Consider the following 117,500-nt stretch of genomic DNA (forward strand, 5'->3'; position numbering starts at 1 on the left):
TAATACATGTAAAAGATTACTAAAATAGTTAAATAAAAGAACATGGGTATCTATGTCCCTTAAGTCTGAATTTCAAAACCTGTCATTTCATGTGTCGAAGGAGAAGTAACGTCCCTGTCAGAATTTTGGCAGTTGTTTAACCCTAAATTCACTGCCTGAGTGCTTGATGGAGTTTGTAAGGTAAGGTGACTTGTGTCTGTGGACAAAATCCTATAATGTGACCATTCAAATGAAACCTCTCTGCCTGTACTTACACATGGTGCTATTCCCAAATGAAATTTGGAAAGTTGCTCAAAATTTGCTTTTGGCTATAAATTTGGCAGTGAAAGGGTTGAATTTCACCTGTCTTCCTCACTATTGCCATTTCAAGCCATCTTCGTAATGTTTGTCACCATTTCGTTTGCCTTATTATGTCAACGTTTCAAGGCCATGTCACCTATCAGAATTTCACCCTAAGGGTTGATTTCCTCTGTCACGTAATTTTGATGTATGCATGTGTTTAAAATTTAAGATTGCAAATAAGAGAGGCAATGTATGAAAGATCGCACGTAAAACTTAAAGTAAAAGTTGAACCTTGCTCAACTTCACGTTTAACCAGAACAAGTCAAACCTGGTCTCTATTTTATTTATGCGAGTAAAATTACGTGCATGTGCATGCATGTAAAAATTACACGACAGAGGAAATCCACCCTAACAGGTCCTCACTGCAGTAAACATAGCAAATGCATGAGTTTGGTAGTTTCTTAGTGTTGCAGGTGACTGCAATCACCAAATGACGTAATACAAAAGATTGAAAAGACAATGAACAATACCCCACACCACAAAATAAAAGCAAACCAACAATGATTTCCGCATCACCAGGAAACACCGATGAGTTTCATGTCCTAGCGGCCTTTGCAGCTGCTTATAGTTTCTACTGCTTTCTCCTTACTTTCATTTCAACTTTGAGGACAGTTCATCAGCGTTAAAGTAGTAATTTAAAATTTGCATGTTACTGTTAAATCTACAGCGTGGCCATTGTGAGCAGTATTAATATTAGCTCTTTCTTCTCAAATGTTACAAAAATGTAAAAAACTAATGATCACCACAGCTGGTAGAAAAGAGGCCCAATATTTTAGTATGAATTCATAAAGTGTATATTAAACAGTGAAAGTTAATTGAAACCACTATGTTTTCCTTGTTTACAAACACAACATTTTAGAAAAATATTTAAAGAACAAGGACAACCCTGAGTGTACTCTACTTACCGAAAGCCTCCTTCAATGGCTACAAGTCTGAATCTCTAACAAAAACACATAATTCGATGAATGTGCAGTTTGGCACATTTACACAGTTTATTAAAAACCTGGAATTAGCTCAGTGATGCTGTGCTCTTAACAATGAAAATGTCAAAGGATTGACAGGTTAATTCCTTGTTTCTATTTATACAAAGACAGGCTGTTAAAAGAGAAAAACTAGATAATGGAGCACCTGCTGAGAGCACCTTGCATAAATCACCTGTATCAATAATTTACATGCATAATCTATATTATTCTTTTCTGTGAATGTTTAAAATAATAATATTATTTTAGCTACATTCGTTGCTTGTTTAACCCTCATTTACCTGAAGAATATAAACAAACAAAAAACTTATCATTACAGGGTCCGAAATTGCGCCTTCCTGGTCGCCAATGCGACTAAAAATTTAGTCCTGGCGACCAGAATTTCATAGCTGGTCGCCAGCTAACGACTTGTAAAGCTGGTTGTTATTGTGGACTTAAACGTTCGGAGAAACTGATTAAGAATTGAAACCTCGAATAGCTATTTGCCAACAGGTGTCTTCCTTTTTGTCCTGCTGATATTTTTTAATTAAAAGGGAAACGAATCTTCCTGTAATAATACCTCCACAACAGCTACGATCAATACGAGTTGACATTTCCAAGCCGCCATTACGAGTAATGTGGCACAAAAAAAATGTGGCCTGGTACGAGCAACATGGCGGCTATGCATCGTGGTTGTTTTGTGGATTGTTTTGTGGTAGTTATCGGAAGAAAATAGTTTTGATATGATCCGGTACAGTCATGGGCAGACAGCTTTCTATTCCTACGTTCTAGATCAGATGGCTTTACATGTATATCTCCAAAAAGTAATTTGTGGAAAAAATGAGACTTCACTCGTACACGTACGGTTTCTTCCAGGTATCGGGAGCGAAAGTATTGCAATTTTTAAGCACAAAAACGTCCATACCATGCATTTTTTATTTGTGTTTAAACTTTTATTTGAAAAAAAGGGAGGGGGAATTTTTGGCGACCACAATTTACCCTCTGGCGACCAAAAATTTATACTTGATCGCCAGTTGGCGCTCGTATTAAAAAGTTAATTTCGGACCCTGCATTAAATAACAAATTAAATGGTTCAAATACATTAATTTACATACTCTACGTATGACTCAACCAATTCATCATTTTAGACAGCAAAATTACTAAATGCCTACAGATAAAATATTAATATAATGGAAAAGTGACATACAAGATTGTAATGCTATTCATGATTGTGTTCCAGAACCCTGCTGTTTGCATTTCAAATTTTCCATAAACATTGATTCACAGGGCAAAAGATCATAGCATAGTCTCATTTATTTACTGTTTTGTTGGAAACTTTTGACCGATTGTTTGTGTCTGTATATAGGCCTTTTGAAATAGTTGGTCACATGATCAACTTTCTGTAAACACGAAAACCATTTGTTTTGGAAAAATGATTTTAAGGTGGCTCGTACTAGTTTTCTTGCTTGCAGAGTCCATCACGTGTGCTTATCCCACTCCATTTTTGTACGCGCAAGATACAAAAAACAGATATGGTAGCGTGTGGTCATTACTGTGAAAGTTTTAATACCTTTGTGCAAGGTTACTTTTGGCCTGTTTCAAATAAAATGCGCATTTCTCTAAAGTCTCTACATAAACTGTAAAATCCTATTTTCACAATACATTTTCAAGACGACAATAATCTCTCCACTCATGACACATAAGTTTCAAAAGGAATACTTGCATGCGCACTGTGATCGATCATGACAGGGATTAAAAGAGCAATGACCCTATAAGTACTAGCACAACAACAAAAATAATAAACTAGAATACTACCACAATTTACCACACTTTATCTTCTTGACTAAATTTTGTCATTTGGATCATGTATACACCAAAGCTACCATGTAGCATCCTTACAAGATCGACAAAGAAAATTGAAAACATTAAGGCGATATTCCCGACAGTCATAATTTTGTCTTTACCACTTCGCTTTGTCTCTTGATGAGTCCAGAAGGCAATGTTTCAAGTTACCAAACATTACACTGAATGAGAAAACCTAATAACAAGGCATTGTAAATTGGATGCGCGGTGAAATTTTTTTCTTCTCTGCAAAGACTAACAAAGACCGTAAACAAACTCGATGGATGCCTGCAAGTATACATGTAACAGTCAACACAGCATGTGAGCAACCCATGTTCTTAAAGGATTCAGATTTTACAATACGAAAACAAGCGTGGTAATTGTGAATTCTCAAAGTATTTTAAAAGGAAACAAGTCCAGTAACCCCCTATTTTTATTGCTTTAATATTTTGTTAGAGTTGAAAGAAATGCCAGAAAAAAAATGGAAAAATTCTATGGAAGGAAATTTCTACTGAATAAAAATGTCCTATTTCCCACTTTCGCAAAAAAATCTGCGCCGTATAATTTTTTTTAATGTTACTGTGTATTTTCTTTTTCTAAAGCCAAAAGTAGTTGTCCAAAAAAAGTAGGGGTCACTGGCTTAGTTTTCTATTTATTAGTGCTGGAAGCTAAAAAGTAGGTCCATACATTGCCATGGTAACTGCTAATGACAAAATAATGGTTGTTTTAAGTCAAGCATTCATTGTGTAACTAAGTGCTGTTGTGGCTTAAGCTTGCTTTTTTGTTTTGTCCTTTTAAAGTAAAACTGTCGAAAAAAGGAAGAAACTGGCATGAGCCACCTAAACAGGAACTGAAAGAGCATATTCAAATTAGGTAACCTGCAAATTTTCAGCTGTATATTTCAAAACTAGCGACTGCAACAGCTGTCCAAAATTAGAAAAATTTGTATGGGAAAAACAACACTTGCCACCCAGTCACGCTTGAGTGGTTTTCCTTGTAATTTTGAAATTTTCAAGCTATCATAAAATCTTTTCCTGCGACATTAGGGGGTCCGGTGTGCAAAGAAAGTGGTGTCCAATAGCCCAGGGCTAGTGGATTTTACCACTGTGCTAGTGAATTCTGTTCTTAACTTGCCCTCCAGGCAAGTGAAAAATTTTAAGAAATTCTAATCACAAAAGAACTGTTATCAATCCTGCTCATCATTGGGCTAGTTAAAATGACTTTTGGGCTAGTACATGCTAACTAGAGCTTGCCCGTATGCCAAGCTGTGAAACTGACTTTCTTTGCACCCTGGGGTTCAAATTTTCTGTTATGAACACGAGAAAACTTGAGGCCCATAATGTGTAGTGGAAAACTTTACAACAGTTCGAAAATTTCAGGGGAGCCTAATCCCTGGAGCCTCCCGAATCGAATAGGCCATTAGAGGGAGCACCCCCCCCCCCCCAACCTCCCAATGGCACAGGCACAGTTCAGCTTTTGAACAATTGGGCCCAAGGTTTTTAAAACACATATGGCTTATCTTGATCATTATCAACATGGGGGCACCCAAAAATTACCAAAATCATTTTCACACAAAATATCTCCAGGGCAAGCCGTTCACTATACCAGCTTCATTTAAATCTTTATGAGTGCTGATAAAATGGTAAAAGGGAAAAGCAGCTCTCAAGTAAATTAAAGTCAATAAAAATTAAATGTAATCCTTAAATGACACTGAAATAAACAAATAAATAAAGGAATTTCTGGAGGAAATAATCCATGCAAAGAAAAATTCTAGAAATTATCAATTTACACATAAATTGATTTAGCGGTGACAGCTTATTGAAAAGAACAAACTAACTAATGAAGCGTAGAAAATATTCATACATTCTACAATCAGTCCCAAAACAGATCTGATTATTCAAGAACAAATTCGCCGTCAATCGACACCCTAAAACGAGATCCCTGTGGCTAGACTATAAACGACCATTTAATTTTGCGGTGGTTTCATGAAAGACATTCCATTATGACAACGCGTCTACTATAATCTTAGAATAAAATAAGCTTACATAAAATTTTCTGCTCGTTAATCTTGATTTTCTTGCAAGCATATTTATATTTATATAAGCTTAAGCTTAATTTAAACTTTACTTCTAAGTAACCGATGCAATAATTTTCATAGGAAGCCTCGAACTTCAATTTCCAACGCCAATGAAATCATAACTCGGTTCACGGAGGAAAGTGGTTCAAAGTGTGATTAACTGCTTACTATTTACGTGAGCTTACGGGGTATTTTTAATTGAGTTTTTAGCACTTATAAAACAGGTATCACCGTAAAATTGAAAAATGCTCATTAAAAAACGAACGTCTTCAATACCTAAATATATACAAAAAGATAAAGAATGATTATATTAAATGATGCTGGAAGTAAAACTTACCAAACGTTTGCAGCTTGGTCAAACCAACGAGAGTTTTAACTTGGGTCGTGTCGAGGGTCGCAATATTAAGCAGTCAATTTATCATGAAATGTTCAATTTTCAAGCCCCAACTTTCGCCAGAAGGTCGACTTCATAGTATTCTTACATCACTAAAGCTTGAATTCCAAAAATCACGAGAATTTGGGCTGTAATTTCCTCCGTCAAAATCCAGAGCCACTACCCTTCTAAACCCTTCCCCCGAAAGAAGTTTGTTGACGCGTTCAGGTTGCGCCAGCGCTGTTAACATAATGCGGAGTCTCCCGTTAGTGCCAGGTCTCCTATGGAAGAAGCAAACGGAAGGCCTGGATGATGTTTTGTTGTCATCGGCTGAACTTGAATAGGTTCGGTAAATTTATCAAGATTTTTTAGCTTTTCTAGCACGAAAAAAATATTAGACGAGGCTCTGAATGCACACCTTTAGAAAGTAGATTCATATTATGCAGAAATATGAAAAACTGGAGAAGATCGGCGAAGGTAATGTCAGCAAACTTTGTGATTTTCTAAATGGCCTGTAATATATATCGTTTTACAATTATTCCGCACTGCGCGGGAAATTTTTTGTTTCAACGATCTTTAGGTACATATGGAACCGTTTTCAAAGCTAAACATAAGGAAACGCATGAGATAGTAGCGTTAAAACGAGTGAGACTCGACGAAGATGATGAGGTAAATATTTTAAAATTGTGCTGTGACACATGTATGTTTCCCTCTTCCCTGTTTTGTGTGATTATAAAAAACCTGGCTTACATGTGTGATTAAAACAAGATTAAAGTAGTTTTTGAACCTAGAGAATATTTTTTTTCTTTCAGCTCTAAGTAGTAAAAGCAAATGTGTTATGAATAAATACTTTCGCTTTCTACACAGACCACTGTGAACTTGATGTTTTTATGTACTGTTTTCCTTGAAACATTGAGTCATACAAAACGAAATTGTGAAAAGTTTTAAAAATGTATACTCAGACCATACCCACAAGCAACATGTTGATTTAAATAAGATTCCTTCATACACACCACATGTACTTATCTCTGTTGTTACGTAGTCACAGAATATAATCATGGAGTTTGAAACACAGTATTGTTCTGCAATATAGGACAGCTTTTTATCCATATGTTACAGTGACAAAAATATGGATACTGTTGCCGTAGTAATTCAAATCGATAGAACTTGTATATTTCTTCCTTATCTTTGGAAGCATTTTTTCTTTCTTTTCAAGCTTGGAAGAAAAAATAGTTATCATTTTCCTGACATGTGTTCATGTGATGTTCGTTCCAGGGGATTCCTAGCTCTGCTTTGAGAGAAATTTGCATTTTAAAGGAGGTCAAACATAAGAATATTGTGAGGTAAGAAAACAGACACATGGTATCATTGCTGCTGGCTTCAAGTGATGTACAGCTGTGATGCTCAATATTTCAGTGAGGGAATTTATTTGATTTATCTTTCAGAACAACTGTAAATATGCATTATTCACCAAGCATGAGGTCAAGATGGCTGGATATTGGCCAAGTTCTTTTTTGAGTTTTTTATCGACCAAGAGAAAGTTGAGGTCAATAAAAGTGCGGAAAAAAACGAAGCCAATATACAGCCGTATTGTCCAAACATGCTTGGTCAATACAGGATTTACTATTTTGCCAAAAGGAGAACTTTTTATCGGGGGACCAATGCAGGAAATCCTGAGCAGGCGAGATGGGTCCATCTTGCCTGCTCAGGCAGCCAATCAGAGCACAGAATTCACTTCACCTTGCCTGCTCACTGATTCAGCCAGACAATAAAAGGGTTTATTGCATTACCTCTCAAATGTTGGTGGACAGTAGTCTGGAAAATGGATTCCCATGCCTCAAAATTCTAAGTATTCTCAAAATTCTAAGTAATTCTAAGCTTTTTGTCAGAGTGCATTATATCAGAGAGTATGGTCCATTTGCCCAATTTAAGAAATTAGTAACGCAAAACTTTTATGGATTTCTCAACTGAAAACTCAAAGCAGTGGTCTTTAAACATTTGACTTGACATTTGTAATTTCAAGAATTGAGCCTTGAGCCTTTAGAATCCAAATGCAAGTGTCTGTTGACTTACATTTGAGTACGTGGTAATGTATTACACCAATTCTGCAACAGAAAGCACTGCTGAGTTATCAATTTTCTCCAGCTGTTTCACATAATACCTTGTTAAAGGATAAGGCTGCGTACAGTATTTTTTATTTACACATATATAGACATATTGTTTTGTGAATAAAAACCCAGAAAAAAGTCTGTGTAGGAACAAAAGTTATGGAATTATAGTGTCCTATTTGTTTTTCACCATGATGTGATTAATTTATTGAACTGTGGTTGGCCACAGCTGCTTTTATCACCATGAAGTGTTTCTGTAATTTCTTTTCATTAAAAAGATAAAATAATTCATACAGTGAAAAGCAAATCTGTATAACTTTAGTCAGCTTATATTATGCCTAATGTATACAATGGTGTTATATTTGTTTATTGTAAAAAGAGAAATCAAAGAAAACTACAATGTAACCATGTATTAATATGATGTAAAAAATAATATAAATTTTTTAAACACACCCTGATGTCATCCAGTTTGGATCCAAGTATCCTACAGGGCTTTTATATGAACAATTTATTTTGTCTGATTTAATTTTATATCATGAACAGTTTATACACCCGCAAAAAAACAATTTTTTTGTGAACAGCCACTGCAATTGGTCAAAGTTAGTTTGATATCATCTGAATCGAAGTACATGTACATGTGTTACTCTTTAAATATGCCTGCGTTAATTTGATATCATCAATAATAGCATCAAACTTTAATGAGCTCCTCTTGAAAGTGCACAAGCTGGGCAAATGAGAAATGTAGACTTACAATGTAGACTTCGAGTTAAAAGCCCCAAAGGTGACCAACATCAACTTACTTCCCTACTAACAATACCAAAACAGAATCAAGATTGAAGGTAATGAGAAATAATAAAATAATCAACAAAGGAAAAATTAATGCCTTGATCTTTCGTCAAATTCTCCCAACTGATTATTTCAGTTGTAGCCTGTATTACCGAAGCGCGCCCCTCCCAGACTTCTTTTTAAGGGAAGGGGGGTGGGGGGTCTGTACACAGGTTAGATCAATAACTATTGGTGATAAAATTTTGTACCAAAAGAAATGGACTGCTGAAAATGAACTAACTATAAGTTTTGTTGATAGATTACATGATGTGATGCATAGCGAGAAAAGGCTGACATTGGTCTTTGAATACTGTGATCAGGTAAGACAGAGTTTGATTGCTTTCTACACACACTCAGTCAAAAAATAGCATCATTTGGAAAGTGCGTATTTGTGTACAGTACCACTCAAAACTGATTTACCATGATACTCTCACGAGGCAAGACTCTCATCTTTAAAGACAAAACTCTTGTCTTGCTAGATGGTCGTAAGTGTGGTGTTCTACTGGCTGAGGAAAAAAAGGAGGGGAAAATGTTTTTCTCACGCACTGATAGGAGTGTGGATTCCTGTGTCCACGGCTCTTCAGGTCACACGGTGTTTTAGAGTTTAGCTGTTTTTGTTGTCATCTGCCATTTCCTGACTTGCCTTGCCCACCCACCCTTCATGTTTTTTTTAGGATTTAAAGTACATTTAGTGCCATTGTTGTGGTTGTTCATGTATCTACAGCTGTACATTGTCCTCTCAGTTTCTTGTCAGCCATTTATTAGCTCTTTATGTGCTGTAATACTTTTGATTTGTGGTGTTGATATTAGACGTCAGGCTGCATGGTTGGCTTGGCATGACCCCCACTTGTGCTGAGAAGTACATGTTCTTGTATCAAATGTCGATATTCGATCCAATCAGCATATGGCCAATAGCTTTTGTGCAAGAACAAAAAGCAAAAAAAGCAAATCAAAGCTACTGAAAATGTTCTGTTACGAAAATGACCATGACCTAATGGAGTTAGGGGGACAAACTGATGAGCATTGTAAATTCAAATGCTCTCTAAAAAATTGTACAGTGCAGTTAAGGTTGCCATTCATACATTTGTACTGTACCAGATAGATTTGTCATGAAAAGTTACCCTGTATAGTTTAGTCTTATTTTGGATAAAACTTGACGTGAAATTATTTTCAATACCTTGTAGGATCTCAAAAAGTATTTTGACAGTTGCCAGGGAGAAGTGGATGCAGCAGTTGTGAAGGTGCTGTTTTATTCTAAATTACTGTAAATGTACAGTCATGTAATTTATATCGTTAAAAAAGTCCCGCTCAGTCATCCAGGGAAAGTAGATTTTCCTGCCAGGCAAGTAACTTTTCATGAGTTCTCACTTGTTCAATGGTTGAGGACCCAGGCAAGTTATTTTTTTAGCTAAATCATAAACTAAGATGATGATGCAATATTTTATTCATGTAACATTTACATAAAAAAGGCAGTTTTTTCAAACATTTAGCTATAAAAAAATAATTGCATAAAACCTTTTCTTAAAAATATGTAAGAATTTTTTTCAAAAAGAACTTAGGCCTAGCCTTAACACTCAGAGTGACTCCATCAGTGCTAAACTCTTTGTTTAACTTGTAACATATTTTTATGTTACTTTTCTTTGTAATGAACTATTGTTTTTCTTGTATTTATAGAACATTCATACTATACTTTTTTACTTGATAATGACGTCCAAGAACGTCAAAACGTCATATATTTTTTAACTTTTTAAAAAAATTCTGTAATGTTGTTAACATAATTCTTAATAGCTTTTTTTGAAGATGATGCCAGAAATAAAAAACAGAAACCTAAATTTTTTTAAAACCTAATTTTTTTCTCGGGGGTGGGGGGCGGGAGTGGGGACATGGGATCTGCAGCTGACATCATCAGTGTGGAAGCAGCTATACCTTTCATGTATTTAGCAAACCAAGTTAAAATTAATGCCTTCGTTGCTCTCTAGTCCTTTATGTTTCAATTGTTGAGGGGCCTAGCCTTCTGTCATAGCCGTAACGTTCTTCATCGGGATCTCAAGCCTCAAAATCTTCTCATCAATAAGGTAAAAATATGCCATGAAAGATAATTGTTGATTGTGGATAATGTGTATAAAGGTTTCCTTTCTCACTTCTCTCACTATTGTCACTAATAATTGATCACTACGTTTCAACCGCGTACTGCTGGTCTTCATCAGGCGATAGTGTCCATGAGCGAGGTTCATGACACACCAATTACTAACAACCACGGTGGTACATATAGTCATACTCAGTAAATCGTCACTATTGCCTGATGAAGAGCAGCAGTATGTGGTTGAAACGTTGTGATCAGTACCTACACATATGTAAGTGACAATCATGAGACAAGTGATTAACGAAACCCTCTATAAGGTAAAATATACAGGTGCAGTGAATTCAGAAAAAATGTGAACTGCGCTTCAGACAAATGTTAATGAACCCCATACTGTTGGAACAGTCATATCCTAGTTTTATTAGCATGTAGCACCTACTAAAATATTATCATTTTAGTTCCCCTCTGGGTCCGATGCTTCAGGCATGTTCCATCACAGAGATGCCTTCTGTAGTATGCGTCCAGGGGCCAGTGTCTCGCCATCCTGGTAACTCTTTGGCAATGAAATCAAATTTTCAATTCAAAAATATAAAGAGTAAAAGTATGTACAGGTCCTTCCAGCCCTTTGTTTTATTAACTATAGTTTTATCAATGTATTATTTGCAAAACTATTGAAACCTCAATCTTGAATGCACAGTAAACAACAACAGCTTTCTGGGCTGGTTATTAATTATTGGGACTCTCAAGAAACAGGCCCCAGCACCCATAATTGTATATTGATCCATTTTAAGGGTTTAAACACTGAAGGGCCTATACACTGAAGGGCCTATTTTCTCAGCCCAATGATTATTACAGCTATAGCTGTCTTTACTGGTAGTATAATATCAATATTATTGGTACTACTTGTGTTCCTGCTGCTAAAAAAAACTAATGTTTTTGAACTCTGTCTTTCTATAGGATGGTGAACTGAAGTTGGCAGATTTTGGTCTTGCGAGAGCATTTGGCATTCCTGTCAGATGCTACTCTGCTGAGGTGAACAAACCTTAACTTGCAGTCTTAACTTTTTCATTTTTTCATCCATACATGTAATTAGTGACCTAGGGAGGGAGGCACTCCTTACAATGCCTTATACAAAGGAGGCTCTTCACAAAAGCGGTACATATACATAAACCTTGTTCAGGCCTTTCAGCTGTAGGTGTAATGCAAAAATAAAGGTTTCATGAGTTGAAGTATATGAAAGGGCAGGGAAATCTGTCAATAACAGTCTGTGGAAGGACCTAAAAGGGCCTAACAGATGCGTCGTATAGCTGTGGAAAGGACAGGAAAACTCCTTGGGGCTGGACACTTGAGTGAGTGCCCCCCCCCCCCCCCCTGCCTCTCCAGATTGGTGGTCACCTTGATATCTGTGGGTTACATTTCTAATTGATGAGGAACTCCATCTTCAGGTTATTTACCTGGCACCTCTAAAGCGTTGAACCCTGACACACAAGGCAATTTTCACGTTCTTGCAACCTTTTCACAATTTAGGTTTACCATTGCAAAACAAGTTCCAAGAGAAGTTCAATGATTTGGTTTTATTAAGTGAGTTGGAAGATTGGCCACCTTGTAGGGTGATAGAGTTGCTGAAAAACGTGATGAAGGGATCACACTCGAAACGTCAGGAAAGAACAATTCCTTGAAGTTTTGCCTTCAGCACATGCCCAAAAATAGAAACCTGTAGTTTTGCATCATAAATGAAAGCCAACATAGTCTTTAATTATAGTAGTTTTTCTCGTATTTGTTTTGAGCAGTGATCAGAAAACAGGTTGGCTCGATTAAAACGGCCTTTTTGGCTTAATCTCCAGGGCCAATTTGTTATGAAAGGGGTGTCTGGCGAGAGATTCTAAATACAGTTTTTTTTTCTAACTTAGCGAGACATGTGGTTTATTGGTGTGTGTATGATTTCTTCCTAGAAAACATCTATTTCTGTAGTTTCTTGGTTTTGCGGACGGTTGAAATCACTAAATTACGTAACACAGAAGATTCAAAGAGCCAACAATGGTTTCTGCAAGACCAAGAAACACCCATTTCGTCTAGATACTGAGGTGAACTATATTGTCTTTTTTGTGTGTGCATAGGTGGTGACCCTGTGGTATCGCCCCCCTGATGTCCTCATGGGAGCAAAGTTATATTCAACTTCAATTGACATGTGGTCTGCTGGATGTATATTTGCAGGTGAGCTTAGGCCAATGGCTGATCAGGGAATGGTCTAGAATTTCTCCTCTACAAACTCATGAATTGACTTTTTTAAGCATGAGGTCTGGAGTAATAAAATCAAAACAAACCGTTCGTAGGCATTTTCACCAAGATTCGGATAGTTTCGCGATATTTAGAAGTTTCCGGGAAATTTAGAAGTTTTTGGAGTATCAAGAGTTTTTTTTCTGCACTTTGTGGTTTTTTTGAAAGAGGGCCACCTTACTTGTTACGACTTTACTTTTGTCTCTTGTTTTTTTTTTCTTTGTCTCGTGGCTGATGGACACTATACGTAACCTTTTTTCCATCCCTGAAAGGTCCTTAGAAGACTGTAAAACCGATGGAAGCTTTAGAATTTTTTTTCAAAAGCAATTTTCTCTGAAAGATGTCTGTTAACCTTCTGCAAGACACTGACAAAATACGATATTTTGCGATAACCGAGTTCAAAAATTGTTTTATCATTCGATCACCGAGTTTGTTATTTAATGAATAAAATCATGGATTGGAAGTGATCTGCCATGCGCAAGAAGTGAGAAAAGCATGGTTTTATTTACGCATGCCAAACACTTTAAAGGTGATGTGACACGAGACGATTCGCAACGACGATTTTTAGCGCAACACTGTGTTGCAACATTGTTGCCATGTTGTTTCGAACTGTTACAACATTGTTCCAACATTGCAACCCTGTGGAGCTCTAAAAATCGTCGTTGCCAATCGTCCCTTGTAACATCACCTTAAAGCCAAACATTGAAGCCAAACACAGTTGGACGATATTGCGTATGAGCACATCATTATTTGTAGGCCAGTTATTAAGCCCAATTATTTGCAGGTCACGTAGTGGGCCCTCGAATGATAATAACCGTTAACCGTGAATGCGTCCGCCTAACGCATCCGTGTTCAGGTATGGGCAATTCTTGCCCTTAGCCGTATGTACATGGGCGGAACTGCTTGGGGGACAGATAGGCTACTCAAAAACTGGGTGGAGCGATAATCCCACGGCTACAGCTGGAAAATTATGGTTGCCTTTTATATGACTACGGGCAAATATGTTCGCCTACCGTGAATGATCTAATCAGACGCCTCTTTAATTTTAGGACCCTAAGTGGCGGGAGCGTTTAATTGATGGGAGGCTTTTATTCTAATAACTGTAACGAACTGCACAAAACTGATACCGTAAATGTCCGAAAATAAGCTCCGGGGCTTATATTTTTCAAAAGCCCTTTTTTGAGGGGCTTACTTTGGGAGGGTCTTATATTCGGAGGGGCTTATCTATCGAGGAAAATTTGCGTTTCAAAATCGTAAATGTAAATGTATATCTTATTATCCACTTCCCTCAGGGCTTTTCAGGGATAATTTACAACACTGGTTGGGGGAAATCGATCGGGCTAGCCTTATAGTTGGAAGGAAATGTACCGTTTTTGCTTTGTTTTACTTTGTATTTGAGGGCAATTTCCAAGTACAAGCCTCCGGGGGGCTTGTATTTGGAGGGGCGATTTAAAGGAGGGTTTTTTGTGTTACGAGTTTGGGGGGCTCATATTTAGAGGGGCTTATACACGGAGGGGCTTATTTTCGGAATTTTACGGTATGGTTTCACTGAGTTTATCACCACGGTTTATAAACGCCAGATTATCCAGTCCTTCTCTTGCTATGTTTAGGCCGTTTAGAGATTTCTATTGCTTTTTAAAGCTCAACTTCCATGTCAGAATCGTTATAGCCTGCGTAGCAAGCGTTTCCGTGTGGTTTCGGACCATGAAAGAAAGACCGAGGAACGACGAAAAACGGGAGTTTCGGTTTTGGCCGCGAAAAAAATGGAACGAGAGTTAAAAAATGAAAGAGAGGGGAGGGCGAGGGGAAGGAAGGGGTTTGTCAGCAAGCGTTTCCTTCCTTTCTTCCCCACCCCCTCCCCGCTCTTATACTTGCCCCATTTTTCGAGCTGTCTTTGACTCTCGTTCGACGTTCTTTGCTCCGAAACCGCACGGAAACGCTTGCTACGCAGGCTAGAATCCTTACTTTGAACTTTTCAAGGAACAAGACGTTATGCGCAAACTATTATTAATCAAGCAAGATAATGAATAAATTGTTTTATTTTGCTCTGTTTTGCTATTTCCTATCATTTTGGAACAATTGTCATGGGGAACGTCTGTTATAGAGGGGGCGTTTGTGTGTGTTCCATCCCAAGGCAGGAAAGGTATTTTCTTAGAGGTCCCTATCTGATGAAAGGCCTAAGCGTTCGCATTTTTTTTACCGCGCTTGGCACCGGACCTGTTTTCCCGCGTTTTCCAAACGCTGGATCTGATTGGTCAATTGCACCTTCCGCTTCTCCAGTTGGTTCTTGAGTTTTTAAAATTTTATGTTTGCTGTCGTTACAAAACTTTGTACCGTTTGTAACTTAAATTTACCTCAAGTGGTATCTCTTTCTCTCTCTTCAGAAATGGCGAATGGAGGTAGACCGCTTTTTCCAGGGAGTGATGTCGATGACCAACTTAGACGAATTTTCAAGTATCCTTTGTTAAGCATAGTTCATTGTCCATGAATCGTTTGTGTTGTTTATCATTTTAGTTGCTGTGCTGTGTTTGATAAGGGCCGACTATTGGACTTTTGAAATGGAGTATGGGTAATTTCAGAAAAAAATGTCCTGCAGAATGATTTCTAGGGAAAAAAATATCTTGCAAGGAAATACGTGGAGAAAAAATATCCGCCCCCCCCCCCCCTCCTCAACAGTCAAATGGTCGACCCCGCCCCTAAGAAAACTTGATAAGACGAAGTTGTAATTCCAGAGAAACGGCAGCTAAGAATTGTTTGTTAAAAAGTGATTAGCATTTGTTCTAGACGTTATCAAAGTCCTTCATAGTTTATACTGGCAATTTTTAGCGTCAAAGGCGTGAATTTTTTTTCGTGACATCACCAGGAATCTTTCTAGATGATCCGTTCATATCCGAAGACGTCCGAGGATCTCCGAAGACGTGACGAAGGTGTTAACTTTTGTCCTCAATGCTTTTCCTTCTAAAATGAGAGATTTCTTCAATAGTATACGATCATTCACACACACTTTCCTTTTCTCACATTAGTTCAAGTTTATGTTACTTTGCATCTTTTTCGAAAATTTCTCAGTTAAGACTGTGATAACATTTCTCTGACGTCATTTCTAGGAATCCAATATGCAAATCCCGTTAATACAAACACCGAGGGGTCATGTTATTAAAGTCAAAAATACAAGTTTTCTTTGAATAAACTGATACTAAAGAAACAAAACAGGACAATTTCCAGCATCTAATTAAACATTAAACCTTCACAAATCCGTCACTACGTGGACTAAGCCCATGAAGACACCCAAAAGTCGTTCATTTTCAATATACATTATTTTATCAAAAACTCATAACTCGCTTTATGATAAAATAGTTTGAAATTGACATCTACGATTCATCCTATTCGTTGTACTTCAGTGCTGGAAATATCGACATGTTGTCAACTGAAGTTTATTTTACCTTTGAAGGGAAAGGTTTATTACGGCACACAGTTGACAATGAAGTGTCCGCATTAGCGAGGTTCATTTTCTATGAGAATCTCTTGATTGGATAGGAAACAAGTGTCCTTTGTCTGCATTAACGGGTGTCCGTATTATAAGGGTTGAATTAAGAGAAAATGTGAGGGCTTTTCCAGAGACAACGAACACTGTCCGTAACAATAAGGTGTCCGTGTAAAGCAGCTTCTATTTGCGCCGTCGTATTTGCATTTTTAGCTTAAAAACATAAATTGTGATCGGGCAAAGGCGCGGCTATAAACGCATGCTGCAAATAAATCCACGCGGCCCTTAACCCTTTCACTGCCAAATGTGGTCAACGGCAAATTTCGACCAAATTCCAAATTTCGTTGTCGAAAATTTTGACAAACAAATAGCACCATATGTAAGTACAGGGAGAGAGCTTTCATTTGAATGGTCACATCATAGGATTTCGTCTGCAGACTCAAAAGTTAGAGCCGCCTTACAAAACTCCATCAGGTACTCTGGCAGTGAAGGGGTTAAAACGACATTTACGATTGCGGTTTCACGTTGATTACAAACCTTTGGATTAAAATAGTTTGCATACTAGCTAAATTGGTTGCCATCATTCTCCTTAGACTATTACACGGGGAAGTAGATGAGGATAACTGAAGAAAAGTAAACATCTTTGGTTCATGATAAGCGTATTTGTTATTTCTAGGGTACGCTTGCCAGCTAGAGCAGGTGCCGGGAGAGTCAAGACAGGGCGGCTCCCAGGGTAAAGCAAAGCAAATTACATTAACCAAATTTTAGTGCGGACCTTTAGAATTATTAAGATTACAACCAACTTGTTGATAATTTGTTGGGTATTTTGCCTGAAATTGAGAGAATTCACAAAACATTGAACTTCTTTCTTCCGACATCAATATTCCTTGCATGCCAAAGTTGATGGCGGTCGTGATGTTTTCGAATGAGAGATTCCAAGACAAACAACTGCGACCACGTAGCCTTGAAATTTGAGCAGCTTCGAGTCTTTCTAAGAGTGAACAGGAGCGGTTATGGGCACGCGAGAGTTGAGTTATACGGTAAATGTTATTCATATTCTTTTTTATAAGAATATTGAGGATGATACTCACTAAGGCGGCAGTCTGATTAAAATCATTGTTTTTCGTTTATTTCCGCCCTTTTTCTTAAATATCTCGCCAAGATTTCATTCAATCAAAAAATGACTCAATATAGTTGGAGTCCTTAGTTCAAACTTTTTATTTGAGAATTTTTGGATGATTTTTCGAATGCTTTTAATGTATAAAAATTAGTGAGGGATGGTTAAAATTTTGGAAAATTGGAAAACACTGGAATTTGGGGTTGTTAAAAATTAGAATATGAAGTGGATAATTGGTAGACAAGAGATGAAATGTCAGATATACCACCACAACAACATAACTGGTTTATGCGTATACTGTTTCTACCCTAAATTATTTCCTTCCCAAATCAACATCATTCCGCCCCCCACCCAAAAAGCAACAACCACACTGCCCCCTTAATGAACATCACATCTAAACGATAAGGCGCGCTGTAATTAGACTGCAGGGATACCTAAACTGATCATATTTTAATATGGCTTGTAGAGCTGGCAATCCAAACTGAAAAAATGAAGAGGAAAGAAAGTCAAGGTTGTGGTGTCACTGAGATTATGAAAATCGCTCCACATTATTCGCCCAATTTTATAATATTTTCTGTGACCTTCCACTGTAGTCGAATTTATAAAGGAAAATCCTGAAACGTTTTCTTTCTGCTCTGACGGCGGAAAACCGAGACTGATGAATCAAATTAGCGAAATACGATTACTTATATGATATTGGTTTTTGGTATCTGCAGTTTAGAATCTTGTTTGGACGGGCGACAAGGTATACGATAACCGCACAATTCCAATGACATGAGATTAGCGGAATACGAAAATCATCTCACTCAGACTCTCACTCGGTTTTTGGTATCTACAGTTAAGAATCTTGTTTAGACGGGAGACTTTATTACTATCATCACCATCATCATTATCATTATTATTTCTTGTCATTTTGTTCGTTTGAACGTTGAGATGCAACTTAGCTTAAAGAATAGTTTGTTTACCCAGGGGGGACTTTTCATGTGCGGGACCTCTCACTGGCAAGCGTGCGAGAAAAAACCTCTGAAATCCAGGGAAGGGTGTTTTATCGCTGTTATTCTGAACTATAACAGAGTGGTAAACTGAACTACGCCAGGATTAAGAAGCTAGATTGTGGTACTTTTATTTTTGTTTCTGTAGTTCATCTTGTGCAAAGCAATAGTCTTTTAACAACAAAATCTCAGCCAAAAATTAACAGACAAAGATGATTCCTAAGTATTGAAATCACATTTTCTCACCAAAGGAATTCAATTTGGAGTAAAGTGAGGCACACAAGTTAACTTAACTGCAATCCGTTTTGGTTTTAGGTCCAATCCACACCTATCTGATGAAACGACTAAATACGATCGCCTAATCCGCAACTTTTTGAAAACATTTTTGAACACTAGCTTGTCGTTGTCATGTTATCGGATAAAAACCGTGACGTTACAGTATCCCATTTTGTGCCAGATACTAAGAATGTTCCACCCTCACTTTAACTTGTCCAATGCCCCTAGTTTATGTCACCTCCATTTACGTTATTTGAAATAAGCCCTCAGAGCGATTATTGGGGGATTTATGATAAGAGAGATATTGTAGGCGTCAAAGATGAGCAAATTGATTAAAATAACTGCAGAAGACGGTAATGACCTATACGAAGAGGCTCCACCCGAAAGGGGTACCTTTTACAGGCTACAGGTATATGAAAGGGTAGGGATTTCACTTGTTGAAGAATATTAAAGGGAAGGGAAATCTGTCATTTCGGTCTGTACAAAGGCCCAAAAGAGATAAGAGATGCATTTTGAGCCTGTGAAAGAGTCGAGACAGCGTTCTGTTGTTGTTATTTATTCATATTTTGAAGACAGTGCATTTACAGCAGTTGAAAGGGATGCAAACTTCTAAACTAGGAATATGAAAGGTGTACCATTTGTCAATAGACGGTTCCTTATTATAGGAAATTAACGATGTACGTTAACAACGCGAAGGAAATTAGCGCGAATTTTCCAAAAGTTAAGTTTACATAAATCAAATTAACGCGAACTTTTCGAAAACAAAGCAAATCCCCATAAAGGCAACCGTGCAGTGGGAGGATGAACCGCGCCATGAAAGTGTTACGATGAAAGACTCTAGAACTCCCCTTGGCGAAAAGGCTCAATACAAAGACCAGTCGAAAGACATTTTGAACTCAATTCTTAAAGAAGAGCTGTCAGATAGCGACTCCGGCGCGTTGATAGTGGAACTATGGGCAGACGAGGTTTTGTTATAGAAATAGACGTGCTGTAAAACAACAATGATGTAAAATAGTGTGATTTAAATTAACATCGACGTAAATTAAGATGCATTAAATTAACGTCAAAATCGCGTTAATAAAACGCATCGTTGATTTCCTGTAATAAGGTATACGAAAGGTGTAACCTTTTCTGTCAGAAGTAGTGTAGATAAAGGTAAGGGGCTGGACCTTGGGCGGATCCTCCCCGTAAACTACTTTCTTGAGTTCCTCCCCCGCTCGGGGCCTTCCTTTAGACAGTATATAGATAGGGTAAAGGGCTGGACCTCGGGGCGGAGCCTCCCCGTGTAAAACTTTCTTGAGTTCCCCCCTTCCCTCCCTCCCCCTCGGGGCCATCCTTTAGACAGTATATCAACTTTGCTGCGTTTTCTGACGGTGGGCTTGATATAACCACTCCACGTCATGTCTCACTTGTTTATGTTGCCGCGATAGTCTGTTTTTGTTATCACAAAACGGACCAAAATATGTTATGCTTTTTAAAGCTTTTAATCTAAGATGTAAAGATTTTTCTCTTTGGTTTAGCTTCGTCGACATGGATATTTATCAAAGTTTAAATTTGTCTTTTTGAGTTAATCAAACAATGAAATCGCCGAATTTTGACAACATGCTGTGGATACTCGACCAAACTTTCTACTTTTATTATTGCACTGATTATACTCACGGCTAGACATCATTTAGCATTCATGTAACATCCATTGGACAACTTCCGGTTCTGTCATTGCAAATAGTCAACGTTGCCAACAGTTGGGACTGCGTGCTTTCAACCAATGATTAGTTGTTGACATTTGACATCAATAAAACGCCTTTAATAATAAAACTTTTTTATTGTGAGCCAAACATCTTAACCGCAAACAAAACTGACAAAACATTATTTCAACATGAATTCGCGTTCCAGCACTATCTGGGGTGCAGGGATGCTTAGCACGCTATTTTTTAGACTAAGAAAATGTTGCATAAAATGTTAGGACATTTAGCCGCGGGCAAAGGGGCTTTACACTCCATGGTATTTTCCTTGCTACGCAAATTAGTATCCACTTTTAACCGGAAAAAGCTTTGAAGAAGGAAATTAGTCCTTGCAGAATTGTCAGCCCTTAAAAGGAGTGTAATATTTGGGAGTTTAAGCAACACCTACGGCGACGGTCTCGAAAACGTCACTTAAAAAGTGAATTGGCGCTGTTTCAAACTTTATCGCGCTTGTTCTATGTCGTTTGAGTCGTCAAATGTTGGCAAATTTTTTGAAGTTGAATTCTAGAGGACTGTATCAAAGTTCAAGAAAAGAAAAAGAAAGTTGCTGTCTTGTATTCCCCTCCTCGACAAAACGTGAAATGAGGCACTTTAACGTCGTAGTCATGTAACGAAGGCTAAGAAATGCACAAAAAAGCGTGATGCATGTGCGAAGTTGTTGTTTTGCCAATCTAAACTTGTTGCTTTTTTGCCGTTCGCGTTGCCGTCGCCGTCGTCGTTGCTTAAGCTCACTAAAAGCGAAAAAAAAAATACAAAGGTTAATAGGGATCCTCCCTAAAAAAACCATCGCACCTTGGGAAAGGTACTTGGTGTTAAGCAAGGCTCTTAGCTTAGGTATAGAAAAACAAAATTATTGTTATTTATTTATTTATTTATTTAATTATTATTATTTGTTTAAATTTGTTATGTTGCTATTATGTGCTTTCTCATGCAAAGTATTCGATTGCACGCGACAACCTTTGCGTGTTTTTTTTTGGCACGATTTCATAGTCGTTAGATCAAAACAACAACAAATTAATGGCGTTCGTTTTTGCCAGCATGCATATTTCCTATTAAGGTATTTCGAACTGGATTCCCATATTACACCTTAAAAACTAGGCCTGACACAACCCTTGAAATATGTCTTTTGTACACGTATATTTTTTTCTCTGCCGGTCATTTTTTTTTAAGACGATCACACAAGATCAAGAGAAATCAACCACTTGAGGAAATCTGGCCTTTGTTCAACTTTTCAATCCACTTTACGTTCCAGACCAGCCCAGACAAAGATAATCGACAAAGCTTTTGAAGTACATCACATTTTGTCAATGCTCTCAATGAAAGAGGAGAGTGATTTGGGGGGATCCTAATACAATGGGTTTTGTCTTTCTAAAGTTTTGCTTGCAACGAAGTAATGAACATACATAGGCCACTGTGTCCATAGAGTAACACAATTTCAACGTAATAAAGTCGAACCTCTCAAAACCCGTTTCATACGGGCACTAAACGGACTGGCCCATGTGTTCTGCATGCATCGTAGAGGTGTCCATGTTATAGAGGTAGGATTTCGGAACCAAGAAAAAAGTATCTTTTGAGTATGAATCTAGTAAACATGTCACGCGCAAAACAGAACATCAAAAAACAAAAAGTGCAAACAATAGGTTGCCCAAAAACAATGGATAAAAAAGAACAAAAACACAAAGAAATAAATCACAGGTGCTTAAACACGGTAAACCTCAAAAATTCCAAGCGTCCGTGACTGTACTATGCGCAAGAACGGCTTTGTTTGCGTGTTTAAGGCTTCTTTCACGTGCGTACGTACTCAGCGGTTTCTTTTTGATTAATTAGTTCTTAATAGATACTGTACCACTATTAGTTACGGTCAGCTCTCTCTTAACGGACACCTCGAGTTGGTCCCTGCCTTTCTTTACTCATTTTAGTCGACACTCTGTAAGACGGCCATCTGTCTTAGACTGACACATAATGTCGGTCCCGGAGCTGTCGGCTTTAGAGAGAGTTGACTGTTTTTAATTGTGCGTGAGTCCTTGCACGGCGCGCGCCGCGTCTCGAGTATTTTCAGCCCTCGTCGAGGTGGTCTTTTTGCTGATTTCTAAACGGCATTCGGGCTCTCAAGTGCAGACACGACGATTAATTGTCTTTGTGTTGAAAATAGCAACTTAGTTTCATTGTAACGAATTAGTGATTGCTCATACTAATTATCAGTTTGCTAAGGAAAGTGAGTTATAAACAAAATGAGTAAACACTTTTTTTGGCGAGTATAGGACGGCTTTCGAAGTCGACAAGTCATTGTGTGAATACATGTTGCCGTATGGTTCAATGTATCAAATCACATTCAAATGCCGCTAACTTTGACAACGCCGAAATAACCTTTTGCAAAATAATATGTTAAAAAAAAACTACTATTCTTGATTACAGTTCTATGTTCCCTAGTGCGGTTTCCTTTTATATACATTGCTGTTCTGATTATTGTTGTTGGCGGTAAGGTTGGTGTGTTTCTCAGCTTTTTGCTTTGTTCAACCGGACAATGTGGTAAATATGTACCCTGGTGGGACCTGCTCTTGTCTCCCTTCCTCAGTTTTATATCTCTTTTATCCTTCCCAAATTGGTGCTTTAAGCCATTTTAGAATTATTTTTAGCTCTATAAGGGAGTGCTCGATCAATGCGCCTCTGTTCAGTTGTCCTTTAATTATGCTTTGGTTTGCTCCTTGACCACGCCCTAGAGTTTTAGGTCCACCATCGGAAGAAACATGGCCCAACGCGTGTAAACTGCCAGATTACAAGGTACAACTTACTCTGAGAAAACTTTAAATAGCGATCTGCAGTCACTAGTATACTTCGTTTGAAGAAAGTTATCTTAAGCAAGGTACAACTTACTCTGAGAAAACTTTAAATAGCGATCTGTAGTCACCAGTATACTTCGTTTGAAGAAAGTTATCTTAAGCATTTTTAAAAATATCATTGGCTGCTGTCTTGTCAAAGTCCTTTGCTCGAGTTTGCGTGTCTAGTTTGAAACAATAAGATTATATCACTGAATGTCTGCCTGGGTAATTTGATTAATAATACCATTAAAAACTATTTTTAACAAAACTGAAACGGTAAGTGCAAAAATAGCATCTTGTGTTTCTTTGGCGTGAGAAATTTTGTCTCTGCCAATTCTTCGTTTTCTTTGTTGGTTGGTTGGCTGGTTAATTGGTTGGTTTTTTTTTGTTATTATCTTATTTTCTCAATTCGTCGCCACCGATTCTTGGAAAACAACTTTCCCTTTGAGAATCTGATTTCCCAACAAAGTAATTAGATATGATGCTATAAAGTTCAATTTTTCTCCTGGGTTTTTAAAAATTTAGCCACTTTTCATGCCTCTTGGATGCCCGGCTGGGGAAAACCGTAGGGAGGTTGACCGGGGGTGTCGATAAAACTCCCAGTATTTGAAACTTCGACCTCCTAGCGTGCAGATGGTAAGATACAAAGTGGTAGTGTTATAAATATCTATAAATCAGACGAGACTTTGCATGCGAAAAGATCACACTTTCCAGAGGAAAGTATTAATCCATTGAGTCCTTAGAGTTATCATCATGAAGTTTCTCCTTGTAATATCAATGCTTTATAAAACAGGGTGGTCATGAGAAGTGAGGACATGATAACTGAAGATAAAACTTACTAATACTTCAACAACTTCTCCTCACTACTTTTATAGGACTGAATTTGAATTTTGATAAAGGGTTAACTCGATGAAGTTTAGTGGATTACCTCCCCTCTCACAACGTTTCAAATCATCTTCTGACCTTTGCTGGTCTTTGATGTGAGGAATACTTTGGGTTTATTGACACTTTTTTAAACGAAGACGATTCCTAAGATTTATTTATATCTTCAGAATTGTAAACAATCAAAATTGTCCAAAGCAGTTAAGTGGTGTAGTGGTCCAGAGAAAGCAACTCCATAGTAGATCTCTTAGGGATAAGTGTAATTTAAATGTAAAGGGTGCAAAGTCCTCCTCTGGGCAAAGGACATTTGAAAAAGCTGCATCCAAACATTGGAATTCGCTGCCTATCTCGTTTTAAGAGAGAACTATACGATTATTTGAGGAAAGATGATATTGACAATCACAGGTGTACATTGTGATTTTTTAAATTTGCTTTAATTAATATTATGCCAACCTTTTTTTAAAATAGATTTTTTTATATTTTGTGATGCTTGTATATTACTTAACTAGACTGGACATCCTGTTAATACCAGTGTTATTTTAACACTGAAAGATTTTTCCAGTGTAAATGAAGCATTTATTTATTATTATTAGCAAAGATAGAGCCTCCCGTATAAAGGTTTATGTATTACTCCGGCCATGACATGTTTTTCTTGTTCCCGGCAAGGCCGTCAAGAAACTTTCTCTCAGTATTTTTGTACTCACGTATTTATCCAGTGGAAAGTGTGGTAAACGATCGAAGCCACCTCCTTCTCTGATGGTCTTCTGCAATAGTCGGCGAAGCCACGATTCAACAACAGCCTTGTTTCCTGGCTCTAAAGGCTACAGATAATTACAGATACGATTCGATAGATTTTGTGGTTTGTCCCGGGTTCGTTCGTTCCGTAAAGACACTCACATTGCAAACCACTTTTTTATTATGAAAGATGTTTATTCAGTTAGTGACCGGGCAGGCGGCTCGGAGGAAAAATCCGCGTACTCTCAATAGGAGTCGAACCTACGACCTTTTGGTTACTAGTCCGGCCATTCTCTTCCACTTAAAGCTACAGCAGGAGACTCGACGGAGCCAAGGCGACTAAACTAGGTTAATGTGACAAACGTCCTGCATACAGCTTGGACCTGAATGTCGAAATGTGCTTATGCGCATTAATAGCGAGTCCTCGGGTTTTTTTCTTCCGATGCGCTTCTGTCACTGGCTGAATAAACATTTTTCTCATTTGTCCACTAGGCTGAAAATTCACCATCACATTCTATCACTTTTTTAATTGAACTTTTAGGATTTTACTCACCTTCCAACTGGCGGAGCAGTGTCGATGGCAGTCGTTGTACCAAAGCTGTCTGCCCCTGGGAGAGACCTTTTACAGGTTGTTATATGTTTTCTTTGTTCTGGCTTGTGCAGATTTTTAAAACGGGGGTTATGTCACGAGGATATTGATGTTTTAGGCCAATTCTGTGCTGAAGTCATAACTTAGCACCTTTAGTTTACCAATTCACACAAAGCTCCTGTAGAGATATGAAGACGATATCAATCAGATTTCATCATAGGGCACTATCCATAAAATTTTTTGGTGATTTTTGCAGGCATAGCCTTAAAACTTAAAAGAGAGTTGAAATCCATTCCATCCTTGACATCCGTGATATCCACAGACGACACTGAGGAAACAGTTTCAGTGCCGAAATATGGTCTTAAATAACAAAACTCGACCATTAGTTTTGGAATTCACTTAATGAGAAGACACGTCGTAGCTTTTTAAAAGGATAGAAAATAGCTTGACATATCATAGTGAGCTGAGTCCTTGTTTTCGGTGCCGACATAGGGTTGCGCTTGCCTCCTAGTTTGATAAGGGATGCGGATTAGAAAACCACAATAAAGATAACGGTCTTGGCGACACAGTGAGCGAGACACACATTTTAAATCTTCATAAGCCTACGGCCCCGGCTTTGTAGTCAAGATATCTTAATTGGACACTGAAAACTGTAAGCCAGGGCGCCGTGGTAATACTTCCTCGTTCCGCTGGTGCGATATATTGAAAAAAATTCATTGAATTCGATTCGGCTCATGTGAAGAAGGGCATTTAAACCGAGCCTATGACACTCCACTCCTAATGCCCCAAAGGTGAACTACAAGGTCGATTTTGCAAGCTTTTTAAAACAGCACCAGATAAAAATACGTTCAATTTCTGTAGCTTTTATTTCAAAGATCAAACTTACATTTTCACCCTCGCACTATTAAAATTCAAACTAAATATTAATGTGATCATAAAATGCAAAAATCCGCAAATGTGCTTGGCGCTGAAGGCCACGCCCTAAACCAAACAAGCATCTTCTTTAGAACATCAGTATTTTGCAAAAAGCTTTGATATCAGTTTTGGGAAATTCTTCTCAGGCTATTTTTGCTGATATTTCCTCGGTCTTCTTTAGAAGGCGTTGGATCACCTTGCTCATAGTTTCGCCCATTTTATCTTCCTGTCGCCCCAATTATCCACCCATCGGTCCCCGATGCTGTAATTTGCTTGCAAAATTGAACAGTTCCTAACTGCATTCATTTCATTTTGCCAGAAATTGTTGGTTCTCAACCCCGCTCATAGGATATCAGCCGAAGACGCCATGCGGCATCCCTACTTCTCCGACCTCAGTCCGTCGTTTCGCGCATAAACCGACAAAAACAGACATGCAGACCTTCAGATGCCCCTTAACATTCGCTCTGAGCCATATCCTTCAAGTATAAATCATATTGTAATCATATTTTAGCCAATCTTTATTAATATGTTCATAAATGTACAATAAAATTTTATCTCTGAAAAAAAAAGCTTAAATTTTGGTAGTAAAGTATTCCAAACACTTTCAAGAGACCATCAAAGGGTCTTCCTCCCGATTAAGGTATCATGATTTTATGTTTAAACGAGCCGCCCGCTCTTTCCTATCTCAGTGTAAAATTTGTTTTATTGCTACGAAGTCCAGGGACCCAGAGGTTAAGAACTGCATTGACGTCACGTTGGACTCCAGAAAGAAACTTGCAAAAGTTGCTCAAACGTAATTACGCGCAGTAATTTTCGCTTTTATTTTATGGCAATTAATGGTTACTGTATACTGGATATTTTCTGTTGTTTCTTGCCTTATTTTTGTTAAGTATCCGTCGCCAAATAGAACTGCTTTTCCTAAGATAGCAACTCAGCCGTTTTGAAGAGCACGTGCATTCACTTGATGAATTGCGATATCTACTTACATCATACACAGCGTAGGAGACTAAGTGCTGCCTTTTCACTCCCTTCAGTAGGTTTTTGGACAGGAACAACGTCATGTGGTTGGGTCATTTCCCATCTGCGGTGCAGGCAGGCGTTCTGACTCCATAGATGCTATCCTTTTCAATGTTTTTTTTCATTGCTTTGTCCCAGACTGTGTAGTCAATATTCCGCTCTGCTACGGGCCTCTAATTCGGTTGTAACCGGATTAATATAATCCTGGATAAGCTTAATCGTGCTTTTTCAGGAACCGATGCAACATTGTAGCTGTGTCAAACTCTACAACGCCAAACCAAACCCTAAGTTTAAAAAAAATTCTAGTTGTTGGTGCTAAAATACTAAAAGTGTCATATCATCTTGAAAATTACTGCCAATGCCGCCGCTATGTCGTTTAATATGAATGGTAACACTTAACATTTTCGACTCTGAAAAAACTCAAAAGCTGGAATGCCGTCTTATGTCTCTTTAATTTGCTTTAGGGTTAAAGGCCGTAGTTAAAGTAGCCGGCGTGCCATTTATAAATTTTGGATTGTTTTCAACTCAGTCGATTCATATCCTGGCTTTCGGAACAGTTACAGTCGTTTTATATCCCAACTCTGGGCAAAGTTGCAGTAAATTGATCCATTTCTCGGCTGTCGGCATCTTACGAAAGGTACAGTGAAGAGCTCTGTTCATGTTATTGCTCGAAGAGTTTTGGTTTATGTTTTACCCTTTAAAAGTGGAGCTAAAATAGCTCTGCTCTTATATGTAGTAGTGTCCCTTGTGTCAAGACACTTATCTATTAGTTTGGCTTCTTTTTAATCCACACTCGGTTCCGGCTTAAAATTGCGCTTTTGCTACTTCTTGATATATTTCCTTGCAATGACTAACTTGCAATATTAACAGACTTTAAATTAATTTTGCCTCAGGGAAACTCTCCCTTCATAGTTTTTGGAGAAAAGTAAGTATTGGTAATACCCTTCGATCTTTCTGCGACAGATTTTTACAGAAAAAAGTACGATTTTATATTAACAGAATCACAAGTCTAAGTCGACATCAGCTCTTTCAAAAATGTCCATGATGTCCTAGGTGAGCCACTCTGAATTCCTCGCAATTCTTCCATTTGTTGTGAAACATTGTGGCGCAACTTTGTTCATTTTAGACAATTCTGCCTTTTTGCATCCGGTCACGTGGCACTGTAGGTCTCTTTTCTTTGCAGATAAAAATAAAACTGCGATACAGTGGAACTGACCTCGAAACGAAAGGCCAAAGGACTGGCAAAATGTGTCCGCTATAACAAGGTTTCGTTAGATCGAGGTTCTTTTCCAAATTATTTACTATAGGCGAGGTAAAGAAAATCGTCGTTATATAGAGTTTCGTTAAATCGAGGTTCCACTGTGGTAACTGCTTCTAGAATGTCTAATTTCTTCTGTGATTTCTTGTGTAAAATCCTCTTGTATGCTTAGTGTTATTTCTTGGGGCACGTTGTGGAATCTGGATGGAATCTCAAAGTTTGACACCTTCCCGTGTTACTGATTCTGCGCACGGTGGTTCTAATTTTTAGATATGTGAAAGAATTCTAAAGTCTCGATAATAAGTGAAAGATATTAAGCAGCACTTTCCTGTGGTACGTGTTGATTGTGCTGTACAAGCTGGTTCTAATTTTTGAGTCTGTGAATCAATGGAATCCTAAAATGTGACCATTCAAATGAAAGCTACTGAGCAGTACTTTCCTGTGTTCATGTTATTATGTCATGTAAGGTGGTTCTAATTTTTGACTGTGTGAATGGGATTTTAAAGTCAGTTTGAGCAACAAATGAGAGTTTCTGCTTCTATACTGGTAACGAAACCTCTTCTAGCTGGGTAAACATTTTGAAAACTCCACAATGCTTATTAAAAGGTCCTTGCCTATCGTCAGCAATGGCACAAACAATTTACGGCCTTACTAAATTGTATCCGCTGTCTTTTTTTATCTCTTTTGTGTGTTTTTTTTATTCCCACAGGCTTTATCTAATTCTAGGAATATTGTGTGTCTGTAAAATGTCACGGTGTCTTAAGTTGTTTCACAGACAGGGTTCACGTGCCGCGGATTACAGACTCCCCGTTACCGGATTATGAACGTATTAACAATATTTCGGAAAAAGATGCAAATCTCCGTCTAATTAACGTTTTGCCATCGACACCTAATGTATGGAATAACACGAATGTTTTGGTAACACAATGTTCATAGGTTATTTGTGAAAACTAAGGAAATAAATGAATGACAGCAAACTTCCTTATCAAATGTTGACAAAGAAACTGAAAACTATTCAGCTTACCTACTGCCCACTCAAAGCTCCTATGGTGGCGCGCATTTTAATTTTCCAAATCTCTTTAATCAAAAGATTTATTGCAATGTTTTTTCTTTCTTTAATCAAACTCTTTAAATGTCATTAGACCACCCACGCTGGTAAGACGAGCTTTCTTCGTCTCTTTTTCTTTCGGGCTGCTTACACCTAAGTCGCGGCCTGCGGCGAAAGTTGCGTGTTAACAGAGCAACAAGGCATATTCCTGTTTCTAGAAAAACTTCGATGAATGCAATGCCGTATAAATTAATAAACCGCAGAAATGGTTTCGTTGTCATTCTAGGTCAAACCCTTTCCGTTGTCTCTGGGGTTTCAGATCACTTGTTTTGATAATGGGTAAATAATTGTCGATAAACATTATGTGTCCTTGAGAAAACACGAACTACACCGCGTGTGCAAACCGAATCGCGGACATCGTATGGACAGGAAGGATATTTTTCTGTCTTTTGTCTGCCCGGAATCGTAAATTGCTAAGCTTACAGATTTCGCTGGGATAGTATAACCCCAAAATAAAGGTATCCGCTGCGGTCTGTCTTGCCGGAAGGGGTTGTCATACGGAAGAGGGGTAAGTAGCTATAAAAAACTGTGTCACATTCACGCTAAGCTAACTTGGCCATTGAAGACCGAAGTGACATTTGGGACAACGACCAAATACTCATCGCTAGACGAACAAACATTAAAGAGCAGGTTGGTGAAAATTTTTCAGTTTCTTACACATTTTGCACTGATGATTATTTTTAGGGTCAGTTTTTGTTAGCAAAATTCCGGCCTTTGCCAAGCAATGCAAACTTTTTTTCATCTAGTCATCCACGCAGATCTTGTCTTCGCGACAAAATAGCTTTCGCTAATAGCCTTGCTTTCCACAAGGTTTTTGACCAAGTATTTGACTCCTCATTGTTTGCCATTGATGGGGTCGTTTATAAGGTCTTACAAGAACGAGACAATTCGAGTTAATCGAACTCAATTAACCCCAAGGAAATTGATAACACGAAGCAAAGCGCCGTTGGTCAGTGTACATGGACCTTTGACATTTTCTTTACCGCACGACACAAGCTGTAACAGAGAAAATCGCTTTGACAAAAGATTGCCTCTTGAGCGTGCTAAATCAGAACCTTTTCATTGCTGGAAACATTTAAGGGTGCTGACGCGATGGCCAGTTGCTCCGGAGACAGTTTTAAAGTAAGACGTTTTGTACCCGGTTTGCAATCTGTGCTATACGTTTCCCGCAATAAAGTCGTTATCTGCTAATTTTTGAAATAATGTTTATTTGCGCGTATCAGTAAAAATGGCGGCGAGAATGACGAAATGATCCCACCTCAGCCGGGGTTGAAACAAGACTTTTTCGTTCTTTCAACTGAGTCCTTTAGGTACACTGGGTACCGTTAAGAGATTAAAAGTGTAGCCCTATTCTTTGGAGAAAACCTTTCTTTGTGTTTCATTGTTTTATCGTTCCTAATGTTGTTTTATTACAACCACAAAGTGCGCGCACGGAAGTTGACACACACGAGAGTAATTTCAAACGCATTCACAGCAAATGATGTCCCCCAGATGGTCGAGGATTTCGGTGAGAACACAAAATAGATCATGTTTGTTTTGGTTGTTTCTTTTTTTCAAATTATGAAATGTAAGAATTCACGATCAAACGTCAGGAAATAACTTGATATCTCTTTATAAGTTCATTGCATAATACTCTCTTTTAGCTGATCAATCTAAGCTCCTTGGTGATGCCTTAAAAAAGCTAATTAAGTGAATACGCAGTCACCCTGCTCTCAAGCTTAAACCCTATACGTTAACAGAACGAGCTACAGTTTACATAACGCATGTTTTCCAAGTGTCGTTTGCAGTCCGCGCTTCCGAAATAAACTAAAAACAATAAGCCCTCCTCAAGCCTCAGTGAAATTGCACTTGAAATCAGTGCTTGCCGAAGCGAAAGCGACATGCTGCGTAATGCTCAAGTCACAGTTCTGGTAATTACTTTGGAGAGGTCGATCATCCGACAGCTAGCCATGTTGCGTGTACAGTTCTTTCACAACTCTGCAAACCTCTTTATCTATAATACAATAACCACCACTTTCCTCCCTATAGAGTGTGCATTCGCGTTGCCTATTTCGAATTAAACCATTCACTTTGTTGATTGCTGAATCACATTCTTTTATTCCATCAATCTCATTTTCCCATTTTTGACCTTATTTTCTGCGTCCTTTCGAACACTTTTTCCCTGTTGATGATCTTCACTGTTTAGGGTCGTACTTGAGTTGAATAGTGTTGTACCTAAAAAATGAGTCAAAGTGGCTGGCGGGATAGGAGGAGGATAAAACGTAATTCGCATTCGAAGTACGTACATATAACATTTAAATCAGTTATGTTACAGCGTTGAATGTCTTAACACACCGTTCAAAATATCCTTCAACGTTGAACGAAAAGCTACCCTTAAGGTTGCTGGTCAAGATATGTTGTTGTTGATCGGTTCGTCAACAGTGTAAATCCTGCCATGTTGAATGTTGAAATACGCCATTCCTTATGTTGCATGTTTCTGTACGCCCTTGAGCGGAAACAGGGTGGACGTAGACAACGTCTATCCTTAACTTAAATGTTGAAAATGTTGGGTGCTTTTACAATTTACACAAGAAATCCGGTTGAAGATATCGCGTTATAAACATACAACGATTAAAATTGACCTTGTGAAGAGAGAAAGAGCCACTTCAAAGTTTAGCCGAACCCAACGAAAAAGACAAAAACTAGAAATGGAAAAAATAATTTCCACTTAAGAACTCCCAAAGGAATTGCGCGAAACGTTTGATAATCAACTCGGAATTTCTACCTTCTCCATGTAAAAGCCAAGATTTCCTTCTCTATCCGTTCAAGATTCATCTTTGCGCAGCATTTGCTCAGCAACAAATATTGCATCATTCGATTGTATATTCCGCTCGGAATATTTAAAGATCATATGCTTACTGTTTATTCAATCAGTCGCAAAATCGTTAAACGTTTACCAACTGATGTGTTGTTTTGCAAGTGTACAGTGAAAGCTGTATTCAGCTTTAAACTCGCTCAAAACGATGTCGAGAAACTTACACAGATCTAAGCTGGACATAAAATTCTTATTCACGGCACAAAGGGGAATTTCTGCGAGGACCATAGTAAAAAGCCGTAAAGACTATATCTTTTAAAAGCGGCTGTGACATGTACTGGCTATATTGATAAAAAGGTTTTACATAATATGAAAATTTAAGAAACAAACTATTCAGGAAGTTATTTTGGTATTGTTCTACAGCACGTCATTTAAGAGTCTGCAAGGATTATTTTGTAAACTGATACAAATTTATCTGTGTGATATTGTTGCCTTTCCAAAAATTCTTGGCAGATCGTTTATCTTATTCTTTTCAAAAGTAAGAGGCATTAAGCCCCCCATGTTTCAAAAGTTCGAGCTGACTTTTTTTGTACAAAAGAAAATATATTTTTATTCTCTTCAAAAAGTCTTAATTTCTGAGAAGATTAAGTGTTCAATCGTTCATCTGAGATTTATCCCAGGGGTTCCTAAGCGTAACAACACATCCCGACGCGGCTGCATTGGGCCACCTTGCGCTAAAGAAAGATCGCGTCTGCATATTAGAGCCCAAAGAAGCCGATTCCATTTTCCATCAATCTTTTCGGCTCCTACTTTATACTTAGCTACACTGGTGCTGTTTCTCACTCCCGCTTCTTTTTTTTTGCTGCTTAAGGGTTGTTTCAATCAGATAGCGTGATTGAGCATTGCATGGAACTCAGGAGTTGGCAAGCAGTCAGCATAAGGCACTTGAATGTTTGGAGAGTTCATGTGTAATTACAGTCCATTCTCTCATCACATAAACATGCCTATGTGTGGTGGATTCTCAGTGTTATCCACAGGCTGCCCAGGTTCACAGGCAGTCCATGTTTAATAACAGGAACCGCGAATGCAGGAACTTGAAACAATGTCAGTTGCAATTTTAAAGAAAATCTCACGCGACAAAAAATCATAACTTTTTAGATTATGTTAAAACTTTTTCGAGTTCAAGTAAAACTAAAGGAAATAAAATAACCTTTCTCTGCGAAACCTACAATTCGCCGATCATTTGACGTCGTTTTTGAAAGAATAGCAGGAAAATCCACATTTATCAGCGTTGCATTGTTTGTCAATAGCTTAGTTTTGGTTCCTCTGACTTTGAGTGACGTAACGTAACGTAAAACTTTGTATTCATTTGTTTATTATTTATTTATTTGTTTATTTATATAGGAACGTCTGATTTAGCATTAGAATAAACCCCAATTTCAACAGTGTCCTGAAAAAGAAAGCAGATACAAAGACTGAAATCAATGCAGAAAGTAGCACACTAAAAAAAACACATAGAGACATGCGACAATGGGAAATACAGAGTGAATGTTAACTAAAATGTGTAACTGAGAGAATCACGAGACAAAAAGTGAGGTCCATTTAAATGAAGTAGAATTTCCATCTCTCGATCTGACTCGGTTTCTTGAAATTGGCCAAAATTTGAGCCAAAGCCAGCTCAACACTGTAGTTTTATACCCAACGTTTTGTGAACCTCTCGATAATTCGAATCAATTGCCTTGCCCCATGAGGTTCGAAAATCGTATTTTAAATTATCTTGTTCGAATGAATTGTGCATGGTGCAGATTCGGGATGGTGCACCGTATACCAAGTGAATAGCAAGACACCAGTTACCTCGCAAAGAACACAACAATGATCCCTAGCCCTTACACAATAACACAATAATTTTTACTCAATAGTGCATATGTTGACTTGGTATATCAAATTACGTATTAAGGAAAACTTGTGGGAACTTCAACGTAAAAGTGAATTAGAATGTTTTAAACGTCTAGCCATAACCCATAGATGGACAATAACATCATTAAAGCTGGCAGTCTGCTCCCGCAGTAATTAAACATTTACTTCCTTTTTTAGCATTTTTTGGGGAATATAGTGAAGAAAAACTCCCATATCTCGAACCTCGATTTCTCGGAATTCGTGATAATTTGAACTAAAACTGACTTCCCTTACCCAGCCCAACACTAATTTGCCCCTTTTTAACCTCTCGCTAATTCGAATTTCCGTTTCCCTAGGAGTCTGAAAAAATAGGGATTCCAGCGTATATATTGATTTTTTTGGTAACTTTATACAAGCTTTATTTTATGATGAGTCATGAACAATCTGTTGGTGTTCGACGCCCAGTGATAATGAAAATGAATATTTTTTATTGCCTTTGATAGTATGCTATTTATAGAGACTTGAAAATTAATCTACATAATTTGTTACCAATAGTCCTGAGAAACGTCGACGTTTTGCAAATAAATGCATGTACAATATAAAAAATAACGCACTATACTAAAGTTGTAAGTTGCCTTACAATAAATTTTTCAAAAAGTTAAAATAAGAAAGCAGTAACTGTATGACAACATCACATACTGAAAGTAGGAAAATAGTAAAACAAAACTATGAATAAAAATAGCGCTTTAACAGATATAGAAGTTTCAAGGTTGCCCTCAGGGAATTCTATTTGTACGGACACAAAGTTGAGCGCACTTCGGAATTCTTTTTTCCCTTTGGTTCAGGCATGGTTTGAGGTCCTCTGCTGGCAGAGACTCATTTTTTATGTGGGTTAGGAAATGGTTAAGGAAAAATATCATTCTTCAAAGTCAGGAAAATTTCAGGGAATTCTAACTGTACCGCGACACAAAGTTGTGCGCACTTCCGAATTCATTTTCCCTTTAGTTCAGGCGTGCGTGGCGTCAGGTTCTCTGCTGGCAGAGACGTATGTTCTGGTTAGGTCAGGAAATTGTTAGAGAACAATATCATTTCTCAAAGTCATGGAAAAGTCAGGGAATTCTAACTGTACCGCGACACAAAGTTGAGCACACTTTCGAATTCCTTTTCACTATTTAAGGTGTAGCTTAAGGTTCTCTCTCTCTCTCTCTCTCTCTCTCTGGCAGAGATTCATGTTCAGTATAGGTCAGGAAATGGTTAGAGAAAAATATCATTTTGCAAAGTCATGGAAAAGTCAGGGAATTCTAACTGTACCGCGACATAAAGATAAGAGCACTTTCGAATTCATTTTCCCTTTAGTTCAGGCGTGGCTTAAGGTTCCCTGTTGGCAGAGGCTCGTTTTTTGTCGAATATTATATAGATGTTCAGTATTATATAGATGTTGAATATTATATAGATGTTCACATCATAGGCCATGGTGTGAGTGATGTGATATTTGAAGGTTGACCACACCACCGGGGTCTACGTCCCCTACTCTTTTTCGACCAATGGTGTGGGTTTTTATTACGTTCCACAAGAACCAGATAAGTGTAAATGCTTTGAGACGGGACCTAATGTTTTTCGTCCTTATCCGAGAAGACTAGAAAGTCAAACCGTTTGCAGACGTCATTACAAAGGCAGCACTTTCTTCTCAGTTATTTAAAAACCCTGAGGTTTGAGCCGTTCGGGGTTCGAACCCGTAACCTCCCGCACAGCAGATCGGCGCTCTCCCAACTGAGCCAATGGCAATATATATTACGGAAGAAGGAAGAAGGGAAACTAGAAGAAGCCTAGTAATTCCTGAGAATCACTGGGAGGCAAAAAATTTTTAATCACCTTAATTTCCGTGAGTGAGGCTGTGGGTGGAATTTGTTCAATACTTGCCGGTTTAACTCGCTGGCGAGCAGGAAAAAAGCCCGCCATTTGACCATAATCCCCCTTTTTGGACCGGTTTTCCGCTGATTAACATGGAAATGGCTAAAAATCAGATTTGTAACACTAAAAAGGTATTTTCCTGCGAGAATTTTCTGCAATTTGATTGGCCTAGACCAGTGGTATTTCAGCTTAATTTGAAATACCTGCATGTGAAAATTACAAACCTTTTGTGGGTAGTAGTATAAACAAATAATAGTATGATTTGTACGTGACATTCGGTATGAATACCACTTGTGATATTTCAAAATTGTCTCAAATTTCACTCGCCTTACGGTTCGTGAAATCACGTATAGCAAATACAAATCATGCAATTACCTATATCTTATACTACTACATGAGAAATTTCTGCAATTTGATTGGCTTAGAGCAGTGGTATTTCAGCTTAATTTGAAATACCTACATGTGAAAATTACAAACCTTTTGCGGGTAGTAGTATAAACAAATAATAGCATGATTTGTACGTGATATTTGGCAAAAATACCACTTATGATATTTCAAAATTGTCTTAAATTTCACTCACCTTACGGTTCGTGAAATTACGTATAACAATTTCGTATTTATGCCAAATATCACTACAAATCATGCAATTACCTATATCTACTAATTGGCTGTCTTCAAGTTTCCTAAAAGATTTGCAACACCTAAGAGCGTATTGTGGTGCTAATTGGATGTCTTCAAGCTCCATTTTTGTTTTTGGCAGCCAAAATTTGGACTAAATTCGCAGCTTACTAACCTGATCGCTTAAACTGAAAGCTACAAAATTGGTTTAGGAATGCACTATCTACGTCCTTCCATATAGCACGAAAACGACCACACTCGTCTCTAAATGTTTAAGAAACTCCTGGACAATACTGTTAATAGCGTAAATGATCTCAAAGACGCCCATTCTAACATAAACGCTTCTTAATTGTCTGATAAACGCCCCTCTTACCCATTTAAGTTTGTATTATCCCCCCTCTAATATGTACACCCTGTGTCTAATAGACGCCCCTGGGACGCCCCTCTGCCGTATGACAATTGCTCCAAATTATTAGGAAAGAGCAGGAGCAAACTCATTTAATTTACTCAGTTTTTTGTTTGATTAACAAGAGTTTGGGATTCAATGTCAAGTTGTAGCTGCAGAGCGGGACATGCGCAGATTATTTCAGAAGGGACTGTGACAGAAACCACGTGATCGAATATTTGTGGGCGGGGAATGAGAACAAGGCAAGGCATGGCAAGTAGCTATGCGAATTTATTGCAACAAAAGAAAGCGCCAAAGTGTTGAACTCCCACATGCCTGGTTTGGGACACTATCATGGCCGCCGCCATATTGTGTCAGAACACCAACATGGCGGATATGACGTCAGGTTAAGGCTCTATGAGGATTTTGTCGTGAATCAATGAGGGATGTGTGCCAAAAATGTTTAAAAATCACTAAACATCTATGGCGTATATCGTCAGACGACTCATCGCAAATCACTCTAACTGTTGAATTATTTCAGCTTCTTCAATTGGAGACGTTTCTTGGAGGCTTCGGCCATGACTGAGGTTGATCGTTAGTAATCAGCCGGTACCGAAATGGTTCTAAATTCCCCACTTTAACGTCTTAATGAAAAATCCCTTCTTAACTTAGTATTTCTTACCCAAACTCAATTTGCGAAACTAATTTATCTTTTTTACTGCAACCTGTCAGTTCCAGTGACACGTAATGTAGTTACGACTGTTTAGTTTCTAAACGTTATCCGGTGACCGGTCGTTTCCCGTACGAGTCGTTTCGCTGACGTCCCGCTCGCTAGCGTCTCATGTCATTCCGCTAAGAAGCGAAACAAGCGCTGCGCAGGTATATGCTTCGTACTCTCATCCATGATACAAAAAAGTGCGTCACGCATGTATATACCTCGTTCTTTCAGCCACTGACCAGGTGCAAGTAGTTGGGGAACTGACCCAAAACGACTTTAGAAGTTAGCGAGCAGGACGTTGGCGAAACGACCGCAAACCCGGAATCCCATAGGTGCCCGCGGAAATCCTTTTAACGTGCTTTAATAGTTTTGAACTGTAAACAAGAGTTCTATCTACCTTGCTGAGTCACCTTTGTTAGCGTCTAATAGACTCGAATATTCAAAGGCGACAAATATCTTGCTATACGCAGCTACAGTATTTTTCTGTAAGGGGAGCACTGCTATCTTTATAAAGAAAGCGTATTTTGAGCATCCATTGTTTCCTTTTGCTACAAATACCCCACGATAACGTCCAAAGCTAGACTGCCCCCTAGCTCTTACCCCCAACGATGCCTTTAAGCCAGGGACTTTGCAAATATCGCTATTTAGAGAGTGCGTGTAACTGAAGAGTCATTACAAATGGAAGTTTTTCTGGTTCTGTTTAAGAATATATAGCGGAAGTTTGTCAAGATTTCCAGCCGGTTTACGAAAACGAACTCGATTCTGTGTCGATTTAGCGAACTGGTGGTTATATTTGTTTAAACGCAAGTTTTCCAGCTTATAGCTTTGTCGCGATTATCCAGACAAGCTATTAATCTCAGTGTTCGCGAAAAATCTTCTTTCATTTAAGGACACCTTTTACGGTAAAACAAAAGCATGAAAATGTGTTCAAAATGAGCATGTTACATAGTCCCATCCTCATTTTCCCAAACTGTTTTACCAGCTGGTCAACATCCAAGAGTATATTTTCCTACTAACGTCTGTCAGCTTACTTAAGTCCTTTGAGCGAGACTTTTTATCTTGCCACATTGAAGTTTAATACGTGTAATTGGGATTCTTCTCATTCGTACGCGAGTTAAAAAACTAAAAGTCACTAATAAACACGATTAAAGGAGAAATGTAAAGAACGTAGTAGCAGATATCGGAGCAAGTTCAGCAAACTTTAAAAACTCTTTGGTTAAGGCTTTGGTGAACAGTCTCCGCGGGGTTTATTCTTTGTTTTTCTATCTATGGATGAGATCTCGAGAGATCAGTTGCGTAGATGCTATTTTAATTTCTTGTACTTATCATTCCGGATCCAACTAAATGCCTTTAGGCCATGAAAGTGGAACAGAATGTCGTGTTTGTATGCTGTTCTGTGAAAGGTAGAATGTTAGCTCTTAAATCCTTTAACACAGCTTCATTTATCTGACGTGAATTTTAGCCGCACAGACGGCAAAGAAAACCGACGCAAGACTCTTAAGTGTTGTTGAGTCTGATCGCAGGATTCTAGTTATTTTGTCTGACGTATTAAGACTCGTTGCGCGTCGGTTCGCCTCGTTTCGGTTCCAGTTAGACACTCAGCTCTAATTCTGTGGTTAAATGTGAACCAATGGGCATAGATAATCTTTCTTAAGTATTCTGCGTTTCAAGTGGTTCTCTAATGGATATCCGTTCAATTTTTTTCTTTTTTCCTTTTAGCTGGGTGAGCATTAGATAAACGCGCATTTTAGTGCATTCTTTCACTCGGTCTGATCATTCGGAAAGGCGTTTTGTTAATCGTGATTCAAGCAACGCGGTGAGTACAGCTTTTGTCCTTCCTCTCTCCACGTTTACGTTATTCAAACTTTTATCCTTCAGGAATAGTTTTCAGCATTTATTCAGCAAATCAGCTTTACGCGATGCCCGCTTTCAAAAATCTTCGTTTTAGCTTTTACATATAATTGAATATAGAAATATAGAAATCAAAACAGAAGGTGACTTCACTTGTCTAGGGACGTTCGTTTTTTTTTTTTTTTTTTTTTAATTCACTTGTAGAAAAAGTGGACTGAGATAGCGGTCGCGAAAAAGCAAAATCGACATAGAAGCATTGTAAAGCTTTTGAGATCAGCCAGCTGAATGCTAAGTAAAACCTCAGTCGTTTTCAAAAGCGCTTATTTCGCTTCGAAGAGGTCCTGAAATTTGACTTACAGAAAGACTTTCACGTGAATTTGAATTTGCTTTACTTTTTTGTTCACCGTTTCGTCGTTTATCCGCCAGAATAAGTTTACCGTTTATATTGTTCATCTAAGGTGTCTCTAGTGAATAAAATGGAAAGGTATGCCATTGTATTCCAACCCAAAACGGGGTGTGATGATTTTATATAAAAGAAAAAAAACTTCGGATACCAGAACATACGATATTTAGCTTATGATTACTAAAATTTGCTCCAATATGTTTCACTCTGTTTTTCCTTGAACAATGTAAAAAGTGTACAAATTCCAGCATCTCCAAAATAGATCTAAACCAAAGTGATGTTTGGTAGGTTTGAAAGGAATTTTTGTATCTCTGAAGCTGTATTGTTTGGAGGGGGTTGTTGGGTGAGGCATATCAGGCACAATCAGTATATGCGGGAGTTGTCACGACCTCCCACGCCGTATTTTTGAGAATGCAAAAAAAACTGCCATGCATTCTTTTACTGTAAGAAACAGTCAGCGACAGTAACGCTATAAATCAAGATATTTAAAAAACGTCAGGCTAAATTACATGGGTTGTTATCGACTCTGGGCTTGTATCAGTGATAATTTCTAAAAAAGAACGAGCATCATGTTATTGAGTTCTTAACACGTAACAAACAAACTTCGCTTTGAACTTTAACATGTCAAGATTTTCAAAACTTCGTACAATCCCCAGTTGAAATCAGATTATAAAAAAACGGTTACGAAGATTTGTTGTTGAATCATTAAAGGGAACCGATTATACTTGCATTAGTGCTTTCTGCGTTAATTTCACATACCTTACATTAAGAACGAAAAATTGCTTCCTGGCGCATTAAAGCCTTTTTATCTCTCAGTTTTTAGAAGCTTAACTGATCCTGCATTAACTGTCACCCCGAAAAAAAGGATTATATGAACGTGAGCGTTTATTTAAGTATGAATTGCAATTGTGCAGCCACAAAGCTTCAAAATCAATTGGAAACGCCACACAATTACAGTAGCGTTTATAACCAATCATCGGATAACCAATATAGCTTCAAAAACCGATGCGAAAGGTTAAAGTTAGTTACGCGATTACGCACGCAATTTTGAAGGTTGGAACCACACGAAGCGACAACCAATGCAGTTAACTCTTCCATCGAAAAAGATGAGCAATTATATAGCAGGAAAATATTTTTATTTCTTGTATGGTATGTTCAGTTTTGTCTTTTTCAAGTTATAGTATCTTTACATTCGGTTTCCCGGTTACTTGAGTCATTCATACCGTTGGCAGTATACATATTTTTTTCTTGCAACCACCAAAAACAGCCAGAAACAATTTATGAATAAGTTTCCCGGTTCGTTTTCAGTAGTCATTGATCACTAATCGGCTAAATCCAACTTGTTTTGTTTTTCCAGCATTACCGTGTGAAACATTGTTATCGTCTAGCACTTCCCGCCAACACCCAGTGACTAAGGTTTTTATGGGGTCTAAAGTTCAGATCTTAACTTACATTAATCGGTGTACTTAGTGTCTACTCTATCTTTCTTAGTGCAGGAAAATAGGTAGTTAGCCTTATAGGCGGACTAATATTTTTTGACCTTTCTCGCGATCTGTAATAAGTGGTTATTTTTCTTCCTCTCCTACTTGTCATAATGTCAGACACGGAAGAATTGAAATGAGAACCCGCACGACTTTAAACAGTTCTCCCACATTCAAAGGTTTAAGCCTCGGAAAATTCTACAAGTCTCTGATAGTCCTAATAGGAGTTTCTAGTGTTTGTATGAGGATGTTATACCAAAATAAACTAAAGAATCTTATGTTTTTTGGCGGCACAGTGCTTTCGTTTCCTTGATTAAGGTCTCAAGAAACTGTTAGGAGGTAGCCTCTCTCGAGACTGAAAAGACAAAAGTGTTCCTTCTGGAAGGCGCCGGTGCGTCGAAGAGGTTTGTGCAACAGAGTGCAACGCCATTCTAATGATAACATGGTTCTTACGGTGCTTTTAAAATCTCAATGCGCGCTCAAGATAATGGCCGTTAACAAGTGATTAAACTCAAGAAACCTTTTAAAGGAAGTCTAAAAAAAGAAAGAAATTCCGACACTGTTCCGATGTGACATAGAATGGGAACACTTGGGCATGTTGTCCGGCCATAAGTCACCCTGACCGTACTGCCACTCGGATCTTGTAAGAGACTAAGGATTTGATGTCCGCAGCTAACCTGCCCGTAGATATCAAACAACTAGAGAGACTAGCTTAATAGTGTGGAGCTAAAGCAAAGGTTCAAGCGTGGGCACAACTCTCTTTTCAGCCTATTGTAATTCACTGCAACAATTGATCGCAATTAGCCAACACCGGGTCCAGAGCGGTCAGACTGCGGTCAAAGGTCTGTGGCGTTTTTTGTTCCATGTAGCGGGATTTCATCTACCATTAAGTCAAAAGGTGGTTAAAAATGTTCAAATTAGTTCATCTCCATACCGATACTGACTTTTCAAGAGCTTCTTTTCGTTCAAAGCGGCGTCTTGCACCGCAGAAACTATCTCGGTGACAGTTCAGAGTTTAGTATGGTTTCAACTGACTGAAACACTCTTTCAACTCTGTCAACTTTTTCAGTCAATTAAAGCAACAGTGATTTATTACACTTAGAACGGTGAAAATGGCAACCTTAGCTTTGAAGTGCTTTGCTTAGGTTTTGCAAAAATTTCTCTCGTTTGACTGCGTTATTTAAGCAAACATGCCTTGAATTTAGTGATCTTGTAAGAGCTACATTTTTTTGCAATTTTAATCACAGTATGTACGGATTAAGTAGTAGGAGATCTCTCTTCTACAATGGTGGTCCAGTAAAAAAATTTAAAATATAAATGAGTTTTTTAATAGAAGAAACAGCTGAACAGCTGCGATGGTTGCGAAATCAATAACATACTTACATAAATTGTATTTTCCTTCCAATTTGCATTGTATCATTCTCTGCTAAAACTGGTCTTTGAGCAAACTTAGTCATTACAACCAAGAAAAAAAAACAACCAATAAAATTCAAGTTACAAGATTACGAAAGATCAAAAATGCACATGCATTATCTCCCAGTACACAATAGCATTATGAGATGATATTTAACCGGCTGAAATATTTAAAATCTTAGTAGCAGTTCTGTGTTGGTTTCCGGGAAAGTGCGTTCCAGTGTTACAATTGAAAGCGGCAGAATAGGGCCTTAAAGTGAAATTGGGAGATTCCTCAGGTTGGTGAAACAGGTTCTTTCTTCTTCAAACAAACAACAACTGTTTTTTCACACAGTTTAATTACAACAGTATACGTACTTATAAAGTCAGTTAGTCTAGTAATGCAGTACGAGAAAAAGGAAAGACTTTCCAAGCGCTAAATATAAAAGATAATCGAGGCGAGGAAAGATCAATACAAACTTGAAGTACTGAAATAAAAGAAACCAACAATAGGGGCTAGGTGTTGTGGCGCAGACTAAATATGTCTTCCAGTTTAGTATGCCTGTTATTCAGTTTGGAAAATGAAGACACTTAACTAAATCTTGTGATCAATTTGCCACCAGCATGAAGGTGTAAATATCTTGTGCCATTGTGAGATGAAGTCAAATCATGGTTTTAGTTTCCTAAAGTGACACCAAAATGATTATTTCAGGTTGTTTACCATTTACATTGGCAAACAGCAATATAATGAGCAAAGTTCAAGAGTCATTCGAGACTGGTAAATTTCGTCCCGGAATCGAATTTTCCATTTGCTCTAATCAGTTCCATTTACCCTGAAAAACGGCTGCAAAAGGCTGAAACTGGTATCAAAGATGGCCTTGAAGAAATAGAGCACATATTTCCGTTTGGAAAATTCCGACTGGGAAAACAGGCCTACCTTTTCAGACGTACCGTTGCTTCCGGAAATTTCCACCGAAACGACCTGAAAAGTCGTGTTCCATTTACTTTCCAACTGGATTTCGCAGAAACTTTTTGTAAATGGTAAACAACCTCAATTTCCATCTGCAATAAACAGTAATGTCTTGATCAGGTTATTCCGGATGTGTGGTGTTCTATGGTCTCCACTAATAACATGAATAATAATTTTTTCCGAGCTTTATCACTAGAGTAAACAACAAATTTATCACTACACTCACTAAAGACAATGTACCTTGAGCGTACCTGATATGTAGAGTTGTTTGATGGAGTCAATTCAGTTACACATACAGTAAAAACCCGCATATAAGAACCTAGAATTTTCGAGGTCAGGCTGAACAGGTAGTTGTTCAAAATTCAGGCTGATGAGGTTCTTAAAAGGTTCTTATTTTTCAGAGGTTGTCGAAGTGTAACCATTGGCAGAAATATTGTACTACTAATACATAATGGTTTATGGAAAACATATTTCTAGTGAAAATCCAAACAAATGTAAATCAAAGAAAACATATACACAATAACTTTTTGTCAGAAGTTTATCACATAATTAAAATCCAGAGAAATCAAAATTGGAGTGATTCTTTTGTATAAGGTTCTTATATTTTTGGGTATTTGAATGCCAAATTTCAGCCTGTAGGTTCTTAAATCACTAGTTTCTTATATGCGGGTTTTACTGTACCTAACCAAAAAGAAAACAGTGCTTGCAGATCTACATAATTCGGTCGGTTTATACGGGTAATATAAACCTGATGATACAATATAAACCCTAAAATTGCCTGATGAGTGTTGTCTTTAGGTCATACGAAACAGAGCTGTAACATTAAAGCGATGTCTAACCTCTGAAGCCTGGATCTACCTTTCAATTCACTGTATTATGATAATGTATACCCATTATAAAATTCTCAATTACTGAATACGAATCAAAATAAACCTGCTACATAAAATCTAATGTCTACTATACTGAAACTTTTCTCTAGTAGGAATGTGGACTAAACTAAAAATCGTTGCCATCTTCCTTTTAGTTTATCCAAACGAAACCGTTGAGTAGTTCCAGTGATATTTGGTAAGTGGCAGAAGTTTATATTAATGTAAAAGAATGCTAGTTTGAAAAAAATGTTCTGAACCTCTACTTAGAAAGAATAGATTTTTCCTTGGGCATAGAGCATCGTGTCTAGGACTAGACTGCGTTGGACAGGACATTTGATAAACTTGACATTGAAATCTCCTGTTAACTGACATATAAACTCAAACTTTAGAGCCGTCCGGTACATCATAATAAATAGTACCAGAAGAAAGTACTGCTTAGTGACCAGTTTAAGTTTGAGCACTGGCCTTTTTAACTTTATTTTCACACATTATTTTACCCACTGACTCAACAGTTGAATAGCGTCACCTAGTACAGCATCAGGTAGCTTATCAACAGTAACATCAGATCGTTTTTTTCTTGAGCGTTTTATTTCTTTGATCTTTGGAGGAATACTTTAACATTCATCGTAAAGAACACAAGGTTCCAAACCGGGTAAAGAAGGGGTAAAGACAATCTAAACTTTAGAGACCTTGTTTCTAAACGATATTATCAACGTTTTTATGTTCCTGGTTATGTTGTGTGTTATTGCTGTTGTAACCAGTTCCTTAAATAAACATTTGTGACCAAATGTAGAGATAAAAGGGAACGACGTTTCGACCTCTGTGCATGAGTTTCATTTTCAAGTTGAAAAATGCCGACACTTTCATTAATGTATTGAAAAACACAAGGGGGATCGCAAGCGGAAATCACCACCAAGCTAGAACGACATAGGAGAGATCCGCGTGACATTTAACTAAACTACAAGACCTTACGGAAATGCCAAAGTAACCCTGGCTGCTTAATTACAGGGATGCTCTTTGCTGAAGACGTAAAGCGAAAGCTTCATAAACAAAGTGACTCGATTTGCGCATTGCTGTATAAATGGCAGCCTCTTTCTTCTTTTAACGGTTTTGTGTAAAACATGTCCCTCTCGTTTCTTTAACAAGTGCATTCAATTGATTTCAGAACAGGAATGTACAAAAAGATTGTTTCAAAATGCAGTTCCATTTGGATTTTTATTGGACTAACTGGAATGTTGCATAATATTGTCCGCAGCAGGGCTACAGATTTTACCGCAGCACAGCAAGCGCGTAAACTATTAAACAAGTGATTTCTGGAGTTAATTCCATTACTTTGTATCCAAATTCCGGAATATGCTCAATCAAAAACACTCTTAATTAGTTTTTCGTAATTTACAGAATTAACAAGATAAACGACAACAAGATTTAACAGCCTAGGCTACAAGCTTTTCCTCTTTCTTTACTGGAGTATCGGAACAAAACGCTCGCGCGCCACTCGAGACGGGAGTGGGAGTTGCGTGGGCTGAATTGGTTTCTCCTCACATGCAGTGTCTAAGTTGCTTTATTTGTAATTGCTAGAACGGTCATTAGACTTCGCGCTCCCGCCGAGCAGCACTGCAGCTTCGTCGAAAAAGTACTCAACTCTTGAGACCAGGCCCTAGGCCAACTCTGCGAGACCCGGATGCTTAGACCTCTTGTGACGTCATCACTTAAACCTTTGATCCATAACTTTTACAGAAGGAAGAAGTATTCCAAATTGATTGCAGCTTCGGGGGGGGGGGGGGGGGGGGGGGTACTCCTGGGAATTCTCGGTGGGGGTGTCCCGCCCGGTTCCCCAAATCCTGAGGCTGTTTCAGACCAAAAAATGTCATTTTGCATATCCGTTTTCAGACCTGGCCTTTTGTCATCATTACTTAGATTAGAGCGCAAACAAAAACATTCGTCAAATCCATTTCCAATTTGCTTACTTCTCTTTCTTCCTTACTCATTTTGAATTGAAACGCTAAATACGTACCTACACTCCGGGTAGTTCCCTTGAAAACCATACCCGATTCCAGGCCAAAATAAGCAAAGTCTTCACCCGTTTTCAGACCACGGCGCGTTTTCAGACCGCGGCACGTACTTATATGGCTTTTATAAGGGAGTACCACCCCCCTCCCCCCCCCCACCGGGCTTTTTTTGCACATCTTTTTCCCATAACTATTTATCTGAATCCTTTTGACTCTGATTCCCACGTTTCTCGGCATTTGCGTTCCTAACTGGAATGTATATATAATAAAGCTCACCAAAAACTAAAATAAGTGAAAAATTAACGTTACAACTTGCTTGATGTTTTATCGTCCAAAGTATTCAATATAAATGTGCATGCCAAAAGCCAGAAAGCTGAGAATTTAAACCAGAAATGAAAGTGCACTCAAGCAAGGTTTGGGATACTTTTGTCTAGACAGTGACCCAAAACGGCTTAAGAAGCTTCAAACTGTCGTTTTTGCGAACAGCTAGACGAAAAAGAAAAAAAGGACTTAGGCTGTAAGAGGATTTTAAGGTTACGTGGTTAGTTTAGTGTTCTGCGAGTTGTCGAAAACTTGAGTACTCTACAAATCTATGAGTTTATCCTGGTGGTATTGGGTCTCCGTGGTCACAGATTATGTTTTCCGAAACTTAAGACGATGTGTGAGGATAATGGAGATAGACAGAGTCGCATAAATGTTCGTATTGGCCGTCTCTCGCAGATCGTTTAATCTTAAAGCAGGAAATAAAGAAAGAAAGACAGCTACAAGTAGCTGCCTAAGCTCAAAATTTCTTGGTATTCAGTTGAAGCTGTGTACCTGCACAGACTCAATGAAAAATAGCACAGCTCTCAGCAAAAATTAATTTTTAAGACTCAAGTCGCGCATTTTAGTATGCAGATGTATTTAGGACATTAGTGACGCTCGCCTTCAGTAGCGTTAGTTTTAGAAGAAAACCGGCTCGTAAATTTTACATCCAGCGGGTCGGAAAGTTTCGGTACTTTAGCTCACTTATTGCGCTTAGATTAATGAAACCAAAGTGGCCGACACATTTTCCTGATTTTCGCAAATGCTTGTCACCTTGTACCGTAATTTTTTGGGGCAACCACCTCAATTAAGTTTCTCCTAAACCTTTTGACTAATGGTGGCCAGAGAAAAAAAATCAGTCACAAAGAGGTCATATTTCTTTTTCTAAAATCCTACGAAATAAATAGTTCTATGATAAAGTTATGTCAAAAAGGTTTCATCTGAATTTTAACACCAAAGGACTCTGTCCACAGTTTTAAAGGAGTTGTGTCACGAAATTCAGCCAAATTAGGAAATTACTTTAAATTAAGAGAAGCATAAAAATAACTGCTTAAAACTTTAAAGGAAGGTTAAAACAGCATAACAGAAACAACAGATGCCACGGATGGGCAAAACTGAAGAAGACTGAAACGGATTGAGATTAGGGTTTTTGAAAACTGTTCAGTCTAACAATTTTTCAAAGTTGTTCCCTGCTGCTTGCAACTTCAAAAAATAATGTTCTGGAGACATATTTGTTTGTCTCGGATCTCTGATTTTGTCATTTACATGTAATTTCTTTGCTTACTTTAAGTTCCATAGCGATTGAGGGCGAGTTAAATTGGCAAAATTTAACAAGATGAACTTGACTGCGTGACACAGCCTCTTTAAGGCTTAGAGTGACAAATCGTCTGGTCATAGCGAGGTCTAGAAATAAACCCGATTTGGAGCAAATGGGTTCTTCCAGCAAACGTGGCAGACTTTTCGATAGCCTAATTTGAAACAATAAACCAATTTGCTAAATTTACGCATCATAAAACGTAACAAAAACTTGATTAACTGCTACATGGTTTCGTGCGCGCCTAGCGGTGCTTTTCACGGAAATTACGTTATTTGGACTATTCTTTTATTCAAGGTACCCATAGTATATTGTCTCGTTGTTAGGCGTTCGAATACGTTACTATCACCAGATCACGTCTCAGCCTTAAATGTCCCTTCAACCGAAAAAAACGCGATATTTTCTTAAGTTTGTTTTTTAGGGGGCCGATTAAGTCTTAAACCTAGAATTATAAGTCACTTTTTCAACCAAAAGTCATATGTACTGACGATGTGGCGTTCGAGTTTAGAGGCCTTTTGAAGATAAAGGTTGGCGGCAAAGCGAAAATAACAGTTACTCTCCGCCCTCTGCTTTGTCGCTTAAATTAGCTTAATTTTCCTCAAGTAATGGCTTTTAAATTCCAGTGACGTTACGAATTGTTCTTGCGATATTTTCTCAGTTTTCAAAACTGCGGCACCTATTAAAGTTTGGCACAAAAGCTTAGACGTTGTTCTCAGTGATTTACAGCTTGTTTGCTTGTTGTTTTTCACCCTTTTTTTGTTTAAGACGTGGGTTGGTTGTAACAATAGACAGAAAGTCATGTTCAGTTTATTATGTATTGAAAAATATATCCATGACCGTTACGCTTAATAGACTGAACATTAACAGTCAACACGAGAGTTGGTTATGGGATAACAGCGTGAATGATTGACAATCAGTGATTTTACTTTTTTGATTACGCATTATCAAATTTGTTCAATTGTTCCCGTAAAGGAAAAATTGAATGTCGCCAACGGCGACGTGATCGTGATTCGAGATACGTCGGCCCACGCGACTCCATGAGCACATGACCAGTGACGTATTTATTGTCAATAGTACGCGTTTTTTGCTCACGTGTATGCTGTTATCTTTCAACTCTCGATTACTAGATTGTTACAAAAGTCTAAATTGATAAAGGCGGCATGTCGCTACTTTTTCAACGGCTTTAACTCCACAAGAGGTTAATCAGGCTCACATGCAGAGGACCAAAAATTGCTGTTTTCCGAAATAACGGACCAACATAGCGGTTTTAGCGACACAAACTACCCCACCCCCGACTGTCTCATTGCTGTGATTTACGCGAGACATTTGTCGTACTCTCCACTTGAGGATACACTTGAAGCATGCGGTTTTCCGTGTTTGAAGTACTTTCCGCGCCTTGAAAAAATTCAACTATTTCGATACGCATCAACGGTGTTTAACACAATAGCGACTCCTTAAACGCAAATGAATTTCAACGACGAGTCGCGCAGCACCCTTGAAACGTGCGTGAATTCGAATAACTACTCCCGTGTAAATATTCAATCTTCAATTCAAAGAGTAGCCCATCTGCAAAATAAATATCGCTAGTTTGCCGTCTATTGTTTACATTTTCGGCAACTTAAGAATGTAATATTATTAACAGCCCGTAGTATCATTGCCTCAATTAGTTGGATCATTTTTCGCGCGGCTTTTTCAGACAACTTGCAGAAATGCCGCTCCTTTACCGAACAAAGACAATACCCCAGCATCACGCCTTCATAAAAGAAGCTTTGCGGGAGAAGTGTTAACGATTCTTTTCCAAACACAAACATTCTAAACAACTTAAAATATTTCGTTGATGACCTTTAGAGAGATTTTTTATCTTCCTTTTCGGAAAGTGTCTTGTAATCCCCCGATTTTGTAAACCGTGGGCGCACGCCGCTTACTGTTTGGCTTTTCAACACTATTTTTTGCCAATGCTTTTCACAGGGGGCGTGATAAACCCTAGAAATTATACTACGTTTGAATTTCCGGGGCAAAGTTTGAGCTATTTTGCTGAACATGCGGGAATCTTCTCCCTTTCGCTTTAGCGCGCAGCAAGTTTAAGAGAAGTAAAGGACAATAAAAACCGCATCTGCCTTGTGTCGGCATTCTTTCTTCCTTTAGTAACAAATTATCTATGTATCACTTAATTCTAGTCCATTATTTGGATCCAGTTTGTCCAAATTTCTGTGAAAAAGAAAAACGATTAAGTGCTACTCCGACCCAACATGACCGCGTATTGCCTAAATAATTAGCACGGTGTTAGAAGACGCCGCGGACCAATCACGTCTTGCGTTTTTTAATTTTGTAATAGGAAAGTTTTAAAATGCACGATGCGCCCTGGAAAACACTCAGTGGAATCAAGTAATCGATCGGTAGAGAGAAAAGTTGCGCTTTCGTCAAAAGCACAGTGGGAAATTTAAATTGTTTATTGTTATTGCTGAGTATAAAGAAGAACTGACTGACTCACCGCATTTGTCAAATACTGTTAGGGTTGAAAGCGAGCGGAACCTGCACTACAAGATAGAGAAACATGGATCATGTGGTAAAGATGCTCTGGATACTGGCTGTCTACAGCGCAAGTTTACGAGACATGTCTGTCCACGGAATGGTGGACTTTTCTAGCCCTTGGGATACTCGCGTCAGCTCTACGTTGGACTTCCTTCAAAGGGATCCTTGTTGGGGTCTTTCAAGAGGGCCCAAGTGCAATCATTCCATTTTCAGCAATCTCAATACCAGGAACATTATGCTTTACACTGCTGAAACGCAAAGAAAACTTCGCGTCATTCTACCTGATAGAAGAGAGCGTCGCCTCACTTCCGGCTCCTCAAAAAACAAGTCTTATGATGCTGTTTTTGTGCTAGATCCCTTCCCCGACGCAAACTTGGGCCACACCGTTTTTATTTTTCTCCTCAACTTCAACGTGAGTCGAACTGTCTGCAACAAAAGTATGAACGGTTTGCACGTATTTACTGGTAAGTGTAGGTTTTTCAGTAATCTTGGATACGCACTTGATTACATTTATCTCTTGCTCTGATCTATATGCGATACAATATATGCGTGACCTGGTGTAGGCATTCCAGCCCCAATATCGTTCCGCAATTACTTTTATTTAGAAGAGTTTTTAATCTTTCTCTTTCTCTCTCCCTCAGTTAAGTATCTCGTTAGACTCGGAGAGTGGGTTGAATGGAAAACTCAAAAACTGATACATCTGTGAAACTGAACCATAAACTGAAGTGGAAAGTGATATTGTACTTCAACTTGCAGTGATATTTTAAAAGCCGCATAAGTTTATTTAGTGTAGAAAAATTTGATAAATAGTTTAAAACTCGCGGTCTGATATTGCAAGTACATTCTCTTAATATAGGCTTGAGACATGCTATTTTTCATGTAAATTGATTCTTTACTCGACTTCTGAACTGAAACGATGAAATCCTACTACAGTGTACCATTCTCTTAGCTCTTTAACTCCAGGGGATGCGAAATATGTTTATAAAAAAATAAAACAAATTTAGTGTTGTAAAATATTGAAAAACATGTTATCGTTCAAAAGTTCCGCTGGAGAGGTTTCATTTGAAATGGTCACACTATTTTGTCCACAGCCTAAAAAGTTAGAATAACTCTACATGTTGTTCCATAATATGACTCTGATTTAAAAGTTTCATCAGTAGTCCTGCTACGTTTCCAGTGTATTTCGCAGAAAGCGAGTAAATTGACAAATTGGCAACTCTAAGCAGTGAATGTCGTATATATCGGTGTGCTTAGTATACTTTTTTTCTCTACAGGCCGTGACGAGTGTATCAGAAGAGTGGAAAAGCGCCACTGTATAAACCGTTCAGACCGTTTGCAAAAGCAATTCAAATGCGAGGTCAACTTCCTGCCGCTGGTTTATGAAAAGGGTGACCAATTACGTAAACAGCGTTTAGACTGCCGCCCTCAGCTCGACACTCTCACGTTTGCAAACTGCAGAGCACGGGAGTCCTTCCGACATCTTTGCAACCCTAATTCCGCGCGATGTTTATCCCCGACTCTTCCATCGAGGTGCACGTACGAACGCTGTAATCATGCTGTGTTGGTAACTGGAGGCTGGAGCCGCGACACGAGCCGTCCACGGTACCGAAACAACCTCCGCAATGTTTGGAAATTACTGCATCACACCATGGGTTACAAAAAGGAATCCATCGTAACCTTTTTCGGGCAGGGCCGCAAAGAAGATCGTAAGTAACAAGATTCTCTTTTCTGTTTGTCTTTATCATTTATTTTGCGAAAGAAAATTACTCGGGCGGCATGCCTAATTTTGAGAACAGGCTGAAGCTTTTAATTCACTTTGCAGTCGGTGAAACTTCGTCAAAGTCATTAATAAGTGCAGCTACAATCCTTTTATTGTCAAAGATTTTTCGCTTGTTCGCCGTTCTTAATGACATTTGCTGTTTCTTAACGATAACCGAACTTTTCCATATCCCATATGTAATTCTTAGGGACAGCTTCACCGGTAGAATGATTTGTTGCGTTGGTCATGAGTTACTTTTCCCCGCTTTCATGCAACATGCACCTATATGCGGTTTTGCTCGGTATTCGTTAACAATTTGTCGCAACGGGTCGTAGTTATAAGCGGCTCGATTTAAATCCCTAATGTGCTAAATTGTAAATAGGCGAAGTGCTGCGGTAATTAATTTTGAAACCGATACCTTTCACTGTAATATTCACATTTCAACGAGCGGTTTGTTCGCTAGACGAAATAAAAACAACTTCGCTTATTAGAATAAGAAAACACTTTATTTAAATGGTTTTTAATTGCCAAAAAAATCTACGAAACATTCACATTTCATCTTTACCGCTTAAAGTCACAAGCGCGTATCGGTTGTTAAAAACGTTTTGTGACTTCGTCCTTTCGCATCTTCTTTTTAACACACCGGCGAAGAATTGCGAAACTAAATGACTTAACACATCTTTACAATCACTTCATTAAACCTTAAACTGTTCTCTTTGTGTGAATTGATCCATCTTTCTTGAACCGTAGTTTTTGAGTTTCATGCATAAATTGTTTTGAAAAAGTATCGAAAAGCAGGTCGATTCAGCAAACCGAATCACCGCTTCTTCCGACAAAGGCTAGAAGAACTTAATAACAGTTTTGAAACTTTCCAGACTTAAAACAAAGAATCACGAAAATTGTAAACTGGGTTCGAAATCAAAACAGTAGGCAATGGGTGGTATTTTTAATAACGTTCTTAAAACAATGAGGTGGAATTAGCAAATCATGAAACTTTCGATATTGTAATGAAAAAAGAAATTAAACTCCATGTTCTTAAGGAGAGCTCAGAGGTGGGGTAAGTTGGAGTCTTTCTTATTTTGATGAAGAAAAAAAATCATGTGGAGATTGTTAACAATAAAAAAGTCTTTACACTTTGCCGCCATGTAATAAAGCCGCATTTTTTTGCATTCATCTGTTAAAAAGCTTTTGACTTTTGGAGCTCTCGTAGATTCCTGTAAGGTTGTAGACTGGCAGATATGTTTGGAACTTTCCAGTAAGAGTGTCAAGTAAGAAATGTATGCGAATTTTTTTTTAATACGCGTTCTTCTCACGTGGAACTCCCTCTTTTTCTCTTCGACGGCAGCTAACAGGCTGAAAACGTGCTATGTTATTTTAAGATTTTAATTGACCCCCAGAATAAACAAAATGGATGAAACATAACGTTTAAAAATACCGCGGCCTTAATCCTTGGTTCATTCCAAAATAACTACTCTAATTTCGGCAGAATCGTCCGTGAGTTGTATTTGGAGAAGCCGAAAGATGGATTATTCTAATTCATTAATTATAGTTTCACGTACGCCTATTCTGGCAAGTTTGTGGCCTTCTTACGTGTTTAACGGAAGCCTTTATTTTATTATTAAATTAGAATTTGTTATTTTTGCTCCAAGGTCAGGCTTTTTATACTGAAAGGTTTAATTAAGTAAATTGAGATCATCTTTGACCGCCTCGGCCTGCAAGCACGTACTGAGTTGCATATCATTGCAGCCTCTTTGCACTCTTTTGTTGCTACAGGATTTGGCCGTAAACTTAGAAAAAAAGATTAACTAACGGTATAACTCACACAATAGGTTATTCCACCACGCAGCAAAAATTTTTCCATATCGCTATTCAAAGCACGCACCACAGTTATAAAGGCTCGTGCTGCTGTAATTTCGGTGGAACCAAACGGACCACAAGGCTACATTCTTCTTGAACACACTGAGCAAAATCGGAGTTTATTTTAGAATTTAGAAGGTTGTAAACCATTGCCTCTGTTCAAAGTTTCATTTCAACTCACTCTAAGTTGGAGATAGTTTTTTCCCATTACGGTAGCGCTTATTCTCACCTTATTCTCGGCGAGTTTGAAGCTGACCTAACACATGTTTGGTTTCTCAAAAACCTCTCTTGCCCTCACGTAAGAATTCAAAAACTAACCACTAATGACTGAGGAAAGATTGAAGAGTAACTCGCTGAAGCATGAGTCGAGATCTTCAAATAGAGTCCTGAATCAAATTCCCTGCTACTAGAAGCCTGTTTCGCAATCGCATCCTTAGAGAAAAAGCCTTCAAATATTATCGAAAAATACTGAAGATGATTTCTCCAGAAGTAGCAATAACAAAAAAAACGGAAATCATACTGGGGAGAAAATGGCCGCGAGAATGAAGACAATTTCAACGATCCCGCAGTAGGCATGATTCAGTGATGACTCAAACAGTTACAGTTTTTCGAAGGGTGAAGTTATCGTCCCTGCATCGATTGTGTGAAAAAGTCTTATTATCATTTTTAGGGACTCGAACTGTTGAATTTCCTGCTGTTCTAATGTTACGTGGGTCCTTAGTCTTGGAGGTATTGACTTGACATTATAGAGTCATGCTGTATAAAAAAACTACAACATACCTTAACAAACTTATGCGAGCCAGAATCATCGAGTCTTCTTCACCGTTGCAATGAATGCTACTGAGCAGTACTTTGTTGTAGGGCTATTCGTTATCTTTACAAGGTGGTTTAAAGGTTTACTTTAGCTAAGCTGAAAAAATTCTGTGTCCTTTATAAATATTTAAAAAAGTGTTACATGTGGCCCTTGTTGTGAAAACGGAGTGGGGTAATTGTAGATTAACGAATTTGGTTTATTCACCAACTGATCAAGCGTTCTCTTATCCTAGTTGCCGGTCATCAAAGGCCCAAATCCTTTCCAGTGAAAAGTTCAACAGTTGTAAGGGAATACATCAGGAAAATATGTCGATCAGGGCCTTGTGTGGACACGTTAACTCTTTACTTAACGGGGCCATCAACTGGCGATGGCTCTCTCTTGTTCTGGGACAATGGAGACGGAATCACGCAAGATTCTGAGCTCTACTCACCCAGGCATCTTTTGGATAATATAAAGAACTGCTCAGCAAAACGCGTCTTTCTCGTGGCCGATTACAGCTATTCTGGAGCTTTGATCGATAAGCTGAAGACTAGAATGACACGGCATCCGAAACAATTTTCTAATCTCATGGCTATTTCGTCCTCATCGTTGGAGGAACCTGCCTGGCGAAGTGATTTCACCGACGCGTTTATCAAGCATAACAAACAAGGAATTACCACTACATGCGTTGCAGATGTTTTCCAGGTAGGATCTTTCTCTGTTCAAAGGAAACCCTTACAGTAACTTCTGATTACACTACTGAGAATCAACAGACAATTATTAGTTCATTACAACAAGCCCTTCTCTGTTGTCAGGCTTTGCTTCCCAGCCAGTGGCTGTACAGAAAAGTTGTACCGTTCAATTTGACCATTCTAAATAATAATTAAAATGGCATTTTTGGGTTGTTTCTGCTTCATTTACGCTCTTTTCTTTTTATAAGAATGTTGTTTTTCCGGCCCAGGCTGAATATTCTTATTTTTTCTGCCGACTTGACGCTGAAAATATTCATATATTCTTGTATTATTCTGCGGACTTTTCCCCTTTAAGAATAATGGGGTATAAATTGCAGTTAATGGCAATGGCACGTTTGTTTTCAGTTTCTTTTTGGTGGCTAGTTTTGCCGTTAAGAGAAAGGAATAGTTTCACGGTTAATTTACTGAATTTAGCCTATAATTGTATTGTATCACCACATTTTCAACACACAAAATTATATTCCCTTCAACCTTGGGGTTTATTCTTATCATATTCTTAAGATTTTGCAAATTTCAGTCAGGCTCGAGATTCTTATAAAATATATTCTTTTAAGTCAGTATTTTCCTTTTAACATGGTATTCAATTCTGCTCTCAGCGGCTTACTCCTTCCGTGATCTGTGATGATAGTTCAACTGTACTTTTCCTGCAGTACGTTTCCGCGGAACTGCCCTTTTAATTTTCAAGTATTTGGTAGATTTTTGGCAAATTTTACTTCAAACTGACCCCTCCAATATTTACCACTAATGAACTCATTTCCGTAAAACATGCGAAGCTATACCTTTCAACAAGCTCGCGTCGCGCAAATTACATAAGACGGCACGTGCCGTTTTTTCAGTGGTTAACCAGGTCAATCAGGTCTTCCGCCGGTTTAAGGAGGAAATTACGCTGGGCATCAGTTCCATTTTTCCTCTCAGGAAAACATGTTTCAAGGTATATTAGAAGATAAAAAATTTCTTAACTCGATCGTTTTGCAAAATGTAGAAAAGCAAACGATATTACAGGAAGAGATCGATCACAAAGTGGTGTGGTCAAAAACCTGAAGGAAAAAAAGTCGTTTATGATGCTTTCTTTTATCTTCACTTTATTACTGACATCGTCCCTGTTATTGCGTTCGGTTAAAACTTTACTTTGAGATTGTACAGAAAATTGAGGACCTTGCTTAATTCGAGTTCAATTTTTACATTGTATGTAGATCTTTTTCATGTTCGTAATTTTTTTACAACTCCTATTGCGCATTGATCACTTGACCTTTAGAAACCAATATTCAACGTTGAAAGGTGTACGTTTTCCCTTACATCTTTTCAATGCAAGTCGAACTGTCCGTGCAACAAAAGTCGAGAGAATGTTGAAAACGGCTGCAGTTTTTGACGTCACAACAAATGTTCAATTGGAGATAAGTACGTAGGAAATGTATGGAGAACAGTAGAAAATATTTGTCGATACTGGTTAGAGAGTATTGGGTTAAAATACTCAGGAGAAGGTCATAGCGAAATTCAAGTGACTTTCAAGTACTTCTACGTGTAGGAAACCTCACTCTGTTAACGTGTGAAGAAGCATCTTTTAATTACAGGATACTCTCAGTGTTTTTCCTGTTTAACATTTCCTTGTTGTTCTTTATTCAGAGGGGAATTCAACCCGATTTTTATGCAAAGGGCGCGAAGTCAACACCGCAGATAGTCCGAAGCAACTCCTCTTCCACCAACACAACTCTTAGTGGACACCCATGTAACGAACCACGGAGAAATGTTACAGCCAGGAGGCCTTGTAAGTTACTTAGGATAGACGAATGGCTTAAGCGGGATGGCTGAACGCGATCGCTTGGATCATAAATTAAGTGTAAATATGTTAACTATTAAAGACAAAATAGAGTGGGCAAAACTGGATTTAGTTTTATATATTTATTGTTTAATGTTCAACAAAAGGTGCGTGAAGAATGATCAGGTTCGAGGTAATTTCTGACATTTTAGAATGAGGCAAAAATAGAGCATCATATCATTTTGTACTACAGTCTCTGGATTGGTTATCAAAGAAATTACTCAGGCCAATCATAACAGGCGAGAAAACTCCATTAAGCCAATCGCAAATACGCGCAGCGCGGGAAAACTAGTGATGGCAAGTCACGTGGCTCTGGGTTTTTTCCTGATTAGTCGAGAAAGTGGCGCGAGTTTTGTTGTTGTTGTTGTTTCCAGGGTCTCTCTTCTTCTAGGACGTAAGGTGAAAGACCCTGGGAACAAGGTTTCCTTTCCAAGAAAAAGAAAGAAAAATGTTAGAATTTACCACGAACCAACGGGAATCGTTTTTTTTTTCGCAAAATGCTTTTATCGGATAGTTGCATGAAATGCTTACCTTTTTAGAAACAGGCACATATGTATGATTACGTTTTTTTTTCACGAAATATTTTATAGGCTTAAGGATATTGTAAAAGTCGTGAATTGATGAAAATCACTTAAGCCATGTTCAGGTGTAAAAGTGTAGGTAACACTATAATTTGTAATGTATAAAGTAGAAGGAGTTTAATTTTTAAGAATGATCTAATAGAAAAGAGTAGACTAGAGACTTGCATCGCTTAGACGATGAAGAAAAACGAGTGCACAACGTTTGTAGGTAGTTAGATTTAGACAAAGGCCTTAACGTACTACACTAGATAAAAGTATTTTTAACAAATTAAGTACTCGTATTTAACTTGAGCTTTCTACTTGATCTAGATGGTGAGGAGCGTAGTCGTTTTTCTTTTGCCTTGGGAAAGGGAGGGAGGGGGGATAAAGATCCTACATTCCAATGTCATTTCGCTACAAAAATCAAGTAAATACAGGCGATGTTTGCTAGTGACGGATTCACAAAAAAGCGCAAGCATTAGGTCCAAAGTTTTCTGATGGCTCAGGCTTGTGTATCTGAGTGTCTGGTATCTTGGCCTTGATTGCTAAGCCTTCCTCGCTAGTAAAAGAAAACGACGTTTCAGTAACCTTCATCAATCTTGTGTTATAATTGCCACAGTTTCATAGTTGTTTGATTTGCGCAACATAACGGTCAGTTAGTTGTACGATTGAAATTATTTTGTCTGTTTTGTGGCACCAGTAGAATCAAATGAGTTGTAGATTACTTTTTCAGCCTGAAAGTGAATGATATGTATGTCTTGGTGTCTTGGTTTAGCTTCGTGACAATGTACATTTTTATGAAGAGAACAGATATTTTTGTGATTAACTGCCGAGTTAAGTAAAAAATATTGCACATGTCGTGTGTATATTGCAGTTGTATCTCTTGCATTGTTTGACATTAAAAGTAACAAGGATATTGAGAAGGTATTTAATGACTAAGCCCTGGCGTACTTATTAAGCATCATTTTTAGTAATTTGGAAGAATATGAAAGATTTTTCTATAAAAAGCAGGTTGAACCCTCCCAGTCTCTGTTGAACAGCTTCGTCAACTGTGGAATTTAAACCAATAGTGTCCGTTCAAATTAAAGATACTGGAAATGACAGTTAGCCTCGATTATTTTTGCACAGTTGTTGTGGCTATTTCACGCGCGAATTGTTTTCTAAACTGTAAAAATAAGACCGGAAAAACTCCGTGAAACACTTGTACCCCCCATTACTCAATCAAATATTATTTGACATGTGTGTAATTGATGTTTCAGTGCTTTAAAGCCGTCAAAGTGACGACGCCCAGACTAAAATAACTCTCAGTGCAGAATTTTGCGCCAAGAATTGACACTTTATAAATAGAAAGAGCTCCAAATAGCAAGAATTTAAGATACCTACTCAACGTATTTACGTATAGAGGCCACTCATCCTTAATGACTCATGAAATATCACTTAGGATTAACGGCCCTTGTTCTGTTATGTTCAGTAAGATACAAATACCCTGGAACACGATAAAAATGTAGTATCGAGCAACTTACTTCGCTCACAAAAAAAATATCATCGCGAGTTATATTACCTTACTGAGAACTCTATAACCGTTAAGGTTGTGGACTGGACTCCTGCGCATGCTCTGTGATTATTCAGTTCACTTATCCTTAATGACTCACGAAATATCACTTAGGAACAACGGCCTTTGTTATGTTATGTTCAGGAAGATACAAATACCCTGGAACACGATAAACATGTAGTATCGAGCAACTTACCTCGCTCACAATGACAACATCATTGCAAGTTACCTCATTAGAACTCTATAATCGTTAAGGTTGTTAATTAAGGTTGTGGACTGAATTCCCGCGCATGCTCAGTGATTATTCAGTTCAAATCTTTATTACGTATGTTCTGTCTAATTACTCGATTTTTCACTTTGCGATTTGCCTTAACAAGTAGAATGTACTTCATTTTGAAGTTCGGATAGTTACGTTTGTAAAACGATAGCAAGTTACTGTCTAGCATGAAGATATAAGAAACTAGGTGTAAAATAAAATTGTAAATACATAACAAGAATAAACGTTTGTTTTGATAAATTCTGGGACTTTATTTCTGTTGTACAGAGAGAAGAAGTGTGACGTAACGTCACCATGGTAGCAAAATTTCTGGATCTCAACATTCTTTCCCGATAGAGACGACCATCTGCATTGTCGAGCCATTGAAGAGAAGTACGGGCTACCGTTTTGTTTCTGAGTGCAATCATGCACAAGAAAGTTAAACATGTCAACTTTTTCGTTTTGTTTCTGCCATATTTGCATGACCAAGGGGATCAGTTTAAGTTTCTGGAAAACTTCCCACCTACCCCTCCCCTAATCTAACATTAACACTTACTTCTCACTTAGGGCAACATAATGACTTAGGGGAGGGATGGGTGGGCAGTTTCCCACAAACCTAAATTGACCCGACCATGGTTTATTGAGATCCAGAAATTTTGCTACCATGGTAACTACTTCTGCTCTCTTTTGCTGCTTACGTCGTTAACAGTGGTTAAATCCTTTAAGGCACTGGTGCCCTTGCTTACTCCACTGCACGGCGAGAATTGTTTATTACCACATTGGGAATAATTGTTATGCCTCTCTCAGTTTGTTTTTGGTTCTTTGACGAGCAGGAATGGTGCATTGGCGAGAGCAATTGGCGATTGTTTTTTCTCCGGCGAGGTTCTCCAGTATTCCCTTCCCCTCAAGTGCCAAAGTTAACAATTCCAATTTTCATACTGGATCTGGAACGCATGGACACACAGATACCTTCAAACGAACTCTTTCCTTGATAAAGAAATAGGGAAAGTTTTTGCGATACACCTGCCTCCTAGTTATTAGTCACCAACGCAACTCCAAGATTTTAGCCTGCATAGCATTCTTTCTTGCGCCCACTACTTCCAAGCACCACGGGCGCGCGAGAGGGAGACACGCGTGTCTCCCTCTCGTGCGCCCGTTCTTTCATGCGCCCACTAATTCCAAGCGCCTGCTACACAGTCTACTGCAATTTCTTTTCAAAGGAGCATAGGAGGCAACCTCTTAGCCGTGTTTCAGGCGTGCTGATAGTGGTGCCTCCCCGTTTTTCCTTGCTTTCTTCGATTCAGTTTTTCTTCACACCTCTCTCTCTTTATTTTGTCCTGTTCCCCGTTAACTTTTAGTCTGGAACAGACTGACTCCTTGCCCATACTACTCCTTGTCTATCCCTGAGGAAAAAGCGAGGTGAATATTTGTTCGGGTAGCCTGTTCCAGGGGTTCAGATAGTGGGGAAGGCATGAAGAGGCGGGGAGCGGAATAGACAGAAAAGGGAAGCCGGGGAACTTCCTCCGGTTCCGTGGCTTTTTCCGTTCCGCTCTCTACTTCGCGTTGCTTCCCTCTATCTAAAAAGCTTGTGCACGGTTAGCCAGATTAAATACCCGTAAAAGTAGACTGTTTTTTTTTTATAGCTATCTCTCTCCGAGCCCTGATGGAGGGGGCGAAAGTTTACCTCAGGGGCCTGCTTGTACTCGTCGAGCAACACTAGAGATCCTAAGATTTGACTACGAATGTGAGATCGTGTAGAACGTCTGAGTTTGGTGCTAGTTGTATCTTCCAAACTATCACTCTTTCTAGTTGTTGACCAGACCATTAAGAGATTGATAAGATGGTGTGATAATTAATTATTTGAGGCATACGAACTTAGTTTGAAGTCCTGCATGCATTGAATTCCCTACTTGTATTCCAATCTAAAGGTTCCTTCTACCCACGGATAGGTACTCAGAAAAGTCTTATACGGGCATGATCGGGAGGCTCCGTCCCGAGGTCCAACCATTTACCCCTTTCGTATACCTTCTATTGACAGATAGTTACCCCTTGACACATGTTGACATACCTTGATTTAGAACCTTCCATCACAACACCAGAACGTTTTCTCGACTATTTCACAGCCATGAAATTCATCTGTTAGCCCTTTTGGGTCCTTTTACAGACCCAAATGACAGATTTCCATACCCTTTCATAGAGCGGTTTTCATTTGAGTGTCGAAAAGTAATTGGTTTTGCACTTTCTACACGATGTGATTGGCTTAAAAGATTCGCACCACCTTTTCATCCAATCAGAAGTAAAACCAAAGCCAATTGTGACGCGCTCGCATGCATTTTCCCGCGCTTTGCGTCAGCCGCATGTAATTACTTCGAGTTTTGATTGGTTCAATGTATTGTCTGTGTCCTATGTGATTGGCCAGAGTAATTACTTTGGTTTTGGTTTTACGACACTCAAACGAAAACCACTCTATACTTCAACTAAAGGAATCCTAACCCTTTCATATACCTGAAGCCTGAAAAAGGTACCCCATTCGGGAGGAGCCTCCCAGTATAGGGAGTACCCCACCTGGCTCGAGGGCCTTTGTCCTTCTAATAGGTATAGTAGTCTGTGTGTTTAACCCAATATAAGAGACTGTAATAAAACCTTGTATAAAAAGACTGGTCAGTCGCCATTAGACCGCATATAGTACTCTGTTCTATTTTTGTACCGACCATGGCCATATGATTGCCGCGTCGGACTAAAATACAAAAATTCTTAAAAAGGATAAACTGTTTGAATGCAGAGGTCCACGCAACGCGTAAATATAACTGACTTGTTCATCTTGCCGGATCTCTAATCAAAGAGATGCTGTAGCCAGGCGTCACTTCACAAGTGTGAAATAAAACAAAACTGAATGCAGGGCTGGCACTGCGGCAAAGGGCTGATTCACTATAGGCCAATATTTCTGCTAACAAAATTAGCCTTCCTCAGGGCCAGAGCCATACCGAGAGCAAAAATTTCTGATGATTACCCGTTTCAGTTTGGTTACATAACAACTATCTTACACAATCAAACCAGACAATAAAAATTGCAAATTTATAAGAAAGTGGGTGTTTACGCGAAGCTAAACTAAAGGTTAGATAAAGCCGCCAGTTGTTGATTTATCATATTACGATTATATTCAGATCAGGAAACCTTATCACGAAATGCCCTCAACTAAAGTATTTTACACCTTTTTTTATCTTAAGCTTCGTACGTGCTCAAGCTCCTGAATCAAATTGAAGTTTTTCTTCCTTGGTAAATTATACTGAAGAAAATTCCTCTTCGTTAAATATACTTCTTTGCCTTGGGAGGAAAAAATGTGTTTTGAGCACTGATAAACTCAGCTGTAATTTACGATCGGTTGACACCAGCACGTTAATTCGGAGTCTCTTACATCATTTATGCGATTGAAAAACCGTTCTAAAAGATGAGCACGTCTTCTAGTCAATCGCTGGGCAATTTGTCACGTTTCTTATATTAGTTGCCTTAAGGCGACGGACTTGGTAAAAAAAAGCTTTTCTCTTGCTTGACTGAAAAGGGACGCAATTTTTGCTCCGTGTTTAAGTTGTTCACTTAAAAACCACATCGTCATTACTGCGGTTTTTGGGGTTGGCGGACGCGTTGCTGATTTGAAACCACTTCCGTCAGGTGGTAACGGTGCGTTGACTTCATATTTTTAACGTTCTTGTTGGAATTAATTGTCGAGTTCCCGAAGATTTATTTGGCAAGAACCTAAAAATATACTTGGCTGGTAAAGCATGATACATTTCTTTCATTTTTTGGCTGGTAAAGCATGATACGTTTCTTTCATTTAAGGAAGTGTTAAATTGACCTTCTTCCGAAATAAGACGAATTAACAGAATAATTCAATTTTTAAATAAAAAATATCCAGTTTTCAGATGTAGATCATTTCAATTGTTACATACCAAAGGAAGTGATTAAAACATTACCAATATGCTAACACATTCCAGAATGTGATCACTAACTTGCGTTGCAGTTACAATATACTATGTTTACTTAGAGACCCTGACTATGCAAATGTCTGGCTTAAGTATGGCATAACTGGGCTTCTCTGTAGTGTACGTTCGCAGTCTATTTGCTGTTGTTCGCTGGCTTTGGGCAGTTTATTTTCCTTTTATTTTGTATCCTTATGCACAAATCTCAATCCACAAGCGAGGCTCCCTGTATATTTGCTACATGTACTGCTCATTGCCTCTTTTTAAATTGTATCCTTATGCACAACTCTCAAACCCACAACGGGTCGAAGCAAAGTAGACAGAGAGCGAGGCGTGGCACTATAAACTGAAGTACGCCGCACGTGCTGTTCAAAACAATAACATTACGGTTTGTGGTAATAATGCTACACTTAAAACTGCCTCAAAACTCGATCGATCAGACGGACTGCTATAAAAAGATGCGGTTTCTATCAAGGAGTAATACAAATATAGTCGATGTTTTAAATGCCGCCCCCGTGGTTCAAGGTTAATTCTATTGTCAAGAAATACAACCTCGTCTACTCAGTTTTCACAATTAGTTAAGCCACAGGAAAGCCGTGGTTTGATTAGCTTCCAACGAACGTGCTAAATGTTAGCCAGCTAAAATGCGCTGGTGGAAATGACAGACTGCTTAGGCCAGTTTGTTTATATCCGGTATCACTCAATCTGCATCATTGCAATCTAAACATACCGCAGGTTATTTAAAGCTCTTTTTAATTCGGGGATGATTGGAACAGATCCTTTTTACCTTGTTATAATATTTTGTTTCACGAGAACGTGCAAAAATGTTTCCGAGTCAATGCATGTAACTTAGTATCAAAGATATTTGCAACGAACAGTTTGAAGTACGTACAGATTAGACTTAATTGCGGCGGGCAAGTTCCACTGGGTTCCCGTTCCCCATAATTTCTCATAAAATTCATTGTGTCATGAAAACATAATCAAACGATTACGATCAGAGCGAGAAACTCTAAAATACACCATTAATGAACTGCTTCTAAAGGTATATCTTGCCAAATTTCAGTTACAATACCTTGTGCTTCCTGTTGTGAATGGCCTTGATCCCTACTGCTTTGCTTGCAGGCAAAACCTTCATTTCAAGAAAACCTCAGCTGCTTGCCTTGCTAACTAGTGAGAATTAAATTTACGATGTCAGGGTTGTTACCAGGCTTGCATTTTGCATCGATCGTGTTTTAGTTTTTAAAGGGACTAATACCTCACAGTTTTATTGTTCAAAAAAACACAACTAAGTATAATTCAATTATAGCTAGCGGCTGCTTCCCTTAATGACTCTGTTACGCCCAAAATACAGTGCTGTTTCAATGCTTCCGAACTGATCCACCTTTTACTTAATTCTGTTCAAGTGCGGAACGTCTGTTGCTAATTCTCCCTTAAGGAGACTACACTGGTTACTTTGAGGAATCTGAAACTGGGAAACTGGGCCTGTAGTAAGAGTACATGTGTTATTATTTTACGCTTTTATGATGCCTTCCTTTCCTGTAAAAGACTGCCAGTCATAGCTCAAATCATAACACTAATTAATGACTTCTAATGACTGCAATGTAATACCAATAGAATTTATTTTTCGATTTTTCACAACTCATTTGAACTTAGCAAAATTAAAACCAGCAATCTGTCAAAATAATAGTGAGCGTCGGGGTGGAGGTGGGGATTCACGTCTTAGCCAATAAATCTCAGTGCGTGCGCCCTGTTCATTTGTAGTCACTGGTTCGGAGCAAACGCAAATCTATCCCTCTCCTTTCACAGAGCTACTCTCCTGTCAGAAGAGCTTGCTCGCAGGCTATTATTTTTCTTTATGCTTCATGTTTCTTTATTCCCTGTCAGCTGAAGCCTCTTTTCCCTGGTATTGGGCAAGCGCATTGGGGAGACAAAGCGCCATCTCCAGTGGCGGATCCGGACCTTTATGTAAGGGTGTGGGAGGGGGGGGGGGGGCGGTCGTCCAGATCCCTTGGGCCCCTCCTGATCTCCACTAACGTTTTGGGGAGCATCGCCGCTCCATCCTCAACTATGACCACTTTCCTAATTCTACTCCTGTCTCTGAACACTTTAATCAAGCCGATCACTCCATCAACGACGTCCTTCTTTATATTCCCCTAAAACTAATCCGTAGCAGCCATGACTCTGTCAGGAAGCACGCAAAGCTCACCCCATCGACAAAGCTTTGACATTAGAACCCCGTGGTATAAATTTACGAGATGAACTCGATTAGCGACGTATATCTTTTTAGTAGCCTGTCATTTTCTCTTTGCTATGCATTCAAATCTCGCATATGTAACCTTCATCTTGTTTCTATATTCATTTTGCTTTTATAGTCCCCGTTGAAGGTTTGTGTTGCAAACCGAAATATCGGGCAAATATTATTCACCGCTTTATTTTTGTTTTCTTTCTTTATTTTTCCTACCACTCTTCCAGCCGTAAGGATCAGTCTACTGTTCTAATTTTAAAACTTATTTTATGACCCTGGCTCGTTTCGTTTTGCGTGCAGAATTAAGTAATTTTAAACTAGCATGATGAACTCAGATTTTTTTGCAGATAATTGTTAGTACCACAAATAATAGGCTCGATTTCCGCCGTCTCCCAGGTCCGGTCTTTAATCCTCCCCGAAGAGAGCTCTTTCGGGGGATGAGTGCTGGCTCATTTTCCCGAACAGCGGGCTGGTAATCGAGCCTACACAAATAACAATTCAAAATATTCCGATCCAAAAATATATATATGTTCAAGTCTTCTACACGTCGGTTATGTGGTTGATAGCGTGGCGCGTTCAGATAGTAGAGCGCAAGCGAAACATTAACGAGAAAAAAAAACGAGAGGAAACTAGGGAGGAAAAGTCTCACTTCGTTTTTTCAATTCATTTTCCCCGCGTATGATTGAACTCTCTTCCCACCATCTGAACGCCTGGAACAGGATAGGTGGTGCAAAAAGAGAGCGTCTACACTGGACTGTGTCTCACTTTTCACGCCAGACTAAATAGCCACTTTTATACAGTATTTTTTGCAAATAAACCATAAAAGGAATAAAGTGCAGTTTCTGTTACAACTTGGTAAAAAGAAAAATAAATCTTTGCAATATTTTTTTACCCTGAAAGAGGGAAATCAAGCTGGCTGTCCTGTGGTTAAGACGCTTTATGACATGACATATCTACCTCTCACATGCAAAACCGCTGAATATTGAGCCCAACACGTGCAGAATCCAAAATGGTGCTGGATGAAGGAGAAATATCGCAAAATTTTGGTTTGGTTCGCCTTGTTGGTGGAGAATCTCTTGTATCTCAACGAACATTGTTCAGTAGTGATTCAAAGTGAGTAGTTATTTCAGTTCTTTTTTCTACCAAAACGGCAGTAAACATCATTGTTCTCTGTTGAATTGAATAGAGGGATAACTTAACTTAACTTAACGATGTTGTTTTCATGTGCATTTGCAGGATTTTGTTTTGTTGTTGTGATCGAAGAATTCGCGTCTACAGCACTACAACTGGAGATTTAGTACGGGAACTCAGAGGACACGTTGGCAAAGTTGCAGATTTTAAAATAAACCCTAAAAATCATCTTCAGGTATGGGGAAGCGATCGATAAGAGATTGTTGTAGCTAGCAACTAATAAACGATAATTTTTACTGGATGAGGGCATGAACTGTTCACATTTTGCTACATATTTATTTTTTAATAATAATAATAATTTAATATTTATATTGCGCAAAATACATGTAAATATGATCAAATGCGCAGTCTGAAGTGGCTTCAGTTGATATCCCAGGCCCGGGGGTGGGAGGTACTTCGTTATAAGAGGCTAATGGGGATGTGCCGCTGGATGGGGTCGCCTTTTCACGACTGGATTGACTATAATGGGGTCGTATTTTCAACAGTGTTACTAGAATGGGGTCACACATTTCAGATCTTTTGGGGTAAGACAGTAGTTGTTCATATTTACGGTTAGCAAAGGTACCAGAATGTTTGTATTGCAGATGAAAAGTTTAGTGTTCTTCATTCAATCTAAAAAATGGGTCAATTCATAAAAATAGAAGGTGACTAAGTTGGGATTGCAAAAATTACACATTTGCCCAAAATTGACTAAGATGGAGTCTATAATTGGCCACTGAATAGACTATAATGGGGTAGGGGCTCTGAGAGGTAAGCAGCACATACCCAGCAAAAATTTACCCAAGTAACCTCCCCACCCCCATCCCCGGGATCCCAGGAGGGGTGCTGTGGATTTCAAGTGACAGGGATGATTGAATGGCGGCAAAAATAAAAGCCCAAAAAATCCCTAGACCTTCAAACAAAACCCCAAAAAATCTCTGGACCAAAATTTAACCGCAAAAAAACTCCCAAACCGATTTTCCAAGTCATAAAAATTCCCACAAAGCATTAAATGATATAACCATCGTGAATATTCAGATTGTTTTGAATACCCCCCAAACTCTCTTGTTAAATCAAGCTGCCCAAAAAATACTTGCCAAAATTTTCATACCCAAAGAAAATTTCAAACCCAAAGACATCCTTCGGTCATCCCTGTCACTTGAAATCTCGAGTACCCCTCAGGGACTACAATGACCAAGCCAATCAAATACCCAATCAACAAGGTGTGATACAATGATTTTTTTTTCTTTCGATAAGTCAAGAGGCATGCAATGGTAAACAACATTCATCTTTTGCAATTTTTTATTTTCAGCTAGTTTCATGTTCATCAGAGGGAGAAGTTATTTATTGGGATTACACAGATGGACGCATACTGAAGGTGCAATGAGAAAAATCTTAAAAGCCTTGCATAATGTGTAAAATCTTCCATTATTTTCTCGAGCTCTGCACTTCCAGACGGCTAATGAATCACTGCTTTTTTGTATAACATTTTGTATTTCTGTGCCTCCCTGTTTCAATTGAGAGAAAAAATGGTAGCTAGAGTGTAGTTTAATATTATCTGTATATTGAATAATGTATTACAATGAACCTCATCAAGAAAATCTAACTTCAGGTAAGATATTCTTTGAAATTAATTTTTTAGTCTTCAGAATGAGGTAGTAAACTGATTTTTAGTTTTAATAACAGTCAAGCCAGGTCAAGCGTAGTGCCCAAAATTCCAGTGAATTTATTGTGAAAGGTTTGAACCCAGGAGTCATTTCATAATGAGGTTGAGTATGATCATCCAGGTGGGCAGACAGGGAGCAGTATGCAAGATCAAATGTTGCGACTGCCAGGCTACTTACATTTGTAAAACCGGCAGAAATCTTAGCATGCGACTGACCAAACACAAACAAACAACAAGAAATGGTGATGTCATCAATCACATTGCTGAGCACCATTTGCAGACGAAACATCAAATCGACTGAGACTCTGCAAAATGTATTACGTATTCTACAGACTACTATCCACGACTCACTTTAGAAAGCTGGTTTAATAACTTAGAACAAATGCTACTGAATGGTAGTCAACAGTTACCAGCACTGTACAAACAACTTATTGACAGAATCAAGCAAAACTAACTATGAGAGAACAACTGGACAACTGACAATTTGACTAACAATAAATGACTGTTTAACTATGACAATAGACAGATTGAAATACACCAATGACATTATGAGTCTTCATATCCAATAACATAAACATAACATAATCTTTATTTAACGTGGGAGAAACACTTAGCTAAAGCTATTTTGCAGGTTTTCCACAAGAAGCTTATAATCCAATAAGACAGACAACCAATAACACCGCAACTTAATTGACCAATCAGGTCGATAACCAGAGTTTAGTAACATCAACTGGCGTGGTACAACTCACTTTGACTCTGAAGATGACCATTGCAGAGGTTGTCGAAACGTCAGTCACTGTCAATGACAACAGTCCTATTCAGGACTACGTTCACCCGGACGATCATACTTAACCTACTTATGGAATGACTTTATCATGTGAAAGTTGAATCTTTTATCGTTGCAGCAATCAGTATCGAATTCATAATGAGCAGTGAACTTTTTACTATAGCTTCTCTGCATTTGGTCAGATTGAACTATTTAGAATGGACAAATTATTTTGGTTTGAAGACATTACATAAAATTCAAGAAAACTGAACTGGTAAAAATTTTGTAACTACATGCGCATACCTCACTTGTGAGTTTATGCTCATAACACATGCAGGAATGCAGAGATGAATCTCAAATTCACAACTACTCATGGATTCAAGTTTTAAATAATTAATTCAATAGTGGAATCTTGGAGGGTACACTTGACCTTGCTTGATTGTAAATTAGTCACCATTTTTTGGATTAGGTCAAGAATTTGCTTTGACTGGTGCAAGGCAAACACCTGTTGGCTGTTCACAAGCATGTTGCAGGTTTTGATCTCAGAACAAGTATCAAATACAGCTAGTAGTGTGGGCAGGAATCCAATGGACAAAATTGTGGCTTAAATCTTTTCTTTTTACGTTCACAGAGGTACAAGTTTTCTGGTTTTACTTTGGGTGGTTTATTTCTTCATCCTGCGCACAATGAAAGTGTCTTTTTAATTATCATAAAAAAGGATCCTGCAAAAGGTATGTGTATTGTCAAACTACAAGGCACTGGTTAGCAGCAGAAGGGTTAACCCTTTAAGCACCAATAGTGACCAAGATCAATTTTCTCCTAATGATATCCATATGTTGTCAAGAGATCAGGTTATGAGAATTAATAAAATGATCACCAAAGAGAAAATGCCTTGATCTTTTATTAGATTCTCTCAACTAATTCTTAAAGGAAATGTATTGAGATCACTTTGGAGAATTTGTATTTTGATATTGGGACTTAAAGGGTTAAACCTAAATACTATATGATTCTCTACTGTAAAACTGTATAAAGATGATAGCATGGGCACCAATGTGTTTGGAAGTGCTAAATAACAAAGAAATTCAAAAAAAAAATTTTGTTTGGCTTTCTAATAATGTTACTTTGATATGTTCCTGATACATGTAACTCTGCAGGAGTATTGTGTGAATGGGTAATGACACTAGATGATGATTTTAGCACAGAAGTGACTGAAAACAGCAATGCCCTTGTGACAGCCCCTTCTTAAAATCTGAAATGTATGATTTTATATTGGTACTCAGTGTTCACTAACTCAAAGAAGTTGTTTTTTAACCCTTGAAGTCCCAAAACTGACCAACATCAATTTTCTCCTAACAATATCTATACATCATCAAGAGAAAAGGTTGTGAGAATTAATGAAATAATCATCTAAGAGAAAATGCTTTGATCTTCTACCAAATTCTCTTAATGTATTCTTTAAGGAAATGTATAGAGATCAGTTTGGAGAATTTGTATGTGGATATTGGGGCTTAAAGGGTTAAAATTAAAAGCATTACCCACTTATTTATTTGATGAAATCTCTCATTCAATGTTATTTTTTCAAATCCAAAGATAAAAGACCAACAACTAAAGAAGAGAAGAAAGAACAGAAGAGAAAGTTAAAAAACCCTGACCCTGAAGAATGCAGCGTGGGCGTCTTTGATCCTAGAAGTTGTAAAAAAGCTGCACATGCAAAACTGAATATCTTTCTTGAAACATCAGGGAACTCAAAACAGACTACAATAAATGGCGAAGTAAGTTTTGTAGATCTGTTTTTGTGGCTTTCAATTTTGTTAAGGTGTAATTTTCTCATCTGACATCATCACACAACAAGGTTCGTACAGGTCATGGAAAGCCTGGAAAGTCATGGAATTTAAGAATTTTATTTTCCAGGCCTGGAAAGTCATAGAATTTAATTGTTGGTCCTGGAAAGTCATGGATAATTTAAGTTATGTTTAAGAGATTAGCTTCTGCTGATGTCAAAGCAAGCACTATGTAAGAAAGCAGAAGATAGAGACAAGTAATTAACAGGGGCGGATCTAGGGGGAGGGTGCAGGGGGTGCGCACCCCCCCTGAGATGACCTGCGGTGTTCTAATACAACTGGTATTCTGCAAAAAAAAAAAAACTATTGGTGTTGAAGTAGAGCAAGAGACAAGTGCACCCCCTCCTAAAAAAAATCCTGGATCTGCCCCTGATTAAACAGCAAACAAAACTTATTTAGGTGGATAATGGTATTTTTTGTGTCTGTTGAACAGAGTTAAAAAAAACCTGAAACAAGGATAGTGTTGAAAATTTGAACATGACAGCCATAAAGCATAGGGTAATGGAGAGCTTGAAAGAGTCATAGAAATTCATTAAAAGTCATTTAAATTTATTTGTTTAATTAATTTTTTACACAGGGAAACTTACTTGTGTCCGTCCTTGGTAGATCATTGCACTTGTGGAGTTTCACTTCTGAAAGATTAAATTCGTAAGTTTTTCATTGTGTGCAGTTTAAGAGTGGCAAACTTTCTGAGTTTCGTTTTTCATTTACTGATCAATGTGTCAAGATGAAATCGATCAGGAAATTGAGTAATTTTAATTTTCAGTGGCCAAACCCCTTCTACCAGAATAATAATTTTCTTTTTTTTACAATTTTTCAAGGGCTATAGATGTAATTAGTTACCCATTACAACACCAAAGACATTTCTTACGGGAGCCAAGAAAATGAGTTTAAGATTTCACAGGAATTTTGAAATCACAGGTAAAATTTCATGTTTGCATGTAACGCTTCATTTTGTTAAATATGAAATTTATTTTCTCGGGCTCCCATCAGAAATTTTCTTTCAATTTTATTGGTGTTATTACAATAATAACCAATTACTTCTAAAGCCCTTGAAAACTGTAAAAAACAGTGTAATTAATTATGCTTTATATTATTCTGGTACAAGGCTTAAAATTAATATTACTCAATTTTCTAACAGATCCCGTATTAAATGTCTCTTGCATACTATGCTTAACACTTGTTATGTGTAACTTGCATGTTTGCTATTTTCTTACTCTTTAGCTTTACATACAAGTTTGCTCGATTTACATGTGCGTCATTTCACCCTTCAGAAGCATGTGTAGCTGCCGGGGAAGGAATAGGAAAGATTATTTTATGGTGAGAGTTTCGTACTTGTTGTAGATGTGGTATTTATAGTCGTGATAGTGGAGCTCCATGGGTGCTCTTTGCATGCACGAGCAGGGTGCTGATAGAATTTTTCAATTATTTTCTCTCAGTTTTTTTTGGCATTACACTTGGTAGCTAAAATGCAGGGGTGCATTAGAGTGGTTTTGACAGCCACATGCACCTTCAGGTTACCCAATAGCTATAATACAGGGATTAATGTGTAAGCAGGAGTCAAGAGTTTATGACTGAATGCTAATTAAAAGCTTCCACAAAATTTCATGTAAAGTTTTGTTCCACCTAAATACACTGTTCAAAGGTCCAAAATTAAAAGCTCTTGTAATGAACCAGCTTTTACATGTAGACGTGGGTTTGTCTTAAGTAGACTACTGCTTAATTATTATGGTGATTGTATGAAAAATTAATCTATTTAATACTACGACAGAATTAGCCCAGTCGGGAGAGTGCTTGACTGCAGAGCGGGAGGTCACAGGTTCGATTCCAGGGACCTGACCAATACTCAGGGTCTTAAAATTACTGAGAATTGAAGGTACTTCCTTTGCCCTGCAAATGGCTAGACCTTCGTGTAGTTTGGATGACCATGTAAAATGGCGGTCTTGTCTCCAGTAGGAGACGTTAATATAGTGTCCCCAATTAGTACTTTCTTGCTAAATACATTCACACTTTAAATAAAGTGCAATTTTTTCAATACCAGGCAAGGTCTGGATCAGTTGGAGTCACCAGCCACTATGGTTTTACACTGGCATCCACATCCTGTGAGTGATGTGGTTTTTACAAATGATGGTATGCTATTTTTAACACTTTTATGTGCATTGATCATTGGATTTTCTGGCCACTATTTAATAATAGCATTTAAATGGTTAACCATATTCCCTGGAAGCACATTATACGTCATTTTAGTAAAATCCAACTAGTGGTCTGTTATCAGTGCTGCGTTCTGATTGGTTGAGCTACCACTAGGCTATATGTTATAACCCACTAGTAGCAAAAAGTGCGGGCTTTTTGGTGGCACAAAAGGCGTAAAGTCTAGCTTTAACTACATGTAGCTAAAATTTTTTTATTCTCGATATTTTTGACCAACTAGTTGGATTTTACTCCTCCTCTTTTATTCCTCTCGCCCTTATGGCCTCTGAGTCAATAGCCCATTCAGCCTTTGGTCTCATGGGCTATTGACTCAGAGCCCATTCGGGCTCAAGGAATAATTGTTAAGTAGATAGTGTGTGAGACAACACATTCACGGATTCCATTTGCCTACTAGCAGGAGCAATGTAAAAAAAATTCCATTCCACTCAGCATAGCCTGGTTCTTTTGCAACTGGCTTTTGCTAGCTCTGAAAGGGACAAGTTCACCAAACAGAATTAATGATCCACCTTCAGATCTGCATAGCTGAGATTGAAATCTAAGTTTGTTGCTAGCTACATGTACATGTAGGAATACTTGTTAGTAGATCTAGATTTAGATTTGTCTGTAGGATTGCTGCCATGGATTCTTGTTTCTCTTCATTGTACATTATTAATTTTGCAGAAGTCTCAATACTCTGGTAGTTTATTTGTTATTTAGATTTCCCATTTGAGCAACTCCTAATCTTGGGAATCCTGTAGTACTTGGTTGTCCTGTGGTTTTCAGGGATGACCTTTCTTTGTTCATGTGCATTTTTGGTGCCATTTTGAATTATGTCGTATGTGCATTGCGCATATCTCTCTTGATTACGTCAACCACCAGATGATGCAACTGATGTCGAAAGCACAAAGTTATTTGAGTTCAGTGAGGGAATGAAATTTGGAGTTGTTTTCAAAGCAGGTTTTATCACTAGGGTTGCAGTTTTGTCCTACGGTACCTTTCTTATTGTCACAACACTATTAGGTCAAGTACACAATGTTTTCGTTTTTAAAGGTTCTAACCTGCTTTCTGTTGGAGAGGAGGGGGTGTTGGTTCGCTGGCAATGGAAAACACATGAGCAACAGTTTCTTCCCCGATTAGGTGCTCCAATTCATCATGTCGCAGTTAGTCCAGATGATTCATTGACTGCTATCAGTCAAAAAGATAACAGTGAGTGCTTTTTAACTATTGCTTTTACTTTTGTCTATATCTGCCAGTTATGGCTGGATATGTCACCTTTCCAGAAAATAGATTACATTTAGATGACCATTCAATCATTTAAAAATGGCCAAGATTTAAACCAATGGACAGCCCTTTGCATCTCATGGCTGAGATGCTCATTAAGAGTTTGCAGACACATTTTCATTACTCAGAAATAATAATGTAAAACTCATTAGACCCAACTTTGGTAAGATGATTGTCTTAAATTTTCATGCTACCCTCAGGCCATTTTTTTCTTACAGAAATGAAACATTAATGCATATTCCTCCTACTCAGAAAACAGCCCTAACAATTGAGTAAACTAATATTCTACCATATTTATGTCTTAAATTCCAGTTATCAGAGTAATTTGTAACACAGAGAACAAGGTAAAGCGCACTATCCAGGGTTTAAGACAAAGTAAGTGCAGATCTACTGTAAAAAGTAATAATGCAGTAAATAAACATGTAAAAAGTAGCAAGGTAATGTTCCAAAGTTTCTGCGACATCACATCATGACATCATTATCAAGGAATAGAAAAATATAAATGCATCATGATGTCGCCGAAATATCAGAACATTATCTTGTTACTTTTTACAGGCATATGTTTCTCAAAATCACTATTAATTAGAATACAGTGAATGCTCAAATTATTGCCCTCCTTCAAATCAGTGTACCCCCTTGAATTAGCACTTCCTTGAGGCTAAATATATCAAATAAGCAGCCTCTTTTGAATAAGTAATAAGTGCTCCCCCCTCGCTTAACACCCCTCTTTTCTGCATAAATTATACGGTAAACACCGTGTTTATGTTCAATAAAAATAAATTTAGTGATCTCCCAATCTCAGCCTGAACTGGAAACTCCTTGGTTACTTAAAAACTCCTTGAATACTCCTTGAATTGTTATGACCCAACACAAGGGTTAGTTTTTTGTACTTAATATATCTATAACATTAATTTTATGTTGGTAATGTTTGAAGATAATACACATGGTAATGATTTTTTTCCTTGGTAGTTGACAATCTTCACATGGGTATTGTGTTTGATCCTCGGTCAAAAGCTTTGGTGACAGGAAACATGCCTGGCATTTTACAGTTTTACATGCCCACAACTGACCACCATGCTCTTTCTGTAAGTTGACTCGAGTTTTTACAATGCTACAAAGTAAATTATAGTAAAACTTCCATAAAAATTTAATATTTTTCATTTGATGTCATATCTCTGGTTACCAATGTGGTGTGAACCTGTGGTCCCTATCATTTACAAGTGGAAATTATCAAATTGACAAGAATTTTCCAGGGTCTGTACTCTTATTGACCACAGAAATGACGTCAGAATGTTCAAAACATGAGCTGCAGGCAAGTGTTTTCACTGCAAAGTTTTAATGTCAATTCTATATGGTAGATAAGAGTACAGACCGAGGAAAAATGTTGTTGACTTGGTTAATAACATTGACAGGTCTTTACGTCCATTCCCAGCGGAGTTTCTCAGTCAATCTTGCAGGAGAGAAAAAGAAAAAAAATTGTACCATCACCACATCATTTCCATAATCTGTATTCGTATTGACCATAGCTCTCGACCAATCAGTAGGGAGAAATTGCTCGATCAGTTACTGTAAAGATGTAGATTTCTGGTAGCTGGTTTTCTTTTGCCGCCATCACCATCCTCGTATACTAAGGTCTCTATTGATGACTGATGGACAAAGCAACTCATTAACTGATTGTGCGGCTCTCTTTTCAATTTCCAGCTTGATGTTGTAAAGCAGAACTATGTGCCAGGCAAGCAAGGCAAAAGAGGTGCTCTGGTCTATACCAAAATTGATCATGTTGCATTTAATGATGATGGAGAGTGGTTGGCAACTGTGAGTGTGTGAGCTTATAAAATAATGATGTTATTGGATTAGGTTTTTGTGATATCAGGAATGATCAAGGTCTCAAACAGCCACCTGCTTAAGCAACAGTTTTTATCCTTTTTTCCTCGTTAATCAGGCATGTAGCTTAAATTTATAACAGACAGGAATTTTGATGGGTGGGTAATATGAGAAGAAAACAGTTGCCTTTTTAAAGAATGCAATGCTTTTCAGCCGCCAAAAACTCGTTGATAGCCAGGTATTTTCCCTGGCTCCCCGTTATTATCTACATATCTACATGTACATCCCTGTTGCTTGTTTCTTTCTTTCTTTCTCTTTTTTTTTGCCATACACTGTAGAACACTTCATTTTAATGATTACTGGAAAAAAACTGCTACTCTTTTGGGTTAAAAATGTTTCTAATAATTCTTTAACCAGGTTGAGAGAAGAGATGATCACAAGACAGCCAGGGAACTGAGGCTTAAGTTCTGGGAATACAATAAACATGGTCAAAAGTAAGCTGAGTCTGACCTACAAGACTTGTGTTCAGAGCATGTGTTGAATAGTAACCTTATTATATTATCTGTTAGTAGTATGTACCTGTGTTGTTAGCAGTATGTACCAGTGTTGTTAGTATTATGTACCTGTGTTGTTAGTAGTATGTGCCAGTGTTGTTAGTAGTATGTACCAGTGTTGTTAGTAGTATGTGCCAGTGTTGTTTGTAGTATGTATCAGTGTTGTTAGTAGTATGTGCCAGTGTTGTGGCTGTGGTCCCCAAACACATAAACACCATGATGAAAAGTGTGCAAGCGTATAGCCTGCGTAGCAAGCGTTTCCGTGCGGCCTCGGAGCAAAGAATGAGGAACGAGAGTCAAAGACTGTGCGAAAAATGGGGCGAGTAAAAGAGCTGGGAGGGGGTGGAGAAGAGTCGTTCCTTGACCCCTCTTTCATTTTTTGACTCTCATTCTATTTTTCATGTGGCCAAAACCGAAAATCCGGTTCCTCGTGGTTCCTTGGTCGTTTTTTGCTCTGAACCCACACGGAAACACTTGCTACATAGGCTAGCAGGTGTATTTACTAACTACTGTATTGATCCAAAGTGTAAATAGTGACAAAAATAATGGGCATAAACGACCATTAGAGCTGCCTGTCTGCTTCAAAACACTCTTTGACAAATTACTTCAAAAATGCCCATCTCTCCAAAGTGGGGCTCCTGCGTTTAAGCCAAGAAGTAGTAATTCTTTATCGTAAGCGTACTCAAAAGAATAGCAGAGGAAAAAAGACGGCAAACCTTGAGTGACAATTTTGACAATAATTCTGTTTAACACAATTTTCAGCCGAATTCACCTTCCTTTAAATAGATCTTTCTGTAAAAGACCAGAACGCAGTTATGCTAAGTGAAATGACGACAAAACACGCAAGTAATAGCCCTGGTACACACAAAAATACCACCATCCTGTTGCGTAAGCTCACAACTAGACTACGAGCAGTCTCTAGAGCTTTTTTCTTGGTCCGTCGATTTTAACGCCAGAAAAAGAGAGACAGCTCGCAATCTAGCTTACAACTGAAGACAGGCACAGTACTCAGCACTGACAGGATACATGTACATTATGGGTGAAAAACAAACAGGCCATTTTCTAGTTCAAAAACTGTCATTTATCATTTCCATATCAATGGCTTCACACCTAGCCCCACTTTGAAACAGAGGCTTGTGGCAACTCGGAAATGGCCCATTGGTTTTCATGTCTTCCTTTCCTGACTTTTCGCTTATCCACATACAAATTCTCCAAACTGATCTCTATATATTTCCTTAAAGAATGAGTGGAGAGAATTTGATAAAAGATCAAAGTATTGTTTCGTCGGTGATCATTCTATTAATTCTCACACCTTTCCCCCTGATTGTCTTTTGACATTGTTAAGAGAAAATTGGTGTAGGTCACCATTGGGACTTAAACAGTTAATTGAAGCCACATGCACTCCTTGAGTTCCTATTTTATGTTTTTGATCCTGATGTTGTCCTTGTTCTTCATCCTTTCAGTTATGAAGTCAACACCTGTGTCGACCCACCACACGAACAGAAAATTGTAGCTTTGCATTTCCAGCCACAGAAGAGAAAAGACCCTGATATAACTCAACTAGCAGTGACAGCTGGGGCAGATGGGAAATTTAAAATCTGGGTCCTTGGTGAAGAAAGACTTGGAAGAAGTAAGAATGAACAAACAAATTGTAACGATGGGTTTGGAGGGAAACAGGTCTAAACTATTGTTTCGGTTTTAGCCTCGAAGTTTCCCAAGTTTCTGTTATTGAGATTTTGGGTAATTGCGGGTGACAAGAGGAGTCCACAATCCTAATCTCCAGGTTGTTATTACGCATGCGTCACGTGTGTGTAGCCAGCATTTGTTTTGACTTCCACAAAGAATGAATCTAATGCTCACAACGCAATTTGATCACGCGAGTTTGGATCTTCTATTACACGTAATCTGATCACGCGTGTTTTGACCATCTGTCACGTGAAACTTCCGCAAAGTACAACGTTGGAGCAAAAGCGTATTGCTTATTTCTTTATGGAACTGGTGATTTGTAATAGTGTAGGAAAAAAAAGATGATCGATACCAAGTAGCAGTCAACATTGAATAATTTGTAAATAGAATTGATCTCATAGATTTTGAAATGTTGCCTGCTCAGAGATGAATAAAAAATGAAGCCTTGGTCTTTATTATTGTTGCTCTTTAGGCAGTAGACATTCTTGGTCCTGTCAATCAGTTGGTTTCTATGACAACACACCATGTCAAGATGCAGCGTTCTCTCAAGATGGCTCACTTCTTGCCGTGGCTTACTCTCAGGTCTGTAACGTACTACATAACGCACGTTATACAGAATTCTCTCTTAAATGGCCTGTATAATAATGTTTTTTAAAGTGTTGTGGGTAAAATCTGATCTCTGGTTGAACTTCCCTGCGACGAAACCTTCCACTTTGTGGCGAGCCACTGGAGAATGGGCGATCCACGAGGGGTAGACGCTCTGGCTTCTCCTTTTCTGCTTTAACCTTAGAACGGAATTCACCCGCAATAAAAGTTTCAATTATTGACCCCCTTCTTATAGATGGCACCATTATTAATTTAAATTACACCTATTATACATCTCAAGGCTCGCATTCAGATTTTCATATCTTGTCCTCAGTGCAGTAGCCTTGTAAACCTCGTGCGTAAGCCACCGGTAAAAACGTTTACCCTCGGTAAGTATATTAAAAGTAAATTTCATCCTTTTTTGTTATTATATTGCAGACAATCACCTTATGGACGCCTGAAACAAATGAAATGAGAAAAACCCTGGCTTTACCTTACCTGGAAGAAGAAATCAAGTAAGACTCGATAATTTTATCACATAACTGAAGTTACAGTTAACTGAAGTTAGGTGTACTCTGACGTATTCGTTCTAAGAAACCAACTCATCATCCAAGTATAGTGTGTGCAGCCTCGTTCCCAGTCATCCTCGGCGATTTCGGATGTGACGTCACCTGTCAAGCTTGTCAGGAACTTTCATCGCACTCGGTTCTAAGCCTCCTCTGGTAACTCGGATAGCGCGAACTGGCCTGGGTACGAGGCTGTAGTGTTATGCCATTAGTTAAAACTAATGGCATAAACTGCACTGCACTGCTATACTCTTGAAGAAAGTAATTCGGCGAAAAAAAGTCAAATATATTTAGAGTGGAAACAATCATCAGCATCTTTCTGTGCTTTATTGGCTTGAACTTATGACTGTGATGTTGGCAGGTTATACTGGGTCGAGTTAAATTTCGCAAAGACTTCTGGGACTGTTATTAGGGACAAGGAAAATATTGGCCAATAGCTGACCGGCGCGTCCTCAGTAACGATCCCAGAAATCATTGCGGGACACATTTCGGCTCCAGTGAGTTCCCTCCTCGTTTCTAAAGTGGCGACCCATGTTGCACTCACAAATGCTGGGGAGCTTAAATGATTTTGTTTTTTGGTGTGGCCCTATCGAAGCTCACAGCAGTTTTTTGTACCGTTGTGAGTCAAACAGGTGCCTAAAAAAAGATTTTCCATCAGGTCGCTAATTTGGTCTGTTCCTGTGCCAACTTAGCATCACCCAGGAAAATAACATGCCATGTGAGGCCTTCCATCATTCCAACGTTTTTTAGCTATATCCTGATTAGGAGAAGTCTTCACGTTTGTCGGGAAGTTATGAACTGAAACTGAGGTCAATTATGAATTGTTTACTCATCGTTCACTCATGTTTTCTCGTACTTTTTAGATAAAAAGGATAGATAAAAGTTCGCTGCCGACAATGTTCTGGTCATGCGCAATTTCCCCTACAAGTTGCAGAGGCATTATTGAGCTCGTTTCGCAAAATACCTTGTTTTTGCTCTCCCTCGTCCAATGTTAGGGAGCTTAAGCAACGACGACGGCGACGGCAATGAGAACGGCAAAAAAGCAATAGGTTTAGATCAGTAAAACAACAACTTTGCCCGTGCATCACCCTTTTTTGTACATTTCTTTGCCGTCATGGCACGACTACGACGTGAACCTTCCTAATTTCACGTTTTGTGGAGGACGTGATAACAAGACAACAACTTCCTTTTTCTTTTCCTAACTTGGATACAGTTTTTTAGACTTCTACTCCAAAAAAATGTGCCAACATTTGACGAACTTAGCGAGATGGAATGAGCGCGATAAAGTTTGAGACAGGGCGAATTCGCTTTTTAAGTGACGTTTTTGCTGCCTTCGCTTTCGATGTTGCCTAAGCTCCCTATGGCTTATCGGTGCGCGGCTAAAAGTAGGTTTAATTTGTTATTTTTTTCCTGGTTATTTTCAGGAGTATTAAGTTCGGTAACAACAGTTCTTCTCAGTACTTAATCTCTATCACCAATCAGTATCTCACGGTCTGGAATCTTCTTTCTTGTTCAGGTAAGTTATAGTGACATCCTTGTAGCAACAGGGCAGGGAAAACTGTCGCTTAACTTGCGCTTAAAGCGTGCGGTAGCCTTCATATGTGGGTAGTATACGTTTAAAATAAACGGTGCCAACTTTCCTCACTTGCAGCCAGTGGCTGAATAATACGGAGAAACCAGAGGCGAGATCGGACGTCAGCATGTTAAGGCGCACTAGGCAGCTGCTCAAGTCCATGTTTGGTCTCACCTCACCCACCCAGGTCAATGACGGCGTAAAACGCGAAACCGTGGCCTTCATCCTTTTTTTTTTCGAGCAATGACAATGGTTCCTTAACGTCCCCTTCCAACTGTTATGTAAGGATGAAGGAGACAAGGGCAATGCCTTAACGTCACCGCCAATGGCGCCATCATCTGAGCAGAGAAAAGGTTTTAATCACCGCTAGCTATCTAACCAGTTTTAAAGACCTTGATTGGTGTTTGAAACCTAGCCGGGGTTTGAACTCGCGGCCTCCCGCTCAGCAGACTTCCCCGCAAACATTTTGTTGCTCAATTGTTATATCGTTTGGTTTATCCTTTATCCTCTATGATTCGTTTCTCTTTCAGTTTGGTGGAGTGTGGAAGCTCCAGTAACAAGCCTGGCAACTGATCCACAGTCACACCTGATGAGTACTTTTGTTGCCTTTAACAAGAACAAGTCACATTGTGAGTTAGTTTTATGGTGTACATTGTTACCTGATAATGCATGGTACTTTAATCAGCTTTATTGGCAATTGAATAAATAACGATTTATCACATCCACAAGGTGGTTTTTCGTCGCTGAAGCGAAGCGATAACAATGTTCTTCAAAACATTCCCGTGGTGCAATCTGACACAACGCCGAACCAGTCTCTCGTCCAATCTCAAAAGAGCCAATGTGAGCAGCCATACTTGGCATAGTCTCCCTCGCAGCCGGTTTTGTCTCGTCACGCAACGCTCCTCCCGAGCGAGGAGCGTTTTGTGACGAGATCAAAACGGCTGCAAGGGAGACTATAGTTGGCAGTTTTGTCAAAAACCATCACGTAAGAGCGGGTGTGAGAGCCACATTGTTCGTCATTCGCCGTACTAAACCGCACTGAACAAAACTGCTGTTGTGTTGAGTAGCTTTTGCTTAAATTGTTGGTTAAATGACTACCTTGACTGACAAGAAACTTCGTAATCGTTGTTGTGGGAAATACTTTATTTCAGTGCCGTTTTTGTTTTCATGTATCTTCAACTGCACTTTTTCTCTTTTTATTTCGTCTTGTTATTATAGTAGCGAGCTTACGCAACAGGACGGGAGAGGAAAGAAGACGGCAAGCCTTGTGTGACAAGCGTGACAATTTTGTTTGAAAAACTTTTGCGCCAAACTGCACCATCCTTTCAACGGATCTTTTTGTAAAAGACCATTAAACATTAACTTAATTGAAGATCACGACAAAACACATCAGTAATAGGCCTGTCACGTTTGTCACACACAAGCGTTTTTCCGTCGTCTTCTTTCTGCCGTCCTGTTGCGTAAACTCACTACTATAATAACAAGACAAAATAAACACTCTATCCTTCATTTTAAATTTAAACGTCTTAGCTGGTTTACCTAGTCATCTGTAAGACCCTGAAGAAGAAAGGACGTGCCTTTCAAAAATAATGGCAATAATTAAATTATATTCCTAGCTGTAAAATCAGCCTTGCTTCTTTTCGTTATTTTATCAGTGTACATTTTCGACCCAGCGTCTCCTCGTCCCATGGCGGTGCAGGCGGCTGTATCTAGGAAAACAGACATCATTGCTGCAGCGTTTTATCCCACAAGTTTGGTACGCGGCAGCACGGAAGGACACAGTACTAAAATGTCCAAACTTTACTTTTTGACGGCGAAACAGGTGAGTTCTTTATTCTTAGTTTTTTCTTAGGTTACGTTGACACGGCACCGGACGAATTTTCGACAGGCTGAAAAATTTGACCGGGCACTTCGTTCACACTGAGCCGTTTGGAGCGATTTTCGTATGACCTAGGAGTGAAAACGCGCGAACATAACAGAAACAACAAACGAACGGAAATAGAGCGATTTGATTGGTTTATCGAACGGATACAAACGCGCGTGGCCTTTGGCTGGTTATGGGCAAACGCTCGGGTGAAAAAACTTCATGCCCGAGAACTTTCTAGAAATCAACTGATGCTTCGCTTTGACGTCATACTGCAACACGATTGGCCAATCGAACAATTCCTTCTGCATATTAGGGTTTTCTTTGGCGAAAAAATGAAGAGGCCATGTTTTGATCTTTTCATCCACTGGCTGATAAAACAAATAACGAACACTTACCGAAACCATTTTTCAAGGTCATAGGAAAATCGCTCTAATATTTTCCCTCTGTTCACACGGAACTTTGAACGGCTAGGTGTCTAAATTTTCATGCGGTTAGGGTGGGTCCGTGTGAACGAAACGCCTAAATGAACGAATTTCAACAAGTCGAAAATTCGTCTGGTGTCGTGTGATGTTCTTAAAATATCTGCTTTTCAGCATTTACGATTTATCAGGTTCTGATGCACTTTTTCATATTTCTTGCGTTTGAGTGCTCTATTTTGACAACTTTATCGTTCAATTTGCTACCCGAGGAGCTCTTTAGCCGCGTCAGTTATCTCGCAACAAGTCCCTTTTTTTCCAGTAACTAGTTAACAGCGAAACAGAACTTACTTTTCGAAGCAATTTCAGTGTTAATCCAACGCCTGTTTCTGAATGTAAGATTTGCGTATTTTTACACGTCATAGGTTTTCCGTTACCTGCCGCTGGATGTTTTTCCCACGCCTTTCGCCATTTAAAATCAGCTTTTCTGAGCGCTTTTTCCCATCTCCCATAATACACCTTGTAATACACCAAAATGTGGCGTGAGTATTGTCCTCAATATCTCTTGGGACGACTGTTGAACCCAGGAGAAGTTAAAAACATTTTTGGGGGCAAGCAAGTTGGGAGACGCGCAAATAGCGAATTGTATCTCTACTCGCGCATGCGCCTTAAATTGTGATGACTCAACCTGGCTGGCAATCTGGTTCCCAGGGCCTCTCCTCTTCTACAGCCGTTTAGATCCCTGCCCAGGGTTTTGTGTGTAAGCTTCATAAGAGCAATAGTTAATGTCTGTTTCTTTGTGTCCAATTAGCCAAAGAGTTTGTGATACAATAATGTCACCACTGGTGTTTTTCACTGAATTTCAGGAGCTCTTCACTCTAGACTGCGAAGAAACTACGAGCGAGGAAAACAACGCAACAACATCACAGGTAAAAACGAGATGACATCATCCATTGGTTAGTTGGTTATAACGAAACAAATGTGGCTCCCCATCTACATGATACACCTCGACCTACCTTTCAACAAGTCACACCCGGCTGTCAAGAAAAGCATTTTTGTTGTTTGTTTTTCAAAGAGTTATTTATATACCTCCATGGCGTTCCTCATAAGTACAGAAACAAAATATTCTGCCATCCGCCACTTTAGAAGAAGGAAACGGGATCCAGTTAACGTTCGCAAAGGCTTCTGGGAGTTTTACTGGGTACAGAGAGAAAAAGGCCCTTTGCAGCTAGCCATTTACGTGGTACAAAACCTCCATGCTTGAGAGCAAAAGTCGCACTGGGACGAGACAAACAAAGGAAATTACCATTTAAAATTATGTGTTCCTTTTGTTTGTCTTGTCCCAGTGCGACTTTTGCTCGCCAGCATGGTAGTTTTGTACCACGTGAATTGCTGGCTGCAAAGAACCTATTGGCCAATAGCTGACCGGCGCGTCCCAAATAACTATCCCAGAGGCAATTGCGGGACAAATTTCGGCTCCTGTTTTTCTTCTCGCTTTTATGAAGTAACGAATGACCCCCTTCTATTGTAAGGTTTAAGTGGGTCATTCTACGTTTAAATTTGATCTTCCTTAATCTCAGTGGCCCTATCGAAGCTCAAAGCAGTAATTTGTACTTCTCTGAGTCAAACAGGTGCCTAGAGAGAAACATTTTCCATCTGGTCGCCAAGTTGGTTTGTTATTGTGCCACCTTAGCATCACCCAGGAAAATAACATACTTCGAAATCCTTAATTCAAGTAATATCCTGTAAATAGCTAAAGAAAAGAGACACCAACATTCAATTTTTTTGCAGTAGTTAGAGTGAACTTGATAAGCGTAAAGTATCCTTTTGACGATAATTCTTCTACAGAAACAAACGAACTTCAGCAATGTTTCGCTGGTACTATTCTTAAGCAAAAACAAATATTCAATTCTCACTCCTTTCTTGAAGTCAAGTAAATACCCAACGACTACATAATGCTTACATAATGGAACCCCGCCGACCTCCATTCTAGTGATGCGATGTAATTGGTCTCTCTAATTTTATTTTATTTTTCCATTATATATAGCAGACGTTGAAGGCAGACCCATCTGTACAACAATCAGAATTCTTAAAGATATTTGGACAACCTTCGAAGAGTAGTAAGCTAAATAGAATATGGCCCTTTGTTAAAACTATTTCGGACTTTCTCCCATAAAATGGCTATAACTGTCGCCAAGTTTCGTTTTCCTGCCTTTTGGTAAATTGAGTTTTATCTGTCTCGTGAAGGTACGCATGTTTGAAATGGCTGAAAACGTTGCTGTCAATTACCCTGGGTGCCAGAGACTTTTCTAGCGCGGTTCCCGGTTTCTGTCAAGTCTTTATAGTGACCCGCGCGCTCGTGGCTTCGACCCTCGGCCAACACCGAAAACTCCGACCACACGCGAGAAAAACCTCTGGTACCCAGTGTAACTGTCAATAAACTAGGAAGAAAAACTGAACTGGTGCTAGTTTTCTGATTATCGATAAGGCTTACGTAATGGGTTAAACAGGGAGAACTTGTAATACAGAAACAACTCCAAAAAGCATCTTGTTAACTTAAAATATAAGTATAAGCAAGAATTGACACAAAAGAAATAAACGTAACATTTCGGTTCTTATTTCAAGACCATTATCAAACGTGAAATACAAGATGGAAACTCGCTGAACTTATAAAGAGAGCTAGCCAGAAAAGTGTGACTGAATATTAACAAACTAATAATTGTGACAAGAATGTGGAGGAAAGTATAACGAAAATGCTGAAATTCAAATTAAACCTAAAGCTAAAACAATACAAGCTCTTTGGCTTCTTCATTTGTCGGCGGGTAAAGGGAGAACTTTTTGCGGTTTATATCTTGAAATTGTCAAGTTCTTTGAAACTGTGTAGTGTTTGTCCCCCTGTTAAGTCTGTTGCATGGTGCTGATATCGATAACGATGATGATGATGATGATGATGATGATGATGATGATGATGATGATGATGATGATGATGATGATGACGAAGATGTTAATGATAGTGACGGTGATAGTCATGATGATATGATGATGATGACGATGTTAAGATGATGATGATTGGGTTTGCTTTCCTAGCTATTTATATTTAGCCATATCTATCTATGGTTGTTTCAGAGGGTGAATGCACATCGGCGAATCGCTCAGCAAAACCCGTCAGAGGGACTCCTTCAAGCGTTGTTGTGAAGCAGGTGAGATCTTCAAGTAGATTTTGGTATTCTTTAGGGTGTTCAGGACAGAACGCCAATGTTTTGACCCCTTACAGATATCGCTTACAACTGCCCGTGAGAAAATAAAGAAAGGAGAGGAAAGCAACGGCAACAACAACAACAACAACATGGAAGTAGTTTTTAACCCACCCTGCGAGCAGAGCCTGCTTTTGTCTTCTTGAGTGAGAAGAAGAAAAGGAGGCTCTGCCTGAATCGCGTCAAACCTTTGAAGTCACCGCAGCCTGAACTTCTGGACTGGTCAATCTTGTTTTTTCTTGTCAAACTGGTTTCTTCGAGTGCGAGCATTCGTTTACTAATAAACCGATACTCATAACTGAGCCCGCTGTACCAAGCGCATAGTTATTAGGCCTGGGTTCGAAGTTGTATCCAAGCAACAAGCAGCGCATGCTCAACAATGATCTTAGTCGATTCATGCAGAGTCTTTCTGGTGTACACCGAAATCGAGTAAGCGAAAGAAAGGCTCTGCTGACAGGGAGTCATGGACAACGTCTCTAGGCAACTGTAGCTTTTATTTCACTGTCTGTTGTAGAATGCTATTTTTCAGAGATAAATACAGCTTGAGCTGCGTTTAGTTCAATCGTTTTAATGAGCATCCTCTCCCGTCCCACGTGAGTTCCCCCAGTTATAAGAGCACGTGATTAGCGTGAGGCTTCTGATCACGTGACCCACGATGGTGATTCGAAACCAACCTCGTGACCAGGGCTTTTCCATTAGAAAGTGGGAGGGGTGGGTAAAGCCCCGGGGCGATGTTGGGCTCGGAACTTGAATGCTGACCTCGTAATGTTGACACTCTTTTCTCAGATGATGCAGACTCCTTCGCATGTTTTGCCCTCTGTTACGTCACTGTGTTCATCATTTCTACAATCATTGCTGGTCAGTAAACACACCTCACAAAGGTATGTACGGACATGCTCATTTACTGCCAAATTCGCTGTGTCGCCCTTCGCGTTTTGAAATGTTCGAAGGAAGTCCCAATGTATCTTTTGTTGTATTTCCAAATTTAAATAAAGTTGAAGTTGAAGTTGAATTTTGGGTTTTTCTGTTCCGTCAATCAACTTAGCAGAGCTCTTAGGTAACACATGCTTACCTTAACGAGTTCAAACGTCATGGTTTGTGATTTGTGATCGGTGGATTTCGATTCGTTTGGTTTGTTTCTGTGTTTCAAGGTTCGTTGTCGATGATCGTCTTGTTTCGGGGTATAATCGACTAGTTTCATTCGAAGATTTTCCTGATCCCTCTTATTCTTGTCACTTGCAAGAATAAAGCAATGTCTGCCTCCTTGCCTCGACCAAAATTCCACTCACCATCGCGATTTCCTTCGCCATTCTCAGTTTTGTTTTTGCGGGCCAAGCTGGGCGAGCGCGTTCAAACATTGTGATTTGAAGACCCAAAATCCCTTCGAAGATTGCAAAACGAGCAGCGCGATACAACGAATTTGGCAGTAACAGTCTTCAGGAACTAATTAGTCAAGGTATCAGCGAGTGTTAATTCTTGTGTGCGTGTTTATTTACTTCAGGGAAGGTCAAAGTGATGTTGATAACGATATAAGTGAGGATGAAGGTAAGAACGTAAATGGTTTTGCAAACAAAGTAACAACAGACATATTCCTTCGCCTAGGCGCAGAAGTTCGTGGTAATAGGCTATTTTCATTTTGACGACATTTGACTACAACTACCAGAATTCATTTCGTTTTTGCTTTCTTCCTTAAATTAGTCAATCCCGCTGAGATTTAAAAAACAACAACGCTAATTTGCACAAGAAAACAACAAACTGAAGGATTGTGGTAGTTGTCGTAAAATGACGTCATGGTGCAATTGTCCTCCATTGGAGCAAATGGAAAATTTGAGCTCATCGATTTACCTGGCAGAGCAGGAATCGAGTTACAATGCGCGCTGGATAGTATCTTTACACTTGGATATCACATACCTTTTTTCATCTTTGGATGAGAGTATCGTAAGGCTCTGTTTGGTTTTTTTTTCATGTTGAGTTTTCACAATGACATATAGTTTCGTTGTTTTACGTTTCCAGTGTTTGTGATTGGTTAAACAATGTGTTGCTGCTTTCAAGCCAGTCTAAACCAAAACCAGTCATGACTTGCTTCCCGCTTCATAGATTTTTTTCGAAATCTGATTGGTCCATTTTGCTGTTGGCGCATGTTCTGATTGGCGCGAGTAACTGACTTGCTTCCCGCTACGGGTTGTCTTACGCTTGACAGTGGCCTCATGTATTTTTCTCGAAATCTGATTGGACTATTTTAATGCTCGCGCATGCTCTGATTGGCGCGAGTAACTGACCTGCTTCCCGTCACGGCAGAGACTTTGATTTTTCTCGAAATCTGATTGGTCCATTTTAGTGTCTGTGCATACTCCGATTAGCGCAAGTAATGAAACTTTGTTTTCGTTATATTGCAAACCGTTCGATTTCACTTTGTTTACAGACGAAGCTATGGAGGTGGATGAGTATGACAGTGATTTGGAATCACCCAGGAACACAGAAGGAGCTCCAGAAACACTAGACAATGCTGACAACCAAAGACAACAAATTAGTACTACAGACAATTCTAACTTGGACAATGTAAATTTCAGTTGGCTTGAAGACTATTTTATGTGATAGTATTCAGTCAAGATGGGGTTGGCTTGTACTACGGCCAAGAAAAAAGGGTCCGGGTCCTGTGAGGAAGGTTTTTTAACAGGAATTTCTCCGGCTTTTGCTGTCTCTGCATTTCGTCTGGCTTTGTGATCTTGCCTCTATTCAAGGCAATACCCTAAAAAGATCACTTCAAACAATCAGAGCGACGAACAAGTTCTGACGAAGGCAGAATGTTGTTTTGCCAGAGCAAATGATACATAGAGATGATGCAGGCATCAAAATGAATGTTTAACACCAAGACATTATTAATAGTGCCGGACACTGTTAGGAAGTGTGAATTCTATTCACTTATGGATGTTTTCACTTAATACGCTTGGAAGTGAAGTGATAGTTGACTGCACGACCTCTGGCCGCGTGCAGCGCCAAAAGCGTGCGTTCACGCGCACGATACGCGCAAACCTCACGTGCACACGTGTTAGGCGAGCGGTTCTCAGTTTCGTTTTGTGATGCAGATCATGCGAGGACTCAGTGAGGATATCTCGAAATATATCGTCTTTCGCTAGGGTATCTTGACATATACCGTTCGTCTTTACGTGGGAGGTTGTTGTCTGTAAAATGGTTAAAAGTCTATCTACTTGCAGGCGTACTTAGAACCGCGGAAGCGACAACTAGCTTGGTTGAGTTTCTTGATATTTCTCCTCCTTATAGCGGGCCGCTATAAGGGATCTTTTTATCTTTAGCAGCATGGCTTACTCCCCTCTCTCCCCACCGTCATAAAAAAAGAAAAGAAATAAAGAAGGAAAAACAGCATTTCAATTTGGAATTATGTTTTTACCATTTTCACACAGACCGTAATGCACCTTGTTCACCCCCCACAATTTTGCATAACCATTGCCTTCGATTTCTCTTGGGACGATTGTAATACCCAGAGAAAATTGGAAATAATGGTTATGCACAATTTTAGCGGGGGGGGGGGGGGGAGGGGGACAAGGTGCATTATGGTCTGCGTAAAAATAGTGAGGGGAAAGTCACTGTGGAATGAGTTGCGATTGACACCGGGACCTGACTCGTCCCCAGTCGTCTCTAAGTTGTCTCTACTCCCTTCTTCCTTCCCGTCATCCCCCTTCGTTAAAGAGCCCGTTCTAGTCTTCCATGCCGAATACTAATAATGAGAGACGACTGGGGACGAGTCATCACCGGGACAACCTTGTCTATAATTGCACTGTGGGGGTGTTTAGGGGCACCAGGAGGGCTCCTGGGGGCACAAATTTTGTCCCAGTTTCCTGTTCATCTTTGTTGTAGCCAATAAAAGAAAGGATGACATTTCCAAAACAGTCCCATAGTGCAGTTAGAAATTCCGAATTTGGAGCCGGTTTCCTGTAATGCTTTGGAAACCAGTTTGGTCTTTCACTTTCCCTGGTCCTCCGCAGCTGGCCCTAGTAACGCTTTTGTACTGAGGCAGTTTTACGGCTTCTAGTTTATCATGGTGGGTTGGGGGGGAGGTACTCATCACGCATCACGCCAATTTTTTTAACACATAACACATCACGGAAAAGTAGAATATTTACTACCTGACGTAGTACAAGTACCTGAAGTAGAATATTTACTATCTGACGAAATCAGAGGTCGAGGAACGAGAAAAAAGGGCACAACACGATTGGCCAATCGAACAATGCCTTCTCCATATTAGGGTTTTCTTTGGCACGAAAACGAAGAGTCCATGTTTTGATCTTTTCATCCATTGGGTGATAAAACTGACAAATAACGAACACTTACCGAAACCATTTTTCAAAGTCATGCGAAAATCGCTCTAAATTCGTGACACAGCTCCTTTAATTGAAACCTTTTAAACAAAAGTTTTGGCTGAAAACACACGCGACGTTTCACACTTTTCTAGTCGTATTAACATGAGAAAGGATTTTAAAAAGATGTTTTTCTCACGTCTTTCCACCTCGTTATTTTTAAATTTAATTTCCGCCCTGTGTTTAGCATAAGGCTTCTAATATCTAACCTTTATTTTATTTCTGACCATCATGACTTCCTTGATGTTTGAATGATCGGATCCACTGTCAGATTCAAATCACCAACACGGGGGGCTTCTTTATTGACACCATTATTCCATATTTCTTTTTTTCCTTAATATTGAATATGTCGGGGTTTTTCTCTGTATTAAATAAGACCCACAGCTGGACGTAGACGTACTATGGCAAAGTCCTTGTGTTAATAAGACGCGAGAAGACGCAGTTTTTTTTTTAAAGAGAAACCTATAAATAGCCATGAAATAGATTTTTCGTTATATCGTTTACACAAAACAAATGAGCAAAGCATTTTAGCATCCCCAGTTTTTGATTAGTGTCAAAGCAAGATAATGCCGTCAAATATAAACCCGAAATTGATATGTACATTCTGATTAAAACTTGAATTTGTTTTCAGTAGGAAAAGAAAAAGAATCTGAATGGTAGCCTCGCTTCTTTTTTTTCCCACTTTTTAAAATTAAGTGATCTTTATTTACCAAGAGCCAATTCAAATTCCAATTGATCTGCAAATTTCACTCTGAAATTTGCCTTCTTATCGATCAAAAAAATAGGTTTTACCTTTCGCGCAAAAAAGGTTTCGTTTCTTAAAACTGCGAATGAGGGATCACGTGAACTGTTTACTGCGCTTTTCACAAACATGCGAATTGTCAAGTTCAAAAGCCAACTGACAATTGCGTTTTTCACTGCCGTCAATCATCTTAACGAACCTCTTAGGAGACAAAACTTTACTTTAACGGTTTCAAAAGGTCATGGTTTGTGATATGTTATTGGTGGATTTCGATCCGTTTCGTGTTTCTGTGTTTCAAGGTTCGTTGCGTGTGATCGTAATTATGATTGACGGCAGCGAAAAACGCAATTGTGAAGGCGGCTTTTAAACTTTAGAGTTCGCATGTTTGTGAAAAGCGCAGTAAACAACCACATGAAAAAGAGCCCAAATTCCTTCCACAATAATCGGCTCACTAGTAACATTTTCATTGGGGCGGTCATATGTGTAGCGATCTGTAGCTCCGCCACTGCCGTTAGTTAGAAGGCAGTTTTAAGCAGCAACGACGGTGACGGCTTCGAAAACGTCACGTAAAAAGTGAATTCGCGCTGCCTCAAACTTAATCGCGCTTATTTCATCTCGTTTAATTCGTCAAATGTTGGCAATTTTTTTGGAGTTTAATTCTAAAGGACTGTATCAAAGTTCAGGAAAAGAAAAAGAAAGTTGTTGTCTTGTGTTCCCGTCCTCGACAAAACGTGAAATTAGGCAGTTTCACGTTGTAGTCGTGTAACGACTGTAAATAAAATGCACGAAAAAGCGTGATGCACGTGCAAAATTGTTGTTTTGCTTATGTAAATCTATATTGCTTTTTTTCCGCCCTCGTTGCCGTCATTGCGTAAGCTAGAATCACGACCGCAGAGGCGGCGAATTTTCGCAATCGGGCTGTTCAGTATTATAAGATCTTTCTAGTATCCATTAATTCGGTCGTTTGACGTGTGTAATCACTTTAGGTTGTTTTTCATCTGCGACATGGGTGAAACCCGTTTCCCTCTCCTACGAAAAGGGACAAGTTTGTTCAGGAGGTCAACAAGTCCAGCCCGAAACTGTTTCTTCATGTAAAAATAAATGAGAGATTTTAGAGCGCAGGGTAAAAAAACAGAGTAGGTGGATATTAAAGAAACTTGCCTTGGGAGCTCTACTCCTAAAGTCGCGAGAAGAAACAGTAGACATACGGGAAACCAACAGAGTAATACTATGACGACGACGGAGAAGAGTGTCTTCGCGGAGTCTATCTCTTCCGATGCGATCGATGTTACGGGTGATAGAGACTTGATGCGTTTGCTTGCTTTGCTGATCTGCCGTACTCTCACAAAACAAGCAATGATAATCGCCACGGGAAGACCGATAACTAAAAGGGTGAAAACCGCCGCGTAGGATAAGCTAGAACCGAAGTACATGAAACACATAGCGTTTCCGGGCAGGAAGATGAAGTGCCCCCATCCTACAAGAGGCGGGAAGGCGCACAAAATGGCGTAAACCCAAATCGCTAGCAACATCCACGCGATATTTTTCTTCTTAAAAATGTTCATGTACTTTAGAAGGTCCGTGATCAAATAATAACGACTGATGCTTATCGTAGCTAAAGTTATTATGGAAACAATGAGAAGCAAACACGACATGTAGGCAACAGCGGAGCAGAGTGATTCCCCGCCCGACCATTTTCCCGTGAGCAGAACCACAAAAGCAAAAGGTACGCAGAGAATTGTCGCTAGCAAGTCCACAAAAATCACATTTAGAAGCAGTAGGTTGTGCCAGGTTCGCAGTCGAGGGCTTCTGTACATGATGACACAGGACAAAATATTTCCAGTCGTGGAGGTTACAAAAATGAGTCCCAAAGCGATCGTTTCAACCACAACGAGATAACTTGGTCTTTGCTGTAAATCTCTCGCCGCTTTCCACTCACTCAAGTTCACATACATCGCCAAAAAATATACAGAAAAAAGCTGTCTTCTAGCTTTGTTGTTTCCAGAATGCGTTTTTTGTCGCTTCCAGTAGTATAGTATTGGTATAACCTGTTTAAACTCTGTGATTGTGAGAAGCGTGATCCAAAACCGAAGGCTTACCGTTAATATCTCCGTAGCTCTAGGGTTTATCCGGTCGGACGTCCATTTACTCTCATTTTAAACAGCGTTATGAAATTTCATTGGATAAACGCTTATCTCTGAACTTCCCTTTTAAATTGCCGTGAGTATATTAGTACAAGAGTTGTCGAAAGCGCTGCAAATAGCTTCTATCGATTAACAACTATCTCTTTCCGCGAGTCTTTTTTTAGCCTGTCAGTATTAATGACTGCGAATCTCAACTTAATAAGCAAAATAAAAGCAATTTTCGATGTAGAGGAAAGTGCCCCTTTCCTCATTTGCAAACATTTGCTATCGATATTGCGATTTCTGAGGATATTTGGGAGTAATATCTTGACAAAAATGAATTAGAGAGACCTTTTAATTAAACCGGTATTTGGTCACCTGTCTTTGCCTCGAGGCAGCTGCTCTACAAAACTTCACTCTTGGATATTTACTTAGAACCTTCTTGAATGACATCTCCAAGAACAATTATTCTCCAAGACAAAAGCGATACCCCGACCCTCGACCTTCTAGTTTAGTAAGCCTTTAAAATTCTACTTTGGCTATGTATCATTTGTTCGTTTTTCGTCACGGGAAAATGTCGAAATGGGTGAAAACGCTAAGATGACCTTGTTGGCCTTGTTCTCTCGACAAGGGTTTCCATGGCAGTATTGAAGATAAATTACAATTAATAAAACAGGTAAATATTATCCTTTAATCTCGTATTTTTCCAGTTGTTGAATCATTTATTCAAGTGAACGTATCTTGGTGGCGAAAAAATTATTTTTTTTAATGTAAATGTCACTTGTATGTAGCGTCCTGACACTGCGTGCCTCGAATATCTTTCGCTAGACATGGTGAATTTCAGAAATTCAGTTATAAAGTTGTTGTTGTTGTTGTTGCGGTAGTTTGCTACCTTTAGAGAGTAACTCCAGCACAAAAAAGGCCATTAGTCCTCCCGAAAAAGTCAGAAACAAATAGTTGCTGAGCTTCAGGGTAAGGAAAAGTAAAAAGTTTTGATTCTGAATTGTTTTCACACACTTTTTTTTCCAAAGACGGCGTGATTGTTGGCGTTATTGGCGTAATTTGAAATTAAAGCATATATGCCCCGTGTTATCTTATAGCGTGCTAAGCATTCGCTACTAAAAATAAATGTTGTTTGATAAATCAATAGCAGAGTCCAATACTTTAGAGAGTAACTCATCCAACCGGTTTTTAAGAGTTCTTTTCTTTGCATGTAAGATTGGTTTGGCTGTTGCCATTAAAAGAGTGGATAGTCCTCGGAATCCTGTGCAATTATTTTAGAGGACTGGGCACCAGTCAGCCGGGAAGGTGTTGTTGTCCGCCATATTGGATCCGTCAAGTCTCATGTCCCCTAAGTTGGTTTATATGGGCTTGAAACATGTCTGATCGAAAAGCTGAGCTAGAGAGAAAACGGAAACGTTTGGAAGAGATCAAGAAAGCTCGAGAAGAGAAGAAAAAGGTAATTATAAATTGATTTAGAGATCAATTTTCTGCGGAATATGTATAAGCTGAGCTTGCATGTAGTTTACCCTCATTTTAACAGATTTTAATACTCATTCAGCTTGTTGACATTAACTGACTTAACTCAGTCACCCTTCTCGGGGTACTCATTCTTTTCTATTTGTTGGTCATTGATACAGTTTTAGAACAGAATATGTGTAGGACGAATATTAAATAATTTTAAAGTAAGCTTACTTCATTCGTTTCAGTATCGCCATTTCCAAGTGGTTTGGCAAATTTGTTTTCTTAATCACAAGCTTAATATTGAATTCTTCAGTATTTCCACATTCTCTCCCGTGAAATGTAGTGATCTAAGTATCAGAAATAGAGCTGTAGTGTTCAAATTTATCTTCATATTATTATTACTGGCTTAGGTCCTCTTCACATGAACCCGGTTTCCGAGATCTCGCCTTACCTCTAACTCCTTTGTGAAATTTTCAATTTGTTCATATGAGAGGCGGGGCTGGCTTGGTTCCCAATATGTGGATAAGCGGGCTGGAAACTTTGCCACATGAACACTTCATCCCAGTTACTGGGATAAAAGCGGGATGAATTCTGGTGGTCTGGATGGCATTGTCTTGCATTGCCTGTTGTATTTTTCAAATCATAAGCATCCCATTTAACTTCAGTGATACAGCTTTAGGAGTTGCCGAAGCTATGATACATGATGATAGGCATGAAAGTTAAATTTTTTGTGTTTCGCCATGTTTGCTTTGTTTCTCGTATTTGGTGGTACATCTCGTCCCCAGGATCTTTGGCCTTTTCTCTTCTCAGAAACCGAGCTGAAATTTCTCATGTGAACCCAAGGCGAAATTCCTCCCGGTACCATGCCAGCCCGGTCAACCGGGCTCGTATGAAGAGGCCCTTAACTGTTTAAGTCCCAATAGTGACCAACATCAAGTTTCTCCTAACAATATCCATATGTTGCCAAGAGAAATGGTTATAAGAGTTAATAAAATGACCAGTAAAGCTCTCTCAACTAATTCTTTAAAGAAATGTATGAAAAACAATATGAAGAATTTATATGTGGATATTGAGGCTTAAAGGGTTAACTGTTGAATTCCCTACTACACAGGATCCCCGCCTTACGGCCACTTTGGTAATACCGTCACCTTGTTATTATGGCCTTTTTTTTTTTTTGGCCGTTCAGCAAAACAGCCATACATTTTCTTGTAAAAGAATCCTCGTTAATACGGTTACCTGTTAATACAGCCAATTTTTTTAGCCCATTGGTGACTGGGGTTCCACTTTACAATGATTTATGTCACCACAGAGATGCCAACCTCCGGAGATCTAAAATCTGGAGACTCTCTATTTTGCACACCCCTCCCCCCCCCAATGTCAACAGCCCAATTAAAGTCCTATGAAAGGATCATTGTGACAGTGACGATCCTTTTTTTTTAATTTGGGAAGGCAACATATATTTACCTTTGTTTTTTGGCTGTTTCTGCAGTGAGGTAACAGACTCTCTTTCAGTATTTTCAAACAATAAATATTTAATGTTGTTTTCTTTGGAACATTTCCTAATTATGGTATCATTCAAGAACAGTCCCCCGAGGGAGAAAGTGTCATAACAATTTTTTCCTGGCTCTATATCTGCTGTAAATTTCAAGTTGTATGTCACAAAAATTTATAACAGACACTGACATTTTAGTCCTAGCTAAAATGTGACAGTGACATTTTTGCCTAACCTACTAGACAACGGGCAGCCTCAGAAATGATGGACCAACCCCACCCCCCTTGGATGGCCTCAATAACATATTTGAGGGTTTTATATTGAGCAAAATTTTAGCGTAAAATTCACTGTAGCATTTATATCATTGCAAATTTGCCACGTATGAACCTTTCAGTTGCAGGTGTATGTAGGATGACATGTTTGTTGTATGAAGCTGTTGTAGGTTAATGTCCTTAGCAGTCTCTTGTACAGTGTAGCTGAGTGATAGAGCGGTTTTCATTTGAGTGTCGAAAAGTAATTGGTTTTGCACTTTCTACACGATGCGATTGGCTTAAAAGATTCGCGCCACCTTTTCATCCAATCAGAAGTAAAACCAAAGCCAATTGTGACGCACTCGCATGCATTTTCCCGCGCTTTGCGTCAGCCACATGTAATTACTTCGAGTTTTGATTGGTTCAATGTATTGTCTGTGTCCTATGTGATTGGCCAGAGTAATTACTTTGGTTTTGGTTTTACGACACTCAAACGAAAACCACTCTAAAGAATCCACACAAGTAACAAGTGGGCCTTTTAGGAGAACTTTCTTGCCATTACATGTAGCATATGGAAAGGAAGCCTTCATAATAATTCCACATTTTTGTTAGGAATATTGTTAGAAGTGAAAACAAAATCACATTCGAGTGCATGCACAAAATGGCACATACATGTACTCTCCAATTATTACTAAGGCATTACACGTACTGTCTTGTTACACTGTCCTACTAATGCTGAAAACAGCAGTGGTGGTAACCCATCAGATTAGAGAGTTATTTGTTATAGTTATGATTATGTTTATTATTTGCTTAACGTTATGTGATGTACATGATTGATACACAGCAGGATCAAGAGCAAGGTAAAACAGCTGCCGCACAAAAGGCTGCTACAACATCAGCAGCAGAATCGAAGGAGACTGACATTGAAAGAAAGAAGAGAGAAGCAGATGAGCTACTCAAGGGGATCATACCTGATGATGTGATTGATGGCACAGCAGGTTTGTTTGCAGTTTGCTTTTACAGTGGAACCCGGTTAATGCGACCACGGTTGGGCTGACACCTGCGAACTGTTAGACTTTATAGTCTTCTCGGATAAGGACAAAAAACTGTACATGTAGGTCCTCTTTCACAGCACTTTCACTTATCTGTCTCGTGGGACATAAAAGAACCCACACCACTATTCGAAAAGAGTGGGTGATGTAGACCCTGGTGGTGTGGCCAACCTCTCATGGGCTTGGTGGGTTATCTGAATTGGACACCCACTCTGTTGTGTGTTCGGCACCATTTGGTGGAAGGGATTAAATAAATAGATGAATAAATAAACATGTACTATATGGGTGATGTTTCTTATGGAGCTGCAAACCGTAAACTGCTGCTTATACACCACGGCACTGTAAGCCCCCCCCCCCCCCCCCCCGACTAGTTATAGGCCCACCTGCCTGTCAACAAAAAATACATCCAATTATAAGCCCCAACGAATACAAGCCCTCCTCCAGCTCTGACATTTTGAAACTTAATTTTATGACATTTTGAAACTTAATTTAAGACTGGTATATGCAAAACTTGTTTTGTTCAGTGAATACTGGTATAGCTTGTTTCAAAGTGCTTTTTTCTATTCCGATTATATACTTTCCTTGGGATGTAAGCCCCTCTGTTTTTAAGTCCTCCTACAACCTTTTTTGAAGATTTACTGTATAAGCCCAGGGTGGTGGTTAACATTGGTTTTTCTAAAGGTGGATGTTGTGGTGACATGTTATTGAAATGACTATTTTTATCTTTGACAGTCTCACCACTGTTACAGAAGCCTGGGAAAACTGAATCAGCTAGCCCAGGCAAAGATATAGCAAGACCTTTTGTACAGTAAGTAAGAAGCTTCATCACAGTTTGCAAAGATGAAGAACATTTCAACTTTTAAATTAGTGAATGGTACAGAGAGACATTGTCATTTACAGTTACACAAGTTATTGAAGGTTCATCCAGAGCAGTACTGGTTAGAGAGATGAAGATACATTTTTTTGGAACAGATGTCGGGATCTTGTGTTTTGTCAGCTATTTATGATATTTTTTAATCCTTTAAAATAAGTGGTGGCAGGAGTAGGGGATTGGTTAGCATGTTAAGCATGCTGAAAGTCAGTAGGATTACTGTAACTTCATTATCCTTGTTTTGACTGAACAATTTTCAGAGAGAAGAGAAAAACGCCAAAATTGGGAGTGTCCCAGCTTACACAGACAAACATACCACCAAAGGTTGGTTTCAGTACACTTCAAGGACAACTTCTTTAATATCTCAAAGATCTGTGTCATGTAGATTGCTGAAAACCTCTTTTCATCAAAGAAAAACTCCTTATTCTTTCGGAGGTTAATTTTTTGTGCAAATTGAATTTCATTAGGAACCTGTGCTTTATAACAAAGAAACACAAACTCAGAATGCTGAGCCTGAGGAGCCTGGTAAGTTATTGCTGATAAATGTCCGCCCACTCACAGTATCCCTGCAATTTACCAAAAATTTACACCAAGCCAAATCGAGTTTTAAACTTTCTGGAACCCATGAAATATTACAGCGTTAATTCACGCTATATTGCAAGAGTAATATGCATATAAGTTGCTTTGAGATCGTGATCTAGTAACACATATTTCTATAGAAAATTGCATGAAAGTGTGCATGTGCTAACTGGTCTTGTGACTGATCTTTTGGTAGATGAGTTTGAAGCTGCTCCTGCTTTTAAACCAAAAGAAACAGAAACACAACCTGAACCTGAAGTTAGTGAAGAGGAAAACAGAGAAGAAGGTAAAACCACTTATTTAGCCTTGTGCTGTTTGTTTTCTTTAAACCTGTCACTTCCACAGTGTTTGAAAAACGAATACTTATATGGTAGTAAAATATGATACATGGACATCTAGTCCAGCTGAATAGGAAAAAAACCATATGCTTTGCTATGTTTAGCTTGTTTTTTTTGTAATTGTCTGTTGTTTACAATAAAACTATTACTTCTGTTGTAACTCAAATATGACTTATGATTTTTCACAAAATTTAATACTTGTGAAATTGAGTGAGAATTAGGTAAGAAGGCATTACATTGCAGTCAAGAGTCTTGACTAAAGAAGTGTCAGAAAATTTAAAGTGTTTATCTTTTACAAACATAAACTTGCCTCCATTTTTTCAGTTCCAGTTATTGAGCTCAGTGAAGAACAGAAGCAACACATACTGAACTCTGGAGAATTCAGCAGGTTCTTTGATAAGGCAACCAGGTTGATGGAGAGAGCTTTGTGCGAAACAGTCGATATCACATTTGATTACTCTGGTGCTGAAGCAGAGGATACTGAGGGGTGAGTATGTTTGATAAGCAGCGTCGGCCAAGAGGTTACATTGCTGGACTTGTAATGTAGTGACCCAGTGTTCAAGTCCTGCCCTAACCGCAGGGCTCGAAGTTAGCTTTTCAGTATACTTGCAAAGTTTTGCTATTAAGAATTTTTTTTCACTAGCAAACTGGTGAGACCACTAGCAAATTTGTTCTCTTTGTTTGGGAGACATGGATGATTCTAACTTGTAAACGTTTGCTAGTGGATATTTTTCTCACTTGCAGATTATCAAAATCACTCACATTATTTTTGTGAGTTTGAGTGCATTAATTTCGAACCCTGTAACCACTAGCTGGATTTGTTCGGATTGACCCACCAGATTGATCATCATTGTTACTGAAAAAACCTCTTCATAAGAAAAAATTGTTCCATTTGGGGCAACCACTGCAAGTGTGTTTTAGAACACAACAATAATACATTCAAAAAATGTATCAGAAAAGGGACATCAGCGGATTTGACGCTGCTCGCCACAGGAACTCAGTAGAACTAGAATCTCGGTTAGAGCTTAGAATTCTTCTGTGCTTTCGGTTGATCAGATTCTCTTTCTCCTTTAATAATATTACTAGTTATAGTTGTCACTAAATCTGCCCCCGACCTTTTAAAACCCGAATGAAGACTCCTTGTGGTTGTCCGTGTATTTGCCATGAACCTTTGAAATGCAGTTTTCATATTAGAGTTTCTGAGTGTAATTCTTTTGTTCTCTTTTGTGTTTTCTCAATTATTACACTTTGTTTCCTGGGTTAATGAAAATCCTCATACATGACATGCCTAGGATGGACAATTGTTTTTTATACATCTCATAATGAGTTCAACCAACACTGCAAATGTAATAGAATGCGTGTTAAACAGCAAAACCATCTTTAATTATCTATTTGTAACTAAATTTCCTATAACTAATGTGTCGAACGGATGGTTTGGCTTCGAGTGTGACATTCTTGAACGCAACGTCAAACGCAACTGATATAAATGATTTCGCAATAAACTAACCCTACAAAAACATGGACCACTGTTTCAAGTTTCTCACCTTTGAGATATTTCCCAGTTCATTTTTTCTGGCATGTCCTTGTATCAAATAAAATAATCGGGATTTCGCAATAAACTAACCCTAAAAACACATGGACCACTGTTTATTAAACCCTGAATACCTTAATATAGAACAAAACCCAGTTATTTCACGATAGCACCTTTCTTGTCTTTGACTTGGTTTTGAGAAATTTGAGCTATTCCTGATGTTGTTTGAATCGAGTTTGTCGATCCACATTGACAAAACCAGTTCAACGTTCTGTTGATCCACGTTGCTGATTTGTGTCTGACAAATCAAGTTCTTTAATACCAAACAATTGCAGTACTGCTGAATAACTTTTTAACTCTATAGAAATATGTATCTCGCAATAACCTTCGCGAAACTCAGTTTGGTAACGGCACTTAAGTTAAGTCCTGTCGGTCGGAGTTACGACCGTGGTTACAACCGGGGTTAATGAGGCCATTAAAAAGACAACACACAATTTTGCGATGTGTTTTTTGCCAACAAAATATTTTGTTTTTCTTCGTGCAATAATCGATTGAACATTTTCCATAATCAACCGCCACATCACTTAAAGATTGTGATTGATGATTTATTAGATATTGATGATAAGCACAAAACTAGTCAAGGCGACGGAGGTCTCTTGTGATCTAGTGCCGTGAGAATATACCCTGAGGAACAGAAATGTTTTGCAACACCCTGCACATTAGGGGTAAAGATTTCTTAACTCTTTAAGCTCCAAGATCCACATACAAATTCTCCAGACTGATCTCTATACATTTCTTTTGAGAATAGTTGAGAGAATTTGGTTGAAGATCAAAGCATTCTTCCTTTGGTAATCAATTTAGTAATTCTTATAACCTTTTACTCTTGATGATCTGCTGATGTTGTTAAGAGAAAATTGATGTTGGTCGCTCAGTCTCATTCCCCTTTTCTCTTTAGGCAGGATTAGCTCAGTTGGTAGAGTGCTTGACTGCAGAGCGGGAGGTCGAGGGTTCAATTCCCGAGACCAGACCAACACTCAAGTTCTTAAAATGGCTGAGAAATGAAGGTACTGCCTTTGCACTGCAAATGGCTAGACCTTCGAGTGGCTCAGATGACCACCTAAAATGGCAGTCCCATCTCTAGTAGGAGACTTAAAAATAGTTTCCCCTATTAGTACTTCCATGCTAAATACATTGGCACTCAATTTTTTTTTCCTTTCGTAGTGATGCTCAAGCAGCTGGTAAAATGTCATTTAATCGAGAGTTTTTCGATGAGAGATGGTCAAGGCACAGAACAGTGACCTGCTTGGACTGGTCTACACAGGTACTTGTAACAGATGCAGTAGTGTTGACCTTTTAATCCCCAAGATCCACAAACAAATTCTCCAGACTGATCTACAAACATTTCCTTACAGAATCAGTTGAGAGAATTTGATAAAAGATCAAAGAAATTTCATTTTGGGGATCATAACTCATAACTAATTTGCTGGATAATGTATTGATGTTACATGTAGAAGAAAGTTGATGTAAGACTGGTTAGTGGTTCTGAGATTTGTGATTTACCATCAACCAACACCCCTGCTGATTGTAAAATGAACAAGTGAAGAATTATTCTGAAAGCAGCAAGTGTATCTATTTGCCGGTAAATCACACACAAATAGTCGCTAACGCTATAGATTTGCAAACTGGGTGATTTGAATCACAATGGTGACATTGTAAAATACTGAGAAGCAAATAGTACCATAGCACAATGTCAAAGTGCTGCCGAAAATGTTTCATTCACAGACCCAAAGGTTAGAACCACCTTACAAGACGCTGTCACTCATTTTGGGGGTAAAACTGTCATTGAGGTCCTAAGGCGTGATCTTCTGTGCCTCAGGCTTACTGGATCTTTTTATGAAATGTTGGTCATATTGTTTTAAGTCCTTCTTTTTTTCTCTGTTTTTTTTTTTAGTACCCAGAATTGCTAGTAGCTTCATATAACAACAATGAAGATGCCCCCCATGAACCAGATGGTGTAGCACTGATATGGAACATGAAATATCAGAAAGAATCCCCTGAGTACATTTTTCACTGTCAGGTAAGCAGAATCACTTCTTCTGATCCACTGCCTTTCTTGTCCACAGGACTAGGGCTATGGTTGAATCCCTGTGAAACTAACTTTCCTGGGAAATCGTAAAAGGGTCACGTTTTGGTGGGGATGCTAACAAACGAAAGTAAACTGAAGAGAAGTTAAGAAAAGTTTAACCTGGGAAAAAAACCGACATTTCGTGAGGCAACCAATGGTTTCCCCACAAAGTGATGTCTTAGAAATTCACACATAGAAATTCCATACTAATGACATCACTACCCAGATCTGGGTAGTGCTTCTAATTGGTCGTGTCACATGGTAAATTTGCTTCAAACAATCAACAACACTACCGAGATCTGGGTAGTGATGCATCATCAGTATGGAATTTCTGTGCTTGTTTATCACCACTGTCATGGTGCTCTTTAGTTTACATGTATGATTGCATGTAATATGTCCTTTTAATGTATTTACTTTTTGCCGTGTTGTTAATCGGCTGTCAGCAGAGATTTCATAATCGATCATAATAATTTGGAAAAACTTGTAATCAGATTGACCCACCTAATCAATCAATCTGCATTGTATCTTTATACGAATTCCACTTAGGACAGCTGCTGTACCATGTCTTAAAGCTGATTTAGATGGCATGAGTTTTGCTTACGACCATTGTACGTGATTAGCATCGTCATGACTTCATGATAGATCATGTCATGTAAATTAGACACACAACATTTGTTTGACACACGTGGATGTTGTCGGTGAAAATTGTGCGCATGTGGATTTTTGAAAGTCGATGATTGGCGCACCACTGACTCTTTTTACAATAATATTAATACTTGTCACAACTCACTGAATCGAATGTCTTTTTTTTACTTTAGTCAGGTGTGATGTCAGTAACATTTGCCAAGTTTCATCCCAATCTGATCGTTGGTGGAACATACTCTGGTCAGATAGTGTTATGGGACAATCGAAGCAGTAAAAAGACCCCTGTTCAGAGAACTCCTCTGTCTGCAACTGCGCACACAGTAAGTTAATACTCTGGGCCGGGTTGTTCAAAGCTGGGTTAAAGTAACCCAGGGTTAGTGCGAAATTTGAATTCAGCTATGATGAAAGCTTAAAAAGTAATTCAGCTTAATTCTTTTTGTCTACAATTTGATGATTGGATGCTCCAAAGAAAAAGGGGAAAATTATCAGAGAAAATGCATTTGAGCAAAAAAAAAAAAGAAACTTGGTTTTTAATTTTAATTTTAAAAAATTTCGAGTTATCACTATTCTGCCTTCGAACAACTGGGCCCTTGTGTTCACCATATCTGTAGGCCCTTTGCTGCTTGGGTTTACGTGACCTATCTGATACCAATATTCTGGAATACAACCCTAAAATTACCAGAGATTGAAAGAGCATAAAATAATTATAGGAAATTACCAGGCCAACTTGGTCAAGGCAAGTCAATCAGGGCATGCATGAGCACTGTCGGCTCGGGCAAAGGGGTAAACTGTTTTCTCACAGAAACGCTTGCTAAAGTTAACTTGGCTAGACGTAACCCGTGTGGTAACTGGTCAAGTCGCCCGAAAGTCATCTTGCCCGTAAACCGTAAACCATGATTACAGGGTTTGCACATTCTTAAAAAGTCCTTGGATTTTAGGGGAAGTCCTTGAAAAATCCTTGAATTCCATTTTTTTCCTTGAAGAGTCCTTAAATTACCGTGCAAGTCCTTGAAAAGTCATTGAATTTTCTTCAACTTTGAATGTAGTGGCCTGGAAAGAATTTTTTTGATGCTTTTTGGTTGTCCAAGCAGAATGAAAAATGTAGAGAAGTTGGTGAAACAAACAGTTCAAGCCTTAAGGTGATTCCATAGTAAAAGAACCTAACATAGGTTTTAGCTAAAACTTGGTACACTGACGTAACAAGTCAAGAAGATGATAAAAAAGTAATTAAAAGTGGGGGTCACCGTGCTCGTTTTGACGTCACAATGCTGACAAATACGGCTATTTAGGACCCTTTTACAAAAACCGCGGGCAGCGCAAAACTAGACAAAAAGGAGAGATTTTTTCGATGATGCATGTGACATCACACAGAATTTGACTTTAATGTATTGTTTATCCACTTGCGTACCAGAAAAATGCCTTTTAATGCCCTTGTTTTTACTTTACGCTCCAAAGTAGAATTAAATTGAACGCGCGCTTTTCGACCCGTGATGGCTCAATCCGTACAATTTAGTAAAATCGCCAAAAAACTGAACATAGATTTGTGCCAATTTTTTTCTCATCGAAAGGAAGCACTGTCCTTATTAAAATCATGAAATAAAAAATGGGGGTCACCGTACTCGTTTTTGCGGCAGAGCTGCAGAAAGTGCGCACCAAACGCATTTTCTCCGATTTTTGAGAGAGGACTGGGGCGAGTTTCAAAATAGAATGTATGTGATAGGGGGAAGAAAGTATTAAAAAATCCGTTTTTACAGAATTTACATCGAGATATCACATTTAGGACACAATGTGATAAAGAAAGTGTTTAAATGAAAATCAAACTGAGTAAGCACAAGTTAAACATCCACTATCGAGGTTCTCCGAGAGGAGGTCGAACTCAGCAACACGCGTACTGCTTACGTTATGCAGATTCCCAACACATTGAGTCTCACCTCGGCAAGAAACAACAGCAAGCAAAAGTTCCAATAGTGTTTCTCTCCAGTCAACTTCATTTTAATAATATTACTTCACATGCTCTTTTTTACGGCGGCCATCTTGTTATGCGCAGTAAGAGATGCGCAGTGCAAAACTAGGGAATCACCTTAAAGTCTTATTAAAATAAACTGGGAATGTGCATTTCTGTACAATCTGTGAAATTATATTCCTAGTAGGTGGTCCTTGAAAATCTAATGTGGTCCTTGAAAAGTCCTTGAAAAATGGTTGCAATGTTTTGTATGAACCCTGTGATTATTCCGTAGCATTATAAGGAGTAGGTTGAATCTGATCACCATGCACATGCCCATATGATTTTCACAGCATCCAGTGTATTGTGTGAACGTTGTTGGAACACAGAATGCTCACAATCTGATCAGTGTTTCTACTGATGGCAAGATGTGCTCCTGGAGTCTTGACATGCTGTCTCAGCCCCAGGTAAAAGCAGATGATCTCTCACTTCCTTTCAATTAGTTAGAAGTGTAATATTTTCCCAGGGAGGGGGGAGGGGGGTACTCCGGATTCCAAGTGACGGGGATGGTTGAATGGGGACAAAAATTAAAACCCAAAAAAATCCCTGGACCAAAAATTAACCCCTAAAAAATCCCATGCCGAATTTTCGAGCCTTAAAAATTTACAGAAAGCATTGAATTATATAAGACGTTGTTCCTTATTTGGTTATACTTTATTCGCAGAACTACGCGGCCGGGATACTCAGGCACTACCAGGAATCTTCACATTGTTTTAAATACCCAAAAAATTCCGGAATCGAAAATTTCAAACCATTAAAGATTTTTTTATCATCCCCGTTACTTACAATAAAGTAACACAACAATTAATGCCTAATGGCGATGATCTTTGGAAGCTCTAGTGAAGACCAGTAACTTCAAAACGTATTTTGATCAGCACTGCTGTAGTTTCTATTCCCATTTTAAGCCTCCTCGGATAAAATTCCCTCCGTTTATAAGCTCTCCTAAAACGTCTTACGAAGAAGTATAAACTAGGGCTTTTAAAGAGGATTTTACGTTATTAACGTAGAGGTATAATGGGTATTGTTCTTGGCCGCCAACTGATGGTTTGCTTTTCAATGATATCAGGACAGCATGGAGCTTCAGTACAAGCAATCCAAGGCAGTAGCTGTGACAAGCTTGTCCTTCTTAGCCGGCGATGTGAATAACTTTGTAGTCGGTAGTGAAGAGGGCTCTGTCTACACAGCCTGTCGGCACGGAAGGTAGGTAACGCAGTGGCTTGATATGTAACCTGCAGAAGCGGCGCTGTTTTTTTGGCGTTTTTCGGGCGAGCGAAGAACGAAGCGGGCGTGGAGCGCGACACACGCGACACACGCGACACACGCGACGAGGAAAGGCGAGGAAAAATAACTTTTAATAATTTTTTCTGTGCTTCCCTGTTGCGCGCGTCTCGCGCCTTTTTTTCTTTTCGCGCTTACCTTCGCAAGCCTGCAAAACGCGAAAAAATAACGTCCGCGGGCTTTATCTTCTGCTTCTACAGTGGAACCCCGTTAATGCGGTCACCAATAGGCCAAAAAAATTGACCGTATTAACGGGTGACCATATTAACGAGGGGTTTTTTTACAAGAAAATGTATGGCCGTTTTGCCAGGCGGCCAAAAAAAGTGGCCGTAATAACGAGGTGGCCTTAAGGCGGGGTTTCACTGTACTTGCTTCCGTACGCGTTTAAGGACGCGTTTATTTCAGAAAATCTCAATTGAGATTCCAAAATCCAAACCTGGGTTTTGAGTTCCTTCACTGATCCAAAAGTAGATTTTGCGTTTCTGTACTAAAATCCAAGAAAGGATTTTGCGCTTTCCGAAATGTTTGATGTCCTTTGATATGCGCATGTTTTACGCTCTGGTCAGCGGTACCTATAAACGTTAACAGGAATCGAATCAAAGTTATTTCCCCCTACATCGCTAAAATTTGACAACTTGAGCTATTTTCCTGGTTAAAAAGGCCAAACGATTTGTATCATTGTAGTTTTAGTGTTATAGAATGTTGCTTGGCTTCTCAACGCAGCAAGCTTATACTTTAAAAGGTTAGGATATCATGCAGTATGATTTGAGGCCGTGGTTTAATTGAACAATATAAAAATTATTTCTCCACTTTTCTCATTTTATAGTAAAGCTGGCATCAGCGATATATTTGAAGGTCATTATGGTCCAGCGACAGGTATTGATACGCACTCCGCGGCTGGACCTATCGACTTCTCCTATCTCTTCTTAACATCCTCATTTGATTGGACCATCAAACTCTGGAGTCACAAGGTAATCAGCGAGTGTTGCTACAAAAGCATGCGCACTGCGCCGATTTGCGCGTCAGAGTGGGTCGCTGTGGTGACGAATTGCAGTGTGGGGCTGTGTTGGGGACGCTATCGCTTCTTCTATTAGAGAGCTTTAGTTTCTAAGACGAGGGCGACTGCGAGATCGAGATATTCTCAATACTAAGGGTGCGTTCGACTGGGAAATCTGGATGTAGATTCTAAAATCCGGATTTCGGATTTGCAATCGACCGCGAAATCCGATGCTGAGATATCTGTGTTTGGATTTCCTTTTTGCCGTTCGATTGGAAAAGGATTTGAAAAACTGTCCTTAAGAACAGCGGTCTTGCACGCGCCCGCATAATTAGCAAAAAGAAGACTGCTGTTTACGAGAATAGTTTTGCAAATCCTTTTTCGGATTTCCCAATCGAACGGTAAAAAAGAAATCCATGAAATCCGGATTTGGATTTCTTAATTGAAATCCACCCCCAGGACAGATTTCTCGGAGGTAAAATCTGTTTTTGGATTTCGCGTTCGATTGCAAATCCGAAATCTGGGTTTCAAATCTAAATCCGGATTTCCCATTCGATCGCAACCTAAGTAGCGCACGCGTGAACCAGCGTCATTTTGGCGGGAAAACGCGATTGCCGTTGTCATTCTACTTTTGGTATTAGCGAAAATGTCGTAGCGATGGAAACAAGTTATGAAGTGTTAAAAGTTTCATCATTTTGCGATTGGAAGAGGGCCAACCTCCTTCATTAGAAAATTCTGTTCTTGGGTATTTTACGACGTTAAATCTGCGACGTTTCTTGAATCTATGCTTGCGTTATTCAGAACCCTCGGCCACTGTATTCGTTTGAAGACAATGGCGATTACGTGTATGATGTACAGTGGTCACCAATCCACCCTGCCTTATTCGCGGCTGTGGACGGCACTGGAAGACTGGACCTGTGGAACCTTAACAACGATACTGAGGTACAAATTTGAACCATATTTCGTTTGAATGCACGTGAAACACATGTATTACTCCCACCCAATCTCAATCACTTTGCTCCCTTGCAGGTACCAACAGCAAGTACACATTCCGAATCAATGACGTCACTGAACCGTTTGCGGTGGACGCATTCAGGGCACCAGATTGCCGTGGGTGACGATGATGGTCACGTGTTCATTTATGACGTTGGCGAGGTGAGAGAACTCACGAAAAATGTTAAGTTATCAATAGTCGAATATAAGAAAGTTCCCGCTCATTCAGTATTTATTGCCAGGGGGAACTGTCTCGAAATTTGTCTGGGAAACTGCCCACCTACCCCTCCCCTAAGCCAACATCAACACTTACTTCTCACTTAGGGTAAAATGTTGGCTTAGAGGAGGGGTAGTTGGGCAGTTTCCCAGAAACTTATAATGATCCCAGACAGGGGGAATTGCCACCAAACTAAGTGAACATAAAAATAACTACTCAGAACATGAAAAGAAGGTATAAATCAGCAAATACAAAAGGAGGAGGAAGAAGAAGATTGAAACGGATTGGAATGGTGGCTTTTGCGCGGAAAACTTGGTAGCCTAACAGATGTTAAAAGTTCATTTTTGTTTGCTGTAACAGTTGGTAATTATAATACTTGGGAGTACATTATTATTTGTTTGACACGAAGCTGTGGTTACGATCCGACGACGCGATGGCAACGAAACGTCAAGAGAACTCAATAGTTTTGGATTAGAAGGCAAAACAACAACTTTGCAGATGCATCACACTTTCTTGTACATTTCTTAAGCGTTTTTGCACCACCACGAAGTGCATTTGCCTAATTTCGTGTTTTATTGAGACCGTAAACAAGCAATGACGAAATTTTATTTCGCTTTCTGAACTTGAATATGGTCCCTTGGAATTCAAGTTCAGGAGGGTTCGCGTACATTTGACAAAGTACGTAAGAAGAAATAATCGCCATAAAGACTAAAAGAACGCAAACTCACTTTCTAAGCGACGTTCTCGTTGCCGTCGCGTCGTTGGATCTTAAAGTCCATTGTAGCGAATATGGACGCGTATTTGGTAATAGATCGTTTTCACTGTCACGGAACAAAAAAAAAAATTGAAAACCGCCCAGTGAAAGAAGCCAAGAAAATGATGTTATAAAAGACTAATTTTTAAACAATTTGTCCAAGTCTCAGGTCTTTTTGGCCCACGGTTCTGAGTTATTTGCCGAGACGTTTCACGCATCTTTGAGGAGCTTTGTATGGAGACGCCATATTGGTGCACAGTGTTGGTGCACCAATATGGCCGCCGAAAATCAAAAAAAACATCTGCAGTTCACTTGTTCTATAAAAGCTCCTTCTTTTCACTCGAGAACTAGCCTACGTGCGCATAAACATATCTTCTAATACTTGAAATGGTTATACTGCTGAAAATCAAGAGGAGAGACTTTTTTCCAACGAGACAGCATTCCTATTTTGGTGTCACGCACTCTGAAAACTCGGAAGTTCAAATCGCTGTATTTTCGAAATGAAACATGCTATGGGACTGAAAACTTGTACAAAGATTAACTTTTTGTTTATCTTCAACCTAGTGTAAATAAGCATTCGTAAAACCTCGCTATTTTAACTTTACAATTTGATGACGTCACTGTGAAAACCATCTATATTCACAAAATGAACTAGACCACCGTGATACTGCAGCCCTTGTATCTCCTCTGCTGTCCATGTTTTACTCGTGTTGACGAAATAATGATCTCTTGCTTTTTGTTTTCCTTTCAGCAACTTGCGGTGCCGAGACCTGATGAGTGGTCCAGATTTCAAAACACTGTTCACGAAATTCAGGCTAATGCCTCGTCTAACATCGGTGAATTCGGTTCACCAAAGATGTCTCCTTCTAAGATACCATTCAGTTAACCTTGTACTCTTCGGAACCGTATTCAGTTTTGTCGAATGAGGATGTAAGAACTATCCCCAACACTGGTTTTCCTGAAACTGATTCAAAATCCGAATTTTAATTCAAATAGTTGCCAAACCTTACTCTAAACAATCAAACTTAACAACAAGTTTCGTAGCCAATCAGGAACCTTATCCAGCGGATGCTATCTTTCCCGCCTTTCGTGGAATCATTGTTTTCCCGCAGCGCTTTGCAGTCTTTGTTAGTTTGCCTTCTCCGTTTCTGATTGGTCCAATGCAGACCTTGTTTATCTCATTAGTTTAGATGTAGCACTGCAAAAAACCGCTCTAAGGCTATGAACTAATGTATTATACCCAGTCTGTCGTTTAATTTTGAACGGGGGAGGGGGGTTGGCAGATGGGAGATGTATCCGGTGATTTGACATTTTGGACATTTTCACTGTTTTTCAACCAACCTCGTTCCCAGGGCTCTCTCGTACCCGTCCCTACGGAGCGCCCTGGGAATGAGGTTGGCTTTCAAGATGACAGAAAGTAGCCGAGGTTCACTTTTGTAATAGCCCGTCCAAATGCCTGCCCCAAATGATACCCTCAGTAGTAGACAAATATATTAATACCAGTGTTATATTTGCACTGGACGTGGAAAGAGAAAAATTGTAGAACTGTTTTAACCATGGGGTATGGGAATGTTGGGTTAGCTTTGGATAGTAAAATGGTTACAACGGCCGGCCTCACGGTAACTGACGAACACTGTCTTATGTAAACAACTGAGCTTTCTAACCCCTTAGGGTTCAGAATTTCCAAACGAAACCAATTTAGCATTCAAAAATGAATTCTATTTTTCCGTTGGATGAACTGAGTAGTTTGCCGACAAAACCGTCTTTTGCAGTACTGTAATACCAAGCACTTACTTAGTAAGGAAGTTGTAGAAATTAGCCAGATGTCTGTGTTAATTAGATACATCTTTACCGTTTATACTTTAGAGGTGTCCGCAAAGAAAGAGGTTTCGCAGTGTCAATGGTTCTGATATGGTATATGGAATAGTAATGGCTTAAATTAGTTAGAAATACTGTGTAAGGTACTAAATAAAGATAGGTATTTATTATTCTTACAAAGGATACAGGACACTGCCAATAGTGAAATAAAAGAGTTGATGGCCGATATTATTGTTTTGGTTGTCAGAAAAAAGCGGTGATAAAAGAGGCTTGGAATCACGTTTACAGAAACGGCAAACGTCATTTTCAAGTTGAGAATTTATCAAAATAAAATGAGCAAATCAAAACTACGTTTGCCCTAAGCGTGATTATGAATCTCTCTAATCGTGGTTCTACAAAGCGTAGACTGTGCTAAAGTGCTTTCCATCTTGCCTAGTCCCTAGGCCTCATTATAATGCGCGGCCGATGCGTTTCGGGTCACGTGGTGGGAGCGAGATTTTGTCTCCCGGCCGGACTCCGGCCGTTCGTCTCTGATACGTCACCGAAATGCGATGACCGAGAAAACCTGGAAAGACGCCGTACTGGGACTAGGCAACTTTCCATCCACATTTCCTTCCAGTACAGCATACTCCACGCATCAAACATTACTTTGGAAGGTTTTAAAAGGAGAAAAGCGCGCTCAAACATAATAGCATATGGTTAGTTGTTTTTACTGGAACTCGTTGTTTTCAGTGGTTGGTCAAATGATCTAGCAGTGGTCCCCCTCGTCAAAGTATTTTGAAGTAGAATTTTACACACAAGAGTTAGCACTGTTTGCGGTCCTTTATTCAGCTTCCCACGAATAATTTTCTTTTGGTTTTGTTTTTTTTTTCTTTGTAGTCGCCTCAAATCAGCAACGGCAAACGAAAAGTTTTCATTCTGTTGATAGGAAAGTGCTCAATACGTAGGCAAGCAAACAACTGAAAGAAATCTAACTAGCTAGTTGGTTTTATTCTGACCGTCCTGTTTATACTATATCACACCGAATAATGAGAGCGTGTTCGATTGATCGTATTCCGGAATATGAATAAATGGAATGAACTCCAAAAATCGTTTGTGTTAGCATTTAATGCATTGCAATAGCAAGAAATATGCTTGAAAAAAATATTCCCTTGTATGTAGCGTTAAAGTGGTCCAAAACTAATACTAGAAGAGACTTGTAACAAAACTTTGGCGTGTTCTTATTCCGGAATACAGTCAATCGAACACACCCTTAATGTAGCACCTAGGTCTCCCACGGTTAGGAGGAACTATGGACAACAGCTGTGAGATCTAGACATGAGATTATGGAATTACGTTGTCATTGAAACTTCGTTTTATACTCAGTTTAACTAAATTCAATTTAACTTGTCCGTGATTTCCCCTAGCGAGTTCAACTTTGCACAACAAATTTGCTTTAAAATAACTCGCATATTCATTAACACATCCGTTTTACGAAAAACAAACAGGTCCAATTTCGAGGCCAAACTCTTCCCCATTGTCCCCGATATCGTAAACGGCCACGTCGTGTATTGGAAGGCGATGCGTCTTGGGAGTGTTCACTTCTATGATTGTTTTTCGCCAAGTACTGTCTTTGATCTAAAAAGAGTAAGAGTCAAAATCTTAAATTAGTGAAAACACACTAAAAAGGAGAAAAAAAAGTCATACACACACCTTCCTCAAGAAAATTTTATCTGACATTCCCTTTTATTGTGTTCTGACCAATCAAAACTTAGCCTGGTCGCAATCTCTCTGGGGAACTAGTGAGGGTGGGAGTGTCCCCAGCCCCTAGACCCCACCCCCCCACCCCACCCCACCCCACCCCTAGTCCCACGGGGATTTTGCTCGCTGGCTAATAAAAAAAATCATAATAATGAAGGGAGCTAAAAAACAAAATTTAATTAACGCTGTTGCTTGCGATTTGCTTTTCTCATGCCCCATTGGTTTCCTCCTTGAAACGCAACATTACTTATTCATATGGCTGATTCGGCAAGCGGGCAAGATAAAACGAATCCTGTCTTCTTATTCGCTACCCGAGCGGACACGATGATCGCTCGGGATATCCGCATTAGTCCCGCAAGGAAAAGTTATCTTTTTAGCCACATATGAAATCGTTTATTGACCAAGCGTATTCGGTCAAGATGGCTTGATATCGGCCTCACTCTTTTTTGCGTTTTTATTGACCTCGACAACGCAAAAAAGAACTCGTGGCCAATATCCAGCCATGTTGACCGAATACTCTTGGTCAATAATGCATATAGAAATACTGATGGTTTTCACGGTTTTTTTTTTTGAGTTGCAAAGAAACTGTGTTGCGTGGTTGCGTAGTTTTCTCCCAGACTTGGATGAGTCCTAATAATCTCCTCTCCCCCTACCCACCCCTCCCTGATATTCTTTCCCTACCTTACATTCGTCCAGTACTATCGTAGGTGCATATTTCTTTGTGCCACTAGCATGGATTTCTATTCCATTATCAGCTTTAAGCTTAATAGAGTGTTGATAACTGCCAGAACTCTGTTTAAACCAGGCGGTGGAGTTTAAGCAGTGATAAGTGATGCTCTGTTTGGCATGGTCACTTAAAAGTCGAAGGAATGTCAGTTGTGTGGGATCACAGTCGTAAATAAACTGTTGGAGAGAAAATCGTGATTATATGCTCGTCTTACAAGAAACTCCAGTCCTGTCTTAAAAGTTCCTTTTATTATTTTCCCTCTTAGGCCAAATTATTTCAACGCTTTATTCTAATTAAAAATTAAAAGTGTTTGCATCAATAGAATTTTTTTAAGTAATGGCCTGATCTTGCTTTCAGTAACTACACTAGCTCATACAAGTTACTAAAAGCTTGAAAAATTCATTTTGCCACCACAATGGAGGAAAAATTCTGAGCTTTCGTCTCCATGAGAACCTTGTTCACACTAGATTGATAGTGTCACGTGACTTTTGACCTGATCAGTCTGGTCCAGGTCGTTGGAAGGTTGTATGCCCCCCGTCTCTATTCACGGATGGACTGTGGGCTTTGATATAAATTGCCTTCCCTACTTCCCTGGTGAGCCAATCTGGATCTCTGTCCCCTGACAAGTTCGTGCATCGTCGATTTCAACATCATGCTCTAGTTTGTATCCATGAATGTTTCGAGACACTTCTAATGAGGTGCGACTATTTTCTCTTCAGTGGTGGCAAAATGCATAATTTTACAAGCTTATTACATTTCCCACGCAGTTAACTACCTCGCGAGAATAACTATTAAAACGTGTTTTTGGCTAATTACGGATAAGAAAGAACTAGACAGGTGCTTAAAATTCAATTGACTGCGTCATCTGCAAAATATACCCTGAAGGTTGAATTGGTGTATTTCTCTTGTTGACGAAGGGCCATTTTGTGTACCAGTGAGTTCTTGAAGAAATGGCCTTTTTTGCTATCACCCTCGACTCGTGAGAGCATTCCAAGGCGACCCCTGCCTCGTACTCGAGCGTTTCTTGGGGTTTTCGACAACAGTCGCGGCGAAAGTGATCATGGGAAGTTTTGTTGTGCGGCGATAAAGATCATGGGAAAGCTACAAAAACGCAAGGGCACATGGGAAGGCTTAACGTGAAAAGCGAATTTTCGCTCCTCCCTTGACTCCTTGTGCCGCAACTACCACCAAAAATCAGGCCAAGAAGCGGCTGGTTACAAAGGAGGTGTTATCTGTGAATACTGGGCTTATTGGTATCTTTGTTTACCAGTATACTATATATACGGTGTGCTTATCTTCATAGCTTTCGCTGTGAATG

At 39.0% G+C, this 117,500-nt stretch overlaps 7 protein-coding genes and 2 non-coding genes across 11 annotated transcripts in view; 6 read left to right on the forward strand and 3 right to left on the reverse strand.

Moving 5' to 3' along the window:
• The window catches only part of LOC140930292 (unconventional myosin-Ib-like), a 49,141-nt gene extending 43,353 nt beyond the window's left edge, over window positions 1–5,788 (reverse strand). Inside the window, exon 1 of the mRNA XM_073379971.1 lies at window positions 5,558–5,788. The gene's annotated coding sequence lies outside the window, so the exon portion shown is untranslated. The remainder of the gene's footprint in view (window positions 1–5,557) is intronic.
• A 115-nt stretch (window positions 5,789–5,903) lies between these two features.
• On the forward strand, window positions 5,904–27,002 carry LOC140929302 (cyclin-dependent kinase 5-like). Its single transcript, XM_073379106.1, has 12 exons — window positions 5,904–6,070; window positions 6,174–6,262; window positions 6,869–6,936; window positions 8,786–8,846; window positions 9,711–9,767; window positions 10,506–10,601; window positions 11,564–11,638; window positions 12,724–12,820; window positions 15,268–15,337; window positions 23,212–23,272; window positions 25,469–25,555; window positions 26,751–27,002. Exons 1-12 carry the CDS (start codon window positions 6,034–6,036, stop codon window positions 26,844–26,846), a joined length of 894 nt encoding a protein of 297 aa, XP_073235207.1. The 5' UTR covers window positions 5,904–6,033; the 3' UTR covers window positions 26,847–27,002.
• Window positions 27,003–30,318: 3,316 nt separating this feature from the next.
• Window positions 30,319–60,867, forward strand: LOC140930293 (uncharacterized). Of its 2 annotated transcripts, XM_073379972.1 has the most exons (5): window positions 30,319–30,444; window positions 51,243–51,725; window positions 52,536–52,967; window positions 55,924–56,375; window positions 58,046–60,867. In XM_073379972.1, the coding sequence occupies exons 2-5, from the start codon at window positions 51,284–51,286 to the stop codon at window positions 58,229–58,231; spliced, it is 1,512 nt and encodes a 503-aa protein (XP_073236073.1). In that variant the 5' UTR covers window positions 30,319–30,444; window positions 51,243–51,283; the 3' UTR covers window positions 58,232–60,867. The 2 variants fall into 2 exon arrangements, with proteins under 2 accessions (XP_073236073.1, XP_073236074.1); XM_073379973.1 differs by lacking the exon at window positions 30,319–30,444 and having other exon boundaries at window positions 50,775–51,725.
• A 6,919-nt stretch (window positions 60,868–67,786) lies between these two features.
• On the forward strand, window positions 67,787–91,578 carry LOC140929303 (WD repeat-containing protein 75-like). The gene is made up of 25 exons (XM_073379107.1): window positions 67,787–67,941; window positions 68,065–68,194; window positions 69,311–69,376; window positions 71,062–71,161; window positions 72,021–72,202; window positions 72,849–72,919; window positions 73,496–73,591; window positions 74,313–74,401; window positions 75,512–75,667; window positions 76,055–76,117; window positions 76,712–76,827; window positions 77,444–77,557; window positions 77,984–78,060; window positions 79,584–79,750; window positions 80,279–80,388; window positions 80,830–80,906; window positions 82,382–82,473; window positions 83,061–83,159; window positions 84,186–84,352; window positions 85,680–85,742; window positions 86,864–86,933; window positions 87,940–88,013; window positions 88,854–88,948; window positions 89,569–89,612; window positions 90,490–91,578. Exons 1-25 carry the CDS (start codon window positions 67,838–67,840, stop codon window positions 90,660–90,662), a joined length of 2,595 nt encoding a protein of 864 aa, XP_073235208.1. The 5' UTR covers window positions 67,787–67,837; the 3' UTR covers window positions 90,663–91,578.
• Window positions 81,536–81,672, forward strand: LOC140932499 (small nucleolar RNA SNORA16B/SNORA16A family). The gene has a single exon (XR_012164964.1). It is a non-coding gene; the product is annotated as a small nucleolar RNA SNORA16B/SNORA16A family (small nucleolar RNA).
• Window positions 86,391–86,529, forward strand: LOC140932504 (small nucleolar RNA SNORA16B/SNORA16A family). Its single transcript, XR_012164969.1, has one exon. It is a non-coding gene; the product is annotated as a small nucleolar RNA SNORA16B/SNORA16A family (small nucleolar RNA).
• Window positions 91,579–94,077: 2,499 nt separating the features above from the next.
• Window positions 94,078–95,195, reverse strand: LOC140929304 (melatonin receptor type 1B-B-like). The gene has a single exon (XM_073379108.1). The coding sequence runs from the start codon at window positions 95,138–95,140 to the stop codon at window positions 94,163–94,165; it is 978 nt and encodes a 325-aa protein (XP_073235209.1). The 5' UTR covers window positions 95,141–95,195; the 3' UTR covers window positions 94,078–94,162.
• A 1,406-nt stretch (window positions 95,196–96,601) lies between these two features.
• Window positions 96,602–113,941, forward strand: LOC140930294 (cytoplasmic dynein 1 intermediate chain 2-like). 2 transcript variants are annotated; one of them, XM_073379974.1, is made up of 16 exons: window positions 96,602–96,767; window positions 99,360–99,513; window positions 100,300–100,375; window positions 100,699–100,762; window positions 100,906–100,963; window positions 101,214–101,303; window positions 101,680–101,842; window positions 104,108–104,207; window positions 104,838–104,963; window positions 105,830–105,976; window positions 107,952–108,065; window positions 108,725–108,858; window positions 109,763–109,907; window positions 110,735–110,875; window positions 110,963–111,088; window positions 112,649–113,941. In XM_073379974.1, the coding sequence occupies exons 1-16, from the start codon at window positions 96,687–96,689 to the stop codon at window positions 112,781–112,783; spliced, it is 1,854 nt and encodes a 617-aa protein (XP_073236075.1). In that variant the 5' UTR covers window positions 96,602–96,686; the 3' UTR covers window positions 112,784–113,941. The 2 variants fall into 2 exon arrangements, with proteins under 2 accessions (XP_073236075.1, XP_073236077.1); XM_073379976.1 differs by having other exon boundaries at window positions 99,363–99,513.
• A 633-nt stretch (window positions 113,942–114,574) lies between these two features.
• The window catches only part of LOC140931487 (uncharacterized), a 48,124-nt gene continuing 45,198 nt past the window's right edge, over window positions 114,575–117,500 (reverse strand). Inside the window, exons 65-66 of the mRNA XM_073381297.1 lie at window positions 116,137–116,358; window positions 114,575–115,332 (exon numbers count right to left, since the gene is read on the reverse strand). Coding sequence (XP_073237398.1) covers window positions 115,186–115,332; window positions 116,137–116,358 — 369 coding nt within the window. The 3' untranslated portion in view covers window positions 114,575–115,185. The remainder of the gene's footprint in view (window positions 115,333–116,136; window positions 116,359–117,500) is intronic.

This window comes from Porites lutea, chromosome 3, assembly GCF_958299795.1.
Source record: "Porites lutea chromosome 3, jaPorLute2.1, whole genome shotgun sequence".
Taxonomy (NCBI): domain Eukaryota; kingdom Metazoa; phylum Cnidaria; class Anthozoa; order Scleractinia; family Poritidae; genus Porites; species Porites lutea.

Excerpts from the sequence above, each read along its gene's own strand:
- LOC140929302 (XM_073379106.1), top strand. The coding sequence starts at position 6,034 with ATGCAGAAATATGAAAAACTGGAGAAGATCGGCGAAG. Across the intron at positions 8,847-9,710 it reads TCTTTGAATACTGTGATCAG|GATCTCAAAAAGTATTTTGA; the intron begins GTAAGACAGAGT and ends AATACCTTGTAG. Across the intron at positions 15,338-23,211 it reads CAACTTAGACGAATTTTCAA|AGTTTTAGGTCCACCATCGG; the intron begins GTATCCTTTGTT and ends ACCACGCCCTAG.
- LOC140930293 (XM_073379972.1), top strand. The coding sequence starts at position 51,284 with ATGGATCATGTGGTAAAGATGCTCTGGATACTGGCTGTCTACAGCGCA. Across the intron at positions 52,968-55,923 it reads GCAGGGCCGCAAAGAAGATC|TTGCCGGTCATCAAAGGCCC; the intron begins GTAAGTAACAAG and ends CTCTTATCCTAG. Across the intron at positions 56,376-58,045 it reads GCGTTGCAGATGTTTTCCAG|AGGGGAATTCAACCCGATTT; the intron begins GTAGGATCTTTC and ends TTCTTTATTCAG.
- LOC140929303 (XM_073379107.1), top strand. The coding sequence starts at position 67,838 with ATGGTGCTGGATGAAGGAGAAATATCGCAAAATTTTGGTTTGGTTCGC. Across the intron at positions 75,668-76,054 it reads TATCAGTCAAAAAGATAACA|TTATCAGAGTAATTTGTAAC; the intron begins GTGAGTGCTTTT and ends CTTAAATTCCAG. Across the intron at positions 83,160-84,185 it reads TAACAAGAACAAGTCACATT|TGTACATTTTCGACCCAGCG; the intron begins GTGAGTTAGTTT and ends TTATTTTATCAG.
- LOC140929304 (XM_073379108.1), bottom strand. The coding sequence starts at position 95,140 with ATGTATGTGAACTTGAGTGAGTGGAAAGCGGCGAGAGATTTACAGCAA.
- LOC140930294 (XM_073379974.1), top strand. The coding sequence starts at position 96,687 with ATGTCTGATCGAAAAGCTGAGCTAGAGAGAAAACGGAAACGTTTGGAA. Across the intron at positions 99,514-100,299 it reads TGTGATTGATGGCACAGCAG|TCTCACCACTGTTACAGAAG; the intron begins GTTTGTTTGCAG and ends TATCTTTGACAG. Across the intron at positions 108,066-108,724 it reads ACATGCTGTCTCAGCCCCAG|GACAGCATGGAGCTTCAGTA; the intron begins GTAAAAGCAGAT and ends CAATGATATCAG.